This window comes from Marmota flaviventris, chromosome 18, assembly GCF_047511675.1.
Source record: "Marmota flaviventris isolate mMarFla1 chromosome 18, mMarFla1.hap1, whole genome shotgun sequence".
Taxonomy (NCBI): Eukaryota; Metazoa; Chordata; class Mammalia; order Rodentia; family Sciuridae; genus Marmota; species Marmota flaviventris.
The window spans coordinates 61,756-197,904 of NC_092515.1; the positions used below are offsets into that span (position 1 = coordinate 61,756).

Sequence of the window (136,149 nt, forward strand, 5' to 3'; positions counted from 1 at the left end):
ACCTGGTGCCTCAGATGGTAAAGAAGGCAGAAGACACTAGGCAAATGAGTGAGCAAATGAGTGAGCAGGGTACAAGTGGTGTGATGAATGACAGCTGAAGCTGATGCTCTCTCCTGTCTGCTTCGTGGTTGTCATCACTCCCAAGTGTGTACACACACACACACACACACACACACACACGGAGGCCAAGCCCAAGATGAAGACATCCCATGAAGGAACCACAAAACCCACCCTTACCCAGGCTGGCCTTGGTGCCTCCTCTTCTCCCAACCCCTCCAGGGGAGAGACACCTAAATGTGACTGGTGATCTCATTCTCCATCTCTCCAACCAGACTAGTCTCTACAAGGGCAGAAACCTTGCCTCTCTCCTTCCATACTAGCACATGGCAGGCACTCAGTGGTGATAGGAAAGGAGGCCCAGTGCACCCTGAGAGGGATGGAAGTCACACCAAACTCAAGTTCACACCTCTGTGGCGCTCCGAGGCTTGGAAAAGGCTTCAAGGATGTGGAAGCTTCTGAGCCCTCCTCCCAAAGACAGGGACATTGAGGGCTTAGGCAGACTAAGTGGGGGGCACTTAGGGCCTAGAGTCATGGGTTTCCCCTCACATATTCCCCCACTTTCCACACCTCCTAATTAGATCTCTGGGGCTCGCCAGTCTCATACAACATCTGGGCAAGGTCCTCCACGCCAATCTCAGGGTGCAGAGGGTGATGGCAGCACACCAGGGAACTGGTCCAGCAACAACAGCTCCAGCATCTACCTTTTTAAATCACCTCAAGACAGAACCACTGGCAGCACAGGTTGTGCAGCTGAGCCAGAGCCTCTTGGGGGCCCACCACTTTGTCAAAGAATAAGCACTGCCGGGGATTCCCACTGAGCCTGGGTGAAGAGGGGTCCAGGGTCCCATGAGGTGGCCTCACCCTCCTCTACCTTGAGGATCAGGTGCTCTTACAGATCCACAGGCACTGCATTAACCACTAACACAAGGTGAGAAATCAGCCTCCTTTGCCACATATACCATCTGCCTGGGGTGCACATACACACACAATCAGAGACACAAACTACCCGCACTACTCCACCTGCTCACACCCTGCAAGGCCACTTGTTGTGAGGGGAATTGTTTCCACACTTAGCTCGTCCACATTCTGACCAACCAGGAAAGCAAGAGGTGGCACCTCCAATCTGGATCTTACTGTGCCCTCAAGGTGCCTGGCACTGGGAATCAGGATAGAAAGTGAGCACCCCCATGCTTAGGCCAGACTGGGCCAGGGCAGGAAGAGCTGCCAACAGTGGCAGGTCAGGAGTGCTGCTTATGGCGACAGGAGGCATAGCCGATCTCTGTGTCTAGTGAACTGAGAAAACTCCCAGCAACCATGCAGATCTGCTGGTAGAAACTTATCAGAGTGTTTGCACAGAGAGGGATACAGTATGAGCAACATAGGGGACAGACTGAAATGGCAGGACAGAGGCTGGGGCAGTTGCTGTGTAGCCAACGTGGCCCAGTGCCTGGCCAGAAACAGGTGGCTCCTCTATCAGAAGGAATTCCTTCCCCCGTGACCAACTTGTGCAGAAACTGAGAGAGGCCCAGTTCCACTAGGCAAGCTGACAAGGAGGAAAGTCTACCCTCTTAGCTAGAGTAAAAGAGTAAACTGAGGCCCTCTGCATGTGTATATGTGTGTATGTGCACTAGCATTCCTATCATATGTGCTCAGAAAATGGTGCGCCAGCTGGTTATGGTGATTCACATATGTAATCCCATCTATTCAGGAAGCTGAAGCAGGTTGATCACAAGTTCAAGGCCAGCCTGATAAACTTAGCAGATTGTCTCAAAATAAAAAATAAAAAGAGCTGGGGAATGCAGTTCAGTAGCTTGAGCTTAATCTCCAGTGCAGCTAAAGTAAAAAAAAGAAAAAGAAAAGAAAGACAGACTGGTGATCCCAGGGAAAGAAACTGAAAGAGGACGCCTACTTTTGCCTTTATAAATTTCTGTATACCACCTGATTTTTCTTTGTAATGGCCATGTGTTACCCTTGCAACATCAGAAAATATAGAATTGTTTCTGGATCTGGAAGGTATAGTGCTTGCCTAATATGAGTGAAGCCCTGAGGTCCCCCAAAACCTCAAGAGGTAAAAATATTATTTCTTTAGCTTTGTTTTTTTTGTTTCAATGCAAACTGGAGCCCGTCAGGGTTCACCAGAACCGAGCAGCCCCATCTCAACCACCTTAGGATCAGCCTCCCCCAGAAGAGTATTCTAAGGTTACAGCGCAGAACGGCACTCCAGACAGTGCAAACAGCTCGGGCAAAGGACAGTGTGGCCAAGGCAACCTTGCGGGACTTTGCTGGTCTGGACTCAGCGTGTGTGGGGCCCCTAGCCACTTCCACGTACGGAGGAACCAGCGCGCAGGCGCAGTAGGAGCAGGGGCCCGAGGCCTGGCTGCGGAAATCCAGTACTCTTCGGGGAAGCGGAGTGGGAAAGCCGACGGCCTCCGTCGCCGAGCCGGGCCGCCACACCCCCTCCAGCCTCCAGCCTCCAGCTCTCCAGGTGTGCACACACCGCCGCGCAGGTGTGACTAGACAGCCGGACGCGGAGGAACCGCTTCCGAGACAGGCCCCGCCCCGCCGGACTCCAAGGGCCAGAAGCCCCCGGCCGCCTTTCCTTCGTACTCTCCCAGGCTCCTAGAGGTACCGCGGTCGCCAGTGCCCCATCTCCTAGACGCCTCTGGCCGCCCCGCCCCGGGAATCACCGCCCCTGGGGAGCACGCGGACCAACGCCGACGCCCAGAACACGACAGACTTCCCCTCCGGCAAAGCCCCGAGCTTCCGGCCGCTGCACAGACACTTCGGGCACTTTGTCCCTCCCCACACCACCCCGCTCCTCCCGGCGAGCGGGACCCAAGCTTGTGGTTCCACGCAAGCGCACAAGCAAACTGGGGGGGGGGGGGGCGAGTGGCCAGGTGCTTCCATGTTTCTATGACAACAGCCGCTCGCCGGAAGTGAGAGGCGCGGGAGACTGTCCGCAGGCTTCTCTGCGTCATGCATCGTCGTCTGGGGGCGTCTGACCGCCATCTTGCGGGACTAGAGCCCACGTTTGTCGGAAGGAAGCCGGCATGGACCTCGGGCCTGGAGTCCGTGGGGAACTGGTGCGAAGGGTAGTTCTTGGACTTGCCAGAGGCGCTGGCAAGTCCCCGTCTTTCCGCGATGCGTCAAGGGGGGTGCGCAGACACCGGCATCCTCACCGCCGCACCTGCCTGCTGACCGCGAGTCCTGTGGCTCCCGCGTGCGGGACTGGCACCCAGCGGCTGTGCCAGGTGGCCGCCATTTTCCTCCCTCCTCTACATTTTGGACTCGGTGCCCTCCCTCCTTTTGGATTGGATGGTTACCTGCCCCATTCACCTGCTGCACCGCAGTCACGCCCGTGCATGGCCTTCCGCAACATTCGAGTTACTGCTTTCTGACTAGTAGTATTTTGACTTTTTGTGGGGTTTTGTTTGTTTTCATAACCTGGGGGGTGGGGTTGTTGGTTTTGTCTGTTTGGTACTAGGGTTTGAACCCACTGTGCTACATCCCCAGCCCCCTCCCCCCCCCCCTTTTTTTTTTTTTTTTTTTGAGACAGGGTTTAAGTTGCCTAGCTAAATTGCAGAGGCTGACCTTGAACTTTGTATCCTCCTGCCTCAGCCTCCCAAGTGGTTGGGATGTACCACCATGCCTGGCAACCAGTTGCATTTTGAAATGGAGTGGAAGACTCCTGGACTGCCAGAACACCAAAAAAACTTTCCTATTGTGTCCTCTCCTCTACCCCAAGCTAAGTTCGGGGTCCCTCCTAAAGGCCTATCATAGCCCTGGTCACACAGACTGTAACAACCTCTGAACTGGCAGCTCTGGAAACCTGTATATGACAAGTGCTCGTAATTTGTGCAGTCACCAGGGTCCTAAGAAAAGCTCTTTTCCTTCTTTGCCATCCCTCTTGCCAGAAGAGCAATTGGGATTCTTAATTGACCTTTCCCTCAGTAAGGCTGGGCACTCTTGTCCCTCCCTCGTCACCAGCCTTTGACTAGGCCCATCGCTGTGTGTTAGCTGGGACCCAAGTGGCAGGAATCCTTTCTCCCATCTTTATTTCTCCTCTCATATGACATAGACACATACACAAGCCTCTGTAGCTTATACACCTAAGCACAAAGACAACATCTTTCACTGAATATCTGGGTGGCCCATCTGGTATATCTGCAAAGTCAAGCAGACACCCCAAGGTGTCCATTGTTAGAGTACGGACAGAAAAAACTGTAATGAGGAGACATGAGACTGTCCAGGAATCCTGTCCCTCAGAGGTGGAGCTCTGAGTCCGGACCTTGGGAAGAAGCTGGGCTGCAGCCAATGCACTAGGGGCTGACCTTTGGCCACTAATTCTGAAGAAGTGGGTTAGGATGGAACTTCCCATGGAGTGCTAGACCCAGGAGACCATTCATCACAACACTCAGTAGCAAAGAGGGTGGAGGCCGTGACAGACATGTCACAGAAGGTGAGAAAACATCAAACCAAGAAAGTTGTTCCCTGTTATCAAAGGCACAATAAGGTGAAGACAAGGGTGGTGAACAAGTGCCCATAGGCTTGGACAGAGGGTGGGTAGCAAAGACCTCAGACAGGGCATGAAAGGCAGGATGGAAAGCGATCAGGGAGATGCTACATGCATGGAACCCTCATCTAAAGTCTTCTGTCAAGTGTCCCAACACAGGGAGTGAGAGATCAGGGTGGCACATGGAAGAGGCTGGTCTGGGCCCCTTCCCTTCCTCCTCATAAAAAGCCACCAAAAGAAAACTATTGTAACTTCAGGGTGTGTCTCTGTCACAAGTGGGCACTCCTGGGCCCTGCAGCCCGCCCACTTAAGGAGCATCATCTTTCTGTTCTCTGTGCCTGGTGTTACGTGTGAGTCATGCAGAAAGCTACAGGATGGAAGATCTGAGGACCATAGAGAAGAAGAGGCAGTATCTTCTCTCCAGAAACAAAACATCACCAGGCAGCGTTCTTTGAAGTCAAGCCCCAACTCAAAATCATGCAGAACAACTACAGAGGTCTGTCCTTCTGGGACACACCCTGAAGTTACAATAGTTTTCTTTTGGTGGCTTTTTATGAGGAGGAAGGGAAGGGGCCCAGACCAGCCTCTTCCATGCCGCAGTCCTGCTGGGCAAATAACCGGGAGGTGACAAGCAACTTGAAGGTTGAAGCGGGAACTGCTTTATTACGGAACAACAGTGGTATATATACCTAACTGATTACACACAGCTTGACTCAATTAGCAACATCCAGATACAGCAATCAGCCAATAAGGAATCCTCACCATCTTAATGGCTCGGTGGCGTTGCCTCACAAACCACTCCTCCTGGCAAACTGCCAGGTGCCATCTTGACTTGATTTGCGGTCCCCAACATCTCCCCCTTTTGTTTTATTGAACAACAAGTATGTGGTTTAGGGACCGTGCCTGTTTTAGGTTGTCCAATACTACATATGGTCCTTACCCGTCATTGGATGGTCTGACCTCAAATCATCAGCCTCCTGGCCTAGGTTGGTACCACTGTAATTGGATCTTACCCGTCTTTGACTACCGGCCCAACGTATTTAGCCATACTTGTGGAGAACGACCATAGTGGTTTTTACACAAACACCATAAACAACCTGCCACAAGCAGAAGGAGGAGGATACAAAATGTACGATACCAAGCCATTGACTGCTCCAAGTAAGAAGCCCTTAGAAAAATTGTACCACCGATGACACTGTCAGCAAAGATACCCTGGTACTATTACAATTATCAATAGATTAGTTCATAATGCATATAAGTGATACACAGTCGAGGTAAGTTCTGTAAGCAGCTTAAAGCAGAGAAATCCATTAATATGTCTATTCCTTCTTGAAGTATTGATGCAGCAGTTTGTACAGTTTATGTGTTAGCTATCGCAGAAGCTGTAGCGGCAGCAGCAGAAACAGCAACAGTTGTGATGATGGTAGCTGTAATTCCGAAGTCTCATTTGATTTTCAGTAATACTGGAAATTCTTCTATTTTTGTCTTCACTGGCAGTGAGATGAAGGTAGGAATTCTGGCAATGATGGCTAAAGAAAATTATGTAGTATTCCAGCAGACACTAAGAAAACAATTTTCTGAACAATTTAGTGCATTATCCTGAACAAAATTATTAGATATAATGAAAAGGAAAGGTGAAAGTAAACACACAGATCTGTTAACCTTCTTTTTTGTTCACATTTTTAAAAAATCCTTGTAAATTTCTGAATTTAGGTAGATTTTTTCATAGACATCAACATTACGAACACCTAGAAAAACTTGTAAGCTTAATTTTAAAGATATCTTTACTTTCATCTGTTTACCCAATTTAAATTAAACTGTTTAAATCATGTGAATAAAAGACATTTGGATCCATTTTTTAAATTTTCATGAGAGCTCCTCATAAATGATATAAGGACATACACACATACAGACATACAACACATAACACAAGTGTGCACACATAGCATACAACACATAACACAAGTGTACACACATAACACAATAGTAGAGGCCTTGTAGCTTTTCACAGGTGAAATCTACATTGCAATGTTTAAAAACTCCACAGTTGATCAAAAAATAAAACTGATCAGAAAAACATTAACCTAGGTCTGTATGAGCTCAAACAAAATAAAATAGAAAAAAGCATCCTGGCTACCACCTGGGTTTGACTCTTCTTTTGATATCCCATCCTTCTTCTTGTAACTTGCATATGGGTTTGAAGGTATTCCCACAAGTAAGCCTCAAGGTTTTTTACATTTGAAATAGACCTTAATGGTGCTCATTATTCATTAGCCTCCAGGTGTGGGAGAACCATTGTCACAGATGTAAGGATAGCTCAACTGGAGTTCTGGATATCAGCTGTTATGGATTTGAGCCAAATCATCTTCTTTTTGGTCTGTAGAAATCGCTTTAGTTAGTCTCTCTGGAATCCAAATTGGCTGCTGTTCTTCCTTGTGTGGAAACACACAAACAGACGCCCGACTCCAGACAATTGCTGGGTCAGGACCTTTAATGATAATAACTGTAAGCTGATGCAGCTGTGGTGAAAGCTGTACAATACCAAATCTGAAGGTAAGTGCTATCACCATGATTGAAAACTGGAGTTCGGGATATCAGCTGTTATGGATTTGAGATATTGCTAACCCTGCATTTCATTCTCTCTCCCTATCACCGTCCCCTGGCAACCTCAGACGGCCCTGGGGAGTGTCCCGGACTCAAACTGCCACCGGGCCACACAGGGAGCAAGAGCCTGCAAGACTGTGCCTCCAGGTCAGGAGGGCAGGTCCAGGCTCGGGCTCGCAGCCGCAGCATCCTGCTCCCCGGGCAGGGGGCGGGGAAGGGCCAGTGCCACCCCTGCTGCCGCCGCCGGCTGGAAAGTCCCTGCTGCTGCACTGCGATCGGCTCACGCACGCGGCGGCCACCGCACCGCCTCACGCACCCTCCAGTGACAAAAGTGGTTAATAACAGCCTTTTGTTGTAATTCCTTCCCTGATAGTCCTTTCTCTTCTGAACTTTCTTCCTCTTTCTGACTAGAGTTCCTGGGCTTTTATCAATGTATGCCCTAACTGTTCTTGGTTTTACTGGGGTGCCTCCTTCCTTTAGCAATTTACTTAACACCCTTTCAGTTTGATTTTTACTAACTTCTAATCTCATATTTCTATAGTAAAGATAACACAATACACTAAAATAACACAAAACAAAAACACACTGTATCAATTTTTCTTTTTTCTTGAAATGGCCATCCGTCCTCTCGCCATATCTGCTTCCTCAGGGGCGAGCAGCTTTCCTCCCCCCCTATATATTTCTAGGGACGGGCAGCTTTCCTCCCATCCTATCTATTTCTAGGGACGGGCAGCTTTCCTTGTCACTTACCCCCGAGCGTCCCGGAGTTCCCCTGTATGGGCCACCATTTGCCATGGTCCGGCTGGGCAAAATAACCGGGAGGTGACAAGCAACTTGAAGGTTGAAGCGGGAACTGCTTTATTACGGAACAACAGTGGTGTATATACCTAACTGATTACACACAGCTTGACTCAGTTAGCATCATCCAGATACAGCAATCAGCCAATAAGGAATCCTCACCATCTTAATGGCTCCGTGGTGTTGCCTCACAAACCACTCCTCCTGGCAAACTGCCAGGCGCTATCTTGACTTGATTTGTGGTCCCCAACACATCCATCTTCTGCAGGCCCCTGCTGTAGTGAGGATGGCCTTCCTTTGAATTCTTTTTTTTTAATATTTATTTATTTATTTTTAGTTATATGTGGACACAATATCTTTATTTTATTTTTATGTGGTGCTGAGGATTGAACCCAGGACCTCACGCATGGCAGGCAAGTGATTCTACCTCTGAGCCACAACACCAGCCCTTCCTTTGAATTCTTGCTGCCACGACCACAGGGCCTCCTGAGGATGCACCTTCTGAACCTGCCACCCCCTGTGTCAGTACAGCTGCTGGAGGCAGGCAAAAGCTCTGTGGACATCCCAAGACATGCAGACTGCACTCCCAAATGGGGTCATTCTCTATAAGGACCTGAAGGCCAGAAACAAGGTAGGACAGGGCCAGGGCCAGATGCTCATGGCTCAGCACTACCACACCAACTTCCTCAATCCCTGCACCTTCTGTGAGCTCTGTCTCTGGCCTTGTTAAAAATAGGCCTTTCCCCTCCTCCCAGAGCAGCCTAGAGCTGCTGGCATCCCCATCCTCTGAGTCCAGGGGGACCCTGCAGGATCTGGAGAGCTCTCCATGGGCCTGCAGAGGCAGGCGACATCTGCCTCAGCCACATCCCCAAGCACGACCACATGGCTGGTTAGCACTATAGTGCTATGGCAGAACCAGGGAACACTATCAGGCTCAGTGATACAATCCTCCAAGCCCTGTTCACAGTAATGGGTGCAGTTCTGCCCAGGCCTCAGCAGCATTGTGCACTGTGGTCTTGACAGTATAGCTGTGCCAAAACTCCTATGCAGAGAGTTGGTCCTCACCAGCTATTTCCTGGACTGGCTGGTTGAGCATGCAGTACAGGTAATAGGTCTTGAAGGCAGCAGTGATGCCCTCGTTCATGAGCTGGATAGGAATTGAGGTGTTCTTAGGTAGGAACTCAACATGCCTGAGGTGTCACCCAGGTGTACAGGGAGGGTGGCAAGTTACACCATCCAGGAGCAGTAGGGCATGGTAGCTTTCCATGGTGGGACAGAAGGGTCCAGTGAACCATTTCTGGAAGATGTTAGGAGTCAGCCAGTCATGGTGGTTGGAGTACCAGACCACAGGCAGGCTGGCCTTGCAGCAGCCCTTGAGGGAGTGCAGATTCTCCAAGGGGCTTTAGCTTGAAATCACCAGAAGCACTGCCACCCAGTAGCAGAGTTAGGTGATACTTAGAAGTCTTGGGCCCAGCCCAGACACCCTCTCAAGCAGCCACTTCCAGAACAGGCCTGTCTTATCCACATTGAAGGCCTGGGGTGGTAAGTAGCAGCCCTCCTTCAGGATGGTGTATAACTGGGTTATCAAGCAGCAGCCTGGGTGTCATCGTGGCATATCTTGAAATGGACAAACCAGCCATTGCTGGCCCCAAAGTTTTCAGTCTGAGCACTATTGCCCTGCTCTATTGAAGCCATGCAAGAAGCTGGTGTGTCTTGTCCTGGATAAGCAACATGCTGGCTCTCCATATGGCTCATCACCATACCCCAACAGCAGGTCAGCTGCATGGCACTGACTGGAGTGGCCACCTGAGAACTGGCCAAGATCCGACCTTTGTTGACACGGATGGAGGCAACAGTGCAGATGGTCAGCCCCACGGCCCAGGCAGTCTGTCAGTTTCTCACCCTCCTCAAACCTCTGCAGCACCTCCAATTTCATATGTATTGTGATAGACTTCTGATTCCTCTTGGCACTGTCTTTTCTGACACCTGTAGTTGGGGGCTGCCTTCATTTTGCCTCCTTGCTCCATACACTTCAACAAGCTTTCTTCTCCCTGCCTGGAGCTGCTGTTGTGCCCACAGTGGTAGTCTCTTGCCCTCTCTCGCCCTCTCTCGCCACCTCCTCTACCTGTAAGAAGGAAACACATGAACTGTTTTTAATATTTATTTTTTAGTTTTATATGGACACGATATTTTTATTTTATTTTTTATGTAGTGCTGAGAATCGAACCCAGTGCCTCACACATGCTAGGCGAGCGCACTACCATTTGTGCCACATCCTCAGCCCCAACACATGAACTTTAATGTGTGACACATACCTGCCCATCCCATGCTCTTCACAGACCACCCAGCCCTGCCAACCACTGCTCCAGCAGCACACCCAGCCTCTTCTCTCTCCTACTAGAAACACTACAAACTCACTTCTCAGCCTTCTTATGACACTAAAAGAGGTCTTCTGGGGGACTCTGCTTTCTTCTTACACTGATGTAGGGTGGTCTAGGAACCTCTTGCCACCCTAAGGGAAAGAGAATTGGGAGAGCTTGACCCACCTCCAAGACACAGGTGAGCCACCTGTCTCCACACTTCTCATGCAGAGACATCAAGTATCAGTGAAGGGCACCTAAGGATGTCCACACTCCTAATTCCAGAAGCCTATTAATTACCTTACATGGTAAAAGAAACTTTGTAAATTAGTAATCCCAAATTAAGTAGATTATCTTGGGTTATCCAGGTGGCCCCTAAATGTAATCACAGAAGTGCTAATAAGATACCCAGAAATATTTGACCAATGAAGCCTAGATCCTCAAGGAACTAGCCTTGCTGATAGCTTGATTTTGGTTTAGTGAAATCCATTTCAATATTCTGACTGCCAAGACACTAAGATGAGAAAGCTGTGTGGTTTTAAAATACTAAATTTATAGTAATTTGTTATAGCAATCATTAGAAATTTAACACAGAAGGTAACCTCCTGAAAAGCTTAGAGTATGTGGTGTGAGAGAAGAATGACAGTCCTCTACATGACAGAGTAATGAAGTAAGACTGAAGCCAGATCCTGTCCATCCTCTGGTAGGGTCCTCCCAGGCCTCCCAACTCTGGGGGTAAATGTCACAGTTTCACTGGGTTCCTTGTGGCATCAAAGCCTCCTTCTCTCTTTCACTCACTCTTGACCACATCTCTAGGCAGAGTTCTTCCCCGTTATCTACATAGCTTGTTCCCCCATCTTCTACAGGTGTCTGTTCAACTATGACTTATCAGAAAGGCCCTACCCCTTGTATTTAACTGAGCCCTCTGTTGTGTCTCCAGACCCTGAAGTACAGAGAGTGGTGGGAGGCCACTTCCCACACTGTTCCTTTTGCATTCTGAACAATGTGACCCTAGCAGCTGATCAAAACATTAGGTCCTCCCCTATCCCGTGTTACTGGTATAGAATCCAGCGGCAGTCTACTACAAAGCTACATACCTAGCCTTCTTTCTTATTTTATTTTGAGACAGGGTCTCACTGAGTTGCTAAAGCTAGCCTCAAACTTGTAATCCTCCTGCCTCAGTCTTCCAAGTGGCTGGGATTACAGGAATTTGCCACAATCACCATTACAAATTTAAAGGAGTGCTTGAATGGTCTGTTGGTGGACTGGCTAGGGCGCCAAGGACAAATCCCCAGGGTCAGGAGCCTGGGAAGGCAGGGAAAGGCTCCTGCCTGTGTAACAGGGGTCCGTTTCATGCTTAGGATATGACCCTTGCTGCTTCTGTCTCTGTGGCTTACTTTTAAACTGATATGTTTTTGTTTTGTTTTGTTTTCTCCCTCTCCCTCTCCCTAAACTTCTTCCCATACTAGGCCACATTATCTGTCCTTGAGCAAACCTGTACCACAGGAATGGAGTGATTCAGACTTCAGGGATGGCACAATAAGATCTAAAAAATTACTGTCTCCTTCAGCAACAGTGAGGCATTAAGAAACTCAGTGAGACCTGTCTCTAAATAAAATACAAAATAGGGCTGGGGATGTGGCTCAGCAGTTGAATGCTCCTGAGTTCAATCCCCAGTACAAAAAAAAAAGTCTCCCAAGTCTACAAGTGAATTACAACCCCTAACAGGGCACACCTAGAATGTAGCCTTTGAATCATCTCTTTAAAAATCCCTCTGTTGCAGTACTTGGTGGTGCATGTCTGCAATCCAGCAATTTTGAAGGCTAGGGCAGAAAGATCATTAAAGCCAGTCTCAGCAATTTAGCAAGGCCCTAAGCAACTTAATGAGATCCTGTCTCAAAATAAAATTAATACATTTTTTTAAAGGGTTAGGATGTGGCTCAGTGATTAAGTGACCCTACATTCAATACCTGATATATATATATGCCATCTCTTTCCCAAGAGGCAGAATCAAGCATCTGGAACAGGAGTTCCTGTGTTTTGCCTTTGCTAGAAAATCAATAAAACTTATTTTTCCTTTGTTCTCAAAACCGTGTCCTCATTATTGGATTGGTTTTAGGGACTAGGATAGAGTTTTCAGTAACACCTGAAAGGGGCCCCAGTCCTTCTGTCTCCTGTATCCATGCCTTGACCTGCTCACCCACAATTTTAATTTTGCTCATTTCCCCTCTCCCTCTCCGGAGTGGCTTCCCAAGCCCTCTTGACATACACGATATGAGTGGAAATGGCATCTCCCAGGACCCAGGAGCCAGGAGCCCACAGCCGCCAGGAAGATACCTGCATTGGTGGCTGAGCAGGTGAGCCATCAGCCCAGGAGGATTGGGTGGTGCAGCCAGCCACTCTGGCCTTCCTGCCTCCTTCCCCTCTGGCTTTTGCCTGTTTTTCCTCTCTGGCTGTCCTTCCAGAATGGGCTCCCTTCAGAATGTCAATGTGTGTATATACTCTGGGAGAAGGGGCTTTTTTTGTTTCTAGAGGGAAGGAGGCAAGACAGCCAAAAGGCAAGGTCTCAACACCCCTGCCCCACCCCTACTCCCCCATTATAATTTTTTTAAATTACAAACAACTCTCAGGAAGCATGTGTCAGAAACTCATGTACCTCACAGAGGAACCAGGGGTCCCAATACTGACATAAAAGCCCAAAGTCAGATGCAAAACTTCTTAGTGACCTAGCCAGCAATACACTGGACAGAAAGCATCAGCAGTCTTTCAGCCTTTTACAAGTAAGTCTCTAATAAACCACCCCTGGACCTTGACCAAAAGTAGTTAAGTGAAGGGTTGCTGTGTTTAGGGAGTCTAAAAATGGGCTAAGTAGACAATGCTAGGGAATTTACGACTTCCAGTCAACTTTTTGCCTTATTATCAAGTTTTAGATAAATTTTCCTAAAAACCAACTCTCCCTTTTTTTTTGTTTTGTTTTGTTTTTCTGTTTGTTTTGTACTGGGGATTGAACCCAGAGGCGCTTTACCACTGAGGTATATCCACAGCCCTTTTTATTTTGTTTTTTGATACAGGGTCTCCTTAAACTGCTTAGGGCCTCACTAAATTGCTGAGGCTGGCCTCAAACTTGTGATCCTCCTGCCTCAGCTTCCTGCAGTACCTGATTTCTCCATCTCTTCTTGCTATCATCTTTTTCCCAGTCTTTGAAAACTGTCAATCCATCTTACTGTATCTCTAATTTCTTCCCATGTCTTCTGTCTTACCTCTGTACTCCTGTACATCTCTGCACTTTTTTTTTAGAGCATTATATCTATACATGGTAGTTGAGTTCATTTAGACAAAAACCATACATGCAATGAATTTGATTTCAATCACTGTTTCTCCCCACCCCGTTCCCCAGGATGTAAAAGAGGAAGTCCAGTGGTCCATTTTCAGAATATAGTATTTAGCGTTAAATATAAAATTGGGATGTAAGGCAGTTGAAGGGGGTAGTAGAAAGTTACAAGCAGGCAACACCAGAATGAAAAATTCACAGCCCCTTGACAAACAGGAGGTGTGAAGTAAGGGGCCTTCCTGGCCAACAAAAATAAACTTCATAGGTGCCAAAATGCACCCAATCCCAGAAAGGCTTTCGGCCCACTAAAAACAAAGGAAGGTGGGAAGAACGACTAAAGGTATTTTTATTTAAATAATCCAATAGACGACAGTAAAACCTAAGCAAAGTTCTGGAAGATTGTGTACCCCATAGTATTCAGCCACTGAGGAAGTGGGAGAAAGAACTTTGAGCTCTACAGGATAAAATGCCAATTGTAATGGCTCTGGGGTGTGCCTGCTCCCACAGATTCCCGACCTTGCAGAATTGTCGCTTTTTGCTATATCTTGTGTCTCTTAGTCCTTTCTTTGGGCTTGAACAGGTGAGCGAGCGTGTTTCTTACAGTCCGTTATTCTTGTCTCTCCTCTCTCCTCTCTCTCTCCTCTCTCTCTCTCTCTCTCTCTCTCTCTCTCTCTCTCTCTCGTCCATCCGTTTCTGATCTTTCTACCTGTAGGCAACAGTTCTGACTCTCTGACCCTCTCTAATTAGGTGAAATCCCTCTTTTAATCACATGGATTTTGCTGTTCACTTACTTTCACTGTCTCTGCTCAAGTCAAGAATCTGTCCGCACAGTCTCTGGGTCTCGCTTCCCTGTCCCTGCATCTGTGTGTCTGTCTCTCCTCTCTCACCCTCGACATCTCCCGGCCCCAGTCGGCTCCTAAATTCTCATCCCACCAGCCTCAAGTCCTTTCAAAAGCCTGCTGCTCGGGCTGTTGCCCTGGAGACGGCCAGGTGGATCCCTGGTTACTATGGAGACGCTCGGGCCCACCCACCACCCAAGAGTACCAAGGAGCCTCCCGACGCTGCGCACGCGCACACGGGGCCCTGCCAACTACATCTCCCAGAAAACACCGCACTGAGCCTCTCTCCATTCAGAGGTCCGGGGTGGGGGGGCGGCGGGAAGGCCCTCCCGGCAGGGGGTTGCCTTGGAAACGGAGAGGCTGACGGCGTCCTAGTGAGGCCGTGATTGGTGCAGAACCCTGCAAATCCAGGGAGCCCATAGAGAATTGACGAAAATGTGGTAGGGGGCATGCGCGATCTGGAAGGCGGTACTGCCGTCCGTTGCCCCCAGAGAAGCTTACGCACGTCAGCGGAGGCCGGACGCCTGGATTCGAGGCGGAGAGTGTGGGAAGAGACGGCCAGGAGTGCGACTTCATTATTGCGGCCACCACTATCCCCAGGGGACGGGAAGAGGGAGTAGAAACGGAGGCGAGGGTGGAGGAAGGGCAAGGAAGGCTCGAGCTGTGCGCGGAGCATTCTGGGAGACGTAGTCTCGCCGGGGACGGGGTGGACGGCAAGTGCGCATGCTCGGGAACGCGGGAGCGGCCCGCTGAGCGCTGAGGTGAGGGGGGGTGGGGTCTCTCAACCTGGAAGGCTCGGGAGGAGACCGGGGCGGTGGCCTGGACTCGGGGGTCCTAGACGTCGACCGAGACCGGGAGAGCGGGGCAGACGTCCGAGCCCTCCCTCGGACGGCCCCTGCGCGGAGGCCTGTCAATCACCGTTCTTTGCGACAGGCTCTGGGAGCCTCGCTCCCGGTTGCCATGGCGGCGCCAGGACCTGCCTGGGCATCCCAGAGAGGATGTTGCCCGCCTCGACTGCTGGGAAATGTATTTCCGGAGCCTCCCCAGGGACTTACCGGCTCCCAGAAGACCCAAGTTTCTGTAAGGGTCTCAGGTTTACTTGGAACTCTTAAGAAGCAGAGATTTGGCCCACGGGATCAGGCGATCCTCGAAATCTATGCCACCCACAGGGCATGGCTGGGACAACAACCCATTAATAAACTCAGATTTTCACAGAACCCCAGCTGCAAAAGGAGCATCTCCGGCGGGGAGGCCAGCCCCATTTGCAGATGGGGAAACTGCGGTTCTGAGAGGCACAGGGACCTGAAATGAGCGAAATCAGAATCTTGGTCCATCCTTTCATTCTCCTGGTCCGTGGCCTGGGGGCTTTTGCGGGCCTTCCTAAATTCCCCCTTCACCTCCAACCCCACTTAAGTCAGGGTGCTGAGAATGGAGTATTGTGTTGAGTTGGGCTCTGATGATAGGGCTGAATAGGAGAGGGTGCTGCCTGGGAGCTGTGACACACAAAAGTGACGGAATAGATTGAGATAGGGGACCAGGTGGAGCAAGGCTGCCGCCTGGGACCAAACAAAAGAGGAATGATGTTGGGGCCCTAGTAAAGGGCCAAATCTGAGAGAGACTGAGTGGGAGAGTAGACAGTAGTGAGGGGCTGGCTTTGGGTCAAGTGGAGTAGGAAGTAGTGGTGTTGATGCCTAGGTGGCAAGTGGCATAGAGGCCATCCACCACGTAGAGGGAGAACTGCAGGCAGGAAAGGGTTGATTGTGTAGAAGGAGGGCAGGGTTATTTGGCACAGTGGTGTATACCTGAAATCCCAGTGACTCCTGAAGCTGAGAGACTGCAAGTGCAAAGACAGTCTTAGCAACTTAGCAAGATCCTTTCTCAAGAAAATTTTAAAAAGGACTTGGGAGGTAGCTCAGTGAGCAATCCTGGGTTCAATTCCCAGTACCAACAACTAAAATAAAATGAAGAAGAAAGGCACGATTTGGGTAGAGAGGAGGTGTTTTCTAGGCTTAAGAAGCAGGCTGTTTTGGGAGGGGGGCTACCAGAGGTTCTGCACAGGCCCAGCAAGAGAGAGGGCCTGGGAAACAAGTGGCTCACCAGGGCTTCCAGCCCTACGGGTCCCTGGAGAGTGATCTGCCTATTGTGCCTCAGTTTCCTCATCTGCCTTCCAGGTGGAGCAGGTCTGAGGATCAAACAACACAGCATACAGTAGGTACTCAATAAGTGTCCACTGCCACTGTCTGTTATTGCACCAGGCTCATCCTGTTACTTCCCTAGGGACAGATACTGGCCTGGGAGACGTGACCTGGTACTCCTGATGAGACCCACTGTGCTGGGCTCCCCAGGACACACCCCCCGAGAAGACGAGGAGCCTGTCATGGTGAAGCTAGAGGACTCTGAGGAGGAGGGGGAAGCTACCTTGTGGGATCCAGGCCCTGAGGCTGCACACCTACGCTTCCGGTGCTTCCGCTATGAGGAGGCAATGGGTCCACGAGAAGCCCTGGCCCAGCTCCGCGAGCTGTGTCGCCAGTGGTTACAGCCAGAAGTGCACTCTAAGGAGCAGATGCTGGAGCTCTTGGTGCTGGAACAGTTCCTGGGTGCACTGCCCCCTGAGATCCAGGCCCATGTACAGGAACAGCGGCCAGGTAACCCTGAAGAGGCTGCCACCTTGGTCGACAGGCTTCGCTGGGAACTGGGCGGGCCTCGGAGATGGGTGAGTCAGTGACCTTGAATGGAGGGTCAGGGTGGAAGCACTGTCCAGCTCTGCCTCATCTTAGGGTGCTATGCTTGTCCAGACACACCCCGCCCCTCATGGTCAGGAAGTGGCCACCTGGGGGAGGCTGCTCAGGACAGGGTGTATTCTCACCAGGTCATTCCTGCATCACCTGGAGTCACATGGCTACATGGGCTGCAGGGTAAAGGAAAAGAGAGAGGGTACCAGGCAGCCCTGAGTGTAATAAGAGAGCATCTGTGCATTGTGCTTTTCCTCCCTGCTCAGGTCCTAGGGGAGGTAGACCCTTGGAGCATCTAGTCAGTAGATATAGACTAGACAGACCTCTGGGGTCCTGTAATGGAATGGGTGCCCATGAACCCCAGGTTGTGCCCAATCCCACTCTACTTAATAGGGGCATCTCCCCAGGTCACAGTCCAGGTGCAGGGCCAGGAGGTCCTATCAGAGAAGATGGAGGCCCCCAGTTTCCAGCCTCTACCTCAAACCAGGCCTCAACCTCCAGAACCGGGGCCTGAGATGCCCCCTGGAACAGTGCAGGGATCGCCACTGCGCCTTCAAGTGAAAGAGGAGCCAGAGGCTACCCAGCATCCAGGTGAGGCCAGGCAGGGTGGACAGATGGGGTGGGGGGTTGTTCCTGGCCTGAGAAGTCTGAAGTCTACTTGGCCAGGTCTCTACTAGATGGAGTGGTTCCCATATGCCACTGGCCCCCACCTCCCACCAAATCAAGTTCCCCCCCAGCATAGCCAGCACTGTGACTATCTAACAAGCCAAGCCTGACTGCCATAGCTCACTTCCACAACTGTCCCCCAGCATGGAGCAGACTTTTGGGGTTTCCCTGTGAGAGAAAATGTGGATTCACTCCCCAGTGAGGTCCACTGAGAGTGGCTGGGGATCAGGCTGATATATAGGTGAGTGTGCTGATATATAATGATGTGCCTCCCCATTCACCTCCCAGGGAGAGTACCTGAGCCAGCCACCTACACTCCACCATTCCTATGTGGACCTTGTACAGCACCCCCTCACACACACACAGATGACCGTCCTACCCCTGGCTCACACAGGGGTACAAAGTCACAGACCTGAGCCCACCTTATCCCACTGCAGCTCCACCACTGACTTTCTAGGGTGCCCTGTTCACCCTACTCCCAAGCAGGCCCTCAGCTGCCCTGCCCTCCCCCACCCAAGCCTATGTCTAGGCCCTCCTCTGCCTAGATCCTGGAACCTGTCATACCGTCAAGAAGGGCAGCAGGGTGGGAAATCCCTTAGGCTACCTCACCCCACTCTTTCTCCCTAGAGTACCTGGAGTCTGGGCCTCTACCTGCTGCCCAAAAGGCTGTACCCGCCCTCTTACCTAAGGAGGCTCAGGTGAGCCCTGCACAGGACATGACCCATTCTCTGCCCTAGAAGCCTCAGTGGGTGGGTGTCAGGTCCCTCCCCAAGCCCAGTGGGCACAGATGAACAGTGAACACTGTGGTTTCAGGCCTATGGGACAGCGCTGGACCATGCCTATCCTCAGAGTGAGACTGGGCCTGAAGGGCCCTCATGGAGGGAGCACCCTGGGGCTCTGTGGCATGATGAAACTGGGGGCATCTTCTCCCCAGGTAAGTGAGACAAGACATGGTGGGGCTGGGTCCTCCTCATGGTCCACTATATCCATCAGCCCCACTCCTGGCTGTACTCAGGCAGCCCTCTCCAATGTCTCCCTTCCCCATTCTCTAGACTGTCCTCTCCAGTGTTCAACCTCCTATAGCATCTTCTGCCCTCACCAACCCCACAGTTCCTCTAACTTCTGCTCCTTAACACCATGAAACCTGCTGAGAGTGGAGTCTGTGTTCCCACACCCACATCCCCTTCCAGTCCTGGAATCCTAGGTGAGTTGCAGACTCAAAGCTTGCCTCCTGCTGTCCTAGCATCAGGGCGAATAGCAGGTTACAGACAGGGCAGGAGAGACCTTCACACAGTACAGGGATCCAGCAAGGACAGACCAGGAGCCTTCCCAGTCACCCCAAGTCCCCCTCTTCCTTGGTTTGCTTCCTTGTGTGATATTCTTATCTCTTCACTCCAGTCTTCTTCCATCCTTGTGCATTTCCACTCTACTTGTGAAATTTTCTTACTTATATCTTCTATATATTCTGTTACATTTTCATTTCTGTTAGAAAACTTTTAATCTCTAAAAGTGTTTTCATTCTCTGAATTGTTCATTTTTATAGTTGCTTCCTATTGTTCCATCAGTTGTAACATCTTCCTTTATTTCTGTGAGGACAGCAATAACTTCTTTTTTAAAGCTTTCTTTTCTCAATATAGTCTCTTTCCCTTCCAAATTGTTTGTTTACATGTAAGATAGGGAGGACACAGATTTAGCCAGGAGCTCTGAGCAAGAGGGTGAGGGGCTTATGGGTTGTAGGGAACAGGGCTGAGAGGAACATGGGGACTTACTCCATCAAGAAGATCCACCTTTTGGGGGTATGATTAAGTGACTGGAGTATGAGTAGATGCATTGAGAAATCCACAGGACAGTCTGGTTGGGCTACTCCCTGCTATGAGCATCCTTAGTTTCTTCCCGAGTCCCCATTCAGCCTCCTGCCTACATGCTTGTGGAGAAGATGATGTCCTAGCACTTAATCCTTCTGCCTTTCTCAGTGTGGTCCTCCCACTTTCCAGTAAACAGTCACAGCAGTGCATACTGTTGGCCAGAATCTGTGCAGACAGTCCATAGCAGCAACATGATTGCCCCACTCATTCACCTATAGCCATAAGTACCTGGTATCTCCAACTCCAGAGCTTTTAGAAGCTACTTTGGAGTAAACCAGTGTGGTTTTTTCCAACATCTCATCTTTCTCACTGCTAGTTTAGTGTTTACCTTTTCCAGTCTGCAGCAGTTACCATTTTCCCATTTTTCCAGAGCAGAAAATGTCAAATGTTTGTTTACTTCTCTCTTGTCTTTAAAAAAAATAAGGTTGGGGTTGTGGCTCAGTGGTAGAGCACTCGCCTCGCATGTGTGAGACCTGGGTTCAATCCTCAGCACCACATAAAAGTAAATCAGTGAAATAAAGGTATTGTGTCCAACTACAACTCAAAAATAAGCATTTTTTTAAAAAAAATAAATTAAATAAAATAAAGCTAAAATAGGCAGGCACAGTGGTGGCATGTGCTTGTAATCCTAGCAACTCGGAAGCTAAGACAGGAGGACTACAACTTTGAGGACAGCCTTGGCAACTTAAAATTGCCTTCTCAAAATTTTTTTTAAAAGCTCAAAGGCTGAGGCAGGAGGATCACAAGTTCAAAGCCAGCCTCAGCAATTTAGCGAAGCACTTAACAACTTAGAGAGACCCTGTCTCTAAATAAAATATTTAAAAAAAGGGCTGGGGAATGTGGCTTAGGGGTTAAGTGCCCTGGGTTCAATCCCCAGTACCAAATTGGGATAAATAAAGCTAAAACAAAAAGAACTTAAGTTGCCAAGACTTGTGATCTTCCTGCCTCAGCCTCCCTAGTGTCTGGAATTAGAGGCACGTACCACTGAGCCCAGCTTCTGCTGTTATTTATTTTTTTTTTTTTTATCAGCTAGCATTCTAGCTGGGCATGGTGGTGCATGCCTATCATCCCAATGATTACAGGCAGGAGGATCAAAATTTCAAGGCCATCCTCAGCAACTTGGCAAGGCCCTTAGCAATTTAGTGGGACCCTGTGTCAAAATTTTAAAAAATTTAAAAGTCTAGGGATGTGGCTCAGAGATTAAGCACCCCTGGGTTCAATCCCCAGAATCAGAAAATGAATCAATAAATAAGGATTCTAACTCACTCTTTATTTATAATGTCCTTGTGTCGTGGATGCTGATCCCTCCTTTTGAGGATTTGGAAATACTCATAGTATCCTTTGCAGGCAGGCCAGTTAGCTATATCTTCAGGTGTGAAGTCTCCCACTGGCTGGGTTATTGACAGCCTGCCCTCTGAAGTTCTGGGAGCTTCTTGTTTCCCCTACTGTAAGCCTCATCGTAGGTGTGGGGCTGCTAAAGGGCCCATCATAACCTTGAAGTAGAAGGATCATCTGGGACCTGGACCATTCAGTACAGACACCTCTGCCTGCAACCCAGCCAGAAGCAAGCAGCTCATTCTTGGCCAGGTTGGTGAGTAGACAACTAATCCAACCCATTTCCACAACCCCAGCTGCCTGAGGAAGCCTGGCTTCAGTCCAAAGGTCTCCACAGCCTAAGGGCTGCTTTAGAATTAACTGCTCTAGGCTGGGTTTTTTTGTTTTTGTTTTTTTGTTGTCCTTGTTGTTTAAGTCACACTGTATTGCCCAGCTGACCTCAAACTCTGGGCTCAGGCAATCTTCCTGCCTCAGCCTCCTAAGTAGTTGGGACCACAGGGATGCACCACTGTGCCCAACTGAACCAGGCTCTTGATTCCTGAATCTTACCAACTGCCCTTTCTTACTTCAGAGCTGCCCAAGATATTTTTTTTCCATGCCAGAAGGGAAATATGCCAACATCATAAATAGGTTTGAGGGAGCCTATTTCATGTAATGGCATGGAAACCCCATCAACAAATTTATAAACTACAGAAAGCTCTTCCCCAAATAGTTTTAAAGCCCTTCTTTCATTTTGTCTGCATTTTTGCACATTGGAGAAGACAGTAGCGTCCAGCACATGCCACTTCTGCTACTCCAGCCTTTAGCTGCCTACCTAGGGCTGGCCTGTGCTGCATGGCTGACCACTTCCTCTAGCTTGAACCTGTTTCTCTTAATTCACAACCCCACAGTCTCTCTCGTCTCAGACTCTGTCTCAGCACTGCCTCGGACTCCTTGGCTAGTTCCTTCTCTGTAGCCCATTCTCCTCAGGCTGCATGCAGACAACCGGCTCTTAGCAGCACTCACTGATTGTTCAGTGAGTGCCTCTTTGGTACTCCTCTCGGACCTCTCAGCTGCTTCTCTTGTCCCCCAATTATGCCTCTTCTGGCAGCCAGAGTTCTTTTTCTTTTTTTCTTCTTTTTCCTTTGATGGTGAAGATTAAACCCTGGTTCTTGCCCATGCTAAGCATGAACTCTACCACTGATTTATCTCCTTAGCCAGTCTTCTTTTTAATGTTATCGTCATGAGAATACTTTGAATAGATAATGCAGTCACGTATTAGAAAATTCAAAAGGTCCAAAAGAACATTCAGAAGACTGCTTCCCAACAGCCAACATTACCAGTTTCTTCCAGAAAGTTTCTGTATGTGTAGGATACATATATAGTCATATGCCACATAGTGATCTTGGGCAACCTGGTCCACAAATCCAGTGGTGGTCTTATAAGGCTATATTGCTTACTGGAGTTAGGGAAGTAGCTCAGTGGTAGAGCATGTGCTTAGCATGCATGATGCCCTCAATTCAACCCCCAAAATGCAAGCACACACACACAGAAAAAAATATATATTATATTCCTACTGACATCATAGCCATCACTCTGATATTTACACAACAAAACCACGCAATACTTCTCAGAACCATTCTGAGAAACATAGTTAAGCAACACATGACTATACAGACATATGTTCATTTTCCTTCTTTAAAACACATGTGGGAAAAAGAAAAAAATTTAAAAACATATGGCCAGTTGTGGTGGAACACACCTATAATCTCACTGACTTGGGAGACGAGAGGATTGCAAGTTCAAGAACAACCTGGGCAATTTAGTGAAACCCTGTCTCGAAAAGGTCTGGGGATGGCCAAGCACAGTGTCACATGTCTGTAATCCCAGCAGCTCGAGAGGCTGAGGCAGGAGGATCACAAGTTCAAAGTCAGCCTCTGCAAAAGTGAGGCACTAAGCAACTCAGTGAGACCTTGTCTCTAAATAAAATATAAAATAAGGCTCGGGGGATGTGGCTCAATGGTCAAATGCCCCTGAGTTCAATCCCTGGTACCAAAAAAAAAGGGGGGGGGGGGGCTGGGGATGTAGCTCAGTGTTAAAGTGTCCCAGGATTCAATCCATAGTACAAAAGAAAAAAGAAAGGGAAAGGGAAGAGAGAAAAGAAAAAACTCACATATGGCTTATTTCCACCTGTTCCACACCTGGCATTGCCCACTTCAACAAACAGCAGGGGGCACCCTAGGACTTTGAATGCACATAGAAGTATGCGCTATGGCTTACTGTGGACACACCATCCAGGTTCTTACTGGCATTCCTTTGGGCTGCTTTTCATTAACTCTGAAAAACCTTAGGCTGGAGAGACTAGCCACTTTTAACACAGGTAGGAATGCAACTGTTGGAGAAATGTCTGAAAATAGAATTACCAGGGCAAAAGGTGGTACATTTACTGTTTTGATGCCGTTTTTTAGTGGCTTCCCGTTTATGCTCACCAGTCATGCATGTGAACACTTGAGCCCCTGCATTGAGAATGTGGGAATGGTGAATGAGTTCAGCCCTACTGTGCATTTTTCTTAGAGGATACAACTTGTTTTATGGGGTTTCTTCACATCCTTTGACCATGTGTCAAGTCATTAGTCTTTTTTGTTGATTTATTGAAGCTCTTTACCGAAGAAATTAATCAGCCCTGCCTCTGGAGAGTTTTTCAGTTTCCCATTATTTTGACTCCGTATTGTTTTTTGTTAATTTCCTTTGATACATTCTAATACAACTGATGCTTATTTGAGGGCTTATTGATTTTCCATCACACACTATAATGCTCACCACTCTCAGTCTTCTTTATTTAACCTCCAGGATTCCCTTCTTTCCAGCTCATGCTTCTCAGTTGCCTTTGCTGACATCTCCTTCCCCATTCAGTGTCTTATCTCTGGATTGTTCACAGCCTGGCTGGGGTCTACTTCTCTCCTCCACAAGACAGGCCTCTGTTAATCAAATGCAGGCACAGGGCTCTGTATGACCTGTGTATACACCAGGCTCATGTTTCACCAAAGCCTGCATGAAGTCTATTCCTCCTGTGTGCCACAGGCAGCTCAAGTCAGACACATCCAATTCCAGGACCAAAGTCTAGGAGCTTGTCTTCCTGCACCCCCCCCCCCATCCTTTCCTATGGGCGCTGCCTCCAGCCTTCCTCAGACCCACCCAATCTCTGCATGGCAGAGCCCATTACTGTCTACCCAGACAGTGCAAAGGCTGCCTGCCCCACTGTTGCCCTAGAGCCTTTCCAGAACCAGGCTGTTTTTTTCCTGCTTAAGTCAAGCCACGAAAGCCTTTTCACATAGCCCAGTCTCTTCTCATTCTGGGCTCTGTCCCATTGTCACCTAGGGGAAACCTACACGGATAGAATCCCTGCTCCCGCCTTGCCACCTATCTGCTCCTTTGGTCTGTTTCAAGCCTCTTCTAATTCATACTGTATACCCAGGGCTGAAGTGGGTCTGGGCACAGAGGGCACTCTCATGAATGAGTGGGTCCCTCTTGTGCAGGGTTTGCGCTCCAGATGGACAGCGTCTCCACAGAGCCAGGTACTGTGAGCAGCCCCCTCCGTGTCCCCTGGGATATGGGCGTGGCCAGTCTCTCCAGCCGAATAGACTCTCCCTCCCACGAAGGTGGCTTTGTGCATGCAGTTGTGCTCCCCAGTGACCCAGGAAGTGAGCTGGACCCCACTATAGAGGCTGTCCGGCCCGGCATGGGACCTGCACTAGTTGCTGCCCGCTGGCGCACCCCAAGGGGCCGCAGCCGGGGCCGAGGCCGCCCCAGCACTGGGGCTGGGGCAGCGCGGGGCGGCCGTTGCGACGTGTGCGGCAAGGTATTCAGCCAGCGCAGCAACCTACTGAGGCACCAGAAGATCCACACGGGCGAGCGACCGTTTGTGTGTGGCGAGTGTGGCAGAAGCTTCAGTCGCAGTTCGCACCTGCTCCGCCACCAACTCACGCACACCGAGGAGCGGCCATTCGTGTGCTGCGACTGTGGCCAGGGCTTCGTGCGCAGCGCGCGGCTGGAGGAGCACCGGCGAGTGCACACTGGGGAGCAGCCCTTTCGCTGTGCCGAGTGCGGCCAGAGCTTCCGGCAGCGCTCCAACCTGCTGCAGCACCAGCGCATCCATGGCGACCCCCCAGGCCCAGGCTCTGCACCCCCCGCCCCTCCCGGCGCACCAGAGCCACCGGGTCCTTTTCCGTGCAGTGAATGTCGCGAGAGTTTCACGCGGCGCGCGGTGCTGCTAGAGCACCAGGCAGTGCACACAGGCGATAAGTCCTTCGGCTGCGTGGAGTGCGGCGAGCGCTTTGGCCGCCGCTCGGTGCTGCTGCAGCACCGGCGCGTGCACAGCGGAGAGCGACCCTTTGCCTGCACCGAGTGTGGCCAGAGCTTCCGGCAGCGCTCCAACCTCACGCAGCATCGGCGCATCCACACGGGAGAGCGGCCCTTCGCCTGCGCGGAGTGCGGCAAGACTTTCCGCCAGAGGCCCACGCTCACACAGCACTTGCGCGTGCACACAGGTGAGAAGCCCTTTGGCTGTCCGGAGTGTGGCCAGCGCTTCAGCCAGCGTCTAAAGCTCACACGCCACCAGAGGACACACACTGGCGAGAAACCCTACCACTGCGGCGAGTGCGGCCTGGGTTTCACGCAAGTCTCACGGCTCACTGAGCACCAGCGCATCCACACGGGCGAGCGGCCCTTCGCCTGCCCCGAGTGTGGCCAGAGCTTCCGGCAGCACGCCAACCTCACCCAGCACCGGCGCATCCACACCGGGGAGCGACCCTATGCGTGCCCCGAGTGTGGCAAGGCCTTCCGCCAGCGGCCCACACTCACACAGCACCTTCGCACCCACCGGCGAGAGAAGCCCTTTGCTTGCCAGGACTGCGGCCGTCGCTTCCACCAAAGCACCAAGCTCATCCAGCACCAGCGTGTCCACAGCGCTGAGTAGCTCCAGCCATGCACTCACTGCTTAGTAAAACACCTACCTCACAGTGTTGTTGAGGCTGGCGGTGGCATAGGAGCAAGAAGGCCCCACCAGGGCCTGGCCCCCAGTAGGTGCTTAAGAAAAAGTGGACTGCCAAGCATGATGGTGCACACCTAGAATCTAGCTACTTGGGAGACGGAGGCATTAGGATCAAGTTCAAGGCTTGCCTGGGCAGGACCCTGTCTCAAAAAGGGCTATGATGTAGTTCAATAGTAAAGAGCCCCTGAGTTTAATCCCCAGTACCAAATAAGTAAATAATAAACAGTAGACAGCCATTGGGTCTGCCCACTCAGTGCCTCTGCGCCTGCTCATTCTCCTCTGCCCACCTCCACTCCTACACTGGTACACTCCCTGTGCCTCTGCATGCCCCTGTGAAGGCCCTGCCACCCCTAGCCCTGAGGTGGCTGCGAACACACCCATCCCCTCTGTGGGACAGCCCTTTTATATGCCTCTGGCTACACAGAAGAAACACCCAGCAGGTCCGGCAGAGTGGTCACGGGCAGAAGTTCTTAGTCTTCCAGACCCACAGAGGAGAAAATGTTCTCTGTATCTGCCACACAGTGCCTGACCATCAATCAGGGTCTAGTCCAGAAAGAGTCCCAGCAGATATTTTAACAGAGCTGCTAATTGGTATGAAGTGATTAGTGATTATTGCAAAAGCTAGTCAAGCTCAAGGAGAGACCGTCCTTGTGGGGCTTCTCAGACTCCCTTAGTAGAGTCCCAGCACTTCTGACAGCTATAAGCCCAAGATTCATCCCACTTGAGCCCACCAGGATCCCTCCCGTGTTGGTGGGTGGTACTGAGCCTGGATTGTGATGCCTGATACCTGTACACCCAAGATCATCAGATGCGGCAAAACTGGCCACTGGCAGGCCACATACTGCCTGAAGACACATTTGTGAGACTCCTTTATACTTGGGAAGCCCTTTCCTAAGTTTGAAAGCTGGAAAGTTTTACCCTGAAATTCACATATTTCAAGACTTCCCTATTCCCATGTGTTTACAACCATAGTACTTAGTGGAGGATTCTATAGAAGGGACTCCAACTAGTTTGGAAAGCACAGACTACAGGCCCAGGTCCAGTTCCTCCATCCTCTGGTCATAATGTTCCCATCATTCCAGCCACAGGAGTAGTTCCTCCCACTCTGGCCCTGTGCACAGCCTGACAAGACTCCCCAACACTGAGAAGCCCCCATCAGGAATGCACTCAGTGGGGATTGGGGATGTAGCCCAGTGGTAGACCACTTACTAGCATGCACAAAGCCTTGGATTCAACCCAAAGAAAGAAAAGGAGGGAGGGGAAGAAAAATAAAACAATGCATTCAGTGACAAGTCACAGAAAATGTAGCTGACAGCAGCTTGCATGTGCAGGTGCACATTCAGAACCCTGCAGACTTCAGGCCTGATGTTTCCAGGACACTGTGCCATTGGCTCTGTTAACCTAGCCATCTTCCGCTTCCACATATTGACCAAGCCCTTGACAGAGCCCCTCCTCCCTAACCCCACTGGTGGGTGCCTTGGGTTCAGGTAACACGGATTAAAGGATTCAGGTGCAGGGGGTGGGGTTGTGGCTCAGGAAGAGTGCTTGCCTAGCATGCGTGAGGCACTGAGTTCAATCCTCAGCATCACATAATAAAATAAAGGTATTGGATCCACCTACAATTAACAAATAAATGTTTTTTAAAAAAAGGGTTCTTGGGCTGGGGATGTGGCTCGCCTGACATGCACTGGACGCTGGGTTCGATCCTCAGCACCACATAAAAATAAAGATGTTATGTCCACCAAGAACTGAAAAATGAATATTGAAAAATTCTCTCTAAAAAAAAAAAAAGGGTTCTGGTGCAACATGATCCAGTTTGAGCCCTAAGTCCCAGTCAGGGCATGAGTCAGCCTGGCCTTTACCTAGCATTTCCAGGAACAGCAACTTGGGCCTGTGTGTCCAAGCTTTTACAGGGGCATAGCTGTACCTTTCCCTTCCACTTGAAGTCATTTCAACCTTCAAAACTGGGGCCCTGGCCTATAAGCATATAAGGCAACCTGAGCCAGAGGTCACTCCTGTGACACAAGAGGGGTCATCCATCCCTATGATGACATTCACTATCCCCTCTGACCCCCAGACACTGGGCAGAATCCAAATCAGAAGAGTGGTCACTGGACCCTCAGCAGGCAAGTGTTACCATACTGTCAGCAGGGACAAGGGCCTGAACAGAACAGCTCAGCCCCACACAGTCATAGCCATAAAAGAAATCTGGCAAAGAAGTCCAGAAAGCCCTAGCAAGCAGGAACAGCGATAAAATGCCTGGCCTGCCTGTCCCTGAGCCAGTGGCTGGCCATACTGTTCACTCCCAAGCCCAGCACTCTCCTCTCAATGCTGATTCATGCAGTTATTCTCACCCCAGCTCTTCTATACACCTCCTTCTACACTTCTCAGCATTGCTGATTATAGCTTCATCTCTGACCTAGCAACCTACAGCCTCCCTTCCCTGCCTACTCCTGCCCCTTCTTCTCCAAAACAAACCTGTCTTCCAACCTCCCAGAAGCTACAGTAAACACCCACAGTTGCACACACAGCCCAGCTCCTGACTTCAGTTCAACCATCCCCTTCTCCCTAGTCTGCACTCCAGGACCCAATTCTTCCCATGTTGTTGCAGGACTGATGGTCCTTCACTGGATGGTGACATGTGAGGTCACAGACCATACAAGTCCAGCTTTGGCTAATTCAGCATCAACTCTCTGGGGGACCAATACCCCATTCCTAGGTGGATCATCAGTAGATGGGCTTCAGCAACTAACTGGAGGATGGACACATGAACCAGGCTGGCCAGTAAGAACCACCCAGAGACTGTACTTAAACAGTCATCAACTCTCTTGAGGAAATGATCTCTATGAAAACAATCAGCCACAGAGCGGTGTGGCTAAGAATGGTGAGTATGAAAGAAGAGCAGGAGAGAGAGGGGGGGGGTGGGGGGGGTGGGGGAAGGATAGGGGAGGAAGAGGGGAGGCGTGGGAAAAGGATAGGGAGAGTCTGGAGGGGCCTTGTGAGTCCCAGAACTAGCCACGAGAAGCCTGAGGAAACTGAGATGGACAATGGAAGTCCTGCTGGCACCACACCCAAGCTGTCTGAGAGTCCATCCTTGCCCCCCCAATCCTTTCCAAGACTCAGCTCTCAAGGGAAAGGCAAAAGAGGATGCCGGGGTTTAATGACCGGGTCAACTAGTAGGCTGGAGGAGCGAATCCGCCGAGGTGAGGGCTGCGGGCCAGTCTGGCAGGCTAGTGCTGCTGCCCTTTGGCAGACGGTCAAGCAGTACACTAGCCTGACATCCCCCACGCGGCGCCGCCCCCGGTTTCCTTGGTGACGGCCGGAAGTCCCTGACTGGGCGCACCGTTTCCTCCCGCCCTCCTGGCGGGCTGAGCTGTGATTGGGTCAGAGATAACCACGCCTGCGGAACCCCGAAAGCGGTGGGGAGGTACCAAGGAGGCGGTGCCCTTTGGCGGGTCCCGGCGAGCGAAGAGTGCCCCATCCCCCAAGGGCCACTCTGGCCTGTAAACCTACACAGTAACCACCACTTTGTGGCACAATGTTTGTCTTTAAGAGACAGGGTGTTGCTTTGTCGCCCGTAACTCCTGGGCTCAAGAGATCCTCCTGCTTCAGCCTCCGAACAATACGAATTTTCTGTTAATTTACCTCAATCGAATTTCCATGAGGAGACCTTTGGATTTGCCTTAGGACACTGAGGGGGCTCGACCCTGCAACCTCTGAGCAACAATCCTGTCCTCGCCCATGTTCTACCTTTGTCTGTGACCTTTTGGGGGCAAGGATCTAATCTGACCCACCACAATTGCGCTCCACTTGAATGCAACATTAAATGAACTCACGAAGAGCCAGGGGAAAGCACCTGCCCCACTCAAAGTTGGCTACAAGCATCACTTCCTGTACCGCCCGGCGAGGGTCCCCGGAAGTGAGCCCGGGACCGCTTAATCGTCACCTGCACAAACGGAAATACCCGAGCCCAGCCGGAAAAGCCCGAACCCCAAACCCCATCGCTGAGCAACGAGGGCTGCGGAGCTGCGCAGGCGCACAGCGCAGGCCCGGCAAGAAGAGCCGAAGCGGGCAGGCGGCGGAAACATCCGAAGCCGTGAGGCGCCAGAGGCCGTTTCCAATCTCTGCGCCAAAGCCTCTGCTACCGCGGAAGCCGAGCCTCCACCGGTACACGGCTACCACCACCGTGGCTGCCGCTTTCTCGTTCCACCCCGAGCCTCAACCCTTTGCAGAGGGAGCGAGTGAGCTCTGACCCGCGGGGACCAGGAAGCCCGGCATCTGCAGCCTTAGCTGGGCCTCGGAAGACCTGAGCGGGCGAGGGGGAGGAGGGAGCGGCCGGGAGAAGGTGGGGCGGGGCCGATCGGGCCCGAGAATAGCCGAATCTGCCCGAACGCCGCCGAGCGAGACCGAGGCGCTGGGCCAGGCCAGAGCCGGACTACGGGAGCCGAGGCGGGCCGCGCGGTGGGCGCGGAGCAGCGCGGCAGGCCGGGCGGGCGGCGGCAGCAGCGGAGGAGGCCGCGGCAGCGGGTCCAAGGAGCGGAAGAGGCGCGGACGGCAGCGGGGGGCCGGGTGGCCGGGGTCCCGGGCCCCGCAGCGGCGGCGGCAGCGGCGGCGGCGGCAGGATGATCAAGCTGTTCTCGCTGAAGCAGCAGAAGAAGGAGGAGGAGTCGGCCGGCGGCACCAAGGGCAGCAGCAAGAAGGCGTCGGCGGCGCAGCTGCGAATCCAGAAGGGTATTGGTCGGGGGATGGGGGTTGGGGCCGGGGGGGAGGGGGTCGGAGGACAGGGCCCAGGGGAGGACAGTGAGGGAGTCAGGAATGGGGAAATGTGGTCACCGAGGGTCAGGGATGGTGGGCCGCGGATGTGGCGTGTCGGAGGTCAGAACTTGAGGACTGTAATGCCGAAAGCGGGGTTAGGGTAAGGCGGCCACTAGGGAGGGTCACATAAGAGACCCGGTAGCGGGGGCTTGGGGTATTCTGAAGGCCTGACGTCTGGTATTAGGGCCCTTGAATCTGAGTATAAGGTGGGGGTGCGGGGGCTCGAGAGTCTGGAGGTCAGACCAGAACTTGGCTTTGGGGTGAAGCTCCAGAGGGATAGCGAGCACCGAGAATTGGGGAAATGAGTAAGAGACAGTTTAGTATATGATGCTGGGATCGCTGGGAATCTGAGTCAGAAAAGGGCCCCAGACTCATGGGTTTGGGGGTTAGACAGCAGTTTGGAGTTTGTGGAGCTGGAAGGGATAGTGGGTGTCAGAGGCTGAAGAGGGGAAATTTAGGCTATCATGCTGGGAATCTCAAGAGTCACAAGGAGTGGGAAGGTGAGCACTTGAAAGTGTGAGGGTCAGACGGGAACCTGGGTTTGAGATGAGGAGGAGGAGTGTTTTGATACAGAGGGGACGATTTAGGGTATGGTGAGTCAAGGTCGTTGAGTTTGGATGGATGAATAAACACTGTGAAGAGTGGAAGTCATGACTGGGGAGCCTGGGGTTAGGATGTTCAGAGGCTGTTAGATGCCAGGACTTTTAGAATGGGGGCCACATGAGAGTGGAGTCACTTGGGGAACTGAGTTTGGGGGTATTTAGGGCTGTGAATTTAGTAGAATTAGTGTTCACCTTGGCCCAGGTGGTGGGACAATTAAAGATGCATGTTTTCCGTGTGCTGTGTATCCAGAAGAGCCCAGCTAGAGACTGGAACAGAGAAAGCAGAGAATACAGAATGGGTTAGAGGTGAGGTGTGGAAACATAGCGCAAGACAGAGTCCATAGAGTCTGTGATGAATCCATCAGGACTTTCTGACACCTGTGCAGAGCTCCCTCCTTTCTCTCATGAGCCTCTTCCTCCCTCTCTGGCCTCTTTCTCTGCTGCCCAAATGCAGACATAAACGAGCTGAACCTGCCCAAAACCTGTGACATCAGCTTCTCAGACCCGGACGACCTCCTCAACTTCAAGCTGGTTATCTGTCCTGATGAGGTAAGTGTGGCCCAACTTGTACTGGCCAGACTCCCAAGAACAGAGCAAGAGAAGGGATACTTTGGCTCTGCAGGATGGGGCCCTACCACCTTCTCTCTTCCCTCCCAGGGCTTCTACAAGAGTGGGAAGTTTGTGTTCAGTTTTAAGGTGAGTCCCAAATGGGCAGAGGTAGCTCCATGGACTGAGGAGGCAGCATCTGAGGCCCTGTCAGGCACCTACCCACCTCCTTTTTCTTTTCCTGGAGCCAGGTGGGCCAGGGTTACCCACATGATCCCCCCAAGGTGAAGTGTGAGACAATGGTTTATCACCCCAATATTGACCTCGAGGGCAATGTCTGCCTCAACATCCTCAGGTAAGGGCACTGGCCCTCCACTTCCTTCCCCAGCCCTACCTGCCAGTCCCCCTTATAGCTAACTGCATCACTCTCCATCCCTTCTCTCCCCCTTATGGCCTGCATCCCTCTGTCCTGTTATCTCCAAGTCATCTTCCTAATGGCCCAACCCGACTTTTTTCCATGGCCTGTCCTGCTCCCTGCCTCGCTAGTTTCTCAAATCCTCACTCCTGCATGCCCTGACCCTGACCTATTCAGTACCACCAGAGCCTGTAGTGGCCTCCCACTCACCAGCCTGACCCTGATGCTCTCTGCCCACAGAGAGGACTGGAAGCCAGTCCTTACGATAAACTCCATAATTTATGGCCTGCAGTATCTCTTCTTGGTGAGTAGGAGTGGGCATTTGGGACTTGGGGAGGTTGGCTTTCTTCCTCTCTGGCCTGTTGACCCCCACTTGTACTGGTCACAGGAGCCCAACCCTGAAGACCCACTGAACAAGGAGGCTGCGGAAGTCCTGCAGAACAACCGGCGGCTGTTTGAACAGAATGTGCAGCGCTCCATGAGAGGTGGCTACATCGGCTCCACCTATTTCGAGCGCTGCCTGAAATAGGGTTGGCATATACCTGCCCCCGCCAGGGCCACCAGCCCAGGCATTCCCTGCAAATATTTATTGGGGAGCCACGGGGTGGGGGGGTGGGGGCAACCGGTGGGGGGAATCCTCTGCCTTGGCCTTGCCTCCCCTCTCTGCTACCTGCCCCTAGTTATTTTTTTTTAACCATCACGTGATTATGGTCGGCGCTGTCTCCCCCCCGACCTGCTCAGCGATGGGAAATGAATTGGCTTGTCTAGCCCCCCGCTGGGTGCTTTCCAGCCCCCCACTCTGGGCTGTGGGGTGGGTGGGCAAGGGGCCTGGGTAACTGGGCCCAGGCAACCCACCTCTCCACCACCGGAGGTCCCACCAGGCTATTAAAGGGGAATGTTACTGCATGGCCTCTGCCTCTTCCTTCTGTGGGATGGGAGGGTCAGGTAAGGTCCTTCAGGGGTCTGAAGGGGGTGAGGGCAGTGGAAAGTGGATGGTCGCAGGTGGGGTGGCATTTGGTCACCCTACAAACACTGCTGGTACCTGGGATGGCCTTGGGTTGGGTGGGATGACGCTTGCTCTGGGGTGAGGAGGGCAGGCCTCTAATCTGTGGCTTCCTGGCACCTGTCAGCGCGTAGCATCTCCAGCTTTGCCCCTTTTTGCCATGTGCGACACGGAGGGGGCTCCTGTTTGGCGCTGTCCGAGGCCTCAGGCAGAAGTCAGGGTTGCACGGATGAACTGTGCCCTAGGCGGTGGCACGGGGGCCCTCCAGAATGTCTAGACTGAAGGCACCCAGAGATGCACTTCTCGGCTGCGGACGCGACCCGCGCCCTAGCTCGGTTCACTAGGGCGGGACTCCGACCCAGGGAACGCCCTCGAACCTTTGGCAAAGACACGGGAACTGGTGCGCAGGCGCTTGGGCGCAGGCCTATCTTAGTGCGCGTGCGCGCCAGCTACTTCCCAGCATTCCGGGTGTGGGTGGGGCCTGTGACGTCAAGTCGTTTAATCCGGAAACGGCGGCGGCGAAGACGACAGAACCGAGAGGCCTTCGTTAGTGGGTACGCCAGGGATCTGAGCAAGTGGCGCGTGACCCGGAAGCGGAAGCAACTCCCTGTGCCTGCTCCGGTGAGTGGCTCCTGCTGGGCCTCAGGTCCCGGGTGGGTGGCGGTGTACGAAGGTTTCTCTAGGCTTAGGTATCCAGGGTCAGGCTCCTCCCTGGGACCCAGTCCTCATCATCTGGGCCCCCCACACACACACCGCCTTGCCCTCGTTGCGACGGGGCCCCCGACGTTCCAGACCCAGCCCTCGGTGTACAGGGTGCCAGTGCCTCCGACTGCCCTCCGGAGTTTCCTCAGCAGTCGGGGACCCCAATCCTGGTGCCATTGTCCACCCTCAGAGCCCCCAGATCCACCTTGTTCGGGGCTTTCACCCATCCTGCCCTCTTTTTGTGCTCAGGGTCTGTCTTATCCCGGCATACCCATTCACCCATTTCCAGTCTCAGGGCCACACCCCTGGGTCTGAAAGGGGAGCCCAAACTTCCACACCCTGAAATTGCTGGGAAAGGTGAAGGGGCTTGGGGTGGCATAATGGATAATTTCTTTTCTGACTGTCCCTGAGGGGTATTCTAAAGCTCCTATCTCTGAGGCTTTGTTCACACCTCCTGTCCTCACTCCAGTCTCCCTATGTGAGCCTGTTCTGCCTCTTGCCCTCCTTCTGGGCACAACACCCTATAGCTGCCCCTCACATCTGTCCCAGGCCTGCCAGCGGGCTCCAGCCACCATGGACCTGTTGTTTGGGCGCCGGAAGACACCAGAGGAGCTACTGCGGCAGAACCAGCGGGCCCTGAACCGCGCCATGCGGGAGCTGGACCGGGAGAGGCAGAAACTAGAGACCCAGGAGAAGAAAATCATTGCGGATATCAAAAAGATGGCCAAGCAGGGCCAGATGGTAAGTGCCAATGATCAGGGGCAAAGTGCCAGCTCTCAACCAGATACTGTTGTGATGACAGTGGACGAGACAGGACACCAGAAAACAAGTCCTTTGAGGAATGCTGAGTAAAGGATGAAGAGGGCTCCCTTAGTTTGGGGATCTGGAAGTCTTATCTATGGAAGTGCTGTCAGCCAAAGTGTGAACAATCTTCAGATCTGGCAAGGGAGTGCATCCAGCAGACATTGGAGAGCCTTAGCAAACTGGGGGCCAGACTGCTCAGAATTAGCTCTATGAAGGGTTGGAGCACAAGAGTAATATTTGGCCAAAAGAAAGGAAGTCATCTAGTAGGGAGAGCACTAAGAAGGGAGCAGAGCCTTTAAGGGGTGACTTTCTGAGCAGCTGTAAAGCGTCAGGAAGATGTTTAGTCTTAGTTTTGTAGTACTTGGGAATCAAACTTAGAGGTGTTTTGAGACCGGTTCTTGCTAACTTGCTGAGGCTAACCTCAAAACTTGGGATCCTTCAGCTTTGACCTTCCAAGTCAATGGGATTACAGATGTGCACCACTGTGTTTGGCTTGGTATATTTCAGGACACAGCCTTCGCTGTAGGCTTTAAGTGAAAGAGGCAAAAGAGTTTTTGATGTTTTGTTGTGCACTGGGAATTAAACCCAGGGTCACTTTGATCACTGAGCTACTACATCCCCAGTCCTTTGAGACAGGGTCTTGTTGAATTGCTGCAGTTGGCCTCAAACTTGCAATCCTACTGCCTCAGCCTCCTTAGTGCTGGGATTGCAGTTGTGCACCACTACAATTGGCTATGCAGGTTATTTTTGCCCCTCACAGAGGCACTCTGTGAGGGCTCCATCCCCCGCAATGAGGCAGATTCTTTGTGTAGAGTGAATTAAAGGAAGTCTGGGCCTGCCTTCCAACATTTAGGGATCAGGAAGACCTTACATGATAAAAGGGTAAGCTGGGCATGGTAGTGCATGCCTATAATCCCCAGCAGCTCAAGAGGCTGAGGCAAGTGGATCATGAGTTCAAAGCCAGCCTCAGCAAAAGTGAGCACTCCGCAATTCAGACCCTATCTCTAAATAAAATGCAAAAAAGGACTAGAGATGTGGCTCCATACCCGAGTGCCCCCCTCCCAGTTCAATCCCCGATATCTACCCCCTGCTTTAAGAAAAAAAAAAATCTTCCAAAAAAAAAAATTAAAGAGGGCTAGGGATGTACCTCAGTGATAAAGGCCCCCAGGTTTAAATCCCTGGTTAAAAAAGTGACCCTTCGGGGCCGGGGAAGTGGCTCAAGCGGTAGCGCACTCGCCTGCCATGCATGCAGCCCAGGTTCGATCCTCAGCACCACATACAAAGATGTTGTCCGCCAAAAACTAAAAAATATTAAAAATTCTCTAAAAAAAAAAAAGAAAATCTCACAATGATAAATTAAAATCTTAAAAAAAAATGACCCTTCTATTAGCCAGATAAAGATCTTTGGAGACCCCAATATTAAAACATAATTTCATGACCTCATCTTTGATACTTCCCTATTCCGCAGGATGCTGTGCGCATCATGGCAAAAGACTTGGTGCGTACCAGGCGCTATGTACGCAAGTTTGTGTTGATGCGCGCCAATATCCAGGCTGTGTCCCTCAAGATACAGACACTGAAGTCCAACAACTCAATGGCACAAGCCATGAAGGGTGTTACCAAGGCCATGGGCACCATGAACAGACAGGTATTTCTTTCCCAATTTCTCTTTCCACCCCACCCTACCCCCACTGACCCTACTGACCCAAGTCACCCTACCTACTTCCAGCTGAAATTGCCCCAGATCCAGAAGATCATGATGGAATTTGAGCGGCAGGCAGAGATCATGGACATGAAGGAGGAGATGATGAATGATGCCATTGATGATGCCATGGGGGACGAGGAGGATGAAGAGGAGAGGTGTGGGGAACTGGGTGGTTAAGGTGGGGATGTTTTCCTGATCCTCAACCTGTGCATAGTTCTCAACAAATTCCTCCTCTTCCCTAGTGATGCTGTTGTGTCCCAGGTCCTGGATGAGCTGGGACTAAGCCTGACGGATGAACTGTCAAGTGAGTGCTGCAAACTCTCAAGATTTCCCACCCACAGCCCTTGGCCATTCTCCCTACTCTAACCCTAACTTTTCCCCTTTTCAGATCTCCCCTCGACTGGAGGCTCACTGAGCGTGGCTGCTGGTGGGAAGAAGGCAGAGGCCACAGCTTCAGCCCTGGCTGATGCAGACGCAGATCTGGAAGAGAGACTCAAGAACCTAAGAAGAGACTGATGACCCCACTGCCAAGGGGGATGTCCGAAACAGACACCCAGGGTCTTTACCATGCCCTCTGTAATAAAATTGGACACTTAATCCCAAACCTGTGTGAGTAGCCTCACATGGGGTTAGGCCTTATGTCCTTGGGACCCAAATTCCATACTGGTTGGGGTTTGGCACTAGGTTGGACAAGCAGCTGACCTGGCATACTCAAGAGATTTGGGGGCCCTGCTATCTCTGACCCAATGGCAAACTCCCTAAACAGTTTTTAACACCCAACAAGGTTTGACCTGGAAGTGGCTTGATGAGAACTTAAAGACAGTCCTAGCCAACTACACAGTGGGCTCCACTGGAATGCACCCAAAGAGTAGCTTGAGAGTCATAGGACAGACTAGAAATCTCAACACACCAGGTTGGCTATGGAACCCCAATTTGACAATGGCTATAAGCTCAAAAGTACTCATTAGTAAGCTGCCCCGGGGCCTGCAGCCCTTATTAGACACTAGTGTATATCCACCACCCTGTACATATGACCTCTTCCTCCAATGCCAAGAAAAGCCTGAGGGATGTTCTTCGCCACACCCAATTCAGGCCCTCTGAAAAAAAGGGCCCTGGGAGCCAAGTGCTTGATGGAAGTAAGGAGTATACGCAGGCAGAAACGAAGCCCCAGGACTATAGCCCCCAACCAGCCAAGGCCTGAGGAACTGGTGAAGTTTTTATTAAATCCATAGAAGTAAAAACCATTTTTGTGAGGGACTGGGGATGGGGCCACCAAGGAGTAGGAGTTAGGCCACCAGGGTTGGGATAGGGATGGGGTAACAGGACAGATCAGAGCTGGGCTGGCCAGGCCATAAGGGCCCCAGCTTCAGGGGCCATCACCAGGGCCTCCAGACAGCTCCTGGGAACTTAGGCCAGCACTGGGCAGGCTCAGCGGCGGGGGCTCCACCAGCACAGCAGAAAACTTGGTGTCACCGAAGGCCTCATTCATGCGCGTCTCGAAGAAGCGCTGCAGGCCGATGATGGACTGCACATCCGCCTTGTCCTGGGACAGGCAAGGGTGCACAATGGGTGGGTAGTCCCTGGCTTCCTCCTCCCACTTCCCCCACACCCATGCCCTCATTCTACCAGGCTCACCTCTGTCAACTTGTTGAACTGCTTGAACATGCGGCCCACATCCTGGGCAAACTCTTGGGGGGAGCTGTAAGGGGGTGACAATTTCTCCTGGAGGCGAGCACGAATCAAGGTCAGGTCCAGGGTGCCACCAGGTTGCTCCTACAGGCAAGAGACAACATACACTTCTGACCTTTGACAGTGGAAATCCAGCATACTCCACCTCTACTCTTAGACCCTAGGAATCAACATACCAGAGAGAAAGTAGAATCGGTAGCCAGCTGGTGCAGGGGGCGGCAGGGTTCATGGCAGAATAGTGCCAGGAGAACACGCTCACATTTCTACAATAGATGTCAGAGCTATAATACAGAACATAGATCAAACCCACTATGCCAACCATATCTCAGCAGCTCAGCCCTTACCCTCTGGTTGGCTGGTGAGAGCTTAGCAACCACGCCAGTGTTGTCGGCACCATCCAGGCTAAGGCTGCCATCCTCCTCCTTCAGGTCAGGGAGCACATGGCAGAGGGAGCAACTCCACTCCTCCCTGGGGTGAAAAAGAGGAGGGAATGCACAGGAACCTGCCCAGTTATCATGCCTTACCCAGACCCCACCCAGCCTCATACACACCCTGGCACATCCTGCAAGGCAGGCAGGTGGCAGTCCAGATGGAAGCAAAACTCGCACTGGTTGCACATGACCAAGTCACCTGGCTTCTGGCATACACGGCAAATGGTGGCACTGTCATCCAGGGTACCTGGGCCACCAGCTGGGGCTGAAGTACCCTCTGGAGCCACCACCTCTAGGCCTGAGCTGGTGCTGCCACTAGGTGAGGCCAAGCGGGGACCTTCAGTGCCAGAGCCCTCAGCCAGAGCCATCAGCACAGGCTTGGTCTCAGGGCCCTCAGTGGCAGCAGGAGGGGCTCCAATAGCAGCCTCCGTCTCTTCCTCCTACAAGGCAGTGAAAGGTGTTCAAGAGAGAAGCCAGCCAGACCCCGGTGACCAAATGCCACCTTCCAGTGGTCCCTTGGGACAAGCTCACCTTAACAATAGCCATGCCAGGCAGGGGCGGTGCACCAGGGGCTCCCGGAGGCATGCTCCCTGGCTGACCAGCAGCCGCTGCAGCAGCACCACGTTCAATAACTATGAGGTTGTAGTCCTCAGTGGTGCTGCCTGGAAAGACCTTGAAGACAGGTGGCTGGCTATCAGCTGTAAGGTCCAGGTCCAGGCGTTCGAGGCTCACCCGTGGCACCTTCCGCATGAGGCCGCTCACCTCACCCTCACCTGAGCGGGCTCTGTAAGTAGACCTTGGCTTAAGCATCCACTTGTCCCTATCCCTCACCCCACCCCACTAAGGACGGCCACTCACCGCTTCATGCCTGATACATGTGGTTCTGCACTTGAATAGGGATCATCTATTGAGAACACAAATATGAAGATGACAAAGTGGGGTAGGCACAGGGCATTATCACGTCCTCTCACCCTGCCCCCAGAAAGACGCACTCACCTGACCCAAAGCCATAACCTTCCTGTACCTCCATTGGCTGCAAACAGAGCAGAGCAAGAGAACCTCAGTCTCAATTCGACCCTATGCCCTGCCTCTCCCTGGGTCCTCTCCCCTGCTCACCTGGCCGCTACCAGAGCCTTGCTTGCTCAGAGGCCCTGGAGCTCTTGGAGGAGCCATGGGCGCAGGGCCCGTGGAATTGCTACCAGGACGCTCAGCCACAATCTTGCCTGAAGAAAAGAAAAAGCTAAGTAGGTACAGTCTCTAGGGTGGCACCAAAGTAGAACAAGGGCAAAAACTGGAACCCACCAAATGCCTCGGCACTCTTGGTCCAGGCGTTGAGGTCCCACTGAAACTTCATCTCACCGTGTGGCTCCACGGGATCCACAATCATCTTGAGGGCTCGGTGCAACTGAAAATAGATCTGGTGGGACAAGTAAGTGGGACATTAACACTGGACAACAAATAGAACCCCAGAGTGCAGAGGTCCACCCAACCGTAGCCCACCACCACACACCAGCTTCTTAGAAAGCAGCAGAGCTGTGTTGTTGTCACTTTCCAAAGCCCAAGAGGCAAAGCGCAGGATATGCTCCTGATGCTTCTGGATCTTGGTCATGGTCCAGTGCTGCCTCTCCAGACGCTCCTGCTGCCCTTCAGTCACTTTCTGTGGATAAAAGGGAACAAGGTCAGCAAGGAAAGCAGTGGGTACCCAGGTACTCCTCCACCTGCACAAGGTTTACCTGGGCATCATTGACCAGCACTCGGCCACGCTTGTTAAGCTCCTTCATGATCTGCAGGATGGCCATCTTGACATCCACCTGCACACGCTTCTGCACATCAGATACCTGGCGGATCCTGGAGGACAAGGTAGGTCAAGCTAGGAAGTGTCTTACCCAGGGTTCCCCACACCTCTCACATCCACACTTACGAGCTGCGAACCTCCTTGGTGCTCTTCTGCAATGTGGCATGTTTGTCCCCAAGGCGCTTCACCAATGAAGCCAGGAGCTTGCGCTGGTTCCTCACTGCATCCTCCAGAAACTGGTACCTGAGAGCAAAGAAGGTTTACCTGAATGCTGAGCCCAAGAAGAAGTGGCATCCACCCACCCGCTGTGCTCTGGGACTCACTGGTGATCCTTGTGGGCGTTGAGCTGGCAGTCCCGGCAGGTGAGGGTATCACAGCTCTCACAGAACAGCACAAGGGGTTCATGCTTATGCACATTGCAATACACAGTACGTTCACCATCCCGAGACTTGGCCGGCCCTGAGAAGTTAAGAACCATGAGGCTGGACCCTACTCTTGGCCAATTCTAACTGGGCCAGTAGACAGGGCTTGGGATATTTCCTGTCTATTCTATTGAGAAAGCCTAGATGGCACATGGCAGTGGCTGCTCCTTGCTCCCCAAACAATCTCCCCCAGCTTGCTCAAGAAAAAACTCCATTTCTATTAGCTTCCATGAGTAACAATGAAAGATTAACGATGACAGCCTGTCAGGGCTGGGGTTGTGGCTCAGTGGTAGAGTGCTTGCCTGGTATGTGAGTCACTGGGTTCAATTCTCAGCACATTAAAATAAACATAAAATATATATGTATTAAAAATAAAGGCTGAGATTGTGACTCAGAGGTAGAGCTCATGCCTGGCATGCATGGGGCACTAGATTCGATCCTCAGCACCACGTAAATAAAGGTATACTGTCCATCTACAACTCAAAATTAAATATTTATTTTTTTAAGTATTTATTTGCAAACAAATAAGTGGCTGGGGCTGGGGCTCAGGGGTAGCGCACTTGCCTGGCATGTGTGGGGCACTGGGTTCATTCTCAGTACCACAAATTAACAAGTAAAAAAAAAAAAAAAAAAGAAAGACAGCTTATCAATAGAGAATTCACTACTCTCTCTACTTGAAACTTATCCGGGTGATTGTTCAGTGTTCTGCCCACCTACAAACCATCTTCCAATTGGCTACCTTTCTCCTCTTCATTGTTGTCTTCCCTCTTCCCTAACAAAAAGAATTCCTTACAAATGAAAGACCCTTAGGATACCCAGCTGAGACTTCTCAAAGTAGGAGACAAAATGTTACAATGGGACTCTCAGAATGTTACAGGTTCACTCTCTGGGGCAGGGTCCTGGTGTTAAGAGTAATACCACTAAAAACCAACAAGCCAATAACTCCCACACCAGTCTCCCCATTAGAAAATCAGGCACATCAGTCTCTTTCCTGCTCAACACTAATCAAGCCCTAACTATACTGATCAGGCCTGAATTATGTAGCACGTAACAGAGATCAATCAGACCTAGGCTTCTATGCAGCCCACCTCCTTCAACACTGGCCAAGAACCTGAAAGCTGGGACCTCTGCAGATCCCTGCCCATTCCTCCCAGTTCAGCTTCTCAGGACCCACAGCTCTCAAACTCCACTATCACACAAACCCCTTTCCAACCCAAACCCACATACTCAGAAAAACCTACAAATACATAACTAAGCTTTAGGTAGGATACGTCAGCCTCAACAGCTGACATATTCTAGTACTCACCATCAATGATGGTCCAGAAACCCCACTTTCCCCACTGCAAGTCTAAAGCCAAGTGCCAGAGATCCCAAAACCCAGTAAGCACCTCATATCTTGTTTTTTATGTAACTGCATATGTTCAGCCCTTCACCAACCTGGGCCCTCTATGACAGGGTGCTTCCAAGAAGACCTTCTTGAATCCTCAGTACCCCTGTAGCTGAGGGACCCTATGCCTCCCCTACCCCATGGCCTTTTTTTTCCTTCCACCTAGGCCCGCAGAGAGATTGCAAACCAGAGCCTAGGCAGAACTATTTTTGAGTTCTGCCCTCAGGCTTTTTGGAAGGTACCACCCTAGAACCCACCTCCAGATGAAAACCAGCACCATAAGCAACTAAAGACATACACAGGGCAGCTCCAGCTACAACCCCACCACATACCAGTAGAGCGCACAGTGTGGTCCTTAGTGTACTTCACCCGCTGGTGAGCCTCCACACATGTCTCACATAGTGGCTCAGAGCACTCCACACAATAGCTGGTGGCTGGAGCATTATCCTCACAGCTAGTGCAGCACTGTCAGGGAAAAGACAGGATCACAAAAAGCAGGACAACCTGACAGATCCGGGTTTACCTCCCAGGAAATACATCGCGAGAATATGGTGGGTCTGTTCCTCAAGCTAGGCAACCCACCAGGGCTGTGATGTTACCTAGAAAGTAACAACTGGAGCTGGTACTAGGTTCCTCTAAAGCAGAACGCACCTGGTTCGCATCTTGGGCATCGGAGGAAGCCTTGCTGCCACTATCCCGCATGAAGTAATTCTCCACGATGTCTTTGGAGAAGCATTGTTGCTTGCACACCGGACAGTCCACCACTGTGAAAGGCAGAGGGGCAGGGATTTGAGAACGACGCTCCCTTGCACCTAGGCTGAACCCCCATTCTCCAGCGGAAGCGACCCTCCACTCCCCGAGCCAGATTTCCTCCAACTTCAGTCAGACGCCCATCTCAGGCCCCACTGTCACCACCAAGGCCCACCACCCGCTCAGGCCAAACCCGGTCGCGGCCCCTGTGCGCTCGCACAGGCGCAGTCCGGGGTCTCGGCGGCGCGTCCGGATCAGGGGTTGCGGGGAGGGGGAGGGGCGCCCCGCCACCCGGTACTCACCGGCGCCGTCGCCCGCTGCGCCGCCATCCCCCGAGCTATTGGGAGCGGCAGGCGCTGCGGGCCCGAGGCAGGCACTACAGGCCGAGTGCAGGCAGGGGAGCAGTCGCGGCTCCCTCTCCGGCCGCAGGCGCTCCCGGCACACGCCGCAGTGCTCCAGCAGCTCCAGAGCTTCGCCACCGCCCCCCGCAGGCGAGGACGCAGAGGCCGAGGCCGAGGCCGAGGCCGCGGCCGAAGAGGCGGAGGAGCGCTTCTCGCCGCCCGCCGAGCCTTCGCCGGGGCCAGGACTGCCTGAGGCAGCCGAGGCCGCGGCCGCTGAGGCCGCCGCCGCCGCCGAGGCCGCCATTCACACGCCGCCGGGGGCGCCCAGGGGGGAGGAGGGGCGCGGGGCCCGCCGCGCAGGCGCAGACCCACTCGCCGCCAACGGCTGGGCCGCCGCCGACGCCGCGAGGCCGAGCGCCGCCACGCGTCTCTTGGGGTTGCCGCTGGCCGCGTGCGGGGCGCTGCTGAGGCAGGGCCGGCTGCTGCCTGATCACCTCGCAACGGCGCCCCCCAAGCCTCCTCCTCAGCTACCGCCGAGACACGCGCCACAAGCTCCGCGTACAGCCGCCTGACCGCGCGCCCGCTCGCAGAAAGAGCCGCGGTTTGGGGGCGGGACAGAAATAACTGGCGCCGACGCCGACGCGCACGCGCGGTGAGCGCCGAACGCCCGGGGGCGGGGCTCAAGCCGGGCGCCGGGGGCAAGCCCGCGAGTACGCACGCGCCCGCGCGGGGTCGGCCCACCACGGCCAACCCCACTTCGGCACGACCTGGAAGGGGGCGTGGTTTCTTTGACGTCACCGCCGCAACTGAAATCGCGAGCAGGGCGTCTGCACTGTTCACGGAGCGTGATTTCTGCCTAGCTCCACGTCCCCACCGAACGCGCCGTGGTAGGCTGCGTTCTCGAGCTTGGGCATTGCATACCTCCACTCAGTCCCCGCCCTTCGGTTGGGGGTGAGACGTCTGCCGCTACGTCCCCATGGCTTCTGGAGAGGGGGCGGGCCCAACGTGCAGTGGGTGTGGCGCAGGTGGAGGGGCGTTTGGCTGGGTTCTGCCTCGAGGTGGAGGCAATTGTAACCTCAGTATCGTTGAATTTTGGAAACCTGGAAATCCACTAAGTGAGAAGCAGGCCAGTTCGTAAAGTTCTGCCCAAACCCCAAAGACTCCTTGTGTTTTAGCCTGCCCTATGTCTTTTTTTCCCATGTGGGAGGGCCGGGTGCGGTGATTCCTGCCTGTAATCCCAGCGGCTCTGGAGGCTGAGGCCGGAGGATCCTGAGTTAAAAGCCACCCTCAGCAATTTAGGGAGGCCCTAAGCAACTCATTGAGACCCTATTTCTAAATAAAATGCAAAAAGGGCTGGGGATGTGACTCGGGTTAAGCGCCCCTGGGTACATTCCCCAGTACCAAAAAAATAATGTAGAGAAGCAGGTTCTGTGTCGAGATTATTTTCTTGAGAGAAAAAAGGGTCTGGAGGAGAGCAGTCCCACAGAGGGGAGCAGGATCTGGCGGGGAAGATTCCGGGTCAAGGCGCGAGCTTGCGACTAAAGCTATCTGGGGAGCAGCGGGTCCCGAGGAAAGGGGACCCTGCAGGAACTCGGCAGGAAGAAACGCCATGGTCTGCGGCTTTCTGCAGAGCGCTGGAGACAAGGTCTCCGGGGCTGGCCGCCAGGCCAACGTGGCCTTTATCGCGGCGAAGCTGGGGACCGCGGGCCTGTCCCCGCCCCTGCCTTTGTTCTGGCTCTGCTGGGCCGCTCAGTGCCCTCCCCAGTGCTGCCCCGCCGCCACGACCCGGCCTGGACCCTGGCTGGCGACTTGGACAGTCGCAGAGCGGCGCACGAGCGTCCTCCAGCCACTTGGGCGGCTGAGGCAGGAGCATCCAAAGTTCCAGGCCAGCCTGAGCAACCCAGAGAGATCCTGTAGCAAAAAAAAAAAAAAAAGTGGAAGATGGTAGTGGCTAGCCCTGGAGCTGCCCCCAAACATCTGCACAGGAAGAACAGTTCAGGCAAAAACAAACGCAAAGATTCGGAGGCCGACTAGGATAAGCAACTGGTAAAGTGAAAAGCAGTGAAGTGAGGGGTCTGTAGGAGTTGCCCAGAGAGGTGACTGTACATCCAGCAGGTCCTAGAGAGAGGTCGGGTCCCCGGCACCCTGTGTCGGCTGTCCCTTTACAGGCCTTCCTCTCTGAACCCCCCATTCCCATCTCCTAGGTCCCCAGTGTGAGGCACCCACACAAGCTGGTGACAGGCAGTGTCAATAGCAGGCCTTGGAACATCCCCTCACCACCAGGCACCAGGCTGCTATCTCTGTATTATCCAGATGAGGAAAATGAAGCTTTGGAAAGTGCTAGGACAGCACTGGGGGAAGGGAGAGCAGGCAGTCCCAGGAAGAGACCAGGGATTGGCCAAACAGGGCCAGGGCAAGACCTTTACTCAAGTCTTCTCTGAGAAAAGCTGGGCAGCCAGAGGTCCAGAGGTATACGACAGGTCAGGAGTTTGCCTTGGCTCTTTCCCCAGGGAACCAAGCCCTTGCCCTCTGTACTCCTTGCTCACCCTCTAAAAAGACTCACTCCTTGGTCCACCAGGAATAATCTGGCCTTGCAGACAGGGCTTCGAGGGGGGAAAACAATGTGCAGGGGCTGCTCAGACTGCATCCAAACCAGCTGATGACTGCCCACCACCCCAGTTGGAGACCTGGCCACAGATAGCCACCTCACCTCTCTTCCTTCCCTAAACTCCACACCTGTGTCTGGTTCTCCCTTCTACCCTTAGGCATCACCCCAAACCCATGCTAAGGAGGTCTTGTGGCTGCATCACTGAATGTGTCTCTGTCTTTTACAGGAACACTCATCATTGGATTTCAGGCCTATCTGGATAAACCAAAATGATCTAATCTTGGTATGTTGAATTTTATCTGCAGAGACCCTTTCTAAAGTTTATATTACAGGTGTATCTTCTTGCGGGGTACATATTCAACTCACTATGCCCCTATCTTGTGCTTATTTGTGTCCCCAAAAAGATATTTTGAAGTACCTGTGAATATGAAGTTATTTAGAAATAGGGCCTTTGCAGATTTAATAAAGTAACGATGAGGTCATACTGAAGTAGGCTAATTTTTTTTTTTTTTTTGTACCTGGAATTGAACCCAGGGGCACTTAAGCACTGAGCCACATCCCCAGCCCAGCCCCAGCCCTTTTTATATTTTATTTAGAGATAGGGTCTCACTGTGTTGCAGAGGCTGGCTTTGAATTTGTGATCCTCCTACCTCAGCCTCCCAAGTCTCTTGGGTCACCAGCATGTGCCACTGAATCCAATTGGAATAGAGTAAATCTTAATCTAATATGACTGGTGCCTTTAGAAGAAGATCTGTGTACACAGGGAAAACACTTGTAAAAAGATAGAAGCAGAATCCTGGGCATGTAATCCTAGCTACTTGGGAGAATGAGACAGGAGGGTGGCAAGTTCAAGGCTAGCCTCAGCAATTTAGTGAAAGCCTGGGTCAAAATAAAAAGGACTGGGGATGTAGCTCAATCAAACCCCCCATGGGTTCAATCCTCAGTACAAAGATAGCAATAACAGTAAAGGGCTGGGGATGTGGCTCAGTGGCAGAGCACCCCTGGGTTCACTCTCCAGTATCTAGTACTGAAAAGGGGAATAGACAGAGATTGGAATTATGTGTCTGAAGGCAAAGAAATGTTGGCCAAGAGTATTCAGAAACCATCAGACAGGCATGGGACACAGTCTCCCCCCATAAATTCCCAAAGAAACCAACACTACCAAAAACTATCATTCAGATTTCTGGCCTGTGGAACTCTGAGAGAATAAATTTTTGTTGTTTTTAAAAACGCAGTTTGTAGTATTTTGTTTGGGGAACCCTAGGAAACTCACAGCCTCTCCTCTCAGTCACTGACACTCACTATTCAACTTTCTATCTCTATGGATTTACCTATTCTAGAGATTCCCCTATGAATATTTTTTTCTTTTCATTTTTAAAAAATTCATTGCTGTTATTGCTGTTCCCCCACCTCTTTTTTTTTTTTCCATTTGTTTTCTTTTTGGTGTTGGTGTTGTTTTCATACTGGGGATTGAACCTCTGAGCTATACTCAGCCACTGAATCACATCCCCAGCCTTATTTTGTATTTTATTTAGAGACAGGGTCTCACGGAATTACTTAGTGCCTCACTTTTGCTGAGGCTAACTGAACTCATGATCCTCCTGCCTCAGCCTCCTGAGCTGCAGGGATTACAGGCATGCACCACCATGCCCAGCTTGTACTTTTTAAAAAATATATATTTTTTTAGTTGTCAGTGGACCTTTATTTTTCTTTAATATTTTTAGTTGTTTAGGGCACTCACCACTGAGCCACAGCCCCAGTCCCCCACCTATACTTTATATGCCATTTTCTCTCCTTAATTGCCCATACTGTCCCTACTGCCTCCTTTTCCTCATCCTTTCAATCCTCTAGCAGGATTGATGCATGGAAACCTCTGAATGGCCATGGCTTAGACTACCCCCTGCTACCTAACAGGGAGGTCCATCACAGGCCTTCCTGGTGGACTCATTGCCCAGTGAAGACTCCAGGCAGCCGCTCTCCACCTGTGCTCCCTGTGATACTGTGACGTACAGCCTTACACAGACAGGATACCCTTGCTGGCATCTCTCTGGGCTTATACCTAGAAAGGAAATTGTATATGTCGATTTGATTAGGCCAAGGTGGTCCCCAAGTATTTAGTCAAATACTATTCTAGATGTTTTTGGTTTGGGGTGTTTTTGTTTGGTATTTTTTGTTTGTGCTATTTTGGTTTTGTTTGTGGTGCTGGGGATTGAACCCAGAGCTATAGAGTACTTTTATTTTTTGAGACAGCTTCTTGTTGCCAAATGCTCCATCCTTGTTCCTGATGCCAATCCAATAACAAGGACATGGTTTTGAGTAAAAGGAAAATGGTTTATTGCTTTGCTAGCAAAGGAGAAATGTGTGTGTGTGTTAAAGAGGTGACTCAGAGTTCTCAGTCTAGAGTTGTTAATTCACTTGTTAATTTGGGAGGTATTCATTTCTGTGATCTTCCTGTACCATCCCCAAAGTCTGTATTACTTTGTTCCTGTGGTGGGTGTGTGTGCTCAAGGACAGATAATTCTGCCTAGGTTGGGAAAGAAAGGTAATTTTCCCGGAGGTTAGGGAGTGGGGAGTAATTAGGGAGGAGCAGGGACAGAGGAAAAGAAAGAAATGTGTCCACTTTAAAAGTAAGTGGGGGGGGGGGGGGGCTGGGGTTGTGGCTCAGTCTTAGAGCTAGCTTGGGGGGGGCTGGGGGCTGGGGTTGTGGCTCAGTCTTAGAGCTAGCTTGGGGGGGCTGGGGTTGTGGCTCAGTCTTAGAGCTAGCTTGGGGGGGGGCTGGGGTTGTGGCTCAGTCTTAGAGCTAGCTTGGGGGGGCTGGGGTTGTGGCTCAGTCTTAGAGCTAGCTTGGGGGGGGCTGGGGGCTGGGGTTGTGGCTCAATCTTAGAGCTAGCTTGGGGGGGCTGGGGTTGTGGCTCAGTCTTAGAGCTAGCTTGGGGGGGGCTGGGGTTGTGGCTCAGTCTTAGAGCTAGCTTGGGGGGGCTGGGGTTGTGGCTCAATCTTAGAGCTAGCTTGAGGGGGCTGGGGTTGTGGCTCAGTCTTAGAGCTAGCTTGGGGGGGGCTGGGGTTGTGGCTCAGTCTTAGAGCTAGCTTGGGGGGGCTGGGGGCTGGGGTTGTGGCTCAGTCTTAGAGCTAGCTTGGGGGGGCTGGGGTTGTGGCTCAGTCTTAGAGCTAGCTTGGGGGGGCTGGGGTTGTGGCTCAGTCTTAGAGCTAGCTTGGGGGGGGCTGGGGTTGTGGCTCAGTCTTAGAGCTAGCTTGGGGGGGGCTGGGGTTGTGGCTCAGTCTTAGAGCTAGCTTGGGGGGGCTGGGGGCTGGGGTTGTGGCTCAGTCTTAGAGCTAGCTTGGGGGGCCTGGGGTTGTGGCTCAGTCTTAGAGCTAGCTGGGGGGGGGGGGGGGGCTGGGGTTGTGGCTCAGTTTTAGAGCCAGCTTGCCTAGCACCTGTGAGGCCCTAGGTTCGATTCTCTGCACCACATATAAATAAAATAAATATATTTTGTGTAACTACAACTAAATAATAAATATTTTTTTAAAAAATAGGTTTTTTTAAACCTATTTATCCCCAGCAGGGCTGGGGATATATAGCTCAGTTGATACAGTGCTTGCCTTGTATGCCCAAGTCCCTGGGTTAAATCCCCAGCACTACTAAATAAGTAAATAAACAGATTGCAATTTTAAAGCATAAAGTAGACCACTGTTATTGCTTTGGTAGCAAAGGAGAAACACAGTTGAAGCTGCCCTGGAACTTGTGATCCTCCCATACAGGTATGTGCCACCAAGCCCAGCTCACTTTAAAGTCTACATCTAGTCTGAAGCTAGAGGATCACAAGTTCAAAGTCAGTCTCAGCAGTTCAGCCAGTCCCTAAGTAATTTAGTGAGATCTGTCTCAAAATAAAAAATAAGAAGAGCTGGAGATATGGTTCAGGGGTTAATCCCTCCCTAGGTTCAATTCCTGGTACCAAAATAAATAAATAAAATATACACTGGTAGCACATGGTGGAGCATACCACGTAATCCCAGCAACTCGGGTTGGGGCAGGAGGATCACAAATTTAAGGCCGGGGCAGGAGGATCACAAATTTAAGGCCAGCCTCAACAATTTAGTGAGGTCATAAGCAACTTAGCAAGACCCTGTCTCAAAATAAAAATTAAAAAGAGCTGGAAATGTGGCTCAGTGGTTAAGTGTCCCTGACTTCTGTGGAAGGAAGGAAGGAGGGAGGGAGGGAGGGAGGGAGGGCTGGGATGTAGCTCAGTGGTTAAGCACCCATGGATTCAATTCTGAGTACCAAAAATAAAAAAAATAAATACATTCACAATATCTTGCAACCACCAATTCTATCCAGTTTTACAATATTTTCATCATCCCAAAGAGAAACTCCAGGGGCTAGGGTGGAGAGCACTTGCCTAGCACAAAGGGTTTGATCCTCAGCACCACATAAAAATAAATAAATAAAATAAAGGTATATTGTGTCCATGTACAACTTAAAAAAAAAAAAAAGTGGGGGGAAATTCCATACCTGTCAGCAATTACTCCCCATTCTGCTCTCATTAACCCCTGGCAAATACTACTGTGCTTTCTGTCTCTGTTGGACTTTGGGGTGGAGAGTGTTGTTTTCTGGTTCTTTGGGTTCTTTTTGGAAGAGTTAATTTTGTTTCTAGGTTTGTTTTGTTTTGTTTTGTTTGTAGTATCAGGGATGGACCCAGGGCCTATGCTAAGCAAACTGTATCATTGAACTGTATCTCCAACCGGGGTCTATGGACTTTTTTCTTTCTTTTATTTATTTATTTTTTTCTTCCTACTGTAGGTAGATGGTTTAACCTTGAGCAGGTGATTAGGGGTAGGGGATGGACATATATGTATGTTGTACTGCGTTTTACAGGCAGTACAACATACATATATATCAAAGAGAGTTCATAAGTCACAGGACTGGGAATCACAGGGAACTTTATCACAAAAGGCAAACATCTGGAAAATGGAAATTGGTGAGCCAAACCTCGCCCAGTAATAGTTAATTATAACTCTTTAAGGAAAGGATTGTTTCAAGGTCATGTAACACCAATCCCTTGTGATCAGATCCTCACAACCCTCACATTGTGACCAGGTCATCTGAACCCTCACAAAGGAAATTTGCTGAAGGCTCTACAAAGGGTAAGAAAAGCCAGGTGGCTCACCCTGGCTCTGGAGGCTGAGGCAGGAGAATCCGTCTCAGCCGGTGAGGCACTAAGTAACTCCATGAAACCCTGTCTCTAAAATGAATACAAAATAGGTCTGGGGATGTAGCTCAGTTGTCAAGTGCCCCTGAGGTCAATCCCTGGTACCTCACAAAATAAAAAGGGTAAAAAAAAAACACTTAAAGAGGGAATGAGAAACTAAGGTAAGAAACCAAAACCCTTAAAAACCCCAGACTCCATAAAAGCCACTCCATTCTCTGAGGCTGGGTTTATGGCTCAGCGGTAGAGCACTCACGTAACGCGTGAGAGGCCCCACGTTCAATCCTCAGCACCCCATAAAAATAAATAAATAAATTGGGGCTGGGATTGTGCCTCAGAGGTAGAGCGCTCCCCTAACACGCAAGAGGCACTAGGTTGGATCCTCAGCACCACATAAAAAGAAAATAAAGATGTGCCCATCTATAACTAAAAAATAAATATTTTATAAATAAATAAAGGTCTTGTGTCCAACTAAAAAATAAATAATTTTAAAAAAGCCACTCCATTCTCTTCAGAGGCCGTCTGTGCAGTGCCCTACAGTGTACCTGATCCTCATTTCTCATTTTTCTAATAAATTCATGTCTATACTTTGTGCACCTCTGTTGAATTCTTCCTAGGGGACCACAAGAACTGGTGTTTTTGAACACCTCCCCTACCCCAACCCTGCCACACACACACAGCTGCTTTGGCTTCATCTTCTGCCACAGGACTAGGGACTAAAACCTTGTGCTCTACCAGTGAGCTACATCCCTGGGTTTGTTTTTTTTCCTTTTCCTTTTTTTTTTTGGTACCACCAAGGATTGAACTCAGGGCATTTAACACCTGAGCCACATCCCCAGGCATTTTTAATTCGGGTCTTACAGTTGCTTAGGACCTTGCTAAACTGCTGAGGTTGGCTTTGAACTCACGATCCTTCTGCCTCAGCCTCCTGAGTCACCAGAAATACAGGCTTGTACCACCAGGCCTGGCCATAACTCTCCTTTTTATTTCTTGTTTTATGAGAGAGTCTTGTTAAGTTGCCAAGGCTGGACTTAAACTTGCAATCCTCCAGCCTTAGTCTTAAGAATTCCAGGGGGACTGTGGCTCAGTAGTAGAGCACTTGCCTAGCACATGTGAGGCACTGGGTTCAATCCTTAGCACCACATAAAAATAAATAAAATAGGGGCTGGGGTTGTAGCTCAGTGGTTGAGCACTTGCCTGGCATGCATGAGGCCCTGGGTTCCATCCACAGCACTACGTAAATACATGGATAAATAAAATAAAGATATTGTGTCCATCTACAACTAAAAAAATTCTTTTTTTTTTTTTTTAAATATTTATTTATTTATTTTTCGGTGGACACAACATCTTTGTTTGTATGTGGTGCTGAGGATCGAACCCGGGCCGCACGCATGCCAGGCGAGCGCGCTACCACTTGAGCCACATCCCCAGCCCCTAAAAAAATTCTTAAATAAATAAAAAAAAAAATGCATTCTATCTATATACAACTATATAAAAATAGATTTCTTAATTGAAAAATAATTTTTCCTTTTTTTTTTGGTGGTACTGGGGATTGAACCCAGGGTCTTGTGCATGTGAGGCAAGCACTCTACCAACTGAGCTATATCCCCAGCCCGAAAAATAAATTTTTTTAATTGAAAAATAAAAATAAAGAATTGCTGGGAGTCCAGGCATGGGCCACCAAGCCTGGCAATTGTCTAACCTTTTGATGGAGGTTTATGATATGTAGAAATATGTATAGTGAGTACCCCAGAAAACCAGCTTTGATATTAAAAACATTACTGGCTATCATGAGCCCTTCATTCCCCTATAGCTGTTATCCTGACCTCCTAGAAAAATTTGCCCATTCATGAACACACATGGGGTTTTCACTTCTCTGCCTGGCTTCTACCCTAAATGCACATCCATGTGGCCACATGTGGCCCTAGTTCCTTCCCTGCCCTGCATGTGTACAGTCTCATTATATAAGTACCCTGCAGTTTACATTTTTAAAAAATATTTTTGTTTTGAAACTGTCTCTTAATGTGTTGCCCAGTCTGGACTTGAACTCCTGGGCTTAAGCAGTCTTCTGGCTTCAGCCTCCCAAGTAGCTTGGGCTACAAGCAGGCCCAGCCTGCACTTCCTTTGACTGCATTTGGGTTTCCCTCCTGCTTGTATTGATATAAATGCAGTTACTATGTGCAGTATCATGCACAGTTTTTGATTGAGTATTTCTCAAGTTGTCATGAGGAGCTGGCAGGTTTTAGCAGAGGGAGGCATATCTGATTGCCACTTCAACGTTTCATGTTGGGAATGTATCGGTGGGAGTAAGGTGAAAACAAAAGATCATTGTCCCTGTAGGTTGCTGGAGAAAGCACTGGCTCTTTTCATTTACTCTTTGGAATCTCTGTGGTTCCTCTACTAGTTTCTTGTGGCTTCTCTAACACTACCACAAACTCGATAGCTTGAAACAAAAAATTGGTCTCTCACACTTCTGGAAGCCAAAAGAAGATTATCTCTCTCTCTTCCAGCTTCTGGTAGCTTTAGGCATTCCTGGGCTGCATTCCTGGGCTTGTGATTGTATCACTCTGATCTTTAACACCACCATCTTCAAATCTGGGTTCTGACTCCAAATGCATCTTCTTCTGCCTGTCAGTGATATGGTCTAAATTATGTCCCCAGTCATTCATATGGTAAAGCCCTAATTCCTAATGTGATAGTATTTGGAAATGCAGCCTTTGGGTAATAATTGGGTTAGATAAAGTCAAGTGGGTGGGGGCCTCGTGATGAGATTAATGTCTTTATAAGAAGAAGATCTGAGAGCTCTCACCTCTCACCCCAATATGCAAGGAGAAGTATCCTCAAAATCAAACCTACCTTGCCACCACCTTGATTTTAGATTTCACTTCTAGAACTGTGAGTCTATATTTTCACAGCCTCTCTATTATAAGAATGCATGTCAATTTACATTTAGGGCCCACCAAATAATTCTGATGATGTCCCCTTTTCAAGATACTTAATCATTATTACAAAGACCATTATTTCTAATAAAGTAACACTTAAAGGTTCCAGGAATTAGAGTCACTTTCAGTTATCATTATTACAAAGACCTATTTCTAATAAAGTAACACTTAAAGGTTCCAGGAATTAGAGTCACTTTCAGTTTAGTGCAGTTGCTATATCACAGATGGGAAACCCAATTCTAGAGAGGAAAAGTGGTCCATCAGAGCACCTTAGCCTGTATGAATCCAACCCACTCTTGGACCGATTGGGTGTCTTCACCTCTTCTGTCTACTGCCTTCCCAAAGAAGCTATGTCTTCCATGAAGGGCAAGGATAGAAAGGGACAGTAGACACCCAGAGTTTCGTACTTTCCCCTGCAGAACGGAAGCAGGGCACCTGGGAGAGAAGGCATATTCGAGGATTCCAGGCAATGTCTGAGGTGAATCTGAAATACCTTGATACGCAATAAAGTTAAGACATGCCTCAAAATGGTAGAGATATGTTAAAAGGACACAGAAGCGAAATTTGAGGATACAACTTCAGCATCAGAAAGAACTGTGACCAAGCTGTGAGCCATGGGCACACCTGTAATTTCAGGTTCTTGGAGGCTGAAGCAGGAAAACTGCAAGTTCAAGGACAGTCTAGGCAATTTAGTGAGACTCTGTCTCAAAATAAAAAGTAAAAAGGGCTGGGGATATGGCTCAGTGGTAGAGCTTTTGTCTAGCATGTTCAAGGCCATGTGTTTGAGCCCCGGCACTGCAAAACAGAGAGAAAGAGTCTGAAAAATATACCCATCTGTTACCATATGATGCTGCCTTTTAGCTACTCCTCATTCTGAGAACTTGGCATCAATCTTGCCTTTCCGAAGGGAACTCTATTTCAGGGGAACATGTGGCCCCAGCTCTTGCTTATAGAAGAATGCATCCTGATAATTAGATGCTAAAATATGAAAAACATAATTTCTCAAGCCAAATTCCCCAGAGCATGCCTGAATTATCTACTTATGTTTACACAGGAGGCTCCTGGTATTAATGTGGCTGCCTTGGGTACCTGAGCAGGCAGAGCATACTCAGATGTACATACCTATCATAAAATTTAATTTATCCATTGGGCAGAAATTAATAAAAAAGAACAATTATACTTTTTTTTTTGAGAGAAAGAGAATTTTTTTTTTAATATTTATTTTTTAGTTTTCGGTGGACACACATCTTTATTTTATTTTATTTTTTTATGTGGTGCTGAGGATCGAATCCAGAGCTCCGTGCATGCCAGGCGCGTGCACTACCTGAGCCACATTCCCCAGCCCCCCAAAAATAACAATTATAATAATAATCTGTAATATTCTGTAATAAAATTATCAGCATTAATACTCTTTTTTTTTTTTTTTTGTACTGAGGATTGAACCCAGGGGCATTTAAACACTGAGCCACATCCTCATCCTCAGCCCTTTATTTTTAATTTATTTTTGTTTGTTTATTTTAGTTATAGATGGACACAATTCCTTTATTTTATTTTATTTATTATTTTAATGTGGTACTGAGGATTGAATCCAGTGCCTCATACATTCTAGGCAAGAACTCTAACACCAAGCCACAACCCCAGTCTGTATTTTTGTTTATATTTTAGACTTTTTTAAGTTAAGTTGCTTAGGGCCCCACTAAGTTGCTAAGGCTGGCCTCAAACTTGTGGTCCTCTGCCTTAGCCTCCCAAGCTACTTGGATGACAGGCCTGCACCACTGTGTCCAGCATCAGCATCACTAATCTTGAGCTTTGGGACAATTTTTACACAAAACAAAATTATGTGAACACAAGCACAGTGATAACCAAGATAGCTATGGACAACTAAGGGGCAGGATGTGTACATTGCTAAATGTCAGACAAAGGAACAATTCATGTCCCAAGCAGGGCAGCTGGAATTTTATCCCACTACTCATAATGACATTCAATTTAAACTTATGAATCCTTGCAGCTGGGCACGATGGTAGAGGATTATAATGCTAGCAGCTTGGGTAATCCTAGCAGGAGGATTGTGAGTTCAAAGCCAGCCTCTGCAACTCAGCGAGGCCCTAAGGAACTCAGCAGATCCTGTCTCTAAATAAAATATAAAAAAGGCTGGGGATGTGGCTCAGTGGTTAAGCATCCCAGGGTTCAATTCCTTGTACCAAAATAAATAAGTAAGTAAATAAATAAATAAATATAAAATGGTTACTTTCCCCCCAGCCACTCTGGAGGCTAAAGCAAGAGGATCACAAGTCCAAGGAAAACCTGAGCAAATCAGTGAGACCCTGTCTCAAAATAAAAATAAAAAGGTGGAGAATGTGATTCAGTGGTAGAGTACTTGCCTGGCATGCACAAGGTGCTGGGTTTAATACCCAGTACTGAAAAATAATCAAGGCCTGAGGAGGGGCTGGGGATGCGTGCAGCGGGGCTCGATCCTCAGCACCACATACAAACAAAGATGTTGTGTCTGCCAAAAACTAAAAAATAAATATTAAAATTCTCTCTCCCTCTCTCTTAAAAAAAAAAAACAAGGCCTGAGGATGTAGCTTGGTGGTCGGATGCAACTGGATTAAAACCCTAGCACAGCAACAAGAATAACAAAAGAGGAGGAGGAGGAGGGGGAGGGGGAAGGGAGGGAAAGGGAGGGGAGGGGGGGAAAGCTGGGACAGGGCCTGGGGTCCACCAGAGGCAAGGGCCGGAGCAGCCTGGGAGAAGGCCCGGCAGGGCCAAACCCCCTACCTGTCAGGGTCCATGGGCATGTGTACCAGGTATGCCAAGTAGTGAGGAAGTGCCTGGGGATGGGCCTCTAGGAACCAATCCTTGTTTATTATAGATGTTTTTTGGTTAAAAGAAGAGACTTAACCAACAGCTTCAACACAATGGGCAGAGAGGGAGTGGCTGAGGTCAGGTGTGGTACAGGTGGCTTTTCCTACTGTGCTGGTTGTGGCTGCTCAGTTGCTCACCTTGGTAGTGAACCACTTCTCAGACCAGATGCTCCTGAATGGAACAGTGTAAGCTGACAAGATTAACAACATCTAGGTGGCCCAGGAGCCCAAAGGAAAGTGACTGAGACAGCAAGGGCAGGGACCAAGGCTGTGCTGTGTGGTTGATGTGAACTGCCCACAATGTGCACAGTGGTAGTAAAGTCATATTAGTGGGGAACAGGAATCGGGACAGCGACTCACAGTAAATGGGTCAAGGGAGCCCACCAGAAGGATGGAAATGGAGGGTGGTGAGGTTACACCACATGGTAAATCTTACCAAGGATGGTTGGATTGTTCACTTGAACTGAAACAGCTGTCTGGAAGCAGCAAAGGTAGCGTCAAAGGGTGTGAAGGCTTCAGGCCACATCCTATGGGCAGGGAATTCCTAGCCCCAGGGCATCCAGTGAAGGTCTTTCCTGAGTTGCTCTTTTACATATGAAAGCTCTTTAAACCTTTTCTAACTTTCAGACATTCTTTGCCTCCACCCCTCTCAGTAGACTCTTAATCTCTGGATGCCTTTACTTTTCTGGTAAATGCTAAAGGCACCAAGCCTAGTCCCACCCATTGCTTCTACCACCTCCACAGAACTCTCCTGGGACTCCAAACTCCGTTATTAGGAGGCCCATAGGGAGTGTCAACTCAAGTCTTGAGGTTTCCATTTTTTCCTCTGTGGCTCAACCCTCCTCTGCTGCTACTTGCCTTGCCAGAGACCCCTCTCAGAATCTACCCCATCTGCCTCATATGGGGAGGAGTTTCCATGGAGCATGATCAGCATGCTCCATGGATCCTGAATCCTGGGACCTGCCTCCCACATCTGGCACAGACCAGACTCACAGAATGGGACTTGGGTATTAATTTTTTCTTCTAGACAGTAATAGCCAGAGAGGGTGACCCTGGATGATGAGCTCCCCTGGTAGTGATGCAGGATGGAGAGAGGCTGTGAACCGACACAGCTAAGGGGCCTGGAAGATGCCTTGGTGGATGCCTTTGTCCACTGATCCATGCCTCCGTCAGTGTGTAAGGGTAAAAGAAATTGAAGTTAAAGCGTAAAAGTTAAAGGGTAAAAGACCGGGTATATAAAGTTTCTAAGCTGCAAAGTCTGAGTTAAAATGTAAAGGATTAGGTATTGTTAGGTTTCTATGCTACCTGCAAAACCTGAAATTCCTGTAGTTGTTAAGACAATGCTTGGAACCACCCAGTAAATATTCCCCCTGACTGCTTGGTTGTTTAATAATTCAGGGCTCTGTGTGATCTCGCATGTAGGCCTTGCAGGGCCTAAACCAATCAGTTTAAATGTGTACCCCGTTTAGAACTGACCTATCACTCCCGCCTGACCTGTTCCCGCCAATGAATGAACTAATCATGTTTAGGAATTGTTGCTTGATTTTCCCGTGGTGTATGATGATTTGTTAAAGGAGACTGTGATGTATGTAAAGTCCCACCCTCCCAAAAAAGTGTACTTAAGCAGTGCTCAGCCCCTGCTCGGGGCTCTGGGCTGTTCTCCCTTCTTGAGTGGGCACGGAGCCCCAGCATGCTAGATCAATAAATCCCCTTCTGCCAATTGCATGAGTGGTCACTTGGTGGTCTCTTTCTCCGACGCTTCGCCGGACCCTTACAAGTGATAGACCCAACTGATCTTTTCTTTTTCTTTTTTTTAAAGAGAGAGAGAGAGATAATTTGTTTTTAATATTTATTTTTTAGTTTTCGGCAGACACAACATCTTTGTTTGTATATGGTGCTGAAGATCGAACCCGGGCCACACGCCTGCCAGGCGAGCGTGCTACCGCTTGAGCCACATCCCCATCCCCAACCTGATCTTTTCTTAAAAATTGGGAGCCATCTCGCCACAAAGCCATGAAAAGATAATTTCGGCTTTACTATAAATTACTACAAATTCTGAACCTGCTTGGAATGCCTGCCCGTGCCTTGAACTCACCCCTGCCTGGCTCTCTGACCAGATAGCAGCAGACAGATCTCTTCTGATGACAGAGAGGTGGCCTGGCGAGGCTCACATACACTCCTGTCTGGGACAGTAACGAGAAGTCGTTCTGTCCTCTGTTCTGTTCTGTAGGGAATTCCTCTGGAAGGGTAGAGAGGTGCCGACGGGCAGGTACACGCTCCTACCCCGGAGCTTTCGCAAGACGTTGCATTGCTCCTCTGTTTTTCTGTTTTGGCGCCGGGTTTCTGTTTTCTTGTGTTTTGTTCTGTGTTCTATATGTTTTTTGTTTGTTTGTTTTTGTGCCTTTTGTTGTGTGATTTCTGTGGTAAAAACGTAAGGATATTGGACGTGAAAATGGGTAATAAAGCAAGTAAGCCTGACACCCCTTTGGACTGTGTTTTAAGGAACTGCAATGAACTTTACCCCCCTTTGTTAAGCAGGTGAGAGAAGCCCCTAGCTGGCTGCTGGAGCACACCCACTGCAGAGGGCAATGCCTGCTGGGGATATGAGAACTGAGTATCTCCCAGGTTAATAAGTGAACCTCCTTTAAAACCCCTGTCCCTCCAGATGAAGAGAGTCACAACCTTTGGGCAGAGTCCCCTGTGTTTCTCCTTTGTTAGCAAAGCAATAAACCTCCCTTTTTCTTTTTCTCAAAACCCTGTCCTCATTATTTTTTTTATTTTTTTTTTTTTTGGTGCTGGGGATTGAACCCAGGGCCTTGGGCTTGAGAGACAAGCACTCTTCCAACTGAGCTATACCCCCAGCACCCTGTCCTCATTATTAAATTGGCATTAATTGGCTTCAAGGTCAGGAACTGAACTTTCAGTTACAAATTTTGATACCAACCCCCCCCGCCCCGAACTTTTTGAGAGCTGACTACTGAAATGTTAGGAGATGGAGTGTGCCAAACCAGAGGAGCTAATCCTGTAAGTAAAAGGAGGGACTGAGGGACTCCCAGCAGCTGCCCAAGCCCTGTTGCTTTGGGGAATTCCCTCCTTCCTTCCCTGCACTGTAAGGATTATGCCACCTCTGTCTTCTTCAAAAAAAGAGAAAGAGAAAAAGGGGACACTAAATGCAGTAAAGTCGCCACCGAGACCCTTGATTTTACATTTCAGGTTGCCCCTCTGTGAAAACATCTGGTCCCCTTGTGGGGACATCTGTGGTGCCACTGGTGTAGGAGATTTTTCTCTTATCTGCTCTGTTTTAAAGGTTTCTGTCTCTCAGCCATAGTCTGGAGGTCCTTTCTGTCTGTCTGTCTTGTGTCTTTGTTTCTGGCCCTTTAAGACATGGGCAATAGTGTGTTGATATTATAAATTGTTTTGGGGAATGATCTTGGCTGAATGTGTGTCTAAAAGATGATGTTTCATTGTAACAATCTGGTATCTGAATGGGTTTTTGAAGCATTGCACAATCTTGCAGTTAAAAGTTGGGTTTAGGTAATTGTTTAGTTTATGATTTCAGATAATTCATGCCAGAGAACCTAAATACTTAGGATGGAAAACTAAAGAACTCTACTTCCATGTTGGCAAGTAACTTCCCAATCATTCAGGTTTTTTTTTGTTTTTTTTTTTCACCAATTTTGAATTGGGTAGCCTGGGAAGATGTCACTGTGGGTACCAGTGCATTAATTTGGACAAGGATAGTAAATCATAGCATGGGATCTGTTGACAAAACAAGATGTAAAGATATAGAATTTTGTGAATTGTATCTTAAATTTGTATCATAATTTTCAACATCTGAACCTGAAAATTATGACTTATGGTTAAAATGCCTTAGGCCTGAGGTGTCTGCTCAGAATGGCAGTTTTTCCTGCTCCTTCAGACCTCAGCCAGGACTTAGGTTGAAATGCAAATGAAAGAAGCCTGTGAGCTCAGTAGGAGACTGATCTGAGGCCTAAGGGGGAAAAAAAAAAGTAAATTGTGTGGTATTTACTAATTACTGGCCAGTCATTTTTTCTAGGACTCTTGTTTTTTTTCCTTAGATTCTGTATTTTTTTTGAGCTCATGATTTTGATCCTACAGACCTAGGTTAATGTTTTTCTGATCAGTTCTATCTTTGACCAACTGTGGAGTTTTTGAAACATTGCAATGGAGATTTCACCTGCAAAAAGCTACAAGGCCTTTAATATTGTTATGTGTGCACACTTGTGTTATGTGTTGTATGTCTATATGTACATATGTCCGTATATCATATATATGATATACAAATTAACTTATATAAGGAGCGCTCATAAAAACAAATTTAAAAAGTGGATCCAAAGATCTTTAATTCATGTGATTTAAATGGTTCAATTTAAATTGGATAAACAGATAAAAATTAATGTCTTTAAATTTAAGCTTACAAGTTTTTCTTTTCTTTTCTTTTCTTTTTAAGAGAGAGAGAGGGGGAGAGAATTTTTTAATATTTATTTTTTAGTTTTCAGCAGACACAACATCTTTGTTTGTATGTGGTGCTGAGGATCGAATCCGGGCCACACGCATGCCAGGCGAGCGTGCTAATGCTTGAGCCACATCCCCAGCCCCGCTTACAAGTTTTTCTAGGTGTTCAAAAAAACTAATAAAATATTAATGTCTATAAAATGTCTAATATGTCTTGGTTCTAGGACTTTTCTTTCAACAAGAAAAAATGGTTAACACTGTTCAATACATTTGTCTGATATTTTGATAAATAAGTAAAGTAAATTTGATATGGGATTACTCATTCATGAGTACTTTTGTTAGATATCTGATTTATTTACTATACAAGTTTGTATAAGTTTGTTTTTACAATCGGTCATGTGTTAAAAAGACAAAAATTTCTTAAAACATAAGTTTACTCATAACATTGTGTTTATTAAGTTTTATTTTTTTCTAGAGCAAGCAACCATAAAAATTAAGCAACTGGTTAAATAAGAACTGTTATTTTAGAGCATTGTACTGCCATTTCTTTAAAAGCTAAACTTGGTTAATATAGAAACATCAATGTAATTGTGATGCTATTAATGTGCTCATATCTTCCAGGTATACAAGTCTATAAGGTAGAAGCTTTAAAGAGCATTATATCAAGCTGGTGTTCTAAAGTTGTTTGGTAAAAAAAATATATTGGGAATTTATTTACCTGTTATCAATAAGATATGTAAAGTGTTATGTTACTTTTTACATTGGGGAACAATTTAAATGTATTTTTAAGTTAATGAGAGCCTAATCTATGTAAAGGTTAAAAACTTTCAGCCTTTCTTTAATTCATGTTTTAAATGTGATATCATATGGTGTTAGCTAATGTTCATGTGACCTCAAACAATTTATGTAAACTTTGTAAAATGATATTTAAAAAGCAAAGATCAGCTTTAGAACTAGAACACTTAAGATTTATAAAGAGCCCTGCCTTACCTGAGACAATGTAAGAGTAAAAGAAATTGAAATTAAAGTGTAAAAGACCGGGTATCGTAAAGTTTCTAAGCTGCAAAGCCTGAGTTAAAATGTAAAGGACCAGGTATTGTTAAGTTCCTATGCTACACCCCCAAAACCTGAAATTCCTGGAGCTGTTAAAACAATTCCCGGGACTGTCCAGTAGATAAATAACCTAGGACCCTGTGCAGTTTGGCACGTAGGCATTCAGGGCCCAAACCAATCAGTTTGAATGTACCCCCCCTTCCTGCCCGACCTGTTCCCGCCAATGAATGTGCTAATCAAGTTTGAGAGTTGTTGTTTGATTTTCCTGCGCCTCATGATGATTTGCTCTGATGTATGCAGAGCCCCCGCCCTCCCCAAAAAGTGTACTTAAGCAGTGCTCAACCCCTGCTCTGGGCTCTGGGCCGCTCTCCCTTGTTGAGTGAGCCTGGAGCCCCAGCGCGCTGGATTGGATCCTCAATAAATCCCCTTTTGCTGTTGCATGAGCCAGTCTCTTGGTGGTCTCTTCCTCCGACGTCTGCCGGACCCTTAAAACAAGGCTCTGTGTCCCATCTTACTACATGTGAGAATGACTACAAAAGCAGTAGGCCAGATTTTAGTTCATTTAAAGTTATGTTCAAAAGTTGTTTTTTTGTTTTTTTCTGTCAAGATTACTAGGATCTCAAACAGGGGATATAATGTATAACTCAGCCAAAATTCAGGGTAGCTATTACATGAACTAAATGTTTTTACTCTTGTTAATTTTATTTTGTAATTTCCTTATAAATGGTCTAAAGATTCCCTGTTAGTGTTTTACAGAAGTGTTGCTTTAAGAACACAACATGGGTTAATTTAAGATAATAAGCCATCACCTACAAGACAGATATGATAATACAGATCCCAATTAAAAAAAAGATAAATAATTGTAAAGTTATAGACATTAAAGCCCAGTACTCTTAATATAAGGCTGTTAAAATTTATTTGCTGGATGTTTAAGATTAAGTTTTAAAATTAAAGTTAAATTAAAAGGGCCAAAAAAAACAATATTTGGCTCTTGCCCTCTGAGTCAGTCTGAATCCAGGGAACAGGGGACTTCTCTAAAGAGCTTTGCAACTTTGGGCCACATAACCTCCTGAACAGGGAGATTAATGAGACCACCGGAGAACAGAAAGCCAATCAGTGCATTTGCTGTGAAGAGGAGGGTCATCAGAGAAGGGAGACATCCCTGATGCTTCTGAGGGAAGCCACATGGTCAAGCAAGACCTGGACCCATCCTAGCACAAATGGCACTAGCGGAACTGAGAAGCTGCTCTCAAGTTTCCCCAGGACTCCCAGGGAAACTCGGCTGACTGTTAACAATAGATAGAAACAAAAGTCAGTTTGACTGCTTCATCTTAAACACCTAGCAAAGACATTAAAACCAAAACACAGGGGCTGGGGATGTGGCTCAAGCGGTAGCGCGCTTGCCTGGCATGCGTGCGGCCCGGGTTCGATCCTCAGCACCACATACAAACAAAGATGTTGTGTCTGCCGAAAACTAAAAAATAAATATTAAAAAATTCTCTCTCACTCTCTCTCTCTCTCTCTCTGTCTCTCACTCTCTCTTTAAAAAAAAAAACACAGCCATTCCTGGGCATTTTAAATAATAATGATGACAATAATAATAATGATAATAATATTTTAAGGTATACACTTTATGTTAACCTCCCAAAATAAGTAAGACTGGAGGCTGAAAAGAAGGATTCTCAGACAGAAATGCCTGATAACTATAAAAAGAGACTATCAAGAGGAGCTGCCAGAGACAGAAGTTTTTAGTTTAAGGCCCACAGATATTCCTAACCTACACAGGTAGGCTTGGTGTTTGCTAGTATGATTATCCAGCCCTGAGTAACAGAATTAAAGCTTTCTCTATTAGACACAGAGGTCACACTAGTAAAAGGATTTTGCAAGATCAGATGACATTAAATTATTAAACTGTATCTTATGGGGAGGGACAACTGTAACCCTAAAAGTTAAATGTTGTACTTACAGTCCTGGTAACTGGGGATGTTAAAGCCTGGTGAGGGAACTTCTATACAGTGACATGTTCCAGCTGCTGCAACATTTATGCAGTACTCATGGTTTTTGTTTCTCTCATAGAAGCACCCATCCCCAGATGACTTTACAACCTGTTCTTCCCCAACCAGACTTCAAACCAAACTGACTTCTAAAAGGGAGCTCATGTCCCTCACGCCATGCCCCCTCACGTCACCCCCTCTCAGCTCAGAAGAAGCCAAAACGAGCAACGCCCCTCTTCTTACAACAATGGAGCCAAAAATAGACTGTCAATATAAGTAATTAATTAAGTCAGATCAAATCAGGGAGACCGGTTTTGGGTGAGTTCTAAAAAGTTGGAGACTGTTGCCTGAGGGATTAAAATTCCCTCAGTGCTCTTCTCCTACCCTATCAAATATTTGAAAGGGACACATAAGAAAAGGGGGGAATGATAGACCCAACCTGATCTTTTCTTAAAAATGGGAGCCATCTCGCCACAAAGCCATGAAAAGCTAATTTCGGCTTTGCTATAAATTACTGCAAATTCTGAACCTGCTTGGAATGCCTGCCCGTGCCTTGAACTCACCCCTGCCTGGCTCTCTGACCAGATAGCAGCCCTCTCTGAAACTTAGAGACACCTCATAAATATTGGCCTTCCCTGGCCAGACAACGACCCTCTCTGAGGCTCTAATCGTCCTCATAAATTCTGACGTTGGGGCCAGCAAAAATGTAAACTACCATTCGTGTGATGCTTGTCAGAGTTCTGTTATCTGTAACCCCCCTTTGTGTAACTTTCTGGGCTATAAAGCTGGGCTGCAGGAAAACTGCTGTTGCTGTCTTGATTCCCACGGTTTTGGGTGGGAGAGGCAGCCCGGCTGGTCAAAATAATAAGCTTGCTTTAATTTGATTTTAATTGAAGTCACTGGTCTTTTCTTGCGTCCTGGTCTAACATCAGCTCAGGGAGCCCAGTCACGCTGGAGCTCAATTTCTTCTACTCCTTTCAGATCTGTTTGGTACCTACTTCTCCCATCTTGGGCCTGGCCTCAGATTTTCAAAATATACAGGCCACGTAGCTCTTCCCTGGTTCCTTAAACTGGTGTCCTCTACTGCACTCATTCATTCCTCAGAACACTCACATGAGCTGGGCTCAGTGGCACATGTCTGTAATCCTAGAGAGACTGAGGCAGGAGGATCACAAGTTTGAGGCCAGCCTCAGCAAATTAGTGAGACTCTGTCTCATAAAAATAAAAAAAGGACTGGGGATATGGCTTAGTGGTTGAGCATCCCAATTCAATTTCCAGTATCTAGTGCAAAGCAAGAAAGTACAACCACTACAATAAGGTCTTGGGAAAAAGAAGCAAAATAAATATTTGCTTCAGGCTTGTGACGCTGGAGGCCACAGTTCTTGGGTGCCCTTGACTGCCTGAGAGTGGTCAGTGTTTGGTTCTTCCCACCCAGACCCCTCGTGACCTCCTGGGCCAGGTCCTCCATCTTCACGTCTTTCTCAATCACCAGACCTCTTCCTTCAGGGCTGAGAACTTTGCTGAAGCTACTTGGATTTTCCCCTTACCTTGAGTCTATTGGGCAGACCTTCTGAGTTTGCCGCCTAGGTAGGTCCTTTGTCTTCCCTGTAGTCCCCTTTTACATGCCAGTGGGACATGCCTCTCTCCACAGTACCATTCTGCAACTCAGCCCATAGTTCCTGGACCTGCCTTGCCCAAGGGAGAACCACCCTCTTTCCACCACCCTTGCAGTTGCCCTTCCCAAACTCAGCTGGGCCTCCCCCAGTCATGCCTCTCACTTTTACCCCAAGGCCCAGTGCTTGCAGGATGGAGTAGTGACAGCTCCTCTGTGAGGTGCCTGATGACTGTTGGAAAGGCAGAAATGAAGCATTTGATAAGAGGGAGGTGAAGGGTTTGTGTTCATCAAACAGGAGAACAAACAGATTCTTCCTGTGTGGAGGCCCTGGGTCTCCCGAGGGTACTTCTTTTCTACTGCTACTGTAACACAGTACCACAAACTCAGTGACTTAAACCATTGTCTTTTTCAGTTCACCATTCCGCAGGTTGTCTGCTCTGGGTCTCACAAGCTGCAACTGAGGTGTTGGCCAGGGGAGCTCTTACTTGGAGGCTCTGGGGAAGAATCTACTTACTCCAGCTCATTCAGATGGTTGGCAGAATCCAGTTCCATGCTGCTGCAGGACTGAGGGCTTTGTTTTCCTGCTGGCTGTTGTCCAGGGCTCTTCTCAGACTTCCAGTCTTGCGTTCCATCATCTGGCACTCTTTACCTTCAAAGGCTCTTTCTCTTTTGACTTTCAGAACCCCGGAAAGTACCTGGGAACTACCTAAATAATTAAGGTTCATCCTCTATTTTAAGATCAGCTGATTAATAACCTTAATTACAACTACACAGCCCCTCTCACCATGCAGTGTAATTACTCAGATAATATGATCACTTTTACAGTTTCTGGGTACAAAATCGTGGAGAATCTTGCAGGGTCAAGCTAAGTGAAAGCCAGGGCAGGGTGAAGCATCTGCCTGTTCCTGTGTTAGAGCAGCAGGCACCAAGTTGAAAGACACAGAGGATCTCTTACCCTGGCAAACCTCCTGGACAAAAGATGCGGGTTGGTTTGAAGTCAGGGAGGACGCGGAGGACATCTAAGCTGTGTGAAAGGGTGCTACAGATGGAGAAAATGACTTGAGCCAACCTCCAGGTGGGCTCCAGCCAGGGACCTGAGGATGAAGAGTAATGACCTGAGATGAGAGGGGTTGTCAAAGCAATAGGAACAGATCCAGTGTGTGTGTGGGTGGGGGGCACATAGGAGGGTTCAGAGTCTGAACAATGAGACCAGGACTAGACCCGTTGTTGTTTCTGGGGTTTGCATGCATGCCGTGCAAGTGTGGAGAGCGTGGTACCACTGCGTGACATCCCCAACCTTTTTACTTTTATTTTGAGCTCGGGTTTCACTAAATTACCCAACTGGCTTCGAACTTGCAATCCCACGTGGCTGGGGTTACAGGCCTGCACAACAGAGCCAGGCCCCACCTTCAATTTTCCTGTGCCCTTTTCAGCCAGGCAGAATGCGAGCTGAGTGACAGTTCTGGCCCCGCCCCCACCCGTCACCAGGGCGACGCCGGAAGCGTGCCGGGTCCCAGATCCCTCGCGTCGCTGCCGCCCCGGCTTCGGCGATGTTTTGTTTGTTTGTTTCCGACTCTGACGAGGGCCGGAAGTGCGGCCTGGCGGCGGCGGCAAAGCCACAAGAACTCAGGAAACGTGCTGCGACCTAGCGCTCCGCCTGCGCTGCCACGGCCGCGGCCGGGGGTTCCGCCGGCGTTCTGGCCCGGAAGTGCGGCCTGGGAGTTGGTGAGCAGGAGGCGGCCACTGCCGGGCCCGGAGTCGGAGGTGGGGTCGGGCGGGCATCCCCCTGCCGCAGGGTCGGCGGGGAGGCCGGGACGTGCTAGGGGAGGGGCACCTGGGCTGGGCTCGGAGCGCACGCGGCGAACGCGAGAGGGCGCTGCAGGATCGGAGCTCCACGCAGGCCAGGGTGCAGCGGGGGAACCCGGGGTGGCCGGGCTGGAGCGCGGGCGGTCGCTGCGGGCCAGAGGCGGCTCAGCGCGCGGGGTAGGGCGCCAGCCGTGGTGCCCAGGGCGGGACGCGGCTCTTGGAGGACCGCGCGTGGGCGAAGACTGGGCTACGAGTGTGCGACGCCCGTCCCAGGAGGGTGGGCCTTGGTTGGGAGGAATCCGGGACCGCCCCGCGGCCTCTGGGCCGTGGAATCAGAGCCCTCAGGGAGCAGGGCGGGGCGGGGCGGAAGAAGAAAGGGTTCCCGCCTCGCGGGTGGCTGCGCAGGTGTGTGCCCCGCCCTCCTTTCCTCCACCGTGAAGCAGGGTGCGGCTGGCGGAGACCAGCCTTTGTAGACGCAAAGGCTTGGCTTCTTTGAGGAATTAACTCAAGGCCCTAGGGGGTTCTGAGATCAGAAGCGTCCTGGTCTGTTAGGTCCGTACAGGCTCCCTCTGGCTGATGTGTTGGGGAATAAACCTGGAGGTGGCCGATGGAGGGAACCAGCAATGTTACTTCATCGGTAACTGGTGCGTAGTGGCTTGGGGGTCTTGCTGGAAGATGATTTTTGCAAATGGGGAGGGAAGAGTTGAGACTGAGACCCCCAACAGATCTTTAGGGTATAGGGGCAGGATTAAGTAGGGCTCCACTCCGGGGTTGTGACCCTGGAGAGACAAGTTGGTGGAGAGTAGTCTCAGGGTTTGTCGATTCTCCCTCTTAGACCAGAAATCTGTACGTTCTGGGTGTAAGATGACCCGAGTAAGCTACCCTATTCCACAGACAGAAAAACAGGCCCAGTGCCCTCTGGTCACCTGCTTGATGGGTGAAGTAGCAATTTCTCAGAATCCCCTGGAGGTACCCCCCCTTCTGGTGACTGAGGCTGGCCAGTGCCTGCATCATAGGGTCACAGTTCACAAGAAGCATGAGGATTGCTCAGCCATGCTCCTTACATGGCTTCACACCGGCTGTGGCCTGCTGGTGCTTCACCCTTACCCATCCAGTCACATGGTCCATATATAACGCCTCTCTATGTCACACACCCTGGGGCACCTGCCCAGCTGTTGACCAGCTTTCTACCTTCACTCTTATGTGACCAGGCATACTCCAAATGGATCTGACCAGGAAGCAGATGTGCCACCTGTGAAGACCTGCATATTCCAGTTAATGTAACCCCATTCTGGTGCAGCATTCCTGGGTCAGCACAGGAAATCAGCTGCAGTAAGACTGAGAAGTACAAAGGGAAGACCGAAAAAAGGAAAAGAGGCAGAGTGGGGGCCACAACTCGCTGAATGAACACTGGCTAGTGTTTCTGTATGAAGATCTGCTAAGTGAGGCAGGGCAGCTGGTCCTAAATGGGGGTTCCTAGCTCCTCTACACAGAGCTACACATTCAGAGGGAGAGTGGAGGCTACTTAAGGATGGATGGAGATACATAGATATAACCGGGGGTTGAACCCAGGGGCACTGAACCCCTGACCCACATCCCCAGCCCTTTTCATATTTTATGTAGTTATGGGGTCTCCTTGAGTTCTTAGGGCCTTGCTAAGTTGCCGAGGCGGCTTTGAATTTGAGGTCTTCCTACCTCAGCCTCCCCAGTGGCTGGGATTACAGGTATGCACCACCGCACCTGGCTACTTAAGGATATTTTAATTGGGGTGGAGTGGGCCAAGAAGAGGAGGAGGTAAGCCCTGCACCTTCAGGGCTGGGGGAACACCTGGGAACTGATATGCCTAACCCTTTTCCAGAGGGATGTTGGGGGCTGTGGAGGCAGAGGGCATTGCAGAAGAAGACTTGAGGTGGCTGAGTCCTGTGTGTTGTGAACCAGGACTGTGAGGGGCTGCTGGGGAGATACGCGGTGGGCAAGGTCTAGAGTGCAGTGCACCCTTGGCCCTGCCCTGCTACAAATTAAGGGCTGAGGAGACCTGAACACTGGGAGAGGAGAGTCCTGGGCTGACCTCCTCTCCCGGTTCTGTTGTCCTATGTAGATGGCGGCTGCGGAGGCAGTGCACCACATCCACCTGCAGAACTTTTCTCGATCACTGCTTGAGACCCTCAATGGACAGAGGCTTGGTGGGCACTTCTGTGATGTAACTGTGCGCATCCGTGAGGCTTCCTTGCGAGCACACCGCTGCGTGCTGGCTGCAGGCTCCCCCTTCTTTCAGGACAAGCTGCTGCTTGGCCACTCGGAGATCCGCGTGCCACCAGTGGTGCCTGCACAGACTGTGCGCCAGCTGGTTGAGTTCCTCTATAGCGGCTCCCTTGTGGTGGCACAGGGTGAGGCTCTGCAGGTGCTCACAGCTGCATCCGTGCTTCGCATCCAGACAGTAATAGATGAGTGCACACAGATTATCGCACGTGCTCGTGCCCCAGGAACCCCTGCACCAGCCCCCCTGCCAGCACCGGTGCCCCCACCGCTGGCACCTGCACAGCTGCGCCACCGCCTGCGTCACTTGTTGGCTGCACGACCCCTTGGGCACCCTGGTGTAGCACATAGCCGCAAGCAGCGCCAGCCTGCACGTCTTCAGCTGCCTGCGCTCCCAGCCAAGATAGAGGGTCCGGATGCAGACCCAGTACTTCCAGTCCCTGAGGATAGAGGTGAGGATGAGGAGGACACCGATGGCGAAACCGACGGCGAGGATGGTGAAGGTGGTGGCCCAGGTGAGGGCCAGGCGCCCCCTTCTTTCCCTGACTGTGCAACTGGCTTCCTCACTGCTGCTGCGGACAGCGCTCGAGAGGACCCACCTGCACCTGCTGGCCTCACTGACTATGGCAGTGCAGGCAGAGATTTCCTTCGCGGGGCTGTGGTGGCCGAGGACGTGTTTCCAGAAAGCTATGTATCTGCTTGGCACGAGGAGGGCGGCACTGCCACAGAAGGCTGTCCTGCTGAGACCCCTGCCCCACCGGACTGCTCCCTGGCAGGACCCCGTGTGCCTGGCGTGAAAACCTCAGGAATGCCTGTAGCACTTTTCCCCTTTCACCTGGGCACGCCGGGGCCACCCCAGCCAACCCCTCCTACACCATCAGGGCCAGCTCCTGCACCCACATCCACCTTCTACCCTGCACTCCAGCCTGAGGCCGCCCCCAGCACTCAGCTTGGGGAAGCCCTGGCCCCGCCTGTGGTGCCTGCCAGTGCCCCTTCAGGTACCCCCGTACGTGTTCCCGGAGCAGAGCAGCCTGCCTACGAGTGTAGTCACTGCCGTAAGACGTTCAGCTCTCGGAAAAACTACACCAAGCACATGTTCATCCATTCTGGTGAGCCAAGGGGATCCGGGAGGACCACCTTTCTCAGCCCCTTGGTCATTGGAGATTCGAGCCCTAGGGGCAGTTGGGCACTGATGTGGTTTTGTTGCTTTTGGTTACCCCAGGGGGGCTGGAAATTGAACCCTCCAAATATGAGGCATGTGGGGGGAGTCTCATGTGAGTAATAGGTACTCTTGCCTGTGTCTTCCCCTCCTGTTTTGGGGGATGGGGAATCCTGAGCCTGGATAGGGTGCACACCTGTAAATCCAGGCCTTTGAAAAGTTTGTGCTGGAGCCTGGAGGGGGGCAGGAGAGATGGAGCAGGGATTGGGGTATGGGGGTAGAGCTCCAGGTAGTCTCCTACATCTCTCCAGCTGTTCACTAGGTGGTTGGGGCTTGAGGTACAGTCGGGTGTGTTCCCTGACCTAGGAAGAGCGGGGGAAGCTGGCAGAGGGGCAGCTGAATGAAGGCTGAGGAGTAGCCCTTTGGGCTAGAGTTTTAGGAGAAGACATGGCCACAGTATGTGAACCGCACAGGCCCCTAGAGGGGAACCAGGCCTCAAAGACCATGGGGAACTTCCTTCTCATCTTGGCCAGGGAGCAGTAGAGCAGGAAGGTGGCCTGGGGTGGTGGTGGGTAGGTCCTGGGTAAGGTTGTTTCTAGGGGACTGGGTTGGGACAGGAGTATGAAAAGCAGAAGCTGGCCAGCCGGCAGAGCTGACCATTGTCAGGAAAACCACAACCATTACAGTGGGAGTGAAGCCAGAGGCTCTTCAGGGGCCAGAACTTGGGATTTGACTCCGAGGCCTGGGAAGGCCGTCGGTGTTGTCTCAGTTGGGGAGTGACCGAGATGTCACAGCTCAAAATCTCCATCTGGTTGCCCTGGGAGGATAGGGAAGCTATCCTACCCGACACACGGGAGCTGGGTGATTGGCATGCAGAATGCTGCCAGGACTCCAAGGTAGTGCCAACCTTGCAAGACGTGTGTGACCTAAGCCAAGTGCCCAAGCCTGGTTGGTCTGGAGACAGTCACCCTCACCCCACCCCAGCAGGCGCTGCCCTGCAGTCCCTTGGTGCGGAGGTAAACGTTGTCAATGCATGATGACTGGAGAGCCCAACACAGTCTGCCTCCCCTGCAGTCCAGGGTGATGAGTGCAGCCTCTCACCCTGGGGACAGTGTGGTGGCAACAGTCAGGATTCTGACTGGGGATTCCAGCAGGAAGGGGCAGATGTGTCCTGATCTCTCCTTGCCCAGGCATGCTGGGCCTTACTAGACTGTCCTTAAAATAGTAACTGGCAAAGCGGGGTGCAATGGCACACCTCTTTAATCTCAGCAACTCAGGAGGCTGAGGCAGGAGAATCACAAGGCTAGTCTGTGCAACTTAGTGAGGCACTATCTCAGATACATTAAAAAGGTTGGCCAGGGGTGCACATCTGTAATTCTAGTGGCTGGGGAGGCTGAAACAGGAAGATCTCCAGTTCAAAAACAGTCTCAGCAATGGTGAGGCACGAAGCAACTCAGTGAGACCCTGTCTCTAAATAAAATTCGAAATAGGGCTGGGGGTGTGGCTCAGTGGCCAAGTGTCCCTGAGTTCAATCTGTGGTGCACCCCTCCAAGAAAAAAAGGGCTGGAGATGTAGCTCAGCCGCACAGCACACCTGGACTCAATCCACAAAATAAAAAAGGAAAAAAGAATGGTGATTGGCAATCAGAGAGTTCAGAAGGCTCTACCTGTATAGGCCCAGTGAAAGTCCAGGGAGCTCCTAGTGGGGAGTCCAGACACAAGTGGATATTCCAGGGCAGGGTTCCCTGCTGGGGCATACTTGCCGGACAACGGCACCCTTGGATGAAGGTGTGGGTCCAGGAGAGGGGCTCGCTGTGGAGCAGGAGGACTCCAGAATTGGGGAGTTTCCCTGACAGGCACTTAATCCTGGGGGGTCATGGCTACTTAGGGAGGGGAGAGGACCAGAGCCCCTGCCGTAACGGGTGCCTGGGAGAGCTGAGTGGTCTGACGCATGTTCTGCCCTCCTTGTCCCCAGGTGAGAAGCCACACCAGTGCGCAGTGTGCTGGCGATCCTTCTCGCTGCGCGACTACCTGCTCAAGCACATGGTCACGCACACTGGCGTGCGCGCCTTCCAGTGCGCAGTTTGCGCCAAGCGCTTCACACAGAAGAGCTCCCTCAATGTGCACATGCGCACACACCGGCCGGAGCGTGCTCCCTGCCCGGCCTGTGGCAAGGTCTTCTCGCACAGAGCGCTGCTGGAGCGCCACCTGGCAGCGCACCCTGCGACCTGACGCGGGATCTGGCCACACGCACCAGGAATCGACTGCGCCCCCACGGCAGTTGGCTACTGCTGCGGTCCGTGACCGCCACTCCACTCTTCCCTGCCCTATCCCTTTCTCCAGACTGAACCTGGGGCCCAGCCTATCACTCCTCTCTTCCACGTCCTTGGACCCTCTAGGTAGGGCAAGGTCCACAAAGGGGACAGTCAGAGACCTGGCCACTAAGAACTGGACCACTTCCCGTCTGAAAGTAGGCTCACAGGCCCGAGGAACTGGGTCCGGGTTTAAATCTCGGGTGTTGATTTGCGCGCGCCTCCCATTAGCTGTAGGGTGGGGATACAGCTCTGTCTGAATATTGGTTGAATGATGACCCTGGGCCCCACTTGGCACGACCCCTTCCTCATCCAGGGCCTGAGAAAGCCCAGATGGACCCATCATGGAATAGGTCAGACCTTGGAACTCTCACTTCTCACTCTATAATAAAAGAGTCTGGTCAGTGCACACTGCCATTGTAGACTGGCTGGGCTAGGAACATCAGGCTTCGGCATCCACGTTTCTGGGCAGCACCCTGCCATGGGATTCTGTTCTGGGTATCTAGGGTGAGTTGCATATATGACTGAAGGTCAGTTCACTCAGAGCTGTAGGCCAGGCCCTCCGTCTGAAATGAGGGGCACCACAAAACTCACCCAGGGGGTCCTTTGGAGCCAGGCTGCTTCAGGGTATGTGAGCCCAGGATACCTACCTTTGTTCCCGGGTGCCAGGTACTAGAGTGCAGTGTGAATTAGTTGGCCCTGGGGGAAGGTGCAAGAACAGCCAGAGACCCCAGGGCTGGGTGGATGAAGGTGGCCACCCCCATTAAGATGATGTCACAGGACCTTGCACATCAGACCTCTGCCAACCCAGAGGGGGTCACACTCCCCCTTCTCCCACCTCCAGTGCACTGACAGCTCCTGGATTGGGTACCCTGCTTTAAGGATTTGGATCCAGTGCAGGGGGTTACAGCCAGCAGGGCCATGCCCTAGTCCTACTTGTCACTGCCTCCAGAGGCAAGGGGAAACCACACATCACAGGAAGAGTTCAGCTTCTGAACCCCAAGCTCAATCCCTGTTGATGTGGGGGTGAGGCAGAGTCCCAGTGCAGGCCTGTGGTGGACAGCTAGGCTTGAGTTCAGGCATTGCAGGTGTTCATTTTCTGAGCTCTTGCTGTGCACCTGGAAGGAGGTTAGGGAGGCCTGATCACTGGGAACAAGAGGCTTGACCCAGCAGAACCTCATCTCCCCAAGGGGTCAGTGAGTACTGCAGGAGGACCACCCAGTGAGGTCAGCAGAGCGTCTGAAGCTTTTCCATTTGACTTGAATGAAACACTTCCAGTGCCGGGATTTCTGACTGTCTCCCAAATGCCTAGAATATAGTAAGCATGGATGGAAGGGGAAGGAGGCAGTTCCCAGCCCTGGAATGCCTGGGCTCTCTCGTCCAGCAAGGAGGTCCATGGAACAGGATAGAATAGAGGGTGGCTGCAGAGTCGCTAATCCAGACCTCCGGAGACCAAGCCGGCAGCAGGTCTGATTTTATTGCACAGTTACCAGGTACTCAGGCAGTGGCTAAGCAGATGACAGGCAGCCACCCATGCAATTTCTGCCAACTATTCTTGCAGCGACCAATCTAGGAGTGGGCCACGGAGCAAGCACAGGGACTGCCACACAGGGCCTCACACCCAGGGCTGCGCCTATGGGGTAAGTGGTCTGCTGCTCAACACCCTTAACGTATGCCGTGTATGCAGTACTCCATATACTTGTCCCCACACTGGAAAGAGAACTAGATAAGCAGGACAAGCAGAAAGGAGACTGGCATTTGTGCTCAAGAAGAGAGACCTGGGGGCCCTGAGGCCTGCAGCAGACAGGGGGACAGGCCTGGTAAACAGGCCAGAAGGGCTGGGACTGTACACAAGACCAGAAGAGAAAACAAATAGGAGGAAAAGAGCCAAGGGCGGGGCAGCCACTGTCAGTGCCTGGGCCATCATCTGGGGGAGGGGTGGACGGGCTGCTCTGAGGGCAGGAGGCCAAGGCCAGGAAACCCAGGGACAGAGGTGAGTGCCTTCCACAGCCACTTCTCCAAGGACAGAGCTGGTGCCATGGGTATCAGGCAGTGGCTGGCCTTTCTGCTGTTCTTGCTGCTACTGCTGTGGGGTCTGGAGCAGCCCATATGGCTACCGGCTGTGGCACTGACCCTGCGATGGCTCCTGGGAGACCCTACCTGCTTACTGCTGCTTGGCCTGGTGGTATTGGCACAGCCCTGGATCAGCTTCTGGATGTCCCACTGGCTGAGCCTGGTGGCTGTGCTTCTGACCCTGATTCTGTCGCCTGCCCGGCCACCCCCAGGGCTACGCTGGCTGCCTGCAGATATGGCCTACTTGGCCAAGATCCTCTACCTAGGATGGAACATCAGGACACAGTTGAGCCGACAGCCTCCCGACACCTTTGTGGATGCCTTCGAGCGACAAGCAAGAGCACAACCTGGTCGGGTGTCCTTGGTGTGGACAGGGCACGGGGCCTGCTCGGTCACCATTGGTGAGCTAGATGCCCGGGCCTGCCAGGCAGCATGGGCCCTTAAGAATGAGCTGGGCAAACCCACAGGCCTGGGTGTCAGGAAGCCAGCTGCCCTCCTGGTACTGACTTCCCAGGCCATTCCTGCTCTGACCGTGTGGCTGGGGCTGGCCAAACTGGGCTGCCCAGTGGCTTGGATCAACCCACATGTCCGGGGGACACCCCTGGTGCACTCTGTGCTGAGCTCTGGGGCACAGCTGCTGGTAGTGGACACAGGTGAGGGCCCCAGGGCCAGTGGAGGAGGGAAGGGGATAGGGGCCAGGGTTGGACTGAAGGTCAGAAGTTCTGGTGGGGGGTGGGAAGAGAGCCCTTTGCTCCCGTCTGCTCATGTCACAGATAATTAGGGTCAAAAGTTGGCATAATTGGAAACTAATCCTGGGGCCAATGGTTGTGATTTTTCCAAAATTACTGTTTCAATCCTTCTTTGCAAAAAAGAAATAAAATTACTAATTATGGAATTCTTTGCCCAAGAATGCTAGTTGCTGTCTGCCTCTGGGTCTTGGGTACCCCGCTTGACCTCACAGGTAAGCTTTGCCTCAGTTTTCCTCTGGCCATTCCTGCAGATCTTAAAGAGAACCTGGAAGAAGTCCTTCCTGAGCTGCAGGCTGAGAACATCCGCTGCTTCTACCTCAGTCATGTCTCCCCTACGCCAGGTGTGGGGGCTCTGGGGGCTGCCCTGGAGGCTGCTCCTTCTGACCCAGTGCCTGCTGACCTGCGTGCTGAGGTCACATGGCAAAGCCCTGCCCTGTTCATCTACACCTCAGGGACCACCGGTGAGGGTACCCCTCAGCCCCAGCCCCGCCTCTTACACAACCCTGACTTGTCCTGTGCCTGCCACTTGTCCTCTGACACCTGCCTTCTGATTCAGACATCTGGTCTTGACTCTGATTCCCAGTGTGATCTGGGTGGTCAATGCAGAAATCCTGCCTCTGTCCAATAAGTAGAACTGAAACCCTACTGACCGTTAGTCTTTACCTATTACTCCCTATTGGAATTCAGCCTCGGAATGCAGCCACAAATTCCCACTTGACCCCTCTGAGGCCTGAAGCCCAGTGCCTGACTGGAGAGCTGCCCCTCTGTTCTGGGCTCTTCCGTGCTAGCCTTTCACCACTCACCTTCCCACTCCTTCCTTCCCCAGGGCTCCCAAAGCCAGCCATCCTCTCACATGAGCGTGTACTACAGATGACCAAGATGCTGCCCTTTTGTGGGGCCACAGCTGATGATGTGGTCTACAGTGTCCTGCCTTTGTACCATGTGATGGGGCTTGTTGTTGGGATCCTCAGCTGCTTAGAGCTTGGTAAGCCCTTCTCTGAAAATCCCTCCAATCAGTGGAACCATTGGAGTGGGTGTCAGGGTAGGGTGCTCACGGCGACAACCCAGTACCCCAGGTTCTCGTGTGTGTGTGTGTGTTGCTTGGGGATTAAACTCACTGAGCTATACTCCAGTCCTTTTTATTTTTGCTTTTGAGACACATTCTCACTAATTTGCTGATGCAGGCCTCAAACTCACAATCCTCCTGGCTTAGTCTCCCCAGTCGCTGAGACTATAGGCATGTTCCCCTGTGTCTAGCTTATATATAAATATTTTTAAAAAATATTTATTTTTTAGTTTTAGGTGGACACAATATCTTTATTTTATTTTTATGTGGTGCTGAGAATCAAACCCAGTGCCTCACACATGCTAGGCAAGCACGCTACCACTTGACCCACATCCCCAGCCCATATAAACATTTTTATCACAGAAATACATGTTTGTTTGTTTGTTTGTTTGTCTGTACTAGGGATTGAACTCAGAGGCACTCAGCCACTGAGCCACATCCCCAGCCCTATTTTGGATTTTATTTAGAGACAGGGTCTCACTGAGTTGAGTTGCTTAGCACCTCACTGTGCTGAGGCTGGCTTTGAACCACAATCCTCCTGTCTCAGCCTCTTGAGCCACTGGGATTACAGGCATGCGCCACCCTGCCTGGCTTAAATATATGTATTTTTAATTTTTTTTTTAAGTTGTAATTGGACACAATACCTTTGTTTTATTTATTTTTATGTGGTGCTGAGGATTGAACCTAGGGCCTTGCATGTGCTAGGCGAGCGCTCTACCACTGAGCCACAACTCTATGCCCTAAATGTGTGTATTTTTGAGACAGAATCTTGCTTGCTAAGCCACTCAGACTTGTCTTGAACTCCTGGATTCAGGAGAATATCTTGCTTCAGCCTCCTGAGCAGCTGGGACTACAGGTGTGTGCCATGATGCCCAGCTTCTTGTGGAAAATCTCAAACACACAAAAGTACAGATAATTTGCTGGTGTCTTATATATCCTTGCCCACCTTCAACAGTTGTCAACATGGTGCCAGTTTTATTTCTATATGTACTCTTCTTTTCAGATTATTTTAGAGGAAATTCTAGACTTTTTTGTTTGTTTTGTGGTACCAGGGCTCAGCAACTTAGTGAGGCCCTAAGTAACTTAGCCAGACCCCATCTCTAAATTTAAAAAAGAAAAAAAAAAAAAAAGAACCGTAACCATTTAGTACTATTTTGTGTCAAGTCCATATTCAAATTTCCCCAATTGCCTTTTTTTTTTTTAGTTGTAGATGGACATAATACTTTATTTATTTTTATATGGTGCTGAGGATTGAACCCAGTGCCTCACACACACCAGACAAGCACTCTGTCACTGAGCCACAACCACAGCCCTCCCCAATTGCTTTTTTACAGTTAAAGTCTCCGTGTTTCGTTTACTTGTTAGGTGTCCATTCCTCTTTCCTCCGAGATTTCCTGTAAGATTAAAAGGCCTTCTAAAGGGTTTTTAGGTTCAGTTTCTGCTTTGTTTTGCTATTTGTTCACATGCTGGGGCTTGAATCTAGGGACTCGGACATACTGAACAAATTCTCTACCACCGAACTACACCCCCAGCACTGATTTCTGTTATTTCTGACAAGAATCTTGGTGAGGGGTGGCTGGTGATTCCTCCTTTGTCACACCGGGGGCACTTATGTCTGTTACCTGCCTTAGAGAGGTTGAGATGGACTGGGAAATCTCTCCATCAAGGTTCCCTAGTTGCTTCTTTTGCAATTCAGATGTTTCCTTAGGGATTGGAAGCAAAACTGCCAATTTCAGTGACCTGGGTTGTGTTTTCACAGAGAGCATTGTTACTTTTCCCCAAAAAACACAGTCTCAGAGAAGACACGTTTGTTACCTCACCAGGCACACAAGCAGCTACCCCTTGGGTGCAGGATGATGAACCAGATGCCATATAGGGGTCAGGAGGGAAGAATCACTTTCCTGGAGTGAACACAGTGGCCCCAAAATATTATCACTGATCCATGTGCCATCTGCCAATACTATATGCCCTCCTACCAAACCTCCCATCCAATGACTCACCTTCCTCCTCACCCATTCTCCCATCCATCTCTCTACCTACTTACCTGTCCATTCATCCACCCTCACACCTATCCATCCATCTTTCTATTCACCCATCTATCCAGGTATCCACCCACCCCTGCCACCACCCACTCATCCATCCATGCATTCCCCATCCAATCTATCTACCCACAAGTCACCTTTCCACCCACCCACCATACCCATCCTCCCACTTACCCATCTACTTTACTAGTCATTCACTTATCAAATCTGAGAATGATTCATCGCCAGCCCTATTTGGCAGTGTCTGCTTTATACCAGGTACTGAGCTTTGCACACTTCTGGAAACGAGACTTGAATCCAGGCCTCCCTATACTCTTCCCAGGGGAGTAGTCCTGCTGGGCCAAGACACAGAAATGAGACTGACATCGACCTATGTTCTAACATGCCACAATCGCACATTCAAAGCAGTTTCTCACAGTTACTCGGAAGCATGATTTGAAACTCACTCCTTCTCTTCCTCCCAGGAGCCACCTGTGTCCTGGCCCCCAAATTTTCTGCCTCCCGCTTCTGGAATGATTGCCGGCAGCATGGTGTGACAGTGATCCTGTATGTGGGCGAGATCCTGCGGTACCTGTGTGGTGGTCCCCAGGTGAGGCTCTAGGATGAGGTTTCATGTTGAATACTCCAGGCATGGAATCCCAGATAATATCCCAAGTAGAATTCTTAGACAAGATTCAGGTACTGGTAGGGGTTGGTTGTTTCCTCCCACAGCTAAACACTCAAGGTCACTCCAGGTGAAGGGATCATTTCACTGGGCTGCATGAAATGATCGCACAGAGACAGAGGAACACCTTTTTCTTTGGGTCTTGTGATGGCTCCTCTGACCTGAGAGGTCTGTGGAAAGAGAGAGAGGCACATGCTGAACCCTTTATTGGGGAGAAGCCATTCAAATGAGGCCAGGGGTCAGGTTTCAGGGGGTTGAGTCTAGCTTTGTGTTGTCTACTGTCAGCAGGCCGACTGACATCTAGGAAGGCCATGCCCATCTCATGAGCTGTGTGGAGATCACAGGCAGAGCCAGCGAAAAGACCAGAGCCAAGCTCGCCCAAACAGAGGGGCAACGTGGGTTCAGTCCACTTTGTGTGCTCGGTGCTCATAGTTCACACACACAGCCCACGGCTGGCTCGCCACATCTCCACATTCTCATGGCTCAAGGCTCAGGGGCTCTTGGTTCCTATGTGGCAGCTCCCGACAGTTGGCACCTTTGGTCCTATGGGGTGTAGCTCAAAGGTAGAGCATGCATTTAGCATGTGTGAAGCCCGGGGTTCCATCTCCAGCACCCTGGGAAAATTCAAGTGTTGAACTCAGCCAGGTTCCTCAGGTAATTCATTGTGTATAATGAATTATCCACAAGGTTGGGGAACTTTTGATGATTAGCTTGGGCAGGTGACTTTACCAGTGTCATCATTTGAAAAATATAGATAAGAATAGCCCCTACCTGAGGGGGTATTGTCAAAATTAAATAAATTAAATATATGTAAAGTGCCCAGACAGGGTGTAGCTCAAGGGTAAACTCACATCCTCCTACAGAGCAATAAGGTATGGTTCCCAGGTAACTATCTCTAGGCAAGGTCCCCAGGTATCCCTCCCAGTTAAGGTTCAAGGTAACTCAGAGAAAGGCTTCAGGTAACTGCTCAAGATGAGGCTTTAAGTCACTCCCCTGGTTACCTTCAAATAAAGGTTCCTGAGTAAGCCTTCTAGGTAAGGCTCCCTTCTAGATTACCTTAATTCTAGATTGCCTTCTAGGTAAGGCTCCCTTCTAGATTACCTTAGGTGACCCCTGCCAGGTCAGAGTTCCAGGTAACTACCCCCAGGTGAGACCCCACATATTCCTCCCCAGTAAGACCCCCAGATGGATGTGGTCTGCAGTCAACCTAGGTAGGCCTCCAGATAACCTAGGAGCGACCTCCAGGTAACTTTCCCGAGGCAAAGCTCTCAGGTAACTTCTACAGGTAACTCGGCAATAAATATCCTGAAGAACCTCAAGTAGGGGCTGGGGTCAAAGCGCAGTGGTAGAGCACTTGCCTAGTACCTGTGAGGCACTGGTTTGATTCTCAGAACTACATATAAATGAATAAAATAAAGGTCCATTGACAACTAAAATAATAATAATAATAAAAAACAATCCCAAGTAGATCTAGTTACAGGTCATCCCCCAGGATAACTCCTAAGATAAGGACCCAAGATAGCCCCCTCCCCTGGGAAAAGGTTCCTGGACATGCTGTCTCCTCCTCACTCTTCTTGTGATGTCTTTGCAGCGACCAGAGGACCAGACACATACAGTCCGTCTTGCAATGGGCAATGGACTTCGGGCAGATGTGTGGGAAACCTTCCAGCAGCGTTTCGGTCCCATTCGGATTTGGGAATTCTATGGCTCCACGGAGGGCAACATGGGCTTTGTGAACTATCCGGGGCACTGTGGGGCTGTGGGCAAGACAAACTGCCTCCTGCGAGTGAGTGGGTAGGGCACCCAGGTTACAGTGGCCTTGAGGCTGACCCCAGAGGACCTCTGCCAATGCCCGCTACCCTCCACCCCAGGTACTGTCTCCCTTTGAGCTTGTGCAGTTTGACACAGAGGCAGCGGAACCTGTGAGGGACAAGCAGGGCTTCTGCATCCCTGTGGAGCCAGGTATGGAGGTAGTTTTCTCTGCTGTTGGAGGAGTGGACACCCTGGTGGACACTTGTAGTCTCCTCCTCCACCTCTGGGACAAGCGGCCCAAAGCCTTGAGATCGGTGCCAACCGGGGGTGTCTGCAGCCCTCATCTGATCTCCCAGGCCCTGGGCTGTCTGACTACCACCTGGGGCCAGCCCCCTGCCTCAGTCTCTTGCTCTCACTATGGGGTCTCCAGGTGTCTGAGTTGTTTTCTTGAGCTTTCTGCGGGGGTCACAGCCTCTCGGGCATCAGTCCCCTGTCCTGTACCTCCTTGTCTTCTCTCCTGGGGCCTTGCCAGGACCTGGCCGTGTCGGTCTTCCCACCGCCATTTTTTTCTTGCCCATCCCTTGTCATGCTTTTCCTGTTTCTCACGGGTTCCCCGAGGCCCCTGTACTTCGCGTCTGTCTGCCGGTGCCCGTCTCGCCGGGGTCTTTACCCCTGCTCTCCCTCCCCGGGTTTCTGTCTCCCCGCTGTTTGTGCCAGGTGAAGAGTCCACCACCCTGGGGAAACTGAGGCGGGGCTGGCGGCGGCCGAGGTCCTGCGTCCCTCTGTATCCTCTCCTCCTCCTCCTGCAGGGGAGGCCGGTCTCTTGTTGACGCGGGTCCTCGGCCGCCACCCTTTTCTGGGCTACCGCGGGCCCCGAGAGCAGTCGAAGCGGAAACTGGTGTGGGACGTGCGGCGCCGGGGCGACCTTTACTTCAACACCGGGGACGTCCTGGCCCTGGACGGCGCAGGCTTCCTCTACTTCCGTGACCGCCTGGGAGACACCTTCCGGTCGGGGCCGGGCTGGGGGCGGGGCCTCGCGGCCCCAGGGACCCGGAGGAGACGGCGCCGAGGGGGAGGCGGGGCTTCCCGCCTCCGGGGGCGTGGTCCCAAGCCTCGGCTCCCGCCCCTGCAGATGGAAGGGTGAGAACGTCTCCACCAGGGAAGTGGAGGGCGTGCTGTCGCGGGTGGACTTCCTGCAGGAAGCGAATGTCTACGGCGTGGGTGTGCCAGGTGCGAGGAGTTTGCTTGTTTTAAACCTCCAAAAGCTTTGTGGGCGGAGGGTGGTTATTTCGATTCTGCCAGGGGAACTGCTGTGACACAGTGGCTTAATGTCCAGTGTCACAGCCACTGGCCAGGTTGGAGGGCCAGCCGAGAGTGACAAGTGTGCTTCCCAGGGTGCGAGGGGAAGGTGGGCATGGCTGCCGTGCAGCTGGCTCCGGGCCAAACTTTCGATGGGCAGAAGCTGTATCAGCATGTCCGTGCTTGGCTCCCTGCGTATGCCGTCCCGCATTTCGTCCGTGTCCAGGTAAGCCAGGGCGGGCCGCCACGAGAAGCGGGTGAGGGATCGCGGCCCAGGGTTTCACAGAGGAGTTTCACAGTCGTCGTCACCGTCACCGCCCTGTAGGAGGCACTGGAGATCACAAGCACGTTCAAATTGGTGAAGCCCCGTTTGGTGCGTGAGGGCTTTGATGTGAGTGTCATCGTTGACCCCGTGTTCATACTGGACCACCGGGTCCAGGCCTTCCGGCCCCTGACAGCAGACATATACCAGGCTGTGTGTGAAGGAACCTGGAAGCTCTGACCACCTGGCCAGCACTCGGGCCAGACGAGGGGGCAGAGACCAATACCCACCCACTGTGGCTCTGGGCGAAAGATGCGACTCCTGCAGTCCACGTGGAGAAATAAAGAATGTGCCCACGCTTCTGCCCTGGTAAATGATTTATTCACTCAAATCACTCGCTACAATTTCACTCTAGGCGTTCTTAATCAAGAAAACAACAATCCTTAATTCTAGGCACTGCAATAGACATAATCAATTCACAGCAAACAATTCTAGATTAATTCTAAGCAGTGCAAACACACTTAATCATGATGTGCTTGATGTTCAAGTGTCAGATCCAAAGTCTCAAGCCTTGGGCTGGGGCTACACAGCTCAGCGGCAGAGCACTTGCCTAGCATGCATGAGGCATGGGGTTTGATCCTCAGCACCACATAAAAATAAACAAATAAAATAAAGGCATTGTGTTCATCTATAACTACAAAAAAAATTAAAAAAAAAAAAAACCCTCTCAAGCCTTAGGCTTTAAGTCCAGCAGATGCACACTCACTCAGACTGCGGTGATCCGGTCAGGAACCAAGGCAGGCTTCTCCTGGGGTGGAGCTGATGGCCAGTTAAGGAGAGGGTCCTAGGCACAAGTTGCGGCTATCACCAGGGTCAAGATGTGGTTGTAAAGTTTGAGAGTGGTGAGGAAACTGCAGAGGATCAGCAAATGACAAAAAGTATTGGGTTGTCAGGTCCTCATCAGGCTCTCAGAGTGAGGACATCCTTGTTGGCTGGATGGCTGAATGTCTGTTCATTTGCTCTATTATTTATACCAAATTTTGGGGCTTTTGACCCCCCTTTCAATCCTTATCAACTGCCACTGGGATCTCAGTGACAACTGGTCTGGTGGTCCCCAACCTAATCTTTCCACCTTTCTCTCTTATCAAGCGCTTTTCCCTCTAATCAGTGAGGACAGCCTGCCAGAGGCTTCACTCTGAGTTTATTAGGGTGGGAAGAAGTGACTTGTTTGTGGCTGAGGGCCATACTGGAGGGCTCCTTTAGGTGTGCCTGGTGAGACTGCATGATTCAAACTTGAGTTTTAAAATGGAGTTGCTGGGGCTGGGGTTGTGGCTCAGCGGTAGAGAGCTCGCCTAGCACGTGCGAGGCCCTGAGTTCGATTCTCAGCACCACGTAAAAATAAATAAATAAAATAAAGGTAAAAAATAAATTGGGGTTGCTTAGGTTCAGGCCTAAGGCCATCCTCACGTCCACACCCCTGTCATCTCCATCTTGGACCTGCATAATTGTGTTGTTATCCCAGCAGGGCTGGCAGTGACTCTGGGTTTTGCCACAGCGAGAATAAATTCGACTGTGAACATAGAAGTCTGTGTCTAGCTGGCTAAGGAAACAGAGAAGCAGCCAGGCTGGTGGCGCACGCCTGTAATCCTAGCAGCACCAGGAGGACTGCAAGTTCAAAGCCAGCCTCAGCAATTTAGCAAGGCACTAAGTAACTCATCAAGACAGTGTCTCTAAAGGGCTGGGGGTGTGGCTCAGTGGTTAAGTGCTGCTGGTACTATCCCTGGTACGAAAAAAAAGAGGAGGAGGAGAAGAAGAAGAAAATAGAGAAAAGCCATATCCCCCAGTGCTCCCCAGGACCTTACTCCAGAGTCCTCTACCAGAGACCTGATTTGGGGGAGGAGGGGAGGTCCCGTTTGGACAAAGCCAAAGATATGAGAGCCGCTGCTCCAAGAGAGTTTCGACTCCATCTGTGGGTCTTTTGGGCTTCCCGAGGCTACAGGGCCTGGGTTGGGCTGGTGTAGTAGAAGGGAAGGATGCCCTGTGACCTGCGGCCTGCAGGATGTGGGGAGAAATGTGAATAGGTGATCGGAAAAGAGTGGAGGGCACTGGCCTAGGACAAAAAGGGAGTGGACCGTTCCAGGCAGGGAGCAGCAACACGTGCAAAACCCTGAGGAGTTTGGGGCCGGTGGGGTGGGGAGGGCATGGAGCAGACATAGGGTCGCCAGCCTGGGCTCCTGGGAGACGTCCCAGACCCCAATCTGAAGCCTTTAGAAAATGACTGGAAGTGTTTCCTGGGACATGGTGGGCCTTTGCTAGGTGCCAGAATGGGAGTGCCCTCCGGTGCCGCAAGAGGTCGGTAGGTGCCACCTCCAGGGCGAGCTGCCCTCAGGGTCCCGGAAGTCCCCTCAGGCGCTTGGCGACCAGGTGCCAGGTCCCCAGGCTGGTCCTCCCATCTGGAGCACAGAGGTGCCATCTGGCGCGGTGGGAGCTGTGGGTGAGCCGGCCTCCGCAGAAGCAGCTGCGGCTCTGCCTTGAGGCTGGATCTTCCGTGGGGGATGCTGGTCTCACCTCTGGGGCGCGGACGGCGAGAACCACATAGCAGTAGCACCTGCATTAGGCTGTCCCTGGGCAGCACTCTGGGTTGAAGTTCCTTTGAGCCCTTGGGGGAGCCTTGGCCTCCTGATCCAAGGGCCCACAGGAGACCTGACTGGCCTTTGAAGCCAGCAGCAGAGCCGTAGTAGCTCCACAAACGTCCGCCTGGTAGACACTGAAGCTTTGCGGGTCAACTTGGGGAGAGGACCGACTGCACCTCTCCCAGGTTCTGGTCCTGTCAGTTGGGGTCTGGCTTTGAGAATCTGTCATCTGTGCCTGCTGGCCACTGTGATCGACTCCCGTTGCTGTCATCTGCCCTTTCTCTGACTTTCCCAGCTGATGAGGTTGCTTGTGCTCCCCACAGAACTGCGGATCCTTTACACAACTGGTCTGAGATCTGGGCCCACTGGGGTCCAGCTCTCCTCCCCGGCAGAGAGTAGGTCATTGCATTCATTCACATTCCTGTTTGTCCCAGGAGGTCAATAGCCTGGCAACGAAGGCCTTTATAGCTGTGTGGATATGATAGTAGAGGCTCGAACTTTGCCACCGACTGGGGCCCAGGGTTGTCTCCTGTTGCAGACACCATTTCTCTTAGGAAGGACTCTGGTCAGAAAGGGAGCTAGAAGTTGTATGAACACAGCAGCAGGAGCTGGCCATTACTGTTGCAGCCTCAGCTTGCTCCCCCCGGTACACAAAAGGTCTGATATCATTTGACAGTGGGCACCTAGCAACAGAGGCTGGCCCTCGGGATGGCTCTCCTGCCATGAACTTAGTAGGTCATTGTTACATTAAGGTCTTTGTACCCTCTGAAAGCAGATCGCAGCCCAGGGGGAGGTTGGAGTGCATGTATGAAACAGCAGAGGTGGGTGCTGGCCACCTCCGCTGTGGTCCTGTGCCTGTCGTGTCTTATGACCCTCCATTGAGATCTGACAAGCCGTGCTCGCTAGGCTTCCCCGAGCTCCTGCACAAGGTCGCCCTTAATCTCGTGCTACCCTTTGTCCAGGTATCAGGATTTTTGCATGTACCACACTGTGAGTGGGTGTTAAATTTTAGTTGTCTGCAAATAAGTAATGTTGCATTCCTGTGGCAAGAAGTTTGAGGAGTCCTGGGCAGTGAGGCCATGTCACTGTATTTCCTACTATCAGAAAAAGCCAGCATCTGAAATGTGGACTGAGGAAACCACCAGTGAACAGATTACCAGGTGACATGTTCCAGATGCAGAGGAGAGTGGGAATGGTGGTAGATTTGAACCTGTCTTTGGATCCCAGAACTTGCAGCATGAAGAAAGGCAGCCACTTATTGGCTGCATGACCTGGGGCAAGTCCCTAGAACCACCTGCCCCCACCCACATGCCTCAGTTTCCTCTAATTTAAAATGGGGCAGATGTCTACCCCATATTTACCTTGAAGGATGTTTGAAAGGATGTTACCTTGAAGGATGTTTATCTAGAAAGGGGAAAGGAAATTTTCCCATAAGGGTTAACTAGTGTCTTTGCTTTTGGCATCTTTGCTCTGATGTCACTCAGGGCCTCAGTTTCTTCATCTGCAGAGTGGACGTGTATCACATCCCACGACTAAACACTTAAGGTCACTCCAGGTGAACTGGGCTGGCATGAAACAATCACACAGAGACAGAGAAATACCATTTTCTTTTTCTTTCTTTTTTTTTTTAAAGAGAGAGAGAGAATTTTTTTAATATTTATTTTTTAGTTATTGGCGGACACAACATCTTTGTATGTGGTACTGAGGATCGAACCTGGGCCGCACGCATGCCAGGCGAGCGCGCTACCGCTTGAGCCACATCCCCAGCCCGAGAAATACCATTTTCTTGGGTCTTGTGACAGCTCCTCTGATCTTAGATGTCCGTGGAAAGAGAGAGAGGAGCTGAACCCTTTTATTGGGGAGAAGCTATTCAAATGAGGCCAGGGGTCAGGTTCCAGGGGGTTGAGTCTAGCTTTGTGTTGTCTACTGTCAGCAGGCTGACTGACATCTAGGGAGGTCATGCCCATCTCATGAGCTGTGTGGGGATCACAGGCAGAGCCAGCGAAAAGACCGAGCAAGGCCCACCCAAACAGAGGGCAACGTGGGTTCAGTCCACTTTGGCACTCAATGCTCGTAGTTCTCTCACACACACACACACACACACACACACACACCCCATGGCTGGCTTGTCACATCTCCACATTCTCATTGCTCAAGGCTAAGGGGCATTTGGTTCCTATGTGGCAGCTCCTGACAGACATGTTGTCTGTCTTGCCTGTCATTTGAGAGAATCATCATAAACAACTATAGGAATAAACTTGTGTCTGAGAACACTCATGGGGTGCCTGGGGGCCAAGCTAGGGCTGGTACTTTTCAATCGACACCTTATCTTACCCTTTCATGTGAGAAACTAGTGGGACTCCATTTTTGAGAAACCAGCCTCTACCTCAGCGCAAAGCCTGACAAAGGAAGTGGGTGTGACCTTTGTCCTTGGAAAAACCCACAGAGCACTCCTAAGCACATACCCACCTGCTGAGTTGTTTGTCTACAAATAACAGGAGAGATCTGCTGCACCAGGTGTCCCTGACTCAGTCAGGCTAGGTGAGGACCCATAGCAACCCCCTAGCAACCACCAATCAGCATGAGACAGGGAAATACCTGGGATGCCAGATGACCCCCAGTAGTTTATGGTGGTTGATAACATGTTGGGAAACCATGTAGTTTAGTAAGTACACCCCTTGTGGTTTAAACTAATCAGTTCAAAGGAACCCCCCCTCTTGTACTAGCCAATCACCTTTACCCAACTTGTTCCTGCCAGTGAATGTGCTAATCAATGTTAAGAGTTGTTGTCATGGGCTGGGGATGTGGCTCAAGCGGTAGCGCGCTCGCCTGGCATGCGTGCGGCCCGGGTTCGATCCTCAGCACCACATACAAACAAAGATGTTGTGTCCGCTGAAAACTAAAAAAAATAAATAAGTATTAAAAAAATTCTCTCTCTCCTCTCCCACTCTCTCTTTAAAAAAATATATTTAAAAAAAAAGAGTTGTTGTCATAACCCACTTGAATCTAATGTATGAAATGATATGTCAAGAGCTTTGTAATGTTTTGAACAACCAATAAAAAAAAAAAAGAGTTGTTGTTTGACTTTCCTGCGGTATGGAATGATTTGCTGTGTGATGTTGTGATGCATAGAGTATCCCCCAAAACCTATAAAATCTCACTGGACAAAGGACCGGGACCATTGCAACGGGAACGGTTGTGAGTCCAGGCTCGAGCTGGCAATAAAGACACTTGTGATTGCATCGGATTCGGCTCCTGGAGGTCTACTGAGGTCCCATGAATCTGGCATTACAAATGCATCCCATACGGTAGGTTGTAATGGTGTTCCACTTTAAGGTGAAGGTAGCTGCAGTTGAGAGAGGTTATGAGTTATTTAGCAAACCCTGTCAGTGCAGGTGTCAGGTCAAAGGGCATAAATGTTATAAACAAGATCTCATTCTGGATCCTCAGACCCATCCAGCTTGAGTAATTTATACTTATGCTAGGCAGGCATTCTACCACCGAGCTACAACCCTAGCCACATCCTCAGCCCTTTTAATTTTGGAGACAGGATCTTGCTAAGTTACACAGGCTGACCTTGAGCTTGTGATCCTCCTGACTCAGTAGCTAGGATTACATATTGTCTGGAGTCTTATTTGCTATTTTTGAAGACTGAGCGATCCATTACATTATTTTTATTTATTTATTATTATTATTATTATTTGGTACTGGGGATTGAACTCAGGGGCACTCAGCCACTGGGCCACATCCCCAGCCCTATTTTGGATTTTACTTAGAGACAGGGTCTCACTGAGTTGCCTACCGCCTCACCATTGCTGAAGCTGGCTTTGAACTCATGATCCTCCTGCCTCAGCTTCCCAAACTGCTGGGATTACAAGTGTGCACCACCACACACACCCAGCCATTATTTTGAATTATGTCTTATTTGTTGACAATGCTGTTAATACCCAACAGTGTGATGAATGGGATATGGGGCAAAGAAAAAGGCAGACCAGGTCTACCCACATATTGCTGGTGTTCTTCTGGTTACTTCTAAGCATACACCTCATTTTTGGTTTATCAACCTAATAAAGTTCCTGATGATATGAATTCCTGCTTCATAGTCTTTCTCCACATTTTATTATGTTGTAGTCATTTTCTTTTGGGGGCTCAAAAATATTGTTGTTGTTTATGTTGCAGATGCTTTTATCTAATACTTTGCTTTTGTAGAAAATCTATTTTCTATGGGTTGAGGATATAGCTTAGTTAATAGAGTGCTTGCTTTGAATGCATAAGGCCCCTGGGTTCAATCCCCAGCACCACCCAAAAAAAGAAAAGAAATAAAACCTATTTCTATTAGATTTTTAAATGTGTTGTCAAGGAGTTATTCACAATATTCATTTTGATGTCTCTCTGTGGATATAATTTTTTTTTTTTTTTTTTTTTTTTTGGTGAGGGTGATTGAACCCAGGGCCTTGTGCATGCAAGATAGCCACTCTACCAACTGAGCTATATCCTGGCCCGGATACAGTTTAATCTCCTTTTTTAAAAAATATTTTTTTTTTAGTCATAGATGGACATAATACCTTTACTTATTTTTAAACTTTTTTAGTTGTATATGAACACAATATTTATTTTTATGTGGTGCTGAGAATCAAACCCAGTGCCTCACATGTGCTAGGCAAGCGCTCTACCACTGAGCCACAACCCCAGCCCCCTTTAAAAAAAATTTTTTAAAAAATATTCTTTAAGTTGTAGATGGACACAACACATTTATTTGCTCATTTTTATGTGGTGCCGGGGATCACACCTAGTGCCTCACACATGCTAGGCAAGTGCTCTACCACTGAGCCAAAACACCAGCCCCCAGCCCCTTAATAAGTCTCCTTTTTTGATAGTTTAGCACTCAGGTTCAAAATGCTTTAATCTATTTTATTTATTGGTCTTTTCAAAGAGCTAGCTTTTGGATCTATTTGTTCTACAACTTTGTTGTCTACCATCATGTGAGTTTCTGCTTTAACAAGCTTCTGTAGCCTGGAGAGGGACGGGCCAGAGGACTATCCTATTCAGGGTTGTGATGCCCTTGTCTGCTCTGAAAACAAAAGGCTTGTCAACTTGCACCAGCAACATAAGTTATGAACTGCCTTCACCTCCACACTCCCATTGTTTCATGGTTTTAGGCTTTTACCCTAAACAGGGTCTCTCAAGCCCTGGAATTGAGTCAGGTTAAGGGGCCTCCTATGCAATTTTGTGTGTGTGTGTGTGTGTGTGTGTGTGATGGTACTGGGGATGGAACCCAGGGCCTCAAGCATGCTAGGCAAGTGTTGTATCATCAAGTTATACCCACAGCCTGCTCTATGCATTTCACAACAAATTCTACAGTCCTCAAAACTTTTGACTGGTTGATTTTCAGGGTCTTGCTAAGTTGTCCAGGCTGGTCTTGAACTTGCAATCCTCCTTTCTCAGCTTCCAAGTAGCTGGAATTATAAGCATGTGCCACTGAACTCCCTGCCTCTTTTTACAGTCAGGAACCTGTAAAACAGAAAATAGATTCTACTGCAAGACACAGTCTGGGAATTAATTCTTGGCCTGCTAAGTGCAGCAGAGAACAATTTGCAGAGAAATATCAGTTCTTTTTTGATCCAGAGCTCTTTTCAGGAGAATATCTGAATCATTAAATTTACTTGTCATTTTATTTCTTCTTTTTTTTTAAATAATTTTTTTAAGTGTAGAAAGAGAGAATTTTTTAGAGAGAGAGAGAGAATTTTTTAATATTTTTTTTTTAGTTTTCGGGGGACACAACATCTTTGTTTTGTATGTGGTGTTGAGGATCGAACCCGGCCGCATGCCTGCCAGGCGAGCATGCTACCGCTTGAGCCACATCCCCAGCCCGTCATTTTACTTCTAAATGTATTAGATAATGACTAGAAAGACCATCAAAAGGTGAAATATAGTGTTACTATGTAACTTTGGGGGAAAGTTTTCTAAAACACCTGCACCATTTTATATTCCCACCAGCAGTATGATGGTTTTAATTTCTCCATGTCCTCCCCAACACTTGTTATTGTCTTTTTCTTATTACAATCATATTAGTGAGTGTGAAATGTTATGAAGAGTTTATACAGGACCCAGATTCACCCCCTCCATCACCACCAGGGATGGAACCCAGCCACCACACCCAGCCAGGATCCACTTTTCTGATAATAATCCATTAAATTTACAAATAGGAAGATCTAATAAAGTTAACTATTTGACAAGACATTTCCCTCAAAAGTGCTCTGGGAATAGAGTGAATGACCAGGAGCTGTAGGAAGCAGTCTTCCTGATAAAAGGCTGAGGTGGCTCCTGGTTCCTGTTGGAGGACCGGACTGGTTTGAATAATTCTGCAGGCTAGAGGGAATTGAGACCTGCTACTCAAGCCTAAGCAGGAACTGTGCCTGGCCCATTTACCAACTTGTTTGCTTAGGCCCTTATCAATGGGAGCACAGTGGGGTAGGGAATGTGCTAACTGTCATCCAAGGACTTCCTCACTGGTTTCAGACATCAAGGCAGAACATAATACTGGGCTTGAATTTTAGCTCTTACACCACACCACAGATGCTTCCAGAGTGAGACAGACCCAGGTCAAATCCCAGCTCGCCAATCATGGGGTCAGCTCTGGCAGTGGAGAGTGTTTCTGGGCCCCAAGTGGGCTTAACCAGAAGCCCCGGAAGTGAAGAGTCTTGGAGGAAGACCTGGGTGGGAAGAAGGAAAGGCTCATGGAGTCACCATGAAGATCAGATGAATCACAGGGGGACCTGGTAGAGAAGCAGCAGCTTGAGTTGGTATGAAAAGGCACGGTCCCTGGAGAGGCAGCTCAGGGAACGGAGCAGATGAGTGGGCACCACTTCAGGCCTGGCCTGGCCTAGTTTCTCATGAGATGATGTAGATTCTACAACCCACTCTGGAGGCTGACAGTGCTGCTGGGTTAGCTAAGGCCAATGCAGTGGATAAACGACTGAAGAAAAGAAGTGAAGACATGAATGGATCACCTGCATGGAGATCAAACCAGGTATACAAAGTGACACACAGGGTGGCACATATGAGCAACTGTGGGCTCTATTGACATACAATTACCTTCTGTTCACAGATTTGAAAAGGAAATAATGAGAGTCCACAGTGTTAAATTGTTGGGAACTCTTGGGGATGCAAAGTAAACTGACCCCAAGCAAGTGTGGAACACACTTTCATGTGCCCATCAAGAACTTAAAAATCTGGGGCTGAGATTGCGGCTCAGTGGTGCAGCACTCACCTAGCACAGGCGGGACCCAGGTTTGATCCTCAGCACCACATAAAAATAAAGGCATTGTGTTGTGTCCATCTACACCTAAAAATAAATATTAAAAAAAAAAAAGAACTTAAAAATCCCTGGCTGGGGTTGTAGCTCAGTGGTAGAGCGCTTGCCTAACACATGTGAGGTACTGGAATCGATCCTCAGCACCACACAAAAATAAATAAATAAAGGTACTGTGTTCATCTACAACCAAAATAAATAAATAAATAAATAAAAAATCCCAGCCAACTCCAGCTCACTTTTCTAGATTTTTAAATTTAAAAAACTTTTTAAATTTGAGAAGTCAGTATTAAACATTAATCTATTAATGTATGCATGCTATCTTTGACTTAAACTAATACTACAGATAATATAGAAAAATCATATATTTTAGTAAATTATTTAATTTCACCCAGATGAACAATATTCAATAAATGCCTTGTTTTAAAAAGCATTTCTCAGCTAAGTACAATGGTGCATGCCTGGAATCCCAACAGCTCAAGAGACTGAGGCAGGAAGATCATGAGTTCAAAGCCAGCCTCAGCAACTTAGGCCGTAAGCAACTTAGTGAGACCCTGTCTCAAAATAAAACTTAAAAAACAGCTGGGGATGTGGCGCAGTGGTTAAGCGCCCCTGGGTTCAATCCCCAGGACCAAAAATCAAAACCAAAACCAAAACCAAAAAAGCATTTCTTGATTCAAAGTCATCTGAAACTGTTCTATATTATACTCTAGATGTTTTAATTTTCTTTCTGTATTCAGATCTTTAACCTATCGGTAATGTCTGTCTGTGATGTGAAATAGGAATTTGTTGAGAGCCGTCCATGGGCTCATTGCAGCCTAGTGAATGGGATTATCTGGTGTCTGGGAACTTCCAGTGGACATTTCCTCTGTGTAAGACTGCCTAGATGCACTGTGAGCCTTATTCTGCTCTGCCTGGTCCCACACAGCACCAGAGATGGGGTGACCTGCTAACCACCCAGCCTCACAACCCCTCTGAGATGGGTGTAACCTGCCAAGATGCAATCAACCTGCTGAATGCAAGACATCAAGAAGCAAGACTCCACCCTTGAAACCTTATCCCTGCCTTTTCTCTACCCCCTTAAATAAGCCACATGAGTCCAGCTCTTGTGTGGACTGGACCTATCAGGGGCTCCAACTTTGAAAAAAATCTTTCTGACTTTGTCTTTTGTTCTTCACTAATTATTCCAGACTTTAATTTCTAAGGAGACTTATCCCTCTGAGCAGGCAAGAATTCCCTGGCAAGGTGCTGGCCAGCCCAAGACAGGAATCTAATTTCATTTCATATAAGTAACCAAGAACTCATTTTCTATTGACAGTGATGAAGAAAAGGAAGAGAATGCACCACAGCCTTAGGAAAGCCCAGATTGTGATCAGAACATGGGATGTTTCTTGAGCCCAAAACTGAACCCAAAGCCCAACTGGTTGACAGTCTGTCCTACTTTGGAAACTGAGTTGAACTGGGTTTTTTAGACATCTTTAAACATCTCTCATTTTCTGCCACTGTTGCTGTCCCTGTCGAGGATTCAAGGTCTATGGGCTCTTCACAGGTACTGCTTGATGGAGCCATTGTGCTCTTCCCATCAATTCACTTTTGTTAAAATCCTATCTTATTGGGGCAGAGGGGTGGGAGGGAATGGGAGGGGTCAGGGGATTAGCAAGGATGGTAAAATGTGATGGACAACATTATCCATGAAGACACCGAATTGGGTGTCAGCCTATTTTATATATAAACAGAGATATGAAAAATTGGGTATATATGTATAATAAGAATTGTAATGCATTCCACTGTCATTTATTTTTTAAAAAATCAATAAAAAAAAATTTAAAAAGAGGGAAAAAAAATCCCAGCCAGGTGGTGGCACATACCTATAATCCCAGCAGCTGGGGAGGCTGAGAGAGTTCAAAGGATGAGAGAGTTCAAAGCTAGTCACAGCAACTTAGCAAGGCCCTAAGCAACCAAGTGAGACCCTGCCTCTAAACACAAAAATGGACTGGGGATGTTGCCCAGCAGTTAAGTACCCCTGGGTTCAATCCCTGGTATTCAAAAAAAAAAAAAAAAAATTAGAATTCCATGTTCCATCATCTGACCTTGAAATGGGAGACTGAAGCATCCAAGTGGGCCCAAAGTCATCACAAAGGTCCTCCTTATAAGTGGAAGACAGGCAGAAGAGTGGCGGTGATGTAATGTAAAAAGACTTGACTGGCTACTGCTGGCACTGAAAATGAAGGAGGAGGCCGTGAGTCAAGAATTCAGGACACCTCTAGAAGGTGGATTCTCTCCCACACTCTGCAGGAGGAACTAGCAGCCCTGTTGATAAACTGATTTAGTTCACTGAGACACGTCTCAGAGTTCTGACCTTAAAAACAACATAGAATAAATGTTAAAAACCAACATAGAATAAATCTACAGTGTTTCATGCCACTGAGTTCATTGGAGCAGTTATTAGGAAACCGATACTGCAAGTCCTGAGTGACTGTCCAGAAAGCCAGACAGCTCTCCCTGGGCAGTGGGGATCCTCTGCCTTTCTGCTGCATGACCAACTAAGGATGTGAGGATGCAGCCCTGGCTTGAAGGTTTGCATGGCCTCAGAGACATCTGTCACCCTTCAGAGGTCACTCTTGTCCATCTATGCTTTGAAAAGAAGTGCCCTGTCTACCCAAACCCAGGCTCAAGAGTTTAAAGGCTGGTGGCCAAGGATGAAAGTAGGCTGGGGGATCTGGGGCTGTGACCATAGGGTTGGCAATTCTAGGATTTGCCCTGAGCCTCCAGCTGCCAGGCAGATTGCTGATCTGACCAACAGAAGTGAGAAATCAGGGTTCTTATTCAGAAACTTACCTGCTAAAAACCTATAATTTATGCTAAGGATGAAACGTGCACATGGAGGTCCAGGGGTCTCACACAGCAGGACAGACATCAGCTGTGCTTTTCTGAGCTTACTGCCACCTTCCACAGGGACTTCTGTAGGAAGGGGCAGCAAGGCAGTTTTTGAGCAAGAGGTCCCAGGAGGAGGGCGTGTCCTGGGCTTTTATACCTCAGGTAGGGAGGCCTTGGTGATCACCCCACAGTCACCACTCAGCTTGGATTCCCACCCAGGCCTCGTCTAGAAGGCAGGGCAGGAGGAACAGAGCAGCTTTCCCTCACTCCCAGGTGGACTTTTGGGGGCAGGTCCAGAGTTCCTTACTGTCCTCTGAGTTTCCAGTAGGCTGGAGTTGGCCCCCAGGGTGCTCTATCTAGGCCCAGAGGCCCACAGGTGTCCCCCCTCTACCGCCCCCCAGGAGGGCAGCCCTCCTGCTCAAGGGGCCTCAGGCCGGTGGCTCTTCCTGTGGATGACCAACTGGGACTTCCAGTCGAAGCTGCGGCCGCAGTCACTACAAAAGTGGCGCCGCTGGCCAGCATGACTCTTCCGGTGGATGACCAGCTGCGACTTCCAGCTGAAGCTCCGCCCACATTCCTCACAGGTATAGCTCCGAGGCCCCACCGGGCGCCGCGGGGGTCGTGCCACTGGCTCCTGGGGTGCCTGTGGTGGCCTCTCGGGACAGGGGCCTCCTGCATGTGAGCGGTGGTGGATGACGAACACGGACTTCCAGTCGAAGCCCCTGCCACACTGCGGGCACACGTAGGGCTTCGGCTGCGCGGGGGAGAACGGGAGTGGCAGTGCTGGTGGCGGGGATGTGCAGACCTGGCTGCGCCCAGGAGTGTCCACCTCAGCCCCGACTTCTGGGTGGTTCAGGCTGCGCTCGCCTGGGCAGCGGCTCTCACCAACCTCGGGTCCGGAGCATGGTGTCCCCAGCTCTGGCTCACGGTCAGGCTCTGACTTGGATTCAGCCCGCTCTTTGGCTGGCGGGGGTGGCAGCCCTGCTGGGGTGGGCAACGAACGATCAGCTGGGAGATCACCCAAGGCCCCGGGTGGGTGCCTTCTGGAAGGGGGAAGGCTGTGACTGGGCCCTGGGAGGCCTGTGCGAAACCCCAGGCAAGCAGCCTGAACCCAAGCCCAGGCGGGAAGGGACCGGTGGTCCTCACCCAGCGAGACCACCGTGCCGTACTTCTCCAGCATCGCGTCCCAGTACTGCTCCTTCTGTGACGGGTCCAGCAGCCCCCACTCCTCCTGCAGGATGAGGATGCAGCTCATCACTGTGGTCCCACCCCAGCTGCTAGTGTTGCATCCTTACCTATTTACCTAAGCTTCATCTATGGGCGAGATAAGGCACAAGCCAAGAAGGGGCTTGTGAATGCTGGGTCCTCCTTCAGATCATCTGGCCAGCCTGCCAGTACTCACCTGTCTTAGCTGTCCACCCATTGTTCTGGTCAGAGATTGAAACAGGGTGGGATTCAGGTTAAGCTTTGTAAAGACCATTATGGCTGCCCCCAACCTTGCCCTTTCAAGTATCTTAACAGGATGCTAAAGGGAGCAAGAGACTCAGGGACTGCTGGGGACTCAGCCACCTGCCCAGCCTCTGACTACAAGAGTCTTCAAAGGCTGGGAGCATTTGAGCACATGGAAATGAGGCTGTGGGGAGGAAGGAGGATCCAGGATCCTGACTGCACCTTGGGATGTGAACAGGGGACGCAGGAGTGGCAGTGGAGAAAGTTCAGAGTGTGGGGGGGCTGGGAATATAGCTCAGTTGATAGAATGCTTGACTCGCAAGTACAAGGCCCTGGGTTTAATCTCCAGCACCACCCAAAAAAAAAAAAAAGAAAGAAAGTAAGTTCAGAGAGTGGGTGCCAGTTGGCTCCTGTGTGCTGCTTCTGGCAAGACCCTGAGAGAGGATGAACCTGGCATGTGGCAGAGGCCCCAATGGCTTTACTGAGAAGTATACTTCCTGCCTTTGAGTCCTGCCATCTGGGACTTTGCTGGGTTGGGAAAAATAATCCTGAGAGACAAGCCAAAGCAAGTCTGGGAGCAGGGAGCTGGCCATATATAACCAAGATAGAGATGGTAAAGGCTGGAAGTGATGATCCCATGGAGCCTGCAACCTTTCCACTCAGCCTAAGATTTCTAACCGTGCCATCAGACTATGGAAGGAACCTGGAATCTCAGCCTCAAAGCACACCTCAACCAACAATTCTGCTGAGAAAGCTCCCAACTAGAGTGGTATAGTAGCAAAAGAACTAGGAGAAAACAGTCCCCCACTCTACATACTTGGGAACTTGGTGCTCAAGATGACAGGAGCTTTGAATTAAGCTTCTAGGCCCAGCTGATTGCATTTTTTTTTTTTTTGAATTTTTTTAATATTTATTTTTTAGTTTTCGGTGGACACAACATCTTTATTTTATTTTTATGTGGTGCTGAGGATTGAACCCAGCGCCCCGAGCATGCCAGGTGAGCGCGTTACTGCTTGAGCCACCTCCCCAGCCCCCAGCTGATTGCCTTTTGAGAAAAACCCTACAAGAGAAGGGACTTTAGGCATTTCCCAGGAAGAGTGTTTGTTCTGACCCCAGGTGCTGAAGTCCTGCCAGTTTGTCACTGGTTCCTCCCAACCTGCACACACAAGTTTTAAATCTCCAAGTTCTGGCCCTAGACCTCTAGGAGCTGCAAATCTCCCCAGTGACTTCTTTGGAGGTGAAGAAGGCAAGCCCACCAGTTCTGGTCACTTCTGACCAGGTTTCCATGATCTGAGGCTCAAATTTTCCAATAATAGAGGCCAACAGTCTGTTCCTCTACCCCTGGGACTTCTGGGGCACCCGTTACTTACTCCACTTTTGGGCAGTAAAGAGCTTAAGAACCAGGCGCAGTGGTGCACACCTGTAATCCCATCAGCTCAGGAGGCTGAGACAGGAGGACTGAGTTCAAAGGAAGCCTTAGCAACTTGTGAGACCCTAAGTAACTCAGTGAGACCCTATCTCTAAATAAAATATAAAAAGGACTGGGGAGGGCTGGGATTGTAGCTCAGTGGCCGAGCGGTTGCCTCGCACGTATGAGGTACTGGGTTTGAACCTCAGCACCACATAAAAATAAATAAATAAAAGTATTGTGTCCATCTACAACTAAAAAAGCTTTTTTTTTTTTTTTTTTTTAAAGGACTGGGGTTGTGGCTCTGTGGCAAAGCGCCCCTAGGTTCAATCAATGGTACAAAAAATAAAAACAAAAAACAAAAACAAAGTACAAGAGCAATTGGCCAAGACTGGAAAAACCACAGGGCAGAGGCATGCACCAGGGATGTTTCCCTCCCATACTTGGGACCTGTACTTTCCACTGGGGACTGCTCACCTGAATCCTGGGTGGGTGGAAGGAAGTGGAGGCTGTGTCCTGGTGTCTAAGATGCCCCTTGGGAGACTGGGTTGGAAGCAGTGGACTGGGAGGTGCTGAAAAGTAAGGTAGATGGGAATGGGTGTCAGGAGTTACCCACACAAGCCAGGCTGGAGGAGGATCTGGTGTTACTGCCTAAGTCTTGGTCCACCTCTGCCCTATGTATGTCTTTTGATTCCCAGATCTTCTCCAGGGCTTCCATCCCAGCCAAGGACATCCACCCTCGTTTCCAGAGTCTAAGCCCTGGCATAAGAAGTCTCCTGAGGAGCCAGATATTGTGGTATATTCCTATAATCCCAGTGGCTCTGGAGGCCAGGGGAGGACTGCAAGTTCAAAGTCAGTGCCAGCAATTTAGCGAGGTCCTAATAACTTAGCAAGACCCTATCTCAAAATAAAATTTTTTTTAAAAAAGGAACTAGGGATGTGGCACAAAGGTTAAGCACCCATGGGTTCAATCCCTAGTACCAAAAAAAAAAAAAGCTGCCTAGGACTCCCCTCCAGGGATGTGCACACTCTTTCCACAAGCTCCACGGTCTTGGTGTGGCACTCTCCCTCACCCACATGCTGCCCATCAGCACTGGGCTCCTCCTTCACACTGCAACTGAGCTGGGTAGACCCTTCCATCCTGGCATTATGTGGACCCTCTCCAGGGGCTGCCCCAGAGAACTCCACTGTTCCTGAGGGGCAGGGGCTTGCTGAAGACTCCTCTGTCTTCTGGGCTGCAGGAAGCACCTCTGGCTTCAGGATGTGGGCTGTGATCTGAGAAAAAGAGGTAAGTCACAGGGGCTCTATGTTTGATCTGTCCTTAGAAGTTAATGACACCACACTTACCCAGCCCAACAGCTGCCCAGGGTCATGCTGTAGCCCTTCAACTAGAGCTACAGCTTCCTCAGGGCTGCCTGGCCGCTGCCCTTGCACCCAGGACTGGATCTCAGGGGGCAGTGTGCCCACAAACTGTTCCAGCACCAACAGCTCTAACATCTGTTCCTTGGAACATGACTCAGGCCGCAGCCACTGGCGACACAGCTCTCTCAGCCGGGTCAGGGCCTCTCTGGGCCCTGCCACCTCTTTGTAGCAGAATCCACGGAATTTCAGTCGTGCAGCCTCAGGCTCCTCAAGGGTGGTCTCAAGATTACTGAGGGACTGGTGTGGGGACCTCAGTGGGGATGGCATTCTTGTTTCAGAGGGTCTTTTGGGAATCACCAAGAGGGACCTACAGAAAAGGAGGGATCAAAGTGTCATTCAAGAGGGCCTGGCTAAGAAGAGACAGATACAAGGCCCAGCCCAGGAGCCAAGGCCAGGCCAGAGGAGACCCTGAGACCAAGAGTAGGTAAGGGGTGGGGGCTCCAGGAAAGCTTCATGGAAGGAGAAGGTCATAGGAGCTGAGATCAGGAGGATGCCTTGTGGATAAACGCTTGGAGGGAAGGAGTCCAGGAGTCCAAGAAGCTGCCAGGAAAGTGGAAAACAGTTCGATCCAATACAGGTAAGACAGGAGCAGTGGTCCACACCTGTTATCCCAGCAACTTGGGAGGCTAAGGCAGGATTGCAAGTTCGAGGCCAGCCTTGGCAATTTAGTGAGATCCTGTCTCAAAACAAACAACAACAACCAAAAACCAAAACAAAAAAAACCAACACCTGGGAATAACAGACAGGAAAGTGGCTCCCCCAGCCCAGAAGCGAACGGTCAATCGACCAGCTGGTCCTGGGGGATTGGGAGCCCTGAGTGTGGAAGGTCGGGCTTTGTGTCTGTCCGAATGGTCTCTGGGACTTGCTGCCTGAAGAGCTGGCTCTGGGGACCGGGCCTGTCCTCGCCAGGAGACAGACGAAGCAGGTGCAGTACTAGGTGCACTCCCGAGTGCTGACACGGTTCCGAGACGCGGTGCTCGCTGCAGAGGCCTCGTGCAGGCTGGGCCCATGCGAGCAAACCCCAAAGCAGAAGCTAAACCAACGGAGCTGCGCGTGGCGTGAGACTGGGTTCAGCCCTGAAGAGCATCTGGGGGAAACATGCCCACCTGGGGGTCCGTCAGGCCTGTCCTACCCGAGACCCGGGGATCTGGGGGCCTGCGCCCCGGGACGGGACGGGAAGGAGCAGATCTCTCGGGAGTGCCGGTCCGGGTCCGGGACGTGTTCTGGGTGGGCGGAAAGCCGGGACCAAGGCGGCGGCGGGGAGCAGGACCGGCGCGCGCCCCTCGCGGTGGAAGAGGCCGCGCACGGGCCAGTCAGAAACGCGCTCCCCTCGGCAGCCGCTCGGCCGGCGGCCACTTCCGGGAAGTGGCGGCGCACACACCCGCCCGCCCCGCCCGCGCGTGGCCCCGGCGACCCGAGCCCGGCCAATCCCGCGCCGGCCCTTCAGGCACCACCTGCTCCCCGAGGACTACGTTTCCCCTGAGCCTCGTGAGCCCAGGAGCGCATTTTCAAACTCCTCGCGACCGGATGGCATCCTTTCCTCTCCAAGACTCCGCACGGCCGTAGGGTTCAGCGGGGGCGTCCCCCGGCCCGGTCTCCACACCCGAGCGCCAGGCTGCCCCACCGCGGGCCGGGAGGCCCGTCAAAGCCTTGCGCATGTGCGCAGCGGACCCGAGGCCTATTGGGTAGTGAGAGCGTGCTCTCCCGACCAATCAGAGGAGGCCCTCGGCCTCCGCTCTCCCCACCCACCACGGGCCTGCGGGGTGCCGCTCCAACCCTCCCCCAGGTACCCGTGGAGCGCGGCTGCCCACTCCCAGTTTTTCCCATGGCCACGACCACAGCGTTCCCCCATCCCGAGAGATCCTAAATGCCGCTCCGTGGCAACCTCCGTGAATTCGCAGGCTTCCACCTCGCTCAGAGTTCTCCTTCGAAGGAGGCACTGGAGACCCTCATTCAACCCGTTAATGCCCTGCGGACTTTGGGGGGCGTACATTTACTGAGAAGGTAACTATGTGTTACCCTTAAGAGTCTGACAGGCACATGAAGGGTGTCCAAGTTTGTGGGATGTGCTCAACCTTCTGTTTATTTTGCAAAACAGAACTAGACAGTGGCTTGTTTTTCACAACAGGCCATGTTGTTATTATGTAACTGTGGGGTAGGGTTCATTCTGCCTCCACCTATCAAGTAGCTGAACTGTGGCGTACTCACTCAACACTAAACTTTATCGGCAGGTGTTTTGGTTTTTCAGATACCTGCCAACAATTCAGGACAAGAGCAGTAGTCCTAAATGCTGACTGGAACCTTGGAGCGGTGTGTGGGTCGAGCTTATTAACTCTTACCTGTCCAGTGGCTTCATCAGGGTGCTAGTTTTTGAAGGGCTTCGGTATTTTCTCTGGGACTGCAGATTGTCTGGGAACAATTTTTCAATGGGTGGAGAGCTCTTCTCCAGGTACCTTTACAGGAAGACCCTTCTCCCTGGATTGCTGTTCACCAAGCCTCCTGCTGTGCTACAGGGTAAGCCTAGTTGGACTTACCCAAATGCCAATTATTTGGCTTCTCATCAATGAGTGACAGTTCCCACATCTAGCTTCAGAATGCCATTGCCCTTAACACCCTTCCCCATCCTCACACTTGTGGATTTATCTTTTTCTCTTTCTTTCAGTGCTGAGGATTGAACCCAGGGCCTCAGGCATGCTCAGGGTGCACTCTGCCACTAAGCTATACCACCAGTCTTCTGGATTTGAGCTAGCCTGATGCCTATGTTTGAGTCGACCTTTGTCCCAGAAAGTTCAGGTACACTTTTACAGTTACAAATTGACTGGGTTAAGAGAGACCAGCCCAACATGACCACAGGGGTTGGAGAAAGGCAAGGCAGACGGAGGAGGCAGCCCAGGTTGGGGTCCCCAGCCAGTTCTGGGTATCAGAAGAGGTAGATTCAAGGAGGTTGGAGCTGAGGAACAAGAACACAGCCCAAAGGTGAGAAACAGCTCAAGGAGAGGCTGGTGGGGAGACATGACACTGGATCCAGCCTAAGGGGTCAGGAGGGCTTAGGACATAAACTGGGTGATCCAGGAAATTCTGCCCAAGGCACAGGAAATATTTCATGAGTGGATACACACTTGTTCAACAGATGCCTTTGGTCCTTAATCTCATGAGTTCCCTAGAAGTACCTCTGTGGCAGGGTGGGGTTTGTCTGTGTTTCACAGCTTTGCAGACTGACTTCATACAGGAGGGGTGGACAACAGTCTCAGGAGGCTTCAAGGCAGATGGATATGGCCCAAGTGGTGGATAAGCAGGACAGCTGGGTCTTATGTTCTCTGAGTATAGGAGATGACTGCAAGGTCTTAAGGTGATGGGACTGGTGTACCTACTGGGCACCTAGTAGTATCCTAGCAAGGTTGATACTAGGATACTTGCTAGGATACCACATATGGCTGCCCCAGCTGTGCCTTAGCAGGAGTACATATTCTGTCCTAGTTTCTCCACTCCCCCGCCCCCCACCATTGACTGGATCCCCAAAGGCTCATCTCCCAGGAGAGCTGCTGCTCAGGGGAAGGCAGCAGCTTCCACCCAGATCTCCTTGCTTCCTCCACCAACCTGCAATCACCAATGGGACACAGGTGTCCCAGTCCCACACTGGGCTGCAGACAAGCCGCATATTTACCCTGTACTTTCTCTAGGGGACTCAGGTTGAAGCTCTGGGACGAAGACACCCTGATGACACATCTGTGTTATGTGTGTTTAATACTGTCTGCATTGCATTAGAGTGAAACAAGCACCAGGCTATGATTGTTCACAATGTTTAAAAAGAAACCTTTACTAGGGAGACATCTGAACACCCCTGGAGCCAAGGGAAGAGGCTGAGGCCATGGACTTCCACATGCCTGTACACAAAATTATAACTCACATCCATTTCAGGTTGTAAATGCTATCGTTTTGGGTTCCCCCCCCCCTTCTCCTCTGGGTTAAAAAGACCGCTGCCTACCCTGGCAGTGAAGCCCCAGATCAGCAGAGGGCCTGGTCTGCTTAACCATAGAGGGATCAAATGGCCCCACTCCATCCATGTGTCCTCAGCATTAAGGGGCACTGTACTGGGGAAGTGGCTTCAGAAGAAGGCTGAACATCACACAGGCTTAAGTAATGACAAGGCCTTCTTGTTCAGCTGTTTGTCCACTTTCCAACCAAGGTACAACAGGTCATGCAGCCACCAAACCCAACAAAAATGAGCAGCCCTGTCTTGTTTCCTCTGCAGTTCTTATCAGTGCTTTGGATGTAAAGATTCCTCATTGAAAAAAAAGAAAATCCTCATAACATTGACTTTGGTAACAGGAGCTCGTGACAGAACGAAGATGGGAATGTGAATGAGTGCTGCTGGGAAGCCAGTTTCCAATGCTGACAGCCACATCCCTCCCTCAGGGCTGCACTGCCTGTGAGTCAGCTGTGTGGCCAGGTCAGACCCCCAGGCCTGGCTGACTACATTGAGGCCTGGGGGCTGAGGTATGTGAAACTGAGCCAATCCCCCGGCTTCTAGTATCAGCTCTGTCCTGGGCAACTCGATTTTCCTCTCTGTGTCTCAATTTACTCATCTTTCAAGTGAGCAAACTAGCACAGGGTTCATAGGGCTGACAAGAGGAACTTCCCCACAGGTACCCACCTGAGGAGCACCCTCTATGGGATGGGCCCAAATTTTTTCCTCTTTTTCCCAGAGAAGGTAGTTGAGGCTTAGAGTCCAACCACTTGCCCAAGTCCTACATCCTGACTCTCATTCCTCTGTAGCCTCCTATTTGCTGGGTCAGATCCAAAGCAGCTCTGGATGAACTGAGGCCTGGGCACGGGGGTGGGACAGGGAGGTGTCGCCAGCTGCCAGTTTCTGTGAAGACTTCTTCAGGCCTGCACTTCTCCCCTCACCTTAGCATTCGTCATGAGACAGTGAAAAGGCATCACCATGCAGGGCTGCCTTTTTTGGCACCAGGTCCTTCCTCCTGGTGTCTCTGCATATGACCTCTTTGAGGACACAGGTGTATCCCAAAGCTGAACTGGCAAATCTTGTCACTGTGTACAAATGGAAGCACGCCAAAGAATCTTCCTTGTGCCTGGTCAGCACGCATAGGCCTTCTCCCCCTTGTGGACCTGCAGTGGACACAGGCCTTTAGCTGTGAAAGGGATTCACAGAAGGTTGGGGAAGGGTAGAAGTGTGCCCTTAGGACTCAGCAGACGTTAGGGCCGTGGGTGAACCTGAGGAAGGAGAGGCTTTGGCTTCCTTCCCATGTACACCTTCTGACGAGCTCTGCGAAGGAGACCTGGCCTGGGCACGCATCCCGGCCCTGGGTCGCCTCAAGGCCTTCTCACCGGTATGGATCCTCTGGTGGTGGAAGAGGGCTGGGCGCTCGCGGAAAGCGCGGCCGCACTGTGTGCACACAAAGGGCTTCTCTCCTGTGTGGATGCGCCGGTGGCTAAGCAGCACTGCTCCCTTGGCAAAGGCCTTGCCACAGTCCCCACAACGGAAGGGCCGCTCACCTGTGTGGAGCAGCTGATGCTGTGTGAGATTGGAGCTATGGCTGAAGGCACGGCCACACTGCGCGCAGGCGAAAGGTTTCTCACCCGTGTGCACCCTCTGGTGCTTAAAGAGTGAAGAGCCCTGGCTGAAGGCGGCACCACAGAGTGCACAGGCATAGGGCTTCTCACCCGTGTGAGTGCGCTCATGCTGGATCAGGTGCGAGTTGCGGCAGAAGCGGCGGCCACACTGGGCACAGGCGTAGGGCCTCCCGCCTGCGTGGATCTTGCGGTGCTGGCTGAGGTTGGAGCCGTGGCTGAAGGCCTTGCCACACTCGCTGCAGCGGAAGGACTTCTCTGCTGTGTGGATACGCTGGTGCCGCACCAGTGAGGAGCTGTGCCGAAAGGCTTTGCCGCAGGCCGGGCATGCGTAAGGCGTCTCGCCACTGTGGATGCGCTGGTGCTGTGTCAAGTGTGAGGTCTGGCTGAAGGCCTTGCCACACTGTGCACACTCATAAGGACGCTCACCAGTGTGGGTGCGCAGGTGCTTGAGGAGGTCTGAGCTCTTCACAAACACTTTGCTGCATGCCCTGCATTCAAAGGGCTTCTCCCCAGGGAGCAGACCGGGAGCAGCATGGAGGGCCTCGCCCAGCTCTTTCCAGGTTGGGGCCTCTTGGGTACCCATGAGTCTCTGAGGCTCATGCCAGTTTGTGTCCATCCCCCGTTCTCCCCCACTGCAGATGGTTCTGAGGTCGGGATCGCTTGGGAAGGCTCTGGGGTGAGCTGGCTGCACATGTGGCTTCTGTAGCTCCGCCATCTGTGGCAACTTCCCTGGAGCGGGGCAGTCTGTAAGGACTTTCTCTCTAGACTGGCCACTCTCAGAAGCCCTCAGTGGGGAGGTCAGTCGCAGGCTGATGCTGGCTTTACCACTGCCCGAGCCTAGCAGGAGCCTCTCCCAGTAGATCACTGACACACCTGAGGGTTTTCTCTCTCCAGATGAGAAGGCACCCCGTTTTCCCACCAGGCTTGGACTAGTAGGTGTCTCAGGGGAGCTCTGCAGGAAGGCCCCTGGCAGTGTCGGTTCTCCAGAAACATCTCTGTCCTCTGCCAGACAGCAGGAACCTGAGGGTAGAGGAATGATGGCTGCCTGGGGCATCTAGCCAGGATGTGACCAGAGCAGGCTGCTGGGAAGGCAGGGGGAACCCAGGGGATGGACGAAAAAGCCTAGGGAGAAAAGCGGAAGCCTACGCGGGCCCTGCAGGAAGCGGGTGGAAGGAGCATCTGCCCTGACAGGTATGGCATTCACTGTATCTGCACCCCCAGGGTCAAGAGGAAAGCCCCAGACAACCAGATGTGGGAGTATAGAGAACTCAGCATCTATTACATACCACCTAAGCCTCTGCTGGCTATCCCTACCACAGATCCCTCCCCACAGTTCATTCCCCAGCCTGCCTTTTCTCCTTGCTCGGATTTGTTTCTGAAGCTACCGACAATTTGTGAACAGTTTACTGACTGCCTCTCCCCTGGCATTAGCCCCAAAGAGCAGGACAAGGAGTATCCTCGTCAAGGTTGTGTTCCCAGGACCTGGAACAGGTCTGGCCAGAGCAGGAACTCAAGCAGCATCTGGACACATGAATGAAGGGAGGAAGGAATACCCAACAGATGTAACAGCTAGATGGGGAGGTCTGAAGCTGTACCACCCAGTTGGAGGAAGGACTCTGAACAGGTCTCACCACAGTCAGGTGACTTCCTGTGTGAAAACAGACCCTACGTTTTTAGACCCAGGCCATAGCCTCCAAGACAGGATGATGAAAGAAGGGAAAAGAGGCAGATGGGCAGCCAGAGGAGACAGTCTGTCTATAGGAGGGGAGTCAGAGGCTGGGCCACCGGTTGGTCCCAAGTTCACCCCTACCTTGAGCCCCAACTCACCAAGGCTGGACTTTCTGTGGGCATTCCTGCCCAGGGCTGTATCTGTCCCACTGGGAACCCAAGGCTCCTCACCATGCTCCAGCTGGATGACCACACGAGGTCGGGAGGCAGAGAGTCCTATGAACAAGGTGGTTCAAGTGAGAGGCCACGTCAAGTCAGCAAAACCCATCCCCCAGAAGATGGCAGGAGTCAGGGCTTCCTGGAAATAGACGATATTATCTGTGCCATCAGGAAAACCTGGGGTCACAACAGGGCAGGGCCTCAGTGGGACAGCTCAAGGATCCCTGCAAGCAGCATATGTGCTGGGGCACCACAGGAAGAGGACTGAGCCCAGGCACAGGAGATGCAGTCAGATGGGGCCACAGGGTAAGATGGAGCAGCCTGCACATCTCCAGATCCTGACCCTGGCCTCCTGTGGCGTCTAGCCAGAAGGTCCTGCTCTTGGGTGGGTGGGAAGGTGAGATGATAGTCCTGATGACCCAGCCAGGTACCAACGTGGCTTCCCATGGAGGACCCAGGGCCTTACCCAGTGAGGCCACAAGTGCGAAGTTCCCCAGCATCACGTGGCGGTACAGAGCTCTCTGGGCTGTATCCAGTAGCATCCACTCTTCCCGAGAGAAATACACAGCTATGTCCTCAAAGGCAATCAGGCCCTACAACAGCAAGCAGTCTAAGGTATGGCTGTGACTCAGAACTCAGATCCCTGTCCCCATGGCACTTTCTGAACATTCATGATCTTCCTGGGGTTCTCTTCCAGCGCTATCTTCAAGTGGCACTTCCTCCACCCATCTGGGCCCCTTCCTTCCACCTTTCCTGTTCAGGCCACAGAGGCGCTCTCAGCCTCTCCCCTGGCTAGTTTACACAAGCAAGTGAGAGCCATCCTCATGGTTCTTGGCTGGCATCCACTCGACCCAGCAAGACCACTCATGACCCTACCCAAATGTGCCCTTCCTATGCTGGCACAAGCAACTGTGTAAGTCCCAGCTGTGGACACTCCAGGGTGTGCCCACTCTAGGATCCTCCCTGCTGTGCCCCTGGCACTCCCAGGCTGGTCCCTGAAATCAGTTGCCACAGGAGGGTGGTCCAAAGGGCCTGGTGGACACATAGGAAGTCAATACCCTACTGCCCCCTAGTACTGTCCCCTCTATTTCTTCATTCTTTTTCCACCCTCCCCTCCCTCAGCCACCTGCCAGACTCTTGCCCTGACAACTGCAGTTATTCCCAACCATTTTCCTCTCTCTAGGAAACTGACCATCCTCCACTGAGTCTGTGAGATCACCCCCTCCTCAGTCCAATTCCCAAACTCTGCTTTGGCTCAGGACACCTACAATGTCAACTTCCCTCTCAGACATGGCAAACTCCTGATCTTTGGGGGGGGGGGGGGGGACCTGTTTTCAATTATCGTTTGAGTGCCTTTCAGGCACTTAGGCTTCTGAAAAGCTTCCGACTGTGCTTCACTCACAACACTTGCTGGTACCCCACACACCTGATACAAACGCAGCTCCACGCATAATTGAAACTTTCCCCTACGAGCTTCCCATCCAGTCCAGGAGCCACCCTTTGCTCACCTGGGCTGTGGTGGGCACCTTCACCCTTCATACGGACACACCTGTCCACATCTCTTCTCCACTCAGTCAGAGGTGAGAGGCTTTCAAGACCCTAACTGGGAGGACGTCCGGTCTCTCTTCAAAACACCCCATGGCTCCCACGCCCTGGGGATAGAGTCCCAACTCCTCTACCTGCCATTTCAGTATTCCACATCGAGGACGCTGCGCCCCAGAACCAAGGTGTGTCCGCTCCCAGCCTTTGCACGTGTGGGGCCTTCCCGTCGGAATTTCTTGCAAATCCCACACCTGCACGCCTCACTGACCTGGACCTCCGGGTTTGGAGGGTACCGGTTCCCACCCGAGCAGCCAGAGGGCACAAGTCGTCTAGGGAAAGTCCTTCCCTCCATGAGGCTCGGGGTCCTCGGAAGGGGTCTCCCTACTCACCGGCGCCGGGTCTGCCAGCCCCCCTGCCGCCGCCATCGGAGTCTGCAGCCGAGAAGGGGCAGAAAGGGTGCACGACAAGGCCCCGCCAACTGCCCGCCGCCTCGCGCAGCCTGCCCGGGCCCCGGTCTCGCGGTCGGCCCAGGGCAGGTGGCGCCCGGGAAGCCGCCGCAGCGCTGCGGCGAGGGCCGAGGAGCGCGGAGCTCCGGCACCGCCCACGCGCTCCGGGAAACCGAGGCTGGGGAGTCGGGCAGCGGCGGTGCGCAGGCGGCACGAGGCAGGCCTTCCTCCAGGACCTTCCTCGCTGTCTCGTCTCGGGACCCAGAGGCTCCGGGACAGCCGGCCCCGCCTCTGGTGCACCACCCGGAGAGCCGCAGTGGCCTGACGCCAGGCAGCCGGGTGACAGTCCCGAGCGCCGGAAGTCGGGCCCCGGCCCCCAGGGGCAGGCGCACGCGGCGGACGCACGCGCAGAGCCCTCTGGGTGCTGTAGTTCCCACGGCCGTGCCGCGCGCTGGAGCCGCGGGTCTGTTCTCCATGGCAACGGCGAGCGTCGACGCGAGGCCTGCAGTTGCAGCTGCGAGTCCTTCAACTGAACCCAGCCGGCCCTAAGCGCAGGTTGGGCTGCTGGCTGGGCCACCTGGGCCGAGGATCCCCGGGTCCCAGAGCGCAGCTCAGCAGCCCCGGAGACTAAGCCTTGAAGATGCCAAAGTGGCAAGTTCCGAGGGTCCACGGGGCGCCACCAGCCAGGGGCGCACAGGAGAGAATGTGACGCGGAGGGTGCCTAGAGTTCAGAGTTCAAATGTGACCATTTCCTGACCATTTCCTGCTGTGCGCCCTGAGGAGGGGTTTGGACTTCTTTGTGCGTGACTGTGTTGTAAAGAGTCGTATCAGTTTCGCAACCTCTACACCAAGAATTGCAGGTCCCTAGCCTAAATCTTTCTTGATTCTGGAATTGTTTCTAGGCGCTTGCCCAAACCATCCATTTTCCTTGTAGACTTGGATTTCAAAAGTACTCTCCCAGTCTTACTTGTCCGTTAGGCCCTCTAGTTCTTGCCTTACCCCACACATCACAATGTTGATTTCCTTTTCTCTCTGACCAATTCAAGTGCAACACTGAACACCAAGGCAGGATGCTCTCGATGCAGACTGACACTGTTTCTGGCACAGAATAAAAAGAGCCCCACAAGGGGGTCAGGGTTGCAGCTCAGTGGTACAGTGCTTGCCTCGCCCGTGTGAGGCACTGGGTTTGATCCTCAGCACCACATAAAAATGAATGAATGAATAAAAGGAAGGTTGAAAAAAAGAATGCTTAAAAAAGAGAGAGAGCTCTACAGTCTGGGCATGATGGCTCATGGTGGCTCATGCCTATAATCCCAATGACTCAGAAGGCTGAGGCAAAGGAAGCTAAATTTCAAGGCCAGCCTTGGAAACTTGGTGAGACCCTGTCTTAGCTGTAGCTCAGTGGTAAACCGCCCATGGGGGTTCAATCTTCAATACCAGAAAACAACAAAAACAGAGTAGTTGCAAGCCCTGGCACCATGCTGAAGGATTCTATGTCCTTTATCTGTCACTGAGGGAAACCCTGCCATTACCACACCCATTTTAACACTGGAGAACATGAGCCACGTGTTCCAGAGTACTGAGCTGACCACTGGCTGGGGTGAAATGTAGACCTACACATATATGCCTTTAACCACTTTACCATCTCAGGACTTACTTTCAGTTCAGCTTTAAATAAAAAAAAAAAAAAAATGGTTGTGTGCAAACTGCAATGTCGGGGAGTTAATAAGCTCTCAGTAAGTATCAGCTATTGCTTCACTACTGTTCAAGATAGGTTTGATTGAAGCATGAGTAGGGCTTCTTGTGTCACTGGCAGGGGAAGGTGTTCCCAGGGCAGTGCACCCACAAGGTCTTGGTGGGTGGACAGCCTAGGTTTTTTTTTTTTGGACACAACATCTTTATTTGTATGTGGTGCTGAGGATTGAACCCAGGCCGCACGCATGCCAGGCAAGCGCGCTACAGCTTGAGCCACATCCCCAGCCTACATTTTAAATTTATAAGGTAACATATTTGGTTTTGTTAAATGTGCTTTTATACATTGGTAAATTTTAAAAAATGGTAATATTCCTTGCTTCTGGGTCTTAATCTAAAAGTAAGGTTACTATGAGTTATTACACCTGCTAATTCTTTCTTTAATGATTTTTTTTAGTTGAACATGGACATAATACTTTTATTTTATTTTTATGTGGTACTGAGGATTAAACCCAGTGCCTCACATGTGCCAGGCAAACACTCCACTACTGAGCCCCAGCCCCAGCCCTACGCCTGTTCAGGTGTAATTCTATATGCATACAAAAAGCTTCAGCTGTATTTTGATTAAAGTACTGTGAAGAGTGAAGTATTTCATCTTATTATAAAGGTATGCCAGGCACAGTGGAAGACGCCTGTAATCCTAGTGGCTTGGTAGGAGGATCTCAAGTTCAAAGCCAGCCTCAGCAACTTAGCAAGGCACTAAGCAATTTAGTGAGACCCTGTCTCTAAATACAATATTTTTAAAAGGGCTAAACTGAGACCCTGTCTCTAAATACAATATTTTTGAAAAAGCTAAAGTGGTTTGGGAGGCTGAGGCAGGAGGATCTCAAGATCAAAGCCAGCCTCAGCAAAATTGAAGTGCTAAGCAACTCAATGAGACCCTGTCTCTAAATAAAACACAAAAAAAGGGGGCTGAGGGTGTGACTCAGTGGTAGAGTGCTCACCTCTTTATACGTAATTGAGTTGATAAATCTGTGAGTCTTTGTGGATGTAAAATAGACCACAAAGACATTTTAGTGTTATTATAGAAATTACATTTCTTGGTTCAAAGTTATTATACAAACTATTTTTTTGGTCCTATTCATTTCATTTTGTATTTTCCTTATAGAATTTTATAAGTGTTGCCTTTATTTGTAGGTGGTGCTGAGGATCAAACCCAGCGCCTCACACGTGCTAGGCGAGCCCTTTACTGCTGAGCCACAACCTCAGCCCCAATCTGTTGGATGTTTAAAACCAAAACTTAGAAACCAAAGCTAAGGAACTAAAAGCCAAGGAAAAAGCAGCCAATATTTGGCTCTTGCCCTGACTTTAGAGTCAGCCAGGATCCAGGGAATGAGGGACTCCTTCTAAGGGCACTGTTTCCAGTGTCACCTGAGATCCTGATCAAGGTTGAGAGAACAGGAAGCCAACCAGTGCACATTTTGCGAAGAATAGGGTTACCGGAGAGGGAAATGTGCCTGATGCTTCCAAGGGAAATCACATGTGGTCTGCAAGACCCCAACTCAATTTGGCAGATGTTACAGTTAGTAGAGGAAAAACTAAAGGAGCCAAGAAACTTCTCACAAGTTCCCAAGAATGAACCCTAACAAAACTCGGCTCTTAACAGTTGGTAGGAAAAAAATCAATTTTGACCAACTTGGTCTTAAACATTTGGCAGGAGAATATAACCGAAACATAGCCATACATGGACTTTTTTGTTGTTTTGTTCTAGGGACTGAGCCAAAGAGTACATAATAATTGAGTCACACTACCAGTCCTTTTTTATTTTATTTTATTATTTTTTTAGTTGTAGTTGGACACAATATCTTTTTTTTTTTAATATTTATTTTTTAGTTATCGGCGGATACAACATCTTTGTTTTGTATGTGGTGCTGAGGATCGAACCCGGGCCGCACGCATGCCAGGCAAGCACGCTACCGCTTGAGCCACATCCCCAGCCCCGAGGACACAATATCTTTACTTTATTTATTTATTTTTATGTGATGCTGGGGATTGAACCCAGCACCTCACACTGCTAGGTGAGCACTCTACCGCTGAGCCCCAGCCCCAGCCCCTTTATTTTTTATTTTGAGAAAGGATCTTACTAAATTTTTTAGGGCCTCGATAAACTGCTTAGGTTGACTTTGAACTTTCAATCCTCCTGCCTCGGCCTCCCAAGTTGGTGGGATTACAGGAATACACCACTGCGCCAGTCATACATGGACATTTAAAATAAGACGATGGTTCCATTACTGTTACCTCAGATGCGTATTTGTATCAGTCCTCCTGAAATTAAGTAAAACTGTGAGGTTATAAAGGGAGGATTTTTATACAGGAGTGCCTGATAAAATATCACAAAAATCTCCGAGTCACAAGTTTTTTCTAAGTCAATTTGCGACCTACAAATCTTTCTAACTCTTCCCTAGGCAGACTTGATCTGTGTCTCTGTTTTGGTTTTTGTTTTTCGCTAGCACGATTATTATGAGCTGCCTTCAGACTCTGCTTTTGGAGTTCTCAGTTCATCACTTCAAGCTTGGCAACTTGATTTCAATCAAGACCTGAAAAGAAGACAAGCTTTGGGGCTGGGGTTGTGGCTCAGTGGTAGAGCGCTCGCTTAGCATGCACAAGGCACCGGGTTCGATCCTCAGCACCACATAAATGTAAAATAAAGATATTGTTATTTAGACATATATATTGTTATTAAGAATAAATATTAAAAAAAAAAAGAAGAGAAGCTGAAAAGGACTAAGCTTACCAAGTGCTCCTCATCACCAGGCTAGCTGTCTAAACTGCTAAAGAGGAGAGAATCCATGACTGTGGGCAGTTTCCACCTCAAAAAGTAAACCTATCTAGATGGATGGCAATACCGAAAGGTACAAGAACAAAAATGAAAATGAGACCAAAAGGTATAAAAAGAAAAAAAAAGGAGACTTGTGAAAAATAGAAAGTTTGGGGGTCCATTTTTCAGAATATAGTATTTAGCCTTAATTGGGTTATAATATCCAATTACAGCCACGTTTAATTACAGCCCTTCCCTCTGCTTGCCCCATCGTAGATTGTAACTCCAAGCTCCTTCTGTCAGAGCCAGGGGCAGTGCTGCTCTAGAGACAAAACCACTGAAGTGTGCTTCCTCCCAGACTGGCCGCACACCGGCTGTGGGAGTGAAGTCGGCCTTACTGAGCTGCTTCCAAGCACGCTTGATCCATTCTGGCCTCCCGGTGTTTCTGACAGCCAGTGTGGAGCCTCTGTGGTACTGTGGCCGAGCTGGGTCTCCCTGCATCGCTCAAGGTGTACGGAGTAGCGGGAGGAAAGAAAGAAAAGGGGGGAAAATGAAATTAAAAGTATCTCTTGGGAGGGTTAGGCCCTTCTCTCTGTCAGAATCATAGTGGTCTAACCTCTTCTGTGTCTGGTTTATTCCACTCACCATTTTGTCTATATCCAGTCCAGGTGCTTACTGTTGAGTGATTCCATGGTATGGATGCAGCACAGTTGATTTTTCCATCCTCCTGTTGCACAATGGGTTATGATCAGATATTAGCCATTAAATGAAATCCCTGTGAACATTTGTGTAAAAGTTAGGCTTAAAATTAGGTTTTTAATTTTCTTAGGTAAAAGCTAGAAGTAAAATTGTTGTATCCTAAGTTGTCTTGCTTTATATTTCCACCAGCAATGCATGTGTTACTAGGGTTCCACATTCTCATCAACATTTAACATTCAAAAATTTGGTGTTTTTTTCTTGTTTGTTTTTTTGTTTTGGTACTGGGTGCTGAATCCAGGAGTGCTCTACCACTAAGCCATACCCTTAGAAAAACTTTGCTCTAATTAGTTATACATGAGAGTAGATTGCAAACCACAGCTCTTTTTATTTAATTATTTTGATACTGCTGCCTCAGTCTCCTGAGCCACTCCTGAGCCACAGGCCAGGACCGCTGTGCCTGGCCAAAGCATTTTTAAAAGTATTTTTTTAGTTGTTGAAAGACCTTTATTTTTTATATATTTATTTTTTAGTTATAGTCGGACACAATACCTTTATTTATTTATTTTATGTGGTGCTGAGGATCTAACCCCGGGCCTCACACATACTAGTCGAACGCTCTACAGTCCAGTAGATCTTTATTTTATTTATTTATTTTAATATTTATTTTTTTAGGTGTAGATGGACACAACACAATGCCTTTATTTATTGTATTTTTTATTTTTTTTAGAGAATTTTTAATATTTATTTATTTATTTTTTAGTTCTCGGCGGACACAACATCTTTGTTTGTATGTGGTGCTGAGGATCGAACCCAGGCCGCACGCATGCCAGGCGAGCGTGCTACCGCTTGAGCCACATCCCCAGCCCCCACAATGCCTTTATTTTTATGTGGTGCTGAGGATCGAACCCGGTTCCCGCCCGTGCTAGGTGAGCGCACTACCAATGAGCCACAATCCCAGCCCTATTTTATTTATTTATATGTGGTGCTGAGAATCGAACCCAGTGCCTCACATGTGCCAGGCAAGTGTGCTACCACTGAGCCACAGCCTCAGTCCTTAAAACTATTTTTAACTGTGGTAAAATACACATAAAATTTAGAATATTAGTGATTTTAAGGTGTGCCATTTAATGTACTAAGTACATTCACACTGCTACTGTTGTGCAATTATCTATCTCCAGAACCTTTTTTATCTTGCAACGCTGAAACTCTGTTCCAATTAAACATTGCTTCTCTGTTGTTCCTCCCTGACGACCCCGGGCAACCACCTTTCCATTTTTTGTCTATGAATATGACTACTCTAGCTACATCCTATAAGTAAAATCAAAATCAATTGCCAATGCCTTTTTTTTTTTTTTAAAGATTCACCAGATCCTTGGGCTGGAGTTGTGGCTCAGTGGTAAAGTGCGCACCTTGCACGTGTGAAGCACTGGGTTTGATCCTCAGCACCACATAAAAATAAATAAAGGATTTGTGTCTATCTAGAACTAAAAAAAAAAAAAATTAAATTCACCAGATACTTTAATGTCACCTCTATCAATAAAGTCATAAGGCTCAGTTAAAAAACTGAGAAATGAAAGAAAATTTCACAGAAGTAAAAATTTTTCTGAAAAATCCTTGTTAGTTTATAACATTAAAAAGTGTAACATCATTACCACCTCTACAAAAATATTTTTTGTTGTTGGTTTTTTTTTTGCCAATACCTTTTCTTTAAATTTTTTTATTCTGGGGCTGGGGATGTGGCTCAAGCGGTAGCGCGCTTGCCTGGCATGCGTGCAGCCCGGGTTCGATCCTCAGCACCACATACAAACAAAAAGATGTTCTGTCCGCCAAAAACTAGAAAAATAAATAAATATAAAAAAAATAAATTTTTTTATTCTAATTTGTTATATATGACAGCAGCATGCATTATAATTCATATTACACATATAGAGCACGATTTCTCGTATCTCTGCTTGTATACAAAGTCTATTCATGCCAATACCTTTTGATGTCATCCTGAATGTGGTTGATGTGTGATCAATATTGGAAAATCAGTGGCCATTATTGCTAAAAATATTTATCTGGCTCCGTCCTCTCTTTATGGTACTCTCTTTAAAAAATAAAGAAAGAAAGAAAGAATTTTTTAAAAAAGAGGAAGATCCAGAGAGGACCCAGCTGTGGAGAGTGGGAGTGGCTGTCGGGTGACACTGGAGTCAGGGTTGTGTTGGGCACCTGCCCCGTGTCTGCTAGTACCAAGTGGTTTGAGCAGTAGCCACAGTTTACTTCTGCCTTCCTTCCTCATTCTGTCCTCTCCAGCTTCTTACTATTTCTGTTCTAACTGGCCCTGGGGAATTGATGACCCACTGCTGTGACTTCTATCTTTTCCCCATTTCTTTTTTTTTTTAGTTGTCAGTGGACCTTTATTTTATGAGGTGCTGAGGATCGAACCCGGTGCCTCACACAGGCCAGGCGAGCGCTCCACACTGAGCCCAGCCCAGCCCCGCTTCTCCCCATTTCTCTCCTCTGCTCCTTTACAGGTTGGCCCTGAATTGGTCTGCACTCAGTGCACATCCTCATGTAGACTCTGACCACAAGGTGTCCAGCTGCAGCTAGATTTCCCTGGATTCATGCCACCAATCTGTGTCCCTTTTTCTTATCGGAGGCCTAGGACCTCCTGTGTTGGGTCCTGCTGAGAGGTAAGGTGTGAGTTGGAGTCCCTGCCTCTTCTCCCAGCCTGAGCCCACCCTGTGCTCTGGCACTTAATGAGGCATCTTCTCCTGTCCTCCTGATTTAATCCCTGCTTATGTCAGATAGGGACTTGAAAGAGGAGGCCCACAGGCACTTCACCAGCATGTCTCTGCTTTCTGGAGAAAGGCTGTATGAGTGCAATGAGTGTAAGAAAGCCTTCATTGGTAGCTCCCACTTCTTCGTCATCACAAAGTTCATAACACAGAAAGGCCTTTGAATGCAGTGAGCGGGGGAAATCCTTCCTGCATGCTTCGAAACTTGTTCTGCATCAAAGGATTTACGCTGGATACAGACCTTATTAAGTGCGGCCAGTGTGGAAAAGCCTTTAGTTCCCTCTGCAACCTCCTTTCACATCAGTGAACTCACACTGGAGAAAAGCCTGATGAGTGCGACAAATGTGGACAAGTTTTCTGCTTTGGCTCTAACTTTTCTAAGTACAAGAAAGGTCATGCTAGAAAAGAACCTTCCAAGGCTGGGTGTGGTGGCGCATGCCTGTAATCCCAATAGCTCAGGAGGCTGAGGCAGGAGGATTGCAAGTTCAAAGTCAGCCTCAGCAATTTAGCAAGGTCCTAAGCAACTCATAAACAGGGGTGGGGATGTGGCTCAGTAGATGAGTGCCCCTTAGTTCAATCCCTGGTACCAAAAAAAAAAAAAAAGGAGCCTTCCAAGTGCAGTGGACATGGGAATACCTTCAGCTAAAGCTCCAATTTCTTTCAGCACTAGAAAGGTCACACTAGAAAAAGGCCTTAGGAGTGTGCACAGTGTGGGAAAGCACTTACCTCGGGCTTTCTTGTTCACTATAAATGGCCTCAAACGAGACATTTCTGTGAAGCTGGGTGTGGTGGTACTCTCCTGTCATCCTAGCTTCTTGGCAGAACAAAGTAGGAAAATCACAAGTTTGAGTCAGGTCTGGCAATTTAATGAGACCTTCTCTCAAATTTAAGAGCTGGGGATATAGCTCAGTTGGTAGAGGGCTTGCCTTGCATGCATGAGGCCCTGGGTTCAATCCCCAGCACCACACACACACACACACACACAAAAAAAAAAAAATAATAATAATAATAATAATAATAATAATAATAATAAGCAAACAATAACTGACAACAGTGAAATTTGTGAGAAGAATCTGTGAGGAAGCCATCAACCAAAAGTTGAAATTTGTGTATCCCAACACCCCTCATGGAGAAATTGCTTATGAGTGTCAGATATTAGGGAAGTTTTTTAGGAGCTGTGATACCTGTGACCTGTCCAGATTCTTCATCAGCTTATGTCACAACCAGATGCCATCTCACCTTGACTGTGACGGCCTCTACAGCACGTGCTCGCCATCTTGGGAGGCAGACCTCTGCTCCCATCCTGAAGAGCATGATAGGAGCCCTTTAGGGTCACTAAAGTTCCCATCTCTTCTGTCCCCAGTGGTTTAGTCATCACCCTGACCTAGTTCTCTCCAGGAGCAATTCCCTTCCTGGTCCTTGTCAAAACTCCATTTGTGCGGCTGGGGTTGTGGCTCAGTGGTAGAGCACTTGCCTAGTACGTATAAGGCACGCATTCGAGCCTCAGCACCACATAAAAATAAAGGTATTTTTACAAGTCTTAAAAAAAAATTGTTCAGCCTCCATATCATCCATCCTTCACAGTGTGGTGAGAAAGTCCTTATTGTTGAAACCATTTTTTTAATCTGGGAGGCTCCACCCTCTTTGGGGAGAGACTGAAGAGTTAATTGGGCTCTAACAGGGCAAAGGAGAAGGATTTTGTTAGGGGTGTGTGGCTTCATTTAGCTCAGGACAGCGTCATAGTAAGCATCAGCTCTCAGTGCAGTCAAATTCCTTGAGGCCTGAGGCCTTCTGGGACACACTGATGGCCTCTGTTGTTGTGTTCCTCACGACTAAAACACTCAGGGTCACTCCAGGGGAACTGGGCTGCACGAAATAACCACACAAGAGACAGAGAGACCTTTTTCTTTTGGGTCCTGTGACGGCTCCTCTGACCTTAAGCGTCCACAGAAAGATTAAGAGAGCACATGCTGACCCCTTTTATTGAGGAGAAGCCATTCAAATGAGGCCAGGGGTCAGGTTTCAGGGGGTTGAGTCTAGCTTCATGATGTCTGCTGTCAGCAGGTTGACTGACATCTAGGAAGGCTACACCCAAAGGCAGAGGGAGAGAAAGGGACACAAAAGGACATTTCTGTGGAACATTCTATCCCAAACAGGGCAAAGGGGTAATATTACAAAGGAACAGGTGTGTGTAATTCAACTCCATGGGTGACATGGAGTGACGCCTACATCTGAAGACATGCCCTCAACTTCCTGGACCGGGACAACATCCAGGTCACTACGAAACGTAGTGACCGGTCAAAGCCTCTCGCTTCAGATGGAAGGCGTGAATCATTCAGAGTGACTCCCCACACTCTGTAGTCCAGTTCATGTGTCCTATTGACTGGACTTCCTACGGTGTCCACAGCTTTGGAAAATTGGTGTGTGGTGTCCAATCTCCAGTACATCTGGGCAGCAAGAGTTGGTGCCTTTGCTTTCATGGATGTCCCCAGCAATGTGGAGGGGCCTCTGTCTCCTGGGACCTGCCCCTGCATAAGGTGGGCAGGTGTTTTTGCAGGAACATGGCTCTGAGGTGAGGGAGGGAAGGAGACTGTGGTAAGTGCAGGAGACAGGCTTGTGGTGTTCCTGAGCCAGACAGCAGTTGCTCTGAGCTGGTCATATTCACATCCCATGGGTAGGGTGAAATTGACCACAGTGGAGAAATTTATACCATAGAAATTAACAAGCAGCAGTTCTTTGAAAAAAATAAAGCAAAAGGCCTGATTTTCAGTGTTTGTCAAATGTGTTGTGACTTCAGCCACAAGAGAGATGGGTCAGCAGCTTTTAAGACATCCTGCACACATTTATCTTGCACCACTATGGTCTTTAGGGTGAGTGCAACAGCAGCATACTGGATATTGGTAAAGCAGAAGATCTTAAGTTTTGTGGATTTTTGTAGTGTCTCAGAACTATTCCCTTCAAAGCCATCCTTCCGAGGGCAGAAAGCCGAGGACTCAGAGGGCCTAAATCCAAGGGTGCGAATTGTGTCCCAGCCAATAATCCTAGTGTCAAATAGCAGTGGCTGTCACTGCTGGGTTTGCTGTCACTGAGGTAGGACCTCCCTTGGAGCAGTGAGTTTCTTGCACTAGTTCCTGTCCTGCTAATAATAAAATACAAGTTGCACCCTAGTGGACAGAATCTTTTTTTTTTTTTTAGTTTTTTAGGTGGACACAATATCTTTATTTTGTTTGTATGTGGTGCTGAGAATCGAACCCAGTGCCTCACGCATGCCAGGCGAGCATGCTACCACTTGAGCCACATCCCCAGCCCCAGTACAGAATCTTTATAACCCGATTTCTCAAAAGCTCCTGCTCATTCTTGACAGGACATTGACACCATGATTCCTTCTGTGCGGGACACTCTGCCTGGAGTTGCCTCCTGGGAAAGGTTTTCTGATCCCCAATCTGAAACGACGCTCATTACCTGCTGTCACTTCTCGCTCTTTCCTTTCCTTCAAAATTCTAAGGAAGTAGCACTGCCTGGAGTCACCTCGTTTCCTCTCTGCTTGGTCGGATCTCTGTTTTCCCCATTCCTTGAAGGAGCCCGTAGTGAAGACCATATCCACTGCGCCACCTCAGCTCTGTTTACTGCAGGCCCCAGCCACCGGCCTGGCAGTCAGAAGCAGTTCAGGAAACATTTGTTGGTTGGCCACCCCACAGGATCTGCTTGGGCCACCTCCACACCTACAAACGTAGCTGTCGCTTTTTGTGGAAAGTGGGAGAAAGAGCATGATGACAGGAAAAGAAAGAGTGAGTACCTTCACACCTGATTATGTCCCATACTGGATCCCTCTGCATTTAAATAAGGACACTTACTTAACCAGTGCCATTGAAGCAGACACTGTGTGCTGGGGACTGCATGAGTAGAGCAGTAAACACACAGATGCCTTCTCTTGTAAGAAATAAAGAGACAAGCATTCCTTTAAAAAAAAGAAATCACAAAATACAAATTGCTTTCAGTCCAGGAAAAGTGACAAAGACAGGATTTACCCTTCCACTTGAAATAACTAGACAAAATACAAGAAACAATGTTTTTCACACACTCTACAGTAGACAACATAGAGCGACGACCCCTCACAAGAAGAGGTGAAGTGAGCTCTGTGATTGCCTCTAGTTTCTGCCTAGAGAGAGCATTCAGGCCGCAGTATAAGGAAGAAGATCCAGATAGAACCTGAGGTCTGCGGAGTTGAAGAGACTGGCTGAGAGCGCAGGAAAGCAGTGCAGCCTCGTCCCACCATGGACGACTGGAGCGAGGAGAGCAGCCTAGCTCAGGACTGGCAGAGTTTATCTGAAGGCTGATCAGCAAGTCCGTGTGAGGTAACGCTGGGGAAAGAACCACCCAGAGGAACAGATGTGACAGTCCCCAGTCCCCGAGTGTAAACTTGATTCTTCATTTTCTCACCAGGGAGGAAAGGAAAGCTTGTGATTTATAGGTCAGAGTGCCTTAGTGGAGAAAATGAGCCCCAGACTCAAGGCAGCTCGGGTGCCCCCGAACAGCTTGAAAGCAAACCTCAGAATGACCTGACTATCATCAATGAATGATCAAAAATTTATATTTAGAAATAAATATATCATTTAAAGTAGCATGAAATAAAACCAGGCATAGTGGTGCACGTCTGTAAACCCAGCAACTCGGGAGGCTGAGGCAGGAAGATCACAAGGTCAGCCTTAGCAATTTAGCCTTGTCTCTAAAAAAAAGGGCTGAATATGTTGTTCAGTGGTAGAGCACCCCTGGGTTAAAACCCCAATATCGCAAAAATAAAATATGAAACTTGAATATTTAGCAGCATGTTTCACACACACACAGACACACACACACACACACACACATACAAAACCTACAACACCTGTACCTGAAAGCTGTACCACAGAGCTGTAGCTCAGTGAGAGGGTGCTTGCCTAGCACATGTGGTCCTTAGCACCACATTAAAAGAATAATAATAAAATAAAGGCATGGGCTGGGGCTGTAGCTCAGTAGTAGGGCGCTTGGGTAGCACATGCAAGGCCCTGGGTTAGATCCTAAGTAACACGTAAAAATAAATAAAAGAGGTCTGGGGTTGTGGCTCAGTGGTAGAGTGCTCGCCTAGCATGGGCAGGACCCAGGTTCGATCCTCAGCGCCACAAAGAAATGAAGGCATTGTGTTGTGTCCATCTACACCTAAAAAATAAATGTTTAAAAAATAAATAAATAAAAGGTATTGTGTCCAAATACAACTAAAAAAAATATTTAAAAAGTAAGGGCTGGGGTTGTGGCTCAGTGATACAGCACTCGCCTAGCATGCACAAGGCACTGGGTTCGATCCTCAGCACCACATAAATGTAAAATAAAGATATTGTGCCCACCTAAAACTAAAAAATAAATATAAAATAAAGGTATTGTGTCTATCTACAACAAAAAATATAAATATTTTAAAAATACAAAATAGGGCTGGGGATGAGGCTTAGTGGTTGAGTGTCCCTGAATTCAATCCCTGGTACCCCCCAAAATATAAAATAAATAAATAATTAAAATCAGGTGGCAGATATCCTTCAACTTTGTTCTTCAGTTTTAAAATTTGTTTTGGCTATTCCAGGACCTCTGAAGTTCCTTGAATTAAATATATATGTACACATATTTTATATATATATATATAGTTGTAGTTGGACACAATACCTTTATTTTATTTAGTCATTTTTATGTGGGACTGAGTATCAAACCCAGGGCCTTGCACATGCTAGGTGGTTGCTCTACAGCTGAGTCACAATCCCAGCCCTTATTTATTCATTTTTATGTGGTGCTGAGGATGGAACCCAGTGCCTCCTACATGCTAGGCAAGCACTGTACCACCGAGCCATAACACCAGCCCCCATTATTTCATATTTTTATTTAGAGATAGAGTCTCACTGAGTTGTTTAGCACCTTACTGTTGCTGAGGCTGGTTTTGAACTTGCAATCCTCCTGCCTCAGCCTCCTAAGCCGCTGGGATTACAGGCATGCGCCACCTTGCCCAGCCCAATAATTTATTTTTATTTGTATTTTTTTTGGCACTGGAGATTGAACCCAGAAATGCTCTACTACTGAATTATATCCTGTCCTTTTTGTTTTTATTTAGAGATAATAAATAATAATTACTAAGTTGGGAAGAAAGAAATAAAACTGTTTTTGTTACAGATGACATGATCATTTATGTAGAAAATCTGAAATAATAAACAACAGCAAAATACTCCTGGATTTAATAAGCAATCACAGCAAGGTTGGAGGATACAAATATACAGAAGTCTATTGCTTTCCTATGTGCCAACTAAGTACAATTTGAAACTGAAAAACAATGTCACATTAGTATCCTAAAAATGAAATAGGTATAAATCGATAAAACATACAAAATATATGAAGAAAACTACAAAGTTCTGGTGAACAAAGTCAAAGAATTGAATGAAAAGAGACATTCCATGTTTATGTATAGACAGAAAGACTTGATATTGTCAAGATATTGTTATTCCAAGCTTGATCTATAGAGTCAATGCAATCCCAATAAAAAATTTCAACAAGTTTTGATCCCAGGGATACTTTATCACTGAGCTACATTCCAAGCCCTTTTTATGTTTTTGTTTTTTAGTACCGGGGATTGACCTCAGGGGCACTTGACCACTGAGCCACAACCCCAGCCCTATTTTGTATTTTATTTAGAAACAGGCTCTCATTGAGTTGCTTAGCACCTTGCTTTTACTGAGGTTGGCTTTGAACTCACAATCCTCCTGCCTCAGCCTCCTGAGCTGCTGGGATTACAGGCATGTGCCGCCTCTCCTGGCTTTATCTTTTATTTTGAGAGAGGGTTTTGCTAAATTGCTGAGGGTGGACTGGAATTTGTGATCCTCCTGCCTCAGCTTCCCAAATCACTAGGCTTACAGGTGTACACCACCATGCCTCACCTCAGCAAGTTATCTCGTGGATATCAATGTTCTGATCTAAAGTTTATGTGGGGAGACAAAATACCCAGAATAGCCAAGTCAAAATTAAAGAACAGGGCTGGGATTGTGGCTTAGTGGTAGAGTGCTTGCCTGATATGTAGGAGGCACTGGGTTCAATTCTCAGCACCATGTATAAGTAAATGAATAAAATAAAGGTCTATCAACAACTAAAAAAAATATTTTTAAAAAATTAAAGAACAAAGCTGAAGGAGTGACATTATCTAACTTCAAGACAATACAAACAGGGTACATCAGTGCACACCTGTAATCCTAGCTGCTTAGGTGTCTGAGGCAGGAGGATCACGAGTTCAAGGCCAGCTTGGGCAACTTAGTGAGACTCTGTCTCAAAATAAAATAAAAAGGGCTGGGGGTGTAACTCAAAGGTAGAGTGCTTGAATAGCATGCATGAAGCCCTGGCTTGAACCCCCAGCACTGCAAAATAAAATACTTAAATCTACAGTAATCAAGGCAGAGATCCCCAAATAGATCAATGGAACAAACAGAGAGCTCCAACACAGACCAACGAATCTTGTCAAAGGAACAAAAGCCATATTGGGTAGTAGATGTGATTATTTCAACTAGACAGCCATCCAAATGGAAGAGAAGGAGAAGGAAGGAGAAGGAGAAGGAATCTGGCCAGGCATGGTGTCACATGCCTGATACCCCAGTGACTGTTACCCCAGTGACTTGGGAGGCTGAGCAGGGGGATTACAAGTTAAGAGAACAGCCTGAAACACATAGCAAGACCCTGTCTCAAATTTCTTAAAAATGAAATAAAAAACGGTTGGAGGTATGACTTAGTGGAAGAGTGCCCCTAGGTTCTGTCCTGAGTATCATGATAAATTTGAAAATACATTAAATTAAAGTCTATGTGTGAGGCCCTGGGTTTGATCCTCAGCACCTGCACCACTACCCCCACCCCCCCCCACCCCCCCCCCAAAAAAAACCAAAACAACTAGAGGCGACTCTGTCCCATCCCTTTTTCTTGGTACTGAGCCACATCCCCAGCCCTATTTTTCTGTATTTTATTTAGAGACAAGAGTCTCACTGAGTTGCTTAGGGCCACACTTTTGCTGAGGCCGTCTTTGAATCTGTGAGCCTCCTGCCTCAGCCGCCCAAGCTGCTGGGATTACAAGTGTGCACCACTGTGCCCAGCCCACTCGGCCCTTTTTGACAAGCCCAGGAAACCAGGCCAAGCCATCTTAGCCCTGAAACATAAGGCAGAAACCATAACCACTTTCCATCCTGCCTGGATTCGAATATCTGCAGAGGGACTCCAACACCTGGGGAACACTGTTCCCTGTGCTTCCCATCCTCTTTCCTGGAGGAGTCAGGATCGTCCTGTGCCCACTGGAATGGCTTCCCGTTGACTCAGGATTGGTCAAAGGGCCTCACAGGGAATCTAGTGTGCTCTTTTCTGGAAGAGGTACATTCTTCATGGATGTGGTCAAGTCTCCTGGACACCCCTGTGATGTGTTCAGTGAGCCCATTAATCCCCCTCCCTGGAAACACCTGCCTTCTATATTGTGGTATTAATTCACCTTTAATCTTGGGGGTTCCATGGGGGTAAATTGAGAAATGGAATGGGTAGAATAGGGAATGGGCTTTGAGAGCAGCGAGTGGCCTCGGCCTCGGCCTCAGGGCTCAGGAGGGCAGGGAGTTGCTGTCTGGTCCTGGCCTGCTTTGCACTCCTGTCTAAAGAACATGGAGAGACTGGAAGTCTTTGTGGAGTAAACATAATGGCTTATATGTCACAGGGTTACCTGAGGGCACAGAGCTCACCCTAAGTAAAAAGAAGTTTTTCTGCCACACTGGAACGGGTCCCCCCGCCTTGCATCAGGAGGCAAGTCCCTGATTATCTAGGAGGATTCAGGGTCTCCCCAGATGTCTGAAGGTAAGCTGGCTTCTGGTTCCTAATAAGGAGGCCAGGGCCAAGACCTCAGGGGCCCAGTGGGTAATATATGCAGACAGAGAAACACTGGGTGCCAAGTAGTGAAAAGGGAGAGATGGGGAAACGATATGCCATCCTGGACGAAGGATCAGCTCGAGCTCTGCATCAAGGTGAGGGTATGAGGAGCAATTCAAGAGCTGTGGACCTGTGCTGTCTTCCATGGCAGAAGCCCACGTGGAAGCAAATGAGTGCAGCCTTGTGAGCATTCATCTTACTTCTCCAGCTGTGTGTTGGCATCTGTCACCCTCGAGGCAAGAACTCAGGCTGAGAGAAATGACGGACTGTAGTATAGATAGTAAGTGGCAAGAGGCTCTCGAATTCAAAGTTTTTGTGAACTGACCAGGGTTTCTGAGCACTCTAATACTTTCATGGCTTTGCAAACTCGCTGTCCAGCAGAAGAGTGGGCCCAGGGAGATGAGGGATGGAACACTGTCGCCAGATCTGGTGTTTCAGAAACCAGGCACTGTGGTGCACACCTACAAGGTAACAACCCTCTGACAATCCCAGCAACTTGGGAGGTTGTGACAGGAGGATTGCAAGTTCAAGGCCAGCCTGAGCAACTTGGCAAGGTCCTAAGCCACTTAGTGAGATCCTGTCTCAAAAAATAAAAAGGGCTGGGGATGTGGCTCAGTGGTAAGTGTCCATGGTGGTACATTGTTAAAAACCTCAGTACCAAAAGAAAAAGAAGGAGCTTGAGATCCAGAATACTGTAGTCTGATGTTTAAAGTTCATTGCCTATTAAAATTTTTCATGGGCTGGGGTGTGGCTCAGTGGTAGAGTACTTGCCTAGCACGTTTGAGGCCCTGGGTTCAATCCTTAGCACCACATAAGGATAAATAAATAAAGGTATTGTGTCCATCTACAACTAAAAAAAATTTAAGAAACAGCTTTTCATGATCCTATTATTTCAGCATAATCTATATGATGTGAGACGTCGATGTTTTTTTGTGCTATGGATTCTGGCCCTCAGACTAACTTGCTTCATGGGAGAACTAGCTGGGATGTGAACAGACGCCCTATAAAAGAGGGCCAGGCTCACATCCCTGAATGGTGGTATCAGTAGTCATTGCTGCCACTTGTCCCAGGTGCCTCTGCTCTCCCCAGCCCTTGGGTCACCCAACTGGCTCATTGGTGTGGTGTGTGCAGTGCCCCATGACGACTGTCCTTCCTCTCACCTGACCATGGCACTCTTGACCTGTCAAAGACACTAGGGACTCTCATGACTGAATGGCAGGCAAGTATCCCAGGTAGAAACCTACCCATGGGAGTGGATCAAGCCACGGGCAGCAGGACCATTCCCAGTGGAGTCAGCCTTTCCATATGCGACATGGTGCAGAACCTCATTCATTAAGAACATTTTTCTGTTTATACACAGCAGAGTTCACAGGAGAGAGGACCCTGTCCAGGACTGGGTATCTGTGAAGCTGTTCCAAGGGCAACCACCCTCTTCCAGCATGGGAGCACCTGAGCAATGAGAATCCCCTAGAATGGCACGTTGGGAGTCCTTGTCTCTTACATTGCCAGAGCACCCACGTACAGGGGAGCACAGACAAAAAGCTGAGAAGGGAAGACCTTCCTCCACAGCTCCAGTTGGTGATACCAGGTGGCCATGCCAGACAGAAACCTTCCCAGAGCAGCGGCTTTGGCCACCTGAGGACACACCAAAGAGACTTTGAATTCTTGGTGTGCAGAAAGGCCCTGGGGAGGAAACCAACCCTAATCAATGACCAAAAAAAAAAAAAAAAATTACACTTGGGAAACATCCTCTGTGTATAAGGAATGGAGGAAGCTTTCAGTCACCTCTCCATGTTAAGAAGATTGTAGAAAGTTCCCATCAAAAAGAGGCCCTACCAGTTTGGTAAAAAATGGGAAGACCCTTTTATCACTAGAGGATGCAACAGAAAGTGTATGGGAGCAAACATAAGCCAGACCCTGCCCACAGCGCCTGGCATTCTAGGCCACATATCATTACCGTTTGCTGTTGCAGAAGTCATCTATGTCGGTACCCATTCATCTATTCACTAACCTGGTGGCTCAAAACCACATGTCCTAACTCATAGTCTCTGTGGCTCAGAAACCTGGGTGCCCTTGTCGGAGTCCTCTTTCTTAGAGCCTCTTGGTAGGTTGACATCCAGATGTCGACTGGGGAAGGTCTGCTTCCAAGCTTCCACATGGTGTTAGCAGCATGTAGCTCTTTGTGGACTGTTGAATGCTGAGAGGGAACAGGTTTTTGGGTGACACTAACTTTGAGTCCCACTGACAGAAGAGTGGCTAGGAAGAGCTCTTAGTCCAGGGAAAGATTGGGGCTCGGTGGACTGCCTCATGTGGTCTGGATAGCCAGGGTCCCCGTGGGCCCACAGCTAGCCCTGAAGAATGGGGTAGTTTCTTTAAGAACCTCCACAGCAAGAGTGAACCCTTGCCCAGTAGATGTCCCACTTGACTAGCTGTGTCTCCAGGGACCTGCCCAGGACTCATGACTCATGGAATCTGGAACCCAGCCGGCAGGTGTCATTGACTCAGACCTACTGAGGTCATCGATAACTGATTGCCATAGAAACACGGGGTGTGAAGACTGGTGAACTAGGGGAACATGGCCATCCATTCTGAAGGCACATGAAGACATGTTCCAATAATGGCCAAGTGGGATAAGGGCGTGTAGAACTCAGGACCTACAGAGCTGGGGGTCACCCAGAACTGAAATCCAACTCACTGTTTTTTGGTTTCCTAAGTGGTTCACCTCACAGCTATTGCTGTACTCGTAGCAAACCCAAGACAGCAGGCAGAGCTTTTAGTCTGGAGAGTGGCTCATGTGAGTAGTGAGGTTTCTAGACTTAATTGCAAGGCATGACTTTAAGCATCACACATGTAGTTGTCACCCAGCAGGTCTGTTACCTTTTCTTTTATATATATATTTCACTTGTCGATAGACCTTTATTTTATTTATATGTGGTGCTGCGAATCAAACCCACTGCCTCACACATGCCAGGCAAGTGAGCTACCACTGAGCCACAGCTCCAGCCCCTGGTCTATGACTTTTTTATGTTTGTGTGTGTACTGGGGATTGAACTCAGGGGCCTTCAACCACTGATCCACACCCCCAGCTCTACTTTGTATTTTATTTAGAGACAGGTGAGTTGTTTAGCACCTCGATTTTGCTGAGGCTGGCTTTGAATTCACGAGCCTCCTGCCTGAGCTTTCCCAGAGGCTGGGATTACAGGTGTGAGCCGCTGCGCTTGGCTAGGTCTCTTACTTTTTAAGGAGTTGAGAGAAAGCACAGTGGAGTTAACATGGTTCTCCCTGATCTCCTGGTTTTGGAAGAGTCAAATATTTGAATTTTTATGTGACTTTTGTTTTATAAATGTGGGAAAATATTCCTGGAAAATTCCAATACAAATTTAATTCAACAAAATCTTTAAATTGGCTATACAGATGCATCTCGACCTAGGATGGGACTGTGTCCTGATAAACCCATTGAAAACATCGTATTTCCCATGTGCTTTTCCCGTGTGGGGCCAGCTGTCTCCAGTACACAGCAATAATGCACACAGTGTGAGATCAGTGAGAAGACTCAGGCTTGAGCTCAGAGACAGCATCTAGTACTTTTTTTCCATATGGTGCTCTTCTCTCTCCCTCTGAAGGGTTCAGCTGATGGTGGGGCTATGATATGGGCCCTGCACAGATCTTGCAGAATAACTAAACCTAGACAAATGTCCCTGAGGCCCACCTGTGTACCCGGCCCTTGCCTTTGACTGGAGTATACCTATTCATCTCAAGCTGATGTGCAATAGAGAGAATTAACACAGAGACCAGAGAACAGGAGAATTACAGAAGCTAGGATTCTGAAGAACATTAAAGGGAGATGGCAGAAAGCAATGAACACTGCTTCACATTGGTAGCTGGGAAGGCCTTTCCAAAGAGGGGAATTAGGAAATGACCTGAGCATTTGAGAGCAATGAGGTCAGGAGAAAAAGGCAGGGCTTCAGGTCAAGAACTGGGTCATAGTGGCCCTGCAAGCTGGGGTGAGGTGTTTGGTTTATTCTAAGCCCAATGGGAAGAGCTCATCGCACCACAGATTCAGGCTGGGAGAGCTAACACTGGGGACAGGCTGATGTCGCTGGGCAGGTGATGTGCTGTTGGTAGCTTCCTGGGATGGAGAAGGTCAATTCAGAATAGTAAGGTGTGAAGGACACATGGTTAGCCTTCATGCGAGGAGAGTGTGTTTCATCAGTGGGTGTGGAGTCCAAGTTGGACTCTTAAGAGGCTCTACTACGGGACATCCATGGCAGGAGGGTGTGACTCATGTGGTGACCACTGCAGGGAGGACCACCAGAGGCAAGACTTCCAGGACATCTGCATTCACTGTAAGCCCTGCATGCCTATAATTCCAGTTACCTGGGGGCTGAGGGACTGTCTTGTGCTGCCTGGGTCTCTGTAACAGAAGACCTACATCTGGGTACTTGTTTTTTTTGGTTGTTGTTGTTGTTTGGACAGGACTGGGGATCTGGGGATGGAACCCGGGGCTTAGGCATGCTAGGCAAGCACTCTGCCTCTGAGCTGCATTCTCAGCCCTTTTTGAGACAGGATCCCACTAAATTGCCCAGGTTGGCCTCGAACCTGTGTTCCTCCTGCCTCAGCCTTCTAAATGCTGTGCTCAGTACTTTATAAGAAGAGGTTAAGGGCTGGGGTTGTGGTTCAGAGGTAGAGTGCTCGCCTAGCATGCGTGAGGCACTGGATTCGATCCTTGGCACCACATAAAGTAAAATAAAGACATTGCTTTATTTAAAAAGAAGGAGAAGGAGAAGGAGAGAGGTTAATTTAGCTCCCAGTTTTGGGGGTGAAAGTCCAACCAGGCAGCCCTATCTGGCCCCTGGTGAGTGCCTCATGATGGATGGCAGAAGAAATCACATGGTAAGGCAGGAAGCCAGGGACCAGATGGGCCAGTCTCACTTTTTACAAGAACTCACTCTCTGCTCTGGTGCACAGCAGGCCTACATGCAGTTTGCTGTGTGGGGATGGTATGTGTAGCACGTGGTCCTGGGTGCTCCTGCTCTCCCAGACATACCTTCCTGTGAAGGACAGCTACCGACAACACACAAGTTTAGCTGAAGTGACATTTTATTTATCTTTTGGGGAAACAGTTTCCAATTTTTTTTAAATCACAAGACCCCACAATTTAGAAGATCTGACCCATATATTGATCCTACCATCTCTCTTCTTGGAGCTCTGGAGGGAAAGCCCGGCCACCATGGCTGAAAAACTGTGCAACGATGAAGGCCACAGTATCTGGAGACACGGGAGCACTAGCTGCAGCCCAGAAGCCACATCCCAAGATGACTGGATCTTCCTTCTCTCAGTCCCAGGACATCAGCTCAAGGAGGCTAAGAATCAAAAACCTGGAGATCACGTACTGCCAGCGTTCCTGGCCACAGAGAACAGCCTGCAATTCCTGATGAGTCTGGAATCCTCCCAGGAAACACAGTTGCTGGAATACTGTGTACGTCTCCCTACGAGTGCCTCAGGCCCTCCACTTTCCTAGACCCCGTTTATATTACTTCACTCAGTATTTCTGCACTCACTCACCTTACCCAACTGGTTTCATCTGGAACTTACCTACATATCCTAGATTTTAGAGATCTGAATTCTGAGCTGATTCTGCAAAGGCTTCCGAACACAGCTGGAAGATATGGACAAATCCCTGGGAACAAGAGACCTTTTGCTGTCCTTAGACACACCGAGGCCCTCATCCCACCACTGCCTTCTTCAGGCTGAGCTCTGGACCCACAAATAAGCCAGACAGACTACAAGTCTTTCCCTAAAGGAGTCAGGAACCAGTGCAAATGAGGCCAACCTCAACTACAGCTATTCTCTTGGTGCCATGAGGGCAAGACAAAAAGTAGGGAGCCCCACAAAAGCGACTTGCTTCATTCATAGCACCCTCTTTCCATACAAGGGATCAGAACCCCCAGTATGAAAGGTGTCAAACTCACTGCCCCATATTCCAGAGCAGCAGGAAGTAGCCTGTACCATGGTCTGGCAAGCCCCACACTGATAGTTTCAGTGGTTTCTGTGAGAATGGGAAATACCCCTGAGGAGGCCCAGCAGAGTCCAGCTCAGCTTCTCCTGGTCAGAGCTGGGTCATGGACTTGCCTAACCTGGCAAGAGGAGGAAAAGTGGCCTGCTATGGGCTCTGCCATTGGTAATTCTCTTCTATCAAGGGAGGGGTCCTGAGGTCCGCTTTCCTGCACAAACTAGGTGACACATGCACACTGTGGGGACCTGCCAGGTGGTGAAGGGGAGATGACTTCAGTCACAGAAACTGGCAATGATAACCATGTCAACAGCCCCAGGCAGGTCAGAGTGCAACGTAGCTCCCAAGAGTTCCACACACCTGGTACACATGGCCATCTCCCCAGGGAACTGGTGGGACATTCAGGGCTTGGCTTCCTTCAGTTAGCATCCTCATAAAGGTCCTCATTTTCATTTTTATTTTTTTTAGTACCAGGGATTGAATTTGGGGCACTTGACCACGAAGCTGTATCTCCAGTCCTACTTTGTATTTTACTTAGAAACAGGGTCTCCCTGAGTTGCTTAGTACCTCGTCATGCCGAGGCTGGCTTTGAACTCATCATCCTTCTGTCTCAGCTTCCTGAGCCGCTGGGATTACAGGCATGTGCCACTGCACCCGGCCCTTTTATATTTTTTTATTTGGAGACAGGGTCTCACTAAGTTGCTGAGGCTGACCTCAAATTTGCAATCCTCTGAGTTCACAGCCTCAGCAAAAAGTGAGGAACTAAGAAACTCAGTGAGATCCTGTCTCTAAATAAAGTACAAAATAGGGCTGGGGATGTGGCTCAGTGGCTGAGTGCCCCCGAGTTCAATCCCTGGCACTCCCCTCTCCAAAAAAAAAAAAAAAAAAAATGTTGCGATCTTCCTGCCTCCTCTTCTCTGGTTGCTGGGATTACAGGTGTGCACCACCACCACCAGCACAAAGGCCATCTTGATCTCCTTTCTCGAATGAGTCTTCTTGTGCTGAGCAAGGTGCCAGTCACTGAAGGCTTTCCCACATGCCCTGATCTCCTAAGGCCTTCCTCCAACATGAATTTTCTTATGCTGAAGGAGGGTAGAACTGTGTTTGAAAGCTTTCCCACATTCTGGGCATTCATGAGACCTGTCTTCAGTGTGGAATTGCTGGTGTCGGTTGCGGTAGGACCTGGTGGTAAAGGTTTTCCCACACAGGCTGCACTCATAGGGCCGCTCTCCAGTGTGAACTTTCCAGTGCTGATACAGGCCAGAACGGGTCACATAAGTCTTCCCACATTGCTCACATTCAAAAGGCCTTTCTCCAGTGTGAACTCTCTGGTGAAGAATGAAGCTACTGTTATATTTGAAGAACTTCCCACATTCCCTGCACTCATAGGGCCTTTCTCCATTGTGAACTTTCCGGTGTCGAATGAGGGTGGACAGAACGCTGAAGGCCTTCCCACATTTGCTGCACTCATAAGGCCTTTCTCCAGTGTGAATCCTCTGGTGCAGAGCAAGTGCATCTTTGCGGTTGAAGGTTTTACCACATTCACTGCATTTAAAAGGTTTTATGCCTGTGTGAACCTTCTGGTGCTTCCTCAGTTTAGAAGGGTAACTGAAGGCCTTCCCACACTCATCACACACATGGGATGTTTCTCCAGTGTGAATTCTTCCGTGATTAATATGAGTTGATTTCTCCTCAAAGGCAGTTCTGCCTGTTTGGTACCTGAAAGGTTTCTCTTCAGAATGAGTTATCAAGTGGTCGAGGAGAGCAAAGGCCTTCAGGAAGCTTCTCCCACAGCTGCTGCACTTGAAGGGTTTCTGAGCAGCATCGACTCTCTGCTGCTGTCCACAGCTGGAGCTGGATGGGAAGACTGCTCTGTGCCTAGTGCTCCTGCACAGCTTCCCAGGGGTGCCCTGGTGCTGGAGGAAGCCTGTGGTGACTGGGCCATCCTTCACAAACCTCTCAGACACAAAAGGCTTCTCTGACAGGTCGACTCTGCAACTCTTCACTTGCTTGGGAGGCGCATCCTCATCCTTCATTCTACACAGACAACCTGAAGTCAAGAAAAAGCCCGTTGCTGGAGTTGGGCTGGAAGGCAGGTACCTTCATCACCAGTGCACATCACACCTTCCCAGAAGGGACTCCAAAGAACTGCTATGAGTTGCTGGGAAAGGTCTAGAGGAAGAAAGGCTGGACAAGCAGAACTGGGCTCTACTGACCACAGAATCAGGAAGACCTGGATGGAGATGAGGACACAAAATGGGGTGCAACGCAGGGAAGAAACCTGTGGTCACCAAGACACTTGTATCCAAAGGTTGTCAGCAGGGCCTTGGATGCTGGTGACAGTGAGCACTGTGAAGAGGCAGGTGTTTGTGCCAGCAAAACTGACTACGAAACAGCAGCTGGTCTTCAAAAAACATTTAAGGATAGATACATATCTCACAGGCCACTAGGTGAGGTTATCTAAAGCCTGAGAGTCATGGTACGGAAGGCAAAACTGCACAGTGTCCCAAGGGAAAAGGAAGGAGGGAAGAAGGTACAGTCACTGACCTCAACACAAAATGCCAGTGTACACAGGTATCCAGCAGGCCATGAGGCTGTCAATGAAACCAAGGCATCCCCCTGCTCCACCAAGGAATAAATTAACAAAAGAAGTGAAGTTTTGTACACTGAAAACTTAAGGTGTTGAAAAAACACTAAAGAACTATATAAACGAGAAGACACCCCACATTCTCTGATCTACAAGACTTACGATGGCAGTATGCCCCAGAATGATTCAAGTTCATGCTCCGGCCTGGTCCAGGGAGGGCCCTATAAAATTTCTTGTGGAAAAAGAAAGCACACCTGGAGCCAGGAGGGACATGTCCTCAGCAGTAAAAGGGCCAGAGAGTCA

The 136,149-nt window shown here is 49.7% G+C and overlaps 9 protein-coding genes, 2 long non-coding RNA genes and 2 other non-coding genes across 34 annotated transcripts in view; 6 read left to right on the plus strand and 7 right to left on the minus strand.

The window, feature by feature from the left end:
* Window positions 1–8,011: 8,011 nt before the first annotated feature.
* Window positions 8,012–15,098, minus strand: LOC139702748 (uncharacterized). The gene is made up of 2 exons (XR_011705358.1): window positions 15,011–15,098; window positions 8,012–10,100 (listed from the first exon to the last, which is right to left on the minus strand). It is a non-coding gene; the product is annotated as an uncharacterized lncRNA (long non-coding RNA).
* A 39-nt stretch (window positions 15,099–15,137) lies between these two features.
* Window positions 15,138–27,841, plus strand: Mzf1 (myeloid zinc finger 1). The gene is made up of 6 exons (XM_027921106.2): window positions 15,138–15,266; window positions 16,783–17,218; window positions 17,645–17,828; window positions 18,531–18,601; window positions 18,717–18,837; window positions 24,619–27,841. Exons 2-6 carry the CDS (start codon window positions 16,823–16,825, stop codon window positions 26,055–26,057), a joined length of 2,211 nt encoding a protein of 736 aa, XP_027776907.1. The 5' UTR covers window positions 15,138–15,266; window positions 16,783–16,822; the 3' UTR covers window positions 26,058–27,841.
* Window positions 21,700–21,802, minus strand: LOC114079849 (small nucleolar RNA U13). Its single transcript, XR_003580539.1, has one exon. It is a non-coding gene; the product is annotated as a small nucleolar RNA U13 (small nucleolar RNA).
* Window positions 27,842–30,167: 2,326 nt separating the features above from the next.
* On the plus strand, window positions 30,168–33,416 carry Ube2m (ubiquitin conjugating enzyme E2 M). The gene is made up of 6 exons (XM_027921197.2): window positions 30,168–30,863; window positions 32,004–32,098; window positions 32,207–32,245; window positions 32,347–32,450; window positions 32,751–32,814; window positions 32,899–33,416. The coding sequence occupies exons 1-6, from the start codon at window positions 30,755–30,757 to the stop codon at window positions 33,037–33,039; spliced, it is 552 nt and encodes a 183-aa protein (XP_027776998.1). The 5' UTR covers window positions 30,168–30,754; the 3' UTR covers window positions 33,040–33,416.
* A 290-nt stretch (window positions 33,417–33,706) lies between these two features.
* Window positions 33,707–37,328, plus strand: Chmp2a (charged multivesicular body protein 2A). 3 transcript variants are annotated; one of them, XM_027921190.3, is made up of 6 exons: window positions 33,707–34,134; window positions 34,765–34,956; window positions 36,488–36,667; window positions 36,749–36,879; window positions 36,967–37,028; window positions 37,113–37,328. In XM_027921190.3, the coding sequence occupies exons 1-6, from the start codon at window positions 33,808–33,810 to the stop codon at window positions 37,238–37,240; spliced, it is 1,020 nt and encodes a 339-aa protein (XP_027776991.1). In that variant the 5' UTR covers window positions 33,707–33,807; the 3' UTR covers window positions 37,241–37,328. The 3 variants fall into 3 exon arrangements, with proteins under 3 accessions (XP_027776991.1, XP_027776993.1, XP_071460954.1); XM_027921192.2 differs by lacking the exon at window positions 33,707–34,134 and adding an exon at window positions 34,142–34,202; XM_071604853.1 differs by lacking the exon at window positions 33,707–34,134 and adding an exon at window positions 34,143–34,166.
* Window positions 37,329–37,927: 599 nt separating this feature from the next.
* Trim28 (tripartite motif containing 28) lies at window positions 37,928–43,858 on the minus strand. Its single transcript, XM_027921104.2, has 17 exons — window positions 43,501–43,858; window positions 43,100–43,212; window positions 42,781–42,913; window positions 40,963–41,098; window positions 40,766–40,882; window positions 40,578–40,692; window positions 40,355–40,501; window positions 40,147–40,261; window positions 39,961–40,067; window positions 39,841–39,877; window positions 39,703–39,748; window positions 39,376–39,628; window positions 38,965–39,284; window positions 38,758–38,881; window positions 38,590–38,676; window positions 38,360–38,497; window positions 37,928–38,267 (listed from the first exon to the last, which is right to left on the minus strand). The coding sequence occupies exons 1-17, from the start codon at window positions 43,841–43,843 to the stop codon at window positions 38,091–38,093; spliced, it is 2,508 nt and encodes an 835-aa protein (XP_027776905.2). The 5' UTR covers window positions 43,844–43,858; the 3' UTR covers window positions 37,928–38,090.
* A 9,030-nt stretch (window positions 43,859–52,888) lies between these two features.
* On the minus strand, window positions 52,889–52,961 carry Trnav-cac (transfer RNA valine (anticodon CAC)). The gene has a single exon. It is a non-coding gene; the product is annotated as a tRNA-Val (tRNA).
* A 14,835-nt stretch (window positions 52,962–67,796) lies between these two features.
* Zbtb45 (zinc finger and BTB domain containing 45) lies at window positions 67,797–74,236 on the plus strand. Of its 4 annotated transcripts, XM_071604839.1 has the most exons (4): window positions 68,253–68,745; window positions 69,313–69,825; window positions 70,200–71,466; window positions 73,491–74,236. In XM_071604839.1, the coding sequence occupies exons 3-4, from the start codon at window positions 70,200–70,202 to the stop codon at window positions 73,745–73,747; spliced, it is 1,524 nt and encodes a 507-aa protein (XP_071460940.1). In that variant the 5' UTR covers window positions 68,253–68,745; window positions 69,313–69,825; the 3' UTR covers window positions 73,748–74,236. The 4 variants fall into 4 exon arrangements, with proteins under 4 accessions (XP_027776950.2, XP_027776952.2, XP_071460940.1 ...); XM_027921149.2 differs by lacking the exons at window positions 68,253–68,745; window positions 69,313–69,825 and adding an exon at window positions 67,797–68,059; XM_027921151.2 differs by lacking the exons at window positions 68,253–68,745; window positions 69,313–69,825 and adding an exon at window positions 67,797–68,020.
* Window positions 74,237–74,253: 17 nt separating this feature from the next.
* Slc27a5 (solute carrier family 27 member 5) lies at window positions 74,254–84,096 on the plus strand. Of its 4 annotated transcripts, XM_027921122.3 has the most exons (10): window positions 74,372–76,553; window positions 76,901–77,110; window positions 77,476–77,634; window positions 80,222–80,346; window positions 82,013–82,207; window positions 82,293–82,383; window positions 82,983–83,181; window positions 83,306–83,403; window positions 83,568–83,698; window positions 83,798–84,096. In XM_027921122.3, exons 1-10 carry the CDS (start codon window positions 75,866–75,868, stop codon window positions 83,972–83,974), a joined length of 2,073 nt encoding a protein of 690 aa, XP_027776923.2. In that variant the 5' UTR covers window positions 74,372–75,865; the 3' UTR covers window positions 83,975–84,096. The 4 variants fall into 4 exon arrangements, with proteins under 4 accessions (XP_027776922.2, XP_027776923.2, XP_027776925.2 ...); XM_027921121.2 differs by lacking the exons at window positions 83,306–83,403; window positions 83,568–83,698; window positions 83,798–84,096 and adding an exon at window positions 74,254–74,334 and having other exon boundaries at window positions 75,389–76,553; window positions 82,293–83,003; XM_027921124.3 differs by lacking the exons at window positions 83,306–83,403; window positions 83,568–83,698; window positions 83,798–84,096 and having other exon boundaries at window positions 74,372–75,467; window positions 76,113–76,553; window positions 82,293–83,003.
* Window positions 84,097–91,257: 7,161 nt separating this feature from the next.
* On the minus strand, window positions 91,258–102,456 carry Znf446 (zinc finger protein 446). Of its 12 annotated transcripts, none has more exons than XM_071604842.1 (10): window positions 102,290–102,456; window positions 100,761–101,142; window positions 100,487–100,688; window positions 99,891–99,985; window positions 97,703–97,787; window positions 96,518–97,540; window positions 95,770–95,897; window positions 93,638–93,712; window positions 92,932–93,080; window positions 91,258–91,878 (listed from the first exon to the last, which is right to left on the minus strand). In XM_071604842.1, the coding sequence occupies exons 2-6, from the start codon at window positions 101,100–101,102 to the stop codon at window positions 96,975–96,977; spliced, it is 1,290 nt and encodes a 429-aa protein (XP_071460943.1). In that variant the 5' UTR covers window positions 101,103–101,142; window positions 102,290–102,456; the 3' UTR covers window positions 91,258–91,878; window positions 92,932–93,080; window positions 93,638–93,712; window positions 95,770–95,897; window positions 96,518–96,974. The 12 variants fall into 12 exon arrangements, with proteins under 12 accessions (XP_071460943.1, XP_071460950.1, XP_071460949.1 ...); XM_071604849.1 differs by lacking the exon at window positions 102,290–102,456 and having other exon boundaries at window positions 96,518–97,310; window positions 97,446–97,537; window positions 100,491–100,688; window positions 100,761–102,271; XM_071604848.1 differs by lacking the exon at window positions 102,290–102,456 and having other exon boundaries at window positions 96,518–97,310; window positions 97,446–97,540; window positions 100,491–100,688; window positions 100,761–102,270.
* Window positions 102,457–102,587: 131 nt separating this feature from the next.
* LOC114079775 (uncharacterized) lies at window positions 102,588–104,603 on the plus strand. Its single transcript, XR_011705360.1, has 4 exons — window positions 102,588–102,839; window positions 103,084–103,349; window positions 103,498–103,628; window positions 104,516–104,603. It is a non-coding gene; the product is annotated as an uncharacterized lncRNA (long non-coding RNA).
* A 21-nt stretch (window positions 104,604–104,624) lies between these two features.
* LOC114079754 (zinc finger protein 324A) lies at window positions 104,625–110,672 on the minus strand. 3 transcript variants are annotated; one of them, XM_027921146.2, is made up of 4 exons: window positions 110,249–110,672; window positions 108,784–108,910; window positions 108,258–108,374; window positions 104,625–107,450 (listed from the first exon to the last, which is right to left on the minus strand). In XM_027921146.2, exons 1-4 carry the CDS (start codon window positions 110,282–110,284, stop codon window positions 106,036–106,038), a joined length of 1,695 nt encoding a protein of 564 aa, XP_027776947.1. In that variant the 5' UTR covers window positions 110,285–110,672; the 3' UTR covers window positions 104,625–106,035. The 3 variants fall into 3 exon arrangements, with proteins under 3 accessions (XP_027776947.1, XP_027776945.1, XP_027776944.1); XM_027921144.3 differs by lacking the exon at window positions 110,249–110,672 and adding an exon at window positions 109,997–110,238; XM_027921143.3 differs by lacking the exon at window positions 110,249–110,672 and adding an exon at window positions 109,826–110,238.
* A 22,160-nt stretch (window positions 110,673–132,832) lies between these two features.
* Znf584 (zinc finger protein 584) overlaps window positions 132,833–136,149 on the minus strand; it is a 4,354-nt gene continuing 1,037 nt past the window's right edge. The window contains exon 3 of the mRNA XM_071604840.1: window positions 132,833–135,309. Coding sequence (XP_071460941.1) covers window positions 134,309–135,309 — 1,001 coding nt within the window. The 3' untranslated portion in view covers window positions 132,833–134,308. The remainder of the gene's footprint in view (window positions 135,310–136,149) is intronic.

Coding starts and splice junctions, on each gene's coding strand:
- Chmp2a (XM_027921190.3), top strand. CDS start 33,808: ATGCACTTCTCGGCTGCGGACGCGACCCGCGCCCTAGCTCGGTTCACT. Junction 34,135..34,764: donor AACTCCCTGTGCCTGCTCCG/GTGAGTGGCTCC, acceptor CATCTGTCCCAG/GCCTGCCAGCGGGCTCCAGC. Junction 37,029..37,112: donor CCTGACGGATGAACTGTCAA/GTGAGTGCTGCA, acceptor TCCCCTTTTCAG/ATCTCCCCTCGACTGGAGGC.
- Slc27a5 (XM_027921121.2), top strand. CDS start 75,866: ATGGGTATCAGGCAGTGGCTGGCCTTTCTGCTGTTCTTGCTGCTACTG. Junction 77,635..80,221: donor CCTCAGCTGCTTAGAGCTTG/GTAAGCCCTTCT, acceptor TCTTCCTCCCAG/GAGCCACCTGTGTCCTGGCC. Junction 80,347..82,012: donor ACCTGTGTGGTGGTCCCCAG/GTGAGGCTCTAG, acceptor ATGTCTTTGCAG/CGACCAGAGGACCAGACACA.
- Trim28 (XM_027921104.2), bottom strand. CDS start 43,843: ATGGCGGCCTCGGCGGCGGCGGCGGCCTCAGCGGCCGCGGCCTCGGCT. Junction 39,878..39,960: donor AAGGCTCTGGTAGCGGCCAG/GTGAGCAGGGGA, acceptor CTCTGTTTGCAG/CCAATGGAGGTACAGGAAGG. Junction 39,285..39,375: donor CTGGCATGGCTATTGTTAAG/GTGAGCTTGTCC, acceptor ACTGCCTTGTAG/GAGGAAGAGACGGAGGCTGC.
- LOC114079754 (XM_027921146.2), bottom strand. CDS start 110,284: ATGGCGGCGGCAGGGGGGCTGGCAGACCCGGCGCCG. Junction 108,375..108,783: donor CGCACTTGTGGCCTCACTGG/GTAAGGCCCTGG, acceptor CCTTGTTCATAG/GACTCTCTGCCTCCCGACCT. Junction 107,451..108,257: donor CCACAGAAAGTCCAGCCTTG/GTGAGTTGGGGC, acceptor CTCTACCCTCAG/GTTCCTGCTGTCTGGCAGAG.
- Ube2m (XM_027921197.2), top strand. CDS start 30,755: ATGATCAAGCTGTTCTCGCTGAAGCAGCAGAAGAAGGAGGAGGAGTCG. Junction 32,246..32,346: donor AGTTTGTGTTCAGTTTTAAG/GTGAGTCCCAAA, acceptor TCCTGGAGCCAG/GTGGGCCAGGGTTACCCACA. Junction 32,451..32,750: donor GTCTGCCTCAACATCCTCAG/GTAAGGGCACTG, acceptor CTCTGCCCACAG/AGAGGACTGGAAGCCAGTCC.
- Mzf1 (XM_027921106.2), top strand. CDS start 16,823: ATGAGACCCACTGTGCTGGGCTCCCCAGGACACACCCCCCGAGAAGAC. Junction 17,829..18,530: donor AGAGGCTACCCAGCATCCAG/GTGAGGCCAGGC, acceptor CTTTCTCCCTAG/AGTACCTGGAGTCTGGGCCT. Junction 18,838..24,618: donor TGGGGGCATCTTCTCCCCAG/GTAAGTGAGACA, acceptor CCTCTTGTGCAG/GGTTTGCGCTCCAGATGGAC.
- Znf446 (XM_071604842.1), bottom strand. CDS start 101,102: ATGCCATCCCCACTGAGGTCCCCACACCAGTCCCTCAGTAATCTTGAG. Junction 97,788..99,890: donor TCCACCCACCCAGGATTCAG/GTGAGCAGTCCC, acceptor CTCATCCTGCAG/GAGGAGTGGGGGCTGCTGGA. Junction 97,541..97,702: donor CGGCACGGTGGTCTCGCTGG/GTGAGGACCACC, acceptor TGCCCACCCCAG/CAGGGCTGCCACCCCCGCCA.
- Zbtb45 (XM_027921149.2), top strand. CDS start 70,200: ATGGCGGCTGCGGAGGCAGTGCACCACATCCACCTGCAGAACTTTTCT. Junction 71,467..73,490: donor GCACATGTTCATCCATTCTG/GTGAGCCAAGGG, acceptor CCTTGTCCCCAG/GTGAGAAGCCACACCAGTGC.